This window comes from Meles meles, chromosome 15 (genome assembly GCF_922984935.1).
Source record: "Meles meles chromosome 15, mMelMel3.1 paternal haplotype, whole genome shotgun sequence".
In the NCBI taxonomy this organism is placed as follows: domain Eukaryota; kingdom Metazoa; phylum Chordata; class Mammalia; order Carnivora; family Mustelidae; genus Meles; species Meles meles.
Window position 1 is genome coordinate 4465432 of NC_060080.1, and position 141526 is coordinate 4606957.

At 51.6% G+C, this 141526-nt stretch overlaps 1 protein-coding gene across 3 annotated transcripts; it reads left to right on the plus strand.

Moving 5' to 3' along the window:
- The first annotated feature begins 5443 nt into the window (after window positions 1-5443).
- Window positions 5444-114915, plus strand: RNF144A (ring finger protein 144A). 3 transcript variants are annotated; one of them, XM_045978929.1, is made up of 9 exons: window positions 5444-5659; window positions 29651-29848; window positions 78086-78231; window positions 87839-87943; window positions 88102-88162; window positions 93733-93940; window positions 97122-97269; window positions 102647-102736; window positions 110647-114915. In XM_045978929.1, exons 3-9 carry the CDS (start codon window positions 78097-78099, stop codon window positions 110776-110778), a joined length of 879 nt encoding a protein of 292 aa, XP_045834885.1. In that variant the 5' UTR covers window positions 5444-5659; window positions 29651-29848; window positions 78086-78096; the 3' UTR covers window positions 110779-114915. The 3 variants fall into 3 exon arrangements, with proteins under 3 accessions (XP_045834885.1, XP_045834883.1, XP_045834884.1); XM_045978927.1 differs by lacking the exon at window positions 29651-29848 and having other exon boundaries at window positions 5543-5659; XM_045978928.1 differs by lacking the exons at window positions 5444-5659; window positions 29651-29848 and adding an exon at window positions 32409-32429.
- Window positions 114916-141526: the final 26611 nt, after the last annotated feature.

Here is a 141526-nt window from a genome sequence, read left to right on the forward strand (position 1 = left end):
TTTCGGGAGCTCGGCACATGGGGCTTCCTATTCTCTTGGGAACTGTCCTACAGAGAAGCAGCTTAGAGACCCAGGCTGATGCTGTGATCCAAACATCTCAGGGAGCGGCTCTAGAATCACTATGATAGGGCTGGCCAAGTCAGGTTCTGAAATTCTTCTCTGCCTCAGCCCCAAAGTGACGCCCTGCCCCACCCACAGTCTGTTGAAGAAAACGAATCTTATATCACTGCCTAACTGCAAAAGGGATTGGAAATGTGGAGAAACACGCGGATATTTAGTGAGCATTAACTGTCTGCCCGCAATTAAGTCCAACTAACGTTGAATATAATTTAATCATCCCTTCAGAACTGAAAGAGGCTCTCTAAATTCTGTTGAGCCCCAAGGGCCATATTCTATTGATTGCTATAGAAAAGCAGTATAATAAAATGTCAGAAGAATTCTGAATCTGCCAAGACCTTGAGTAATAGCAGCGCTTACGCCACGAGCTAGCAGTGATCTTAGAATTGTCAAAAGCCACTTTAAACCTCAGTTTTCTATAGGTGCAACAAAAAGATTAAACTTAGCCTTCTCTCTGGTCTGAACATCTATTGAGAATCTACGGCATTTCCGTCTGAGCCAGAGAGAAGTACTAGTTTGCAAGAATCGTGGAAGACAGGATGCATTTACTTCATTCAACAAATACTCCTTGAGTGCCCAGAACTTGTCCTTCCTGACCAGAGTGTGGTGGTGAACAGGACAGAAAATGTCTCTATCTTCTGGAAAAGATGCCAAGAAAAGTGATCTTACTTTGTTCTTGGCATCGTGACCTTCCTTTTTATGACTGTTAATCTTAAAAACAAGGCTGCTGGTTATTTTACCCGCAAAAATGAGTTTATTAGGAATAGCAGAGAACTGCGATCTAGGACAAGCAAGCTCTGGCAAAAACCACAGACAAGTCTACCAAGCAAAGGGGAGGAACGCTTTTTGGTGAAGGAAACGGGGAAGGTGGGAAGGCCTTTACCCACAGAAGGTCCATTGGCGTAAACTGAGAGCAGGAATGTGGTGACTCCTCCTTGGCTGAGCTGTGACCGTTTCTCATGGGCTGAGCTGTTGACCTCGAGGAGAGCCTTCCTTCCTCCTATGTGTGTAGTAAAGTAGCCTCCTCCTGCAAGGTCCCTCTCTTCCTGCTGGATTTGCGACTGACCGGGAGTGAGAGGGCCTGAGAGCTCCCTTCTGACGCCCCTTCATTGAGGTATCCCCTTAGTAATTGTCACAATACTGTTTATTTTACCGCCTTTGTATATTGCATTTTAATTTTTGTCATGACACTTATTCCCCACATTGTAGTCACACATGGGCATATTTTTAGCTGCATGTATCCGTCTGCTAGAGCAGCTGAAACAAAATAACCAGGGGCCCGAAGCCTTAGACCACAGAAATGGATCATCTTACAGCTCTGGAGTCGGAAAGTCTGAGATTAAGGGGTTGGCAGGCTTGGCTCCTTCTGAGGCTGGGAGGGACCCTCTTTCCCAGGCTTCTCCTGGCTTCTGGTGCTTTACTGGCAAACTTCAGGGAGACCCAGTTGGTGGAATCATCACCAAGCCTCTGGGTTCAAGCTCACAAAGCACCTTCCATAGGTGTATATCTGCCTACCCTTCTTATAAGTCACTTTGGATTAGGGCCCGCTGTGCTCCAGGATGGCCTCATCTGAATTAAGGACGTCGGTAACAACCCCGTTTCCATAGAAGGTTGGACCATGAGGTTTTTAGAACTTCACCCTAAGACTTTGGAGGCACTCAAATCAACCCATGGCAGTGCTCTTAAATGACAGCAGGGCTGAATGCTTTCTCTCCACTTGTGTTTTCTTCCTTGAAGTTTTGTTTTTCTTCCTCGCGCTATTTTTCATAATATTTCATGTGATAGTAATGTAAGCTTCCTTTTTTGCATCTTCTCTCCGGACTGCCTAGGAAAATTGCTGGAACCTTGCATTTTTTTCTAGCTCTAAGGGTGTTTGCAGAGCTTACGGCAGAGCTGCCTGAGGACAATTTTTCTTCATCCTGTCATATGTGGACGTTCTGTGCATGGATAGGATTATTTGGGATGTGTAGGCTGGGAAAGAAAGAGGAAGCCTTGAGATATATATATATATATATATATATATATATATATATACACATATATATATATATACATATATATATATATATGATTTATTTATATATATTATATATATATATATGATTTATTTATGCATGAAAAACAGAGAGAGAGAGAGAGAGAGACAGGTTAAGAGGGAGAAGCAGGCTCCCTACCTGAGCAAGGAATCCTATATGGGACTGGATCCCAGGACCCTGGGAACATGACCTGAACTGAAGGAGATACCCAACCTACTAAGCTACCCAGGCACCCCAAGGAGGCCTTTGAGAGGCAGGAAGCAGGAGTGCAGATCTGAGGAGCTTTCCCAAGAAATTCTGAGAGTGGCAGAGACTTGGCTTTGCCCTGTCCCTTTCAAGCCACCTGGGCCCCCTGGGGAACTGAGCCCTTTAATGAGAAACTGTGGCCAGCCTGCTCAAAAGGGATAGCGTGGCTTGGAGGAGACTGTCAGAGGACCTGGTCACATGCTGAAGGTGAATCCAGGTCACATCCCTCATCGCCAGAACCATGAAACCCTCCTGATTCCTGGGTATCCCAGCCAAGAGAGTCAGAACAATAACCAGCGTTTAGTGGCTGGCGGCTCTCTGGAATCTAAGTTGATTTTATTTGATTTTTGTAGAAATATTTTGTTTACCCATTTGGAGAGAAAAAGAGAGAGATGGAGAAAGAGGAGGGAGGACGAGCAGGGGGGAGAAGCAGAGGCAGAGGGAGAAGCAGACTCTCTGCTGAGCAGGACGCCTGACTGGGGCTCCATCCTGGGCAAGATGCTGAGATCATGACCTGAGGCCAACGGTTAATGGACTGAGCCCACCAGGTGCTTTAAACTGATTTTAAAAATAAAAGGAACGACAAATTTTTCTGTACTTATAGAACGTGTGATTATAAATTCATACAAACTGTCTGAAATGTTTTTATTTTAAGCCATGAGTGTGAAGCTTGAGCTTCCCCCAATTTTCTGTTGAGAGGAGACACTTGAGAATGGAATTCCATTTCTCTGGTCTGGGACCATGTATGGTGGCAGTCTGTTTAACCATCTAGCACAGAACCTTGCCTCTAGTAGGTAATCAAAATGACACTTGTTCCTTGAGGGAATGATGAGTTACAAACACTTAGGAACAATGGGTGTCTTTTAAAATGGGCTTGACATGAAAGACCTCTGGGGAAAATGGCCCCAGCTCATGACCTGTGAAGGCAATGGACTGATGAGTGGACGTGACCTTGAAAGACACAGGCAGCTTATCCCTGGAGAGAACCAGGATGGTCGCTCCAAGGCAAAGCTCAGAGCAGATGATTTCACTCTTTATTTATTGAGTGCTTAGCATGTCCAGGGCCCTATGGGAGAAACATAGAAAAATGACTTCATCACTATTCTACAGAATCTTGAGATCTAACCAGACAGTAAATATCCAAGACATAAAGTGTGACAGAGGGCATGATCAACACAGAAACAAGCTAAGTGTTTGACAAGTTCAGAGATCTGGAGATAGGGGATGAGGTCATCATAGAAAACAATTGTGTCTGCGATTAGTGTATGCAAATTAAATTATCATCGATGGTGTCCTCGTTCCCTGACAATGTCATTAATGAAGACAGAGTGGGAATGAAGTCATACGCAGGTCAACTCATGAGCACACCCTAGTCTGGTCTCAGTTACACACTTGGCTGAGAGCATGGTTCTTCTGAGCACTCTCCCTGCCAGTTCCAGTTGTTTCTTTCCCTTAGAAATCCTACGCCCCTGTTTGCGGTAGAAATGGTACCCAGTATGGACCCATCCAGCATGGAATACATGGGCTCATTTCCATTCCTGGTGGATTTGCAGACATCCATCCATCTGCCCATTCATCGCTGGGTCCTGTCTTGTGCCATGACCACGTTCCCGGGGGCGCGAGTATTGGTTCTGTGAGGCTCGCAGCCCTGAGGAACCACTCTCATGTCCTGTTGAAGGTCAGAGCAACCGAGTATTAGGATTCTTCTCACTGTGCCTTTTTCTTTCATTAAAAAAACAAAAATATTTGGGAGAGACTGAGCAAGAGAGAGAGAGACAGCTCAAGCGGGGCGTGGGGGGAGTTGCAGAGGCCATGGGAGAAGCAGACCCCCTGCTGAGCGGGGAGCCTGACTGGGGCTGGACCCCAGGACTCCAGGATAAGTAACTGAATAACCCAGGTGCCCCTCATGGTGCCCTTTTCTTCAATAATGACACTTCTGTGAAGAATTTGAGAGAACTTCGAGGTCAGGCGCCTGTTCACGTCTTTGAGGAGGGGATATTGACCAGAATAACTTCTCAGTGGAGACGAGACCGATTTATGCTTTAAAAGCAGATGAGTATGTAGGAGAGGAAGGTAACGCCTACACAGCCTCCAGGTAGTTGAGAACCTTGTATAATGGACGGAAATGGGAGGGATCATCCTCAAGGACGGCAGAGTCCGTAGAGTTTGGTGCATCCCTCCTGTCGATGCCGCTTTGCCCGCATCGGACCTACTTAATCCCTTCCCAGAGGGCAGGGCACGCGCACTCTTCTCACCCGTGTCTCCCAGCCGGAAACAGGCCGGCGCAAGGAGATGACCCCTTAAGCGGGTCTGGCAGGTGGAGGCATTCGAACTCGGAGCCCGGAGGAGCGGACGGTGTCGAGGAAGGCCGCCCTCGCGGCTGCGGCCCGTCTTTCCGCAGAGTCCGCGCGGCGAAGGAGGCGTGTTTCGTGCACACCAGCGGGTTCTGTGCAGCCGCGCCTGCCCGGGACGCACGCAGTTCAGCGCTTGGCCAACTTGTAGCTGCTGGGGAGTGGCGAGAACAAAGCCTGCAGGAATTCTGCCTTCCCGTCTCGGGCTGCCCCGAGCCGGAACCGAGGCGGGAGGTGGGTCGCTGCGCCGGCTCTCGGGTACCCGCGCGTCAGAGCCACCGGGGCCGCGACGGGAAGAGCCTTCCGGGACGCCGTGGCAGCCCCACAGCCGGGTCCTCGGACGGCCGGGCTCGGGCTGCGCCTCTGCGCCCCCGGGTCAGGCGGGGGCAGCGCGGGGACTCGAGCCCGGCCGCCCTGCCCGGCCCAGGGCTCCCCCATCGGCCGGCGGGAGCGCCGGGGCCGCCCGCTTCCTGCGCCGCCGGCTGCCGCCTCCCGCACGCCGACGGCGGGTGTCCCGGCCCGAGTCCCCGCGGCCGCCGCGAGCGACGACCCCGCCGTCCCCGCGCGCGCCGGGCAGAGGCGCCGCCCAGGGCGGGCGGAGGGCGGAGGGCGCAGGGCGGCGGCGGGGCGCGCGGCGGGCGGCAGGGGGCGCTGCGCGGCGGGCGGGGCGCGGGCCGAGCCTGGGCGCCCGCGTCTTTGTGCCGCTCGCCGCCGCCCACTGTCCCCCGCCGGCGGCGCGCCCCGCTGGAGGCCGGGCTGGGCAGACAGGGCGGCTCCGGCGGGCGCGGCGCGGGCAGGGAGGGCGCACCGCACGCGGCCCCGCACACCCGGCCTGGGCGCAGCGCTCGGAGCCCCGCCCGCGGCCGAGCGGGAGCGGCGGTCCCCGGAGCCCCGGCCGCGCGGGACCAGGTGGGTGACGCGCGTCGCTTTGTGTCGGCATCGCGGGAGCGGGGCGCGGCCGAGCGGGGACGGAGGGACGGGGCCGCGCGGGCTCCCGGCCGAGGGCGCCACCCCGGCCCGGCCCTGCCCTGCCCTGCCCCTCGGCCGCCCCAGCGCCGCGGCCGCTCGGGAAGCTCGGGTCCCGCGTCGCCCCCCGGGGCCGGGAGCCGCTCTGCGGCGCTGCGTCCCCGGCACCCGGCCGGGCGGGGGCGTCTCTCGGGCGGGGGGCGAACGCGGGCCCGCGGGCCGCAGGGTCTGGCGAGCGCGAACCGCCCGGACGCAGAGGCTGCGGGAAGGTCAGCCGGGCTGGGGGCCGCGCGTCCCCCGCTCTGCCCATCCCCGCAGCCCGGTGGCCGCGGCCGCTGCCCTCCCTCCGAGCCCTCCGCTCCGGCTGGGTCTCGGCATCTGCCCTCTGGCGGTGCCCCGGGTCCTGGCACCGTCCTGGGCGCCCGGCTCTGGTCATGGGGAGGAAGGGGCTGCTAACTGTACCCTAATGATCTCCATGGTCAGGTCTAGGATGTCACTTAAAAAGTTCCCTCCCTGCCTTTCTGTTCAGTGCATTAAAAGAAAAAAAAAGTCCAACAGATACCGTGTGCTCGTCTTGTGCCGGGAAGAAGTCTGGGTGACTGAAAAGGGTTTGAGAAAGTCTCCAGGGGATATCCGGAGTGGGTGCCGCTGCCCCGGGGAAGGGGCGTGTGGCCCCTGCCCTAGGAAGACCTCTGACGGGGACATGCTGCGACGCACCATGGCCGGGAAGCTTCTTCCCTGGGAGTGGGGCCTGGGGATAGGTAAGGAGACATTCCAGTGAAGGGGTGCGTGTGAGGGGGTGCCCCCCCCCCACTGCCCCAGATCAGCCAGCGGAGGAGCTGTGTTCTGAGGTCAAGGGCAGGGCCCAAAGTAAGTCCATGCAGACAGGGTCAGGGCTGCTTTGCGCTTTTCGAGGGAGGCTCCTGACTCAAAGCTGGAACATGAGGTGTGGTGGGAAGGGCACCCGGTGGGAGGGAACTGCTGTGGGAGGACGGGTGGGAACAGGAGGTGTGTGCTGGGGGACCTTTCCCATGGGTCTGAGCTTCCCTTCCCCAGTACTGAGATGAGGTACTTGGTCCCTTGTGGTTTTCTAGTGACTTTATAATGTTTATTTTTATTATTTTGTAAAGAGTGCAAAGGAAATGTGAGTGGAGAAGTCTGATGCGGACAAATGACGGTCTTTGAACTGCAGGCTGACTTGGGTCTTGTTCCGGTGGCCGTGGGAGCCCTTGATGATTTTGGAAGAGAAGAGGAGAATGAGGGAGCTGAACCCTGCTTTGTGTCATGAAGAGGGTGTTGTGCCGTGCGCTGAGTGCTGTCTCTAGAGTCTGACCCCCTCCCCATGTCCCACCTACTGGGACCTGTGCTTTCTGTACCACTTACCAGAGGTCAGGCATGGTTTGCAGATCTCAGGAGAAAATGGGATGCAAATAACCTAATTTTAATGGGATGGGAATTTTCCAGATCCAGCACAGTTGGAGTTTGGAAGTTTACATGTTTAAAGGGGCCCTGATTCTAATGCCAGTAACCTGGGAGAGCTAGGAACTCAGAGGCAGGGGGCAGAGCCACGAGAGGAGCGCCTGGGTGGGCACCCACAGGCTACGCGTGGAGGGGGGATGGACAACGGGCAGAGCACTTTGACACGCGTGTGCTTGAGGAGCACACAGAGTGCTCCTGGTCTGATAGCGCGTCATTCCCACGTGCAGATCCGCCCTAGAGGACGGTGCTTCTCTTGTGGTCTTGGTGTGGTTTGGGACTTGGACAGGACCCCACACACTCTTCAGTCGAAGCTGCTGACGTTTAGCGGGGGAATTTGGGGCTCGGCCAGAAGCTGGGAGCCACGTCGCTTGTTTTTCCCATTGTGGTTCATAATTTGGCCCTGCTGCCTTCTTTTGTTCAAATTTCCCCTCCTCTTGAGAGCCTTTCTCTCTGGTGGTGGAGACAGGAGGAGGCCTGTCCTTGCAGACTGAGAATCACAGAGCTAGATGGTCACCGTGGATTCCTAGCCCAGCCGCTCATTGGGACTTGGAGGGGAGAGAGGTCAGAGACCCCAGCCTGGGGACCCCCACACAGGGCTATGGCTGGCCTGGGCCTGGCATCAGCAATCTCGACTGCAAGCTGTTCTTTCTCCTTCTCTGTGCTTGGGCTAGTGAGAATGGGGACATGTTAGCTGCTCCGGGGGTCTGGGAGTCTAGAGTCACTCGTGGGGATACTGAGGCCTCAGACACTAGCAGGGTATCTGACCAAGCAGGGACCGCCCCCTGCCCCTGAATCTCTGGGTGTGGCATATCCGAGGGATCCAGGATGCTGTGAGCAGAATGGATTGCTTCCGAGGAAGATGGACCCTCTCCATATTCTCTTGGGTGGCTTCCTACCTTAGAGATCCAAGAACTAAGCTGAAGGTGCCTTTCCTTAACGGCTAGGAAAGTCATCTGAGGTGATCATTCTCAGGACTGGCTTCCTCTGTCCTCTGTTTCTACGTTGCTGACACACATGAATAGCTTTTCTTAATTGGAGGAAGAAATTGAATTTCAGCAACTGTTCACATACTTGCTGGGGATTAGTCCGGAAGGACGGAGCTTGTACAGCCTCTGACCCAGCTAGGGACCGGTGGCAAGGTCTTAGCCTTCTCGTGTGGCCCCAGATATTGCGCTGTAAAACTCAGGTGTTGGCTGAAGTGATTTCCAAGATCTAGAAATAGTGATGTGCTGTGTTAAAGGTGTTTCCCAGGAGAATCAGCATTGCAGGTTAACTCACCAAATGCAACCAATTTTAAGGATTTTTCAAGAAGAGTGTTTTTGCCTACAAATGATGTGTTGAGAGATGGGCTTTGGAGGTGTTGGTTCTTGGGGGTGAGACTGTCCATCTGCCTTCCCTCCTGGAATCTAAAACCTGAATTGGAGCATATTTCCTCAATGGCCTGGACTCTGAGATCCGGGCTTCCCCTGGAGAAGCAAGTTGACAAGGGAGAGGCAGTGTTACCAGGACAAATCAGTTCGTGGGTGGTGGGAAGCAGTGGGGCAGCCAATGTTTCCGAGTTCACTAGCACTGGCCGCAGGAGAGAGAGGACACAGCAGTTAGCAATCACGTGGCCGGTCCTGTCGCCTGATGGGGCCTTGGCTGTGGCCCCGCTTCTTTTAGGACCCTCCACGACGGACACTGCGCCTGTCCCCACCTTGCAGAGGATGGAGGTGAAACAGAGAGTGGCTGGGTTGTCCAAGGCCAGGCACATGGTAACTGTTGAAGCCCACGTGGGACTCAGGAAAGAATATATATCCTGTGACCTTATGGCGGCCACAGTTTGGGGGGGCCCACATGTTCTCAGACTGTTCTATGGGGGGGTCGTGTGTAGAGTGCAGCAGGCCATGGTGAGGGGTTTGTCTGCTGGAGCTGAGGGTGCCAGAGTCTCCGTTAGCTGGGCCACATGGGAGGGTCAAGGTCAGATTCTGGGCCTGGGAGCTGGAAGCAGCAGCTAGGGTGGGCCGGGAGCTGAGGGCCGGCCGCGCGGCCACAGGCCTGTTCTCCAGGAGGCCGGCCTTCTCTGATCGCCCTTCCGACCGGGATTCCCGAGTGTCCACAGTTGCTTCCATGGCTGGTGTCTTCTAAAAGGTCCTGCCAGTGTGGGGTTTCCTTGTTTGGTTTTGGAGCCTCTGTCTCTTCATTTCCCTCCCCCAAACCTCCCCCAAACAGGTCCGCGTGCTGAAGGAGATTGGGTTCCAAGAAGGTGAGCAGAACCACGGCGGCGGCCGTCATTTTTATTTTATTTTTTTAAGATTTTATTTATTTATTTGACAGAGAGAGATCAAAAGTAGGCAGAGAGTCAGGCAGAGAGAGAGGGGGAAGCAGGCTCTCCACGGAGCAGAGAGCCCGATGCGGGGCTCGATCCCAGGACCCTGGGATCATGACCTGAGCTGAAGGCAGAGGCTTTAACCCACTGAGCCACCCAGATGCCCCCGTCATTTTTACAATCCAGGAACTGTCCTCTTGCATTGCTGTACCCCGAGCAGGGCCGCTGTGATTCCCTAGGCCTGTCGCGGCCCATGGCCTGCTGTGGAGGGCCTCGGAGCTGGGAGTCGGGCCCAGCCGTGCAGCTGCCGCTCCTGGAGCTTCTGCCCCAACTGGCACAGCTCTGCGGGGTGGGGGTGGGGAGCCTGCGCCCAGGCCCAGGGGAACAGGGGGACTTCCTCGCTGACTCTGTCTCCAGCAGGGTTAGTGGCTAAACAAGGTTTTGTGTCTGTCCTTGGAACACCTCCTACTTATGTGATTTTTGGAGACCTTTTTTGGCTGCCAAAGGGTCAGGCTCCAAGCAGTTCTTTGGAAAGGGCATGTGTGACTTCGGGGGAGGCAGCATTTTAAGGCTCTCTGGAGGGCGGTGGACCAGTGCAGGCTGCCACGAGCACGGAGAGAACGCCTCCCAGACATCCACTGCCCTCCTGCTGGTCTGCGGACCGTGCGGGGGGCCCTTCCTCTGCGGCCTGTCTTGCTCTGGGGCATGTGTTAACTGGCTACTGATCCTCCCTGTCTGCCCCGGGTGGTGGCTGGGTTGTCTGCGGGCTGTCCTGCCCCCCATCACTTGCCTTCCCCGCCGCCCCTCCCCCATCAGGCTTGCCTGCCTCTCCCATAGGAAGGGCAGCCGGTGGGGCAGAGAGGCTGGCCCTCTCCCCTGGCTTGTGGGTGATGGGAAACGTCCCCTTCCCAGAAACATGCAGACCTCTTCTTCCTCGAGGTAAAACATCCTCTTCAACAGCTGTTCCGAAGCCAGAGTCTACACAGGTACTTTCTGACTTTCTTGGGAAGCATTTTGTCAACCCCACGGGAGTCCCTCATCATCTCTCCCTGGACCTCTTGTCACTTTGCTGCTGGGACAACCTCAGCAACCGCCATTGCTTGTTGGGTGCCGAGTGTGCCCCCTGGTTGAGCCTTCAGGGTTCCTCACTGCGTGGCCCCAGCCCGTCTCTCTGGGGTGGCTCTCCCAGCAGGCTTCCAACGGGGGTCCTGGGCGTCCTCCTGCCACCTCCGCGTGCCTCCTTCCTAGGGGTCCTTCCAGTCTTGGAACACGTACCGCCTTTCTCTCAAAGCTGTAGCATCATTAACGTGGGGCTTGAGGTGGGTCCCCTCCCTGGGTGCTGGCATCTTGCGATGGGACACTGGACGTGTCCCGGGCACGGGCCGGAACTGCAGGCCTCGGGTGCTGGCCAGCCCCTCCCCTCCCAAGCCCTGGCTGTCCCTCTCCCGTCTGCAGGCCCGAAACGTTCTCTCCTCCAGGTGCTTCCATAGCAACTTCTCCTTCACCACCTGTGACTGCACTTGAAACTCTCTCCTCTAATCTTAGTGGTTTATGTAACTGTTTGATTTCCTCTGCTAAATCATAAGCCCCACAAGGGTAGGAACTTACTCCCTGTTGCATGCCCCGAGCACGTATCAGGCACTTTCTAAGTCCATGTGTGTTAAGTGATTGAATACGAGATTGAGAAATGTGGCTCACGAGGGAAATGAAGAAATGGGATTCGAGTTTACGTTCTGTCCTCCAGCATGATCTGAGCCGCTCCAGAGGGTTCTCTCTAGGAGGTGAGTCCACTGAGCAGGGCCCTGCAGGACCCTAAGACGCTGAGCACAAAGCGGCAGGGGTGTCGGCTTGGATTGCAGGGTGAAGGCCAGAGCACGCGGCCCTGTGGGCCAAGGGTGCAGCGCAGAAGGCCTTGCCGGTCCTGGGCCCCATGGTTGCGCTGACGGCAGACCAGGTCCGTTGCAGCTTCAGACAAGGGCTTGCTGGGCTGCCCGGAGGCACTCTGGGACACTGGGGACGATGAGGCAGACGTGGGCCTTCTCTGTGGGTGTGCACAGGGACCACAGTGTGCGACTCCTAGGGTGTATCACGGGAACGCTGGAGACGGGCACGAGTGAGCGCAGACTGGGAGGGCAGGACAGCGCTGACGAGGCAGCCCCGTGCGGCAGGCCCGGAGGCATGAGGTAGGGCCAAGCGGGATCTGTTCTAGAGGATCCTGAGCTCCCAGCTGGTGGTCAGACCCTCTGAGGTGGGCTCCTTCCGCCTTACCCGTTTGGGTCTTTCCAGTGGGAGACTGAGGTGTTCTCGTGGAGAAGTGGTCAGGGTTCCTAGAAAGAGGGTCGGGGAGACACACTGTGGGCCATTGAGTCACGTGGTTCTCCCCACAGAGGAACCGAAACGATCAGCTGCAAAGATCCCAGAGCCTGTGTGCGGGGTAACTCGTATCCAGTGGATTCTGTTTCTTGAGTGCCTTATGTTCTCCTTCGGTCTCTGGTTCCAGCTCCCGTCCACACGCTCACACAGGGTGTGTGTTCCAGGAGCTTTGCTTCGCGAAGTGTGAAGGCTTATGGGGAGCTCGGGGGCCCCGTCTGTGAAACTAACAGTCCCGGCAAGTAATTTTCCCCGACGCCCCGTTCGCCACACAGTAGTCCTTGGGAGCACACACAGCAGCACTCGGTATCTGAGCACCGTGGAATAGCAGAGCTTCCAGAAAGAAGACGTTAGGAGCTGCTGCCTTGGGATGGGGATTTATTGGCTAAAACTGTGTCTCCTTCTTCCTGATGGCTTGGCAGGTGCGGCGGCCCCGGTGCTTGGTGTGGATGAGACAGACCGGGCGCTCTGCTGAGCTCATAGTCGCTTCTTTCTTCTCCGCGTCTCAATGAAGCATCCGCCGCAGGCCCTGGGAACCGGGACAGTGTGGCTGCAGGAGGCAGCGGCGTGGCGGGGAGGGCCGGACGTAGCGGAGGAGAGAAGAAAGGTGTCTGTGTTCCCTCCGCTCGTGGGACCCTAAGAAACCACCTCTGTCGGGGGGTAGTGTCTGCCTCCCAGGCGTGGGCACTGACGCCTTCCTGACTCGCCTCTGTCCTCGGGCGTGGGGCCGTGCGTGGGGCCGTGTCTGCACCCAGCGGACGCTGCCGGACCCCATCCCCAGGGTGACATGTGAGGAGAGGGGCCTTCGGGAGGTGCTTCGGTCCAGAGTGGGGAGCGCTCGTGAATGGGGCGGGTGTCCTGAGAAGCAGAGCCCGGCGGGCCCCCTGAGCACCCCTGCGGTGAGGGCACAGCGAGTGGATGGCCGGCCGACCGCGCAGGACGCCGGGCTCTCAGCAGACACCGAATCTGCCAGCGCCTGGATCTGGGGCTTCCAGCCTTCTCCACTGTGAGAAGCGGATGTCTGCCGGTTAGAAGCCACCCAGCCTCTGGGACGGTGATGGTGGCAGTTCCGGTGAACGCAGGTGGGCGGCAGCGGCCGGTCACCTGTTGTCCTGGTGTCGGGCCCACCCTGTTGTCAAAGACCCTACTGAGGTCACAGCCATAGATTCGGGGGGTTAGGAGCCCAGCATGTCTTTTGGGGACACGATTTGACTTGTGACATGTTAATTATGTGTCTTTGTTGCTCCCGTATGTTTGGCTCATGCGGAAGGCTCATGAGCAAGGACTCGGAGCAACGGGCTCATGTTTCCTCTGTGGTGGCGGGCAGGGGCGTTGCTGGTCCCGGCTCGGCGGCTCGGGGGCCATGTTCACGAGGGCCGTGTTCTGCTCCCGAGGGTCACGTTCTGCTCCCGAGGGCCACGTTCTGCTCTGTGGCTCCTCTGCCTTGGCGCGGCACCCTCTGCCCTCTTGCGGGGCGCCCCGGGGTCCCAATGGCACAACGCGCTGCAGGCTCCCTTCCCTGTTCAGGTGGCAAGAGCGTGGCGGGAGTTCGGCTGCACTTGTCCCTTCTGTCCAAGAAGATCAGGCTTTTCGGAACGCACCGCGGCGGCAGGTGAATGGGGGAGCTGGGGGAGGGAGAGGCCACGGGGGCTGGGGCGACGGTCCTGGAACGGACAGGACAGTGCGGAGCATGAAGCCCGTTGCCCGTGTGGGTTTTCCCTTGCTTGCTTGGCTCACCCACTCTGCTTTGAAAGGCGGGAACCCTTTTGGGCAAGGTCGGGGGCCCGTGTGCACGTGGCTCACGTGGTCTCAGGGTCTTGCCCGTGTCACGTGCACACATCTGAACCTTCCCTGAGTATTTGTAGTTTTGGGTGCGGCGAGGAGCAGGGAATCGCTGCCCTGTCCTGCTCATCTCTGTGCCCCTTGGCAACCGGCCCGGTGCCTAGCAGCAAGTAGGCGCTCCGTGAGTACTGGTCGACCTGCGTCGGCCTCTTTCCCCTCCGAAGACGCCCGAGTCCCGGAGCAAGCTTATCCGCTCCTCCTTCCTCCTCTTGTCCTGTCTGCCCGTTCCTCTGGCGAACTTCCAAGGTAGAGGAAGGGATATGCAGTGAGGGCAGGGACAAGGAGGGAGAGAGGGAAGGGGGCTGGAGAGGCCTTTCCAGAACGAGACGGGCTACGGGGTTCTGTAATCAGCGGGCAGGTGTGACCCTCTTAGACTTTTGGAATTTTGTAAATTCTGGTTTCGCTCCAGGAAAAACAGCCAGTTGGGACACCCAGTGTCCTTGGCAATGCCACTCATCCTCAGCTCTTTCCCATTCGTGCAATAGTTCAGACTTTAAGGTGTGGTTTTTTTCTTTTGTTTTTACTGCTGACTAGTCACGGAGTCCTCACCCAGGGACTGGGCTCCGGAATCGGCAAACATGAACATGTTTCAGAAGGAAATGTTTTCAGTTCCTTCTTCTTCAATGAACATTCCCCTTGCTGCAGAGGAGCCAAAGGGACAGTTCTTATCTGTTAATACTTTAATCTCTCCCACGACTCCTTCTCCTTTGGCCCAGTGCCCTGCTTCCGTGACGGTGACCTTGTTTTCTCTCGGTTCCTGGCCATGTGCAGGCTTGTGGGCACAGGCTTTCTCCTGGGGGACCAGCTCAGGACCGGCTTGGGCTGTGTCCTGCCAGTGCGGTACGGCAGGATGCTGTCTACAAGACCGGGTTTATCTGGGGAAGGCAGGACCTCTTCCGGGTGCGGCAGAAGGGGGAGAGCACCGGGGTGGTGGGCGGCGCTGGACTGTCCGGCCCATGACCTCCTGCTGCCTGGGCTCCTGAGCCTGTGAGCAGTCCCGAGGGAGCTTTCTGTGCATGTAGAAAGCTCACCAGGTTTCCGGGATCGCGTGCGAAACACAGAGTAGAAACGCAGAATACCTCAGTAATAACTTTTATATTGATTGCATGTTGACATGATGTTATTTATTTAAATAAAATGTTACTGATGTTAATTTCCCTTATTTTTACTTTTTAAAAAATTGTGGCAGGGGGCGACTGGGTGGCGCTGTCCTTGAAGCTTCTGACTTTTCATTTCGGCTCAGATGATTATCTGTGGGGTCCTGAGATCGAGCCCTGTGTCTGGCTCCCTGCTTACTGGGGAGTCTGCTTAGGATTCTCTCTCTCCCTCTGCTCCTCCCCCTGCTTTCTCTCTCTCTCTCTCTCTCTCTCTCAAATAAATAATCTTAAAAAAAAAAAGTGCCAGAAAATGTAAAATCACAGGAGCAGCCCACATTGTTATCTCCTCGATGTATCTATTTCCTTGCTGTGGTGCTGGTCTGGAGGGACTGGTCCCCGCATGTTTCTTTGGGGGTTCACTGGGCTTTTGAGCCTCTGCACCCCTGTGTAGAGGCCTCAGTTAGGCATGCGCGCGCCTCGACTGGGGTCACCCACTGGCGGGCCGCTCAGTAGCGCGTCTGGGGCCGGTGCGGGCCGTGTTCTCATTGTCACCCCCACTGGGTGTCCGGAGCGGAGCCCTGATGCTCGAGGTTCCCGCCCATCCCTACACCCTCTTCTCTGTGGCCAGTGTTACTCGACGTCGACTCTTCAAGGGACTGAGCTCAATTCAGTATCAGTTCAGTTGGAAATATCCTTGGACTGTGTTTCTTTCAGTGTATGAAGTGAGGAGGTTGGGTTGGACAAACAACATCTTGATCTTTGAGATTTGCCTAGACTCTCACCTTGGCATCGCATGAATAACTATAGGTCCTCCTCATCCCCCCTCCCTGGGCTGCCCCTGTCTGTCTCCCAACAGCCCCCCTCCCCCGCCGGTGATTTCCCCCATACACGGGCACTCTACCTACCAGCTGATGGGATCAAGTAAAGTGTGCCCGCCGCGTGTCCCACACGCTCAGGCCCGGTGAGGGCTGTTGGACAGAGCGCCTTCAGCCTTGAACCCCTGCTTTCATAGCTGCTCCGTGTTTTCTCCTGCATCTTGGAAGCCGTGTCTTTTGCTGGCCGGTTCCATTCTCTGGCCTGCTGTCCCTGGCTGGCTGCATTTCCAGCTGTTACCTGACATGCCCTGACATGGTCCAGGGCATCCCAGGGTCCCCGTGCCCCCACATCACCTGTTTTCTCCCACATTCCGCTGCCTTCTCTGCCAGGCACCCTGCCAGTCCCCCTCTGCCACTTCCTGGGAGCTCTGCGTGGTCCCTCAGGCCTCATGGTGTCCCTGAGCTGCTCTGGCATTTTGTGGATGACGTGGTGCGGAGACAGCATCCTTTTACTCACCAGACACAGCAGGCCCTGAGCCTCTGGCCTATGAGCTTTGCAAAATGAAATGTTTTTAAATCTTGGAAACCAGTATTAGCTCCAGAGTGTTAAAAAAAAATACCCCCGAAAACATGGAGAATCGATGTTGACACACGTGTCCTATTATGTCAACAAAATATAACTGCCATTTAGTCAAGAGAAACTCAAGGCACAATTTTATAGAAATTACATTTAACCTGAAAGGGCGGCATTGTTTACCGGGAAATAAAACCTCTCTGACTGAGGTACCGTCCTCCACGCTTCTGTCCTCTTTGCAGCTCTCCTGGGCCATAGAGCGGAGACTGAGATGTCCACGTCTGTTTGTCACACTTTCTTGGGGGACACTGTGGCGCGGGGTTCCTGGAGGAAGGACACATCTTCCTCCTGTTCCCAGCACAGGACCTGGTAGCCGCCGCTTCAGGGTGTTAAACTTTTAACTCAATGCAATCCATTAAAAAAAAAATAATAAAGGACTTTCAGATCTGCCTGAAGCGTTCTTCTTTCTGAAGCATCCCCACAGGGTGGTTTTTAAACCCAATGGCATCCAGAAGCTGATCCCAAATGGCAAATGCCCTTAAATGAGCTGCTGACAAGAATAAGCACTGGAAGCCGCAAACGTCGTTCGTATGACGTTAGTTGGAATCACGTCGGGCTCTCCTCGTTTGGGCCTCTGTATGTTGCCATCCCTTTCTGTTTCTCTCCAGTCAGTCTAGTTACAACGCTACTACCAGGACACCATAGTAAGTACCTTGGTTAGTAAGAAAGATTTTTCTCGGTAAACACAACGTTTGTTATTTGAAAGGATTTCTAAGAGGAATTAGGTAAAAGGAACATTGGCTACTATGACGGCTAATCTGATGAAGGCTCCAGCAGAACAGGAAGAGGTCAAGGGTAGATCACGTTGGCTCCACAGAAGGAAAGCGTTTGTAGGCCTGACCAGGGCCGGCTGAGGGGGAGGGATGGCTTAAAGACAGATGGATAAATGCTGGATTTTATTTGCAACCACAAATCCAGCCCACAGTTGAGCTTTGGGGAATCTAGCTCAAGGATATGATATTCAATGTGGGGAAAAAGAAGGAAATAGCATTTAAAAAGGCATCGAACAAATGCCTCTCGTGTGTGTGTGTGTGTGTGTGTGTGTGTGTGTGTGTGACTAGCAGTCCCAAATGGAAAATATCTAAGTATGGTTAAGTAAATATCCTGCTCTAATTAGATAAGATTTTTGGAGATTGTGGACATGGGAAAATGTTTATAATATATCATCAAGCAAAAACAACTGTGAGACCCAGTTGTCATGTGCCAAGCGGTTCAAACCTGGAAAATATGCTGAGGAAAAGGGATCCTAAATCCTAAGGATTGTGGTAATTAATGTTTTTGATTTTTTTTTTTTTAATAGAGAGGGACAGAGAGAGAGGAGGGGCAGAGGGAGGGAGGGACTCTTAAAGCAGGCTGTAGGCTCAGCATGGAGCCCGACATGGGGTTCAGCCCCCAGACCCCGAGACTGTAACCTGAGCTGATATCCAAAGTCAGACGTTTAACTGACTGAGCCACCCTGGTGCCCCTACTTTTGTTTTTTTGTTTTTTTTTTTTAATTGCGGCTATATTTTACAGTGAACTAAATGATTTTTGTTCTAAAATTCATTTAATTGTAAATTTTGCCCGCTGACACACACACCCATTTTATTACTTCATATACGACGAAGGTAACTTCCAGCAGATAAATGAACCGCGTCTCCAGCGGCTGATGGCTGTGGGGGCTCGAAGAGGAATGGGTAACGAACACGGAAGAAGGCTCCTGTTACTGATAAATGACACAAGCCACCTGAACTGCCATGTTTGTCCTGCAGGTCCCTCTTTCAGGGCGCTTTTATGTCCCAGCTCTGCTCATCTGACCACGGGCAGTTATCGTCAAGTGTATGATGGACCTCGGGGCCTGCAGAGCACCTTAGCGCCAAGCAGGTGCGGTCCCGGCTTGAGGGCAGGGTTGCAAGACTGCAGGGATGGGGGCTCCAAATCCTGCTCCAGGCTTCAGATCCCACTAGGTCTTCTGCAAACCTCGAGTCTCTCTGTAAATTTCTCTTTTTATTCATCTAAAGAGAGAGAACAGTACTCAGATTACTTCCTTTTCGGGACTTCTGCGAGGATTGAATAGATCATGAATAAGAAAACTTAGAGAAACCATGGAAATCCTAACCAAAAGGCAGACTCACAAGTAACCCTTGGACACTTCACGGGTGCGAGACGTGAGGGAGTGGGGAACGCTGCCTGCTGTACGCCAGTTCCCTCTGGAAAACACGTCCTGGTCGAATAAAATACTGCCCTTCTGGTCTTCGAAAACCGAAACCATCAGACCTATCAAGACTGCTACTCTTTAGCTTTTCAACTAAAACCAGGACAACCTAAATGAAATAATGCCGTATTTCCTCCTTTCGCTATCTTTCCCCTTTTAATTGTTTTGCGAGATGTTTTCGGCGATGATGCCCAAAAACGTGACATTGCCGGTAGGCACAGGACACCTGTACCCATCTTCTCCACGATTTTAGCCTGACTGGATGCTTATCAGTTTTATGGATCTTCTGAAGAACCAGCCCAGGGTTGTTTTTGTTCTTCTCTATTTTTTCATGTTTATGATTTCATTGATTTCTGCACCAGTTTTTTTATTGTCTTTTTTTTTTTTTCCTGCTTGCTTTGGGCTTAAATTGGCTTTTCTAACACTCATTTCCTAAAGAGGCAGCTTGGAGGGCTGACTTTAGATCTTTCTGCTTTTCTCATCTATGCATTTAATGTCACAAATGTCCGTATAAGTGCTGCTTTTGCTACATTGTACTCATTTGGTGACTTTTATTTTTATTTTCATTCATTTCAAATGTTGTTTTTATTTATTTATTTTTTTTTTGAGACTTCTTCCTTGCATCAAATGTTATCTAAAAGTGTGCTGTTTAATCTCTAGATATTTGGGGATGTTCCTATTTTCTGTCAGTGACTTGTAATTTAGGACCACTGTGATGTGAAAGCAGAGCTTAATGATTTTGATTTTATTTATTTTGTTTGTTTGTTTGTTTGTTAAGGTGGGTTTTATGGTCTAGCACATTCACTGTTAGCCAGAGGAAAGTATATGCTGTTATTCTTGGTTGGAATATTCTATGTGTCAGATAAATCAAGTTGTTGGTGCTGCTTTCTCAGCTGCGTCTTGACTGTCTGCCTGCTGGATCCGTCAGTTCCTGAAAGGAATGGTGTGTCCGCTAGGACTGTGGATTTGTGTATTTCTTCCTGCAGTCTGCCAGTCTGTGCTTCTGTATTTTGATACTCTGTTGTTAGTTGCATATACATTTAGTGTTACTATGTCTTGGAGAACAGACCCCTGTATCCTTACGTAATGTCCCTCTTCATCTGCAGTGATTTTCCTTGTTCAGAAGTTAGTGTTGTCTGAAATTGACATAGCTACTCTAGCTTTGCATGCAGTACCCTTCTCCAGCATTTTATTTATTTACAGTGAACTTCTTTAAACAACATAGTTGAGTCTGGCTTTTTTATTCACATTGAAAATCCCCTCTTTTAACTTTTATCCAACATTTTCAGACTGTTTACATTTAAAGTGATTCTGATATAGTTGAATTAATATCCATAGTGTTCATAATTCTTTAAGATTTTATTTATCTATTTATTTCTAAGATTTCATTTGTTTATTTGACACAGAGAGAGAGTAAAGTAGGCAGAGTGGTAGGCAGAGGGAGAGGGAGAAACAGGCTTCTTGCCAAGCGGGGAGCCTGATGTGGGGCTCGATCCCAGGACCCTGGGATCATGACCTGAGCCAAAGGCAGTTGCTTAACTGACTCAGCCACCCAGGCGCCCCTAAGATTTTATTTTTATGTGTTTATTTATCTTAAGATTTTATTTTAGGGGCGCCTGGGTGGCTCAGTGGGTTAAAGCCTCTGCCTTCAGCTCAGGTCATGATCCCAGAGTCCTGGGATCGAGCCCCACATCGGGCTCTCTGCTCTGCGGGGAGACTGCTTCCTCCTCTCTCTCTGCCTGCCTCTCTGCCTAGTTGTGATTTCTCTCTGTCAAATAAATAAAAAATATTTAAAAAAAAAAAAAGATTTTATTTTATTTTTCTTAAGACAGTTATTTATCTATTTGAGAGAGAGAGAGAAAGTATGAGTAGGGAAGTGGGGCAGAGAGAAAGGGAGAAACAGACTTACCACTGAGTGGGGACCCTGACTCTGGGTTCGATCCCAGGACTCTACACCCAAAGTGGAACTCGAACTTATAACTCTGAAATCAAGAGTCACATGTTCTACCACTGGCTGAGTCAGGTACCTCTAAATATTTTATCTTTAAGTAAAGAGTCACAAATTCTTTCCCGTGAGCCAGATAGGTACCCTGTAATTGTTTTTGGTCATTACATCTGTTTTTTCCCTTCTTTCACTGACTTCTTTGCTTCTTAATACTGTATATAACTCCTTTTCATCTCCTCTGTTAACATATCAGTTACACATTTTTCGTAGTTTCTAACATTTTTCTAACTTTCTAACATTTTTCGTGGTTGCCCCAGAGTTTGCAATATATGTTTGTTAAGTAAACTGAGCCCACTTTCAAATAATACTGTATCACTTGATATGTAATGATGTTATCCTAGACAGTATTGTGGGGTCTTCTCTCTGTTCCCTGATGACTTTGCTCATTTCTCTTATCCATGTGCTATAATTACACAATACATTGCTGTTGTTAGTGTTTAACTAACACTAATTTTCATTTAGATCAATTAAAAATAAAAGTAAAGTATTTATTTTATTTTTCTAAGTTTATTTATATATTCATTCATTTATTTATAATAATCTCTGCAATCAACTTGGGGCTTGAACCTATGACCTTGAGATTGAAAGTCCCATTCTCTTTCTACTAGGGCAGCCAAGTGCCCCCAAAATATCTTATTTTAACTTCATTTATTCCTTCTTTCTTTTCCTGTGTTTACATTGATCTGCATTTTTGACAAATCACTTTTCTTCTCTCTGAAGAACTTTTAATATTTCTTGCAGTGCAGAACAGCTGGTAACACTGCCTCAGTTTTTGCTTATCTGAGAGTGTTTTTTCTATCTCAGTTTTGAAGGATAGTTTTGCTGAAAATAGAATTTTAGGTTGGTATTTTTCTTTCAGTTTTTAACTATTTCAGTCTGCTCTCTTCTTGCTTGTATGGTTTCTGAAGGGAAATCATACCTGATTCTTTTTCTTGCTCCTGTCTTGGTACAGTGTTCTACCCCCAAGCCCCTGCTCTGGCTTTTTTAAAGAATTGCACTCTGTCTTCGATTTTTCCAACTCACCGCTGTATGAGTAGGTGTACTTTTTCTTTTCCTGTTGGTATTTATTCTGCTTTATGTTCTCTAAGCTTCCTGAATCCATAGTCTGGTGTCTGTCATTGATTTTGGGAAATTCTCAACCATGAATCTCACTTCCAAAAAAAAAAAAAAAAAGTTCCCCCCATTCTCTCTTCTTCTCGTATTCCCATTATGCATATGTTATGTATTTTGAAATTATCCTACAGTTCTTGGATGTTCTGTTCTGCTTGTCTTTTAGTTTGGGAACTTTCTGTTGAACTCTCTTCAGGCTCACTGCTTTTTCCATCAGGTGTGCTCAGTCTTCTGGTGAGCCTGACAATGGCATTCTTCTTTCTTTCTTTTTTTTTTTTTAAGATTATTTATTTATTTATTTGACAGACAGAGATCACAAGTAGGCAGAGAGAGAGGAGGAAGCAGGCTCCCCGCTGAGCAGAGAGTCCAATGTGGAGCTCGGTCCAAGGACTCTGGGATCATGACCTGAGACGAAAGCAGAGGCTTTAACCCAATGAGCCACCCAGGCTCCCTGGCATTCTTCATTCTTAATAGGGTTTTTATTCTACCATTTTCCTTGGTTTGTTCTTTAAAATTCCATCTCTCTGCTGATCGAACCCGTGTGTTCTTGCATTTTTTCTACTTTTTCCATTAGCGCCTTTAACACATTCATCATGGTTATTGTAAATTGTCTGCTAATTCCAGTGTATGTGTCCTCTCTGAGTTTTGTTGTGATTCTTATTGTCCTTTCAGATTCTGATTTTTCTTGCCTTTTGGCATGCTTTGTGGATTTTTCATCGTTGTTGGTATTTGGTGTAGGAACTAAGGTAAAGGGCATTAGGGTGCGGTTTTAGGCTAATCTTGCTATGAGCTGAATTGTGTTCATTTTGTGCTAAAGATGGAGGTGCCCGAGGCTTCAGTTCCTCTAGGGCCCTGTGGTCTTTAGCATTTTTCTCCTTGTTGAGTTGTGTCCATTTCTTGCAGATCTCTAACTGTCACTCATTTTATAGGAGCCCGTTCATGGCGGTGAGTTGAGTGGGGGTACATTCTGTATTCTCTTCATCAGAAGGATGAAACTTCTGTCTCCCAGCAGGGCTCTGTACCCAGCCCTCTCCAGGGTTTCTGAACTATTTTTTTCCTCCTTGGGTGAGCCGAGGAGGATGCAGGGCTAGAGTCAGGCCACTGCCCTTCCTCAGATTAGGAGAGGCCTGAAGGATGGGTCTGTGTCCTGTGAACCATTCTAGGCATCTTTCATTTGGTTACTCTTCCCCTGGCCCAACTGGGAATGGGGTTTTCTTGGCCCTTTTCTCTGAGAACCTCACATGGGATCCCCTGGGAGCAGGGGGCGTCAAACCCATGAAAATGTAGGGGTGCCTCCAGACTGTGGCTCCAGCAACTCCTGAAAATGACCGTGCAGGTGTTCCTCCCACGTGTGGCCCCGGCAGATTCTCCTTCTGTGAATGGGTCTCGGCTGTCACTCTCTGTCTCAACCTCTCTCCAGAATTTGGGGGTTGGCTTGCCCTGTGACCCATTCTCTGATGGTGGCTTGAAGGGCTGGGTTGTCGGTTTGTCCAGCCTTTTCTGATGAGGATGTGACCAATTAGCTTCCCCACGTTACACGTGTTGGCGCTGAATCCTGTAACTCCCACCCTGCATGTTTTTTTTTTAAGATTTTTATTTATTTATTTCACAGACAGAGATCACGAGTAGGCAGAGAGACAGGCACAAAGAGAGGGGGAGGCTCCCTGCTGAGCAGAGAGCCCGATGTGGGGCTCGATCCCAGGACTCTGGGATCATGCCCTGAGCCAAAGGCAGAGGCTTTAACCCACTGAGCCGCCCAGGGACCCCTCCCACCCTGTGTTTTATGGCCATGTGTGCTCTTCTTCCTTGCTCTTGTCCACTTATGAGCCCTGTGGAGGCCTGGCCATGGTAGTGGACATAGGCTCTCACTATAGCATGAAGCCGGCCAATTCTGTGCATGTAGGCTTTGACTTTCTAACCTGTAAGTAAAATGTAATGAGCCCTCTAGTCCCTTCCAGCTTTGGCTCCAGCATTGTCTTCTAGATGCCTTACAAATGCTTGCAAGATATTCTGTAGCCGTTGTGTGTTCAGAATTTTCAGTCGACTGATAACCTTTGCCCTAGTAAGCAGAAAATGATTATCTGGATAATATTTGCATGGATTGTTTCATTTCTCTGTCATCTATGGGCCATGATATAATTGGTTTACAGATATTAGGCCTTCAAATATTTTTGAAAAAAAAAATTACAGTGAGTGACTTGGATAGAATATTTCCAGGAAATATTTGATGTAAATGGTAGTCTTTAAAAGTGAAGTACAAAAAAAGCCACACACAAAAGGTGACTTAGTGTGTTATCCCATTTATATGAAATATCCAGAATAGGTAAAACCATAGAGACGGAATGCAGATTGCTGTTTGTCAGGAACTGGGCGGTGGGGGGTGGGGCGAGCAATCCCTGTTTAATGGGATGTGTTTTGCTTTGGGGAGATGGATGTGTTTTGGAACTAGAGGTGCTGATTGCGCATTGTGAATGTAATCCATGCCACTGAATCGTTTACTTTAAAATGGTTCATTTTATGTCATGTGAATTTCACGTCAATAAAAACTATAATTACCTTAAAATTTTAAACATCTAGCAGTACAAAAACTTTTACAGTGTGATGCAATTCCTTCTGCTGCCCCAGGCCTTTAGCCTCTGATCAGTTTCTTCCATATACTTGCCCACCTGCCCCTCTTACCTCCCTTTGTAAATGGGAAATGCTGCATATTGCTTTTTGCTACTTAATCTGGGGATTTTTCCCCCTTATCAGCACATAAAATCTACCTTCAAACTACATAATCAAAGGGATTATTTTCCAAGTTCTTTAAAGTTGGTGTATGCTTTATCTCACATTTTCAATCTCCCCCCCCCCCTTCGGTAATGCTTCTGCTCTAACAAGCTTCTTGTTTTGTGCCTAATTCAGTATCCAGTTGGGTAAATCAGTCAGCTCTTTGTGTGAGCAGGTTTAAAGCTAAGAATCAGCTTCATTTTTTTATGAGTCATTTCTCAGCATCAGGAATGATGGTGGAATTAGCCAAATGCCTTTTATCACAGCAAGAGAATTAAAAAAACAACTCATTTAATTAATTGATAGTCAATGAGCCAATGAATTTGTTCCATAGCTAATTTCACAAATGTCTTCATTACTGGAGAAAGTATTTTATTTTCCCCCAGAGAAGACAAATGTGGAACAACTAACTGCAGGACAACTCTAAAGGGAAGCCCGTGGGGCCCTCTGTCCCCCGGCGTGCACGACCATTCGTGTACAACGCCTGTAGACAGAGATTGCTTTCTTGACTCCGGACAAGACCTCTATTCATGTTAAAGTCAAACAAATCTCATATGTGAAAACCTCCACTTATCATGGCTGCTCAGGCTGAAATGCATAGAACTGTGTTGATTTGGGGAATAGAAACTTGCACGTTGGGCAGCAGCTAAAAGAAATCCTCAAAGTGGAAACTGAAAGACTGGGGGACAAGTAAGAAGGATTGCTTTTGGGTTCCTTTTGTGTCTGTGTGTGAGGCGTTGTAGGTAAGTGGGGCGGTTTTTCTTCATGAGCAAAGTTTTGTGCCAGTGACTGGTCATCATTAGACACCAAATCTAAAAGTGCATTCATCATGGAGAGGAGAGAGAGACGAGGAGAAGGAGGATGATTCTTCACTAATCAGTCCTAGTTTAGATGTGAGAACAGGCCCCACACTGAGGATTTGCTTCAGGGACCTGAGAATGCAAAGCAAGGGGGCATTTTCATGGGATTTTAATTTGGAGTTGCAATATTTTGCACTTAATGTGATCTTTTGTGAGACCAAGCAAAAATATATATATTTTTTTCCTCAGTGTGTATTATTCCGTGGGCAATATACTACATCAAAAATCTTTAGCTTCAAAAAAAAAAAAAACCTTTATCTCTAAAAACTTAGAGTTATAAATGGAGAAATTAAAAAAAAAGTTCAGTGGGTTTTCCCTTTTTCTACATTCTTCTAGAAAAATTATGTGTGAATGTATTACTTAAATTTATGTTCACAAATTGGATTGTTGTGTAAACTGTCCTGTACTATGTCTTTTTATTTGCTGTTATGTCTTAGACATCTCTTCATACTAATCCATGCAGGGCTGGCTCATTCTTGGCTTGCATGGATGACATCATATTATTTATTCACTTTGTCCCTCTTGCTGGACATTTAAGTAGCTTTTCAGTGCTTCCTCTTTCAGAGAATGCTACCAAGACTATGTTTTTAACACACATAGGAAATATTTTTGCCAGGCTAGCTGTAGAATAAATAGGGTGGCCCGTGTAGTCCAAAGGTGTGCGTGTTTTTTAAATATATATATTTAAAGATTTATGTATTTATTTGAGAGAGAGTGAGCAGGGGGATGGGCAGCGGGAGAGAATCTCAAGCAGACTTCATGCCCCGGGAAGAGCCCGATGCGGGACTCAATTCCATGACCCTGAGATTATGAGTCAGAACTGAAATGAAGAGGCAGAGCCTTAACCAGCTGAGTCACCAAGTGCCCCTGCGTGTTTTATACTTGGATCTATTTCCAAATCATTTTAAAAATGGCACCCATTATTATACTCCTAAAACAATAAATAAAATTTCCTATTACTCCACACTCAATAGTGTTGACTTTTTATCCAGCAGTGTTGAATTTTTAATCATTGCTGGTCTGATGGCATCTTTTTTCTTCTTTAGTTTTCAGGTTTGCTTTGAAAGGCCTTCCCCACTCCTGGTTGTAAATTTAGTCCTTTCTTTTTTCTTTTCTTTTTTTTTTCTTTTCTTTTTTTAGTAATCTCCACTCCCAACAGAGGGCTTGAACTCACGACCCTGACATCAAGCCCATCGAGAGTGGCATGCTTCTCTGATTGAGCCCCCCAGGCGCCCCACATTCCATCCATTTTCGCGTCACGCCCACCAGGGTCTCAGCGGCTGGTGGGAGGGCAGAGAAGGTTGAGAGCCGAGCGCTCGCCACTGGGCTTGGGCTCCAGCACCATCAGTGCATTCCTGGCGCTCTGCAGAGCTGCGCGCTGACAATAGCGGGGCTTGTGGGGAAATGTCAGGACAGGGACTGGCCGCTCACGTGCCCTTTGGCTTCAGAGGCAGGCCGGTGCTCAGAGCAGCGCCTGGTACCGGGGCCGGCGAGCCGTGGCTGCAGGCTGCCGCCGCTCATACTCCACGTGGACAGCAGAGGCCCTGCGGGAAACACCGCCACACTTTAGCTCCAGCCCGACTGTCGGGCTGGGGCAGTGCGGGAGTGGGCAGCTCCCTGGCCCCGGGCTCCGGAAAGGAGGGGTCAAGGGTCTTTGCAACCTGCCAACAGCCTGAAAGCCACCCGGCTCCAGGCACGCCCCTCTGGGTCCGGAGCTCTGCAGGTGGCTTCCCTTTATCCATCTTTTCAAAAGGCAGCTAGAAAAGTCTGCTGTGGCCCATGCCCCGGCTGAGCAGAGAGCTGCTCTTTCCTGCTCAAGATGCTAATTCTGTCACCCGGCTCTTCTTCCCTGGGGGCAGTGGCGTAAGCGGCCAGTCAGAGACTGCATTGTATTGTGTTTTGTTGGAAGGGTCTGAATTTATTGCCAAGTAAAGGCAGAGAAGAAATTTGCAAAAAATGCGGTCAGGTTTTCTGGAGTCAGTATCTTGATGTGTCAGGACCAAAGAGGGGCCGCTTTGCACAGGTGAAGAGGCTGGGCCATGGGTCAGGCGACGCGGGCAGGTGGAACTCCCCACCTTCACCGGGAGGCTTCCCAGCCAGGAGCCGGGTCTCCAGCGATGCAGGGCTCAGGCTGCGCGTGGGAGCGCTTGTCATTTTAGCCACAGAGCAGCGACAAAGGAGTGGCTGTGTGTCTAGGCACTGGGGTGGGCCTCATGTCTAGTCACATTTAAACATTTGATGCTCTCGGATGCCCCTCTTTGAAGTGACTAGAAAGACGGAATTGATTTTGTTCTCTGCTCCCTGACCAGACACACCTAAAAATAAGCCAAGTTCAGATGCTGGTGTTAGGTTCCTGAGCAGGCACTGCACTTGAGAAGAGAGTGGGGAATCCAGGGGTGATCTTGCCTTGCTCTTTTTAAGCCTTTTCCAGTTGATGTTTGTTTGTTTCTAAGTGTGTTTATTTCAGCAATCTTTACCCCCGATGTGGGAATCGAACACATGGCCCCAAGATGAACAGCCAGACGTTCTACCAACTGAGCCACCCAGGCTCCCCTGCTGTTTCTTTTTTATTAATAGTTTCACTGAGGTACAATTGACCATTTTAAAGTACAGCTGACCCTCGGACAACACGGGTTTCAAATGCGCGGTCCACTTACACACAGATTTCGTTTAATAAATACAGTACAGTTCTGTCAATGTATTTTTCTTCCTTATGATTTTCTTAACAGCATTTCCTTTTCTTTACATTACTTTACGATAAGAACACAGTATACAGTACCTCTAACATACAAACTATGTGTGAATCGAATGGTGAAAATTTTATGTGCTTATTGGACATTTCAGTATCTCTTTTAGGGAAATGTCTCTTCAGACTTTTTGCCCATTTTTGATTTTGGTTATTTGTCTCTTTACTCTTGAGTTGGTCCTTTATATGATCTGGATAGATACGGGTCCCTGTCAGTCGGATGTTTTGTATGTATTTTCTTCCCTTCTGTGGGTTGTTTTTTAACTTTATCGATGATTTTTTTTGACACCCAAAATTTTAAAATATCTTTTTTTTTTATTGTGTGTGCTTTTGACGACATACCTAAGAAACTGGTGCCTAAGGTAAGGCCACAAGGATTTAACTCCTATGTTTTCTTTGAAGAGTTTTTTGATTTTCACTCTTACATTGAGGTCCGGCCTGTTGTGGGTTAATTTTTTGTGGGAGGTATAAGGTCTGTCTTGTGACTCATTCCAGGTGCCGAAAAGACCGTCACTTACCCTTTAAAACGCCATGACACTCTTGTCAACAACCAGTTACCCGTTGATGTATGGGTTTATTTCTTGTCTGTCAGTTCTCATCCCGTGATCTGTGTGTCTGTCCCTATGCCAAGGCTACACCATCTTGTTGCCTCGGCTTTTTTTTTTTTTTACATCAGGAAGTCTGACTCCAACTTTCCTTCTCTTTCAAGCTTCTTTTGGCTATTCAAAGTCTCTTGCATTTCCATGTGAATTTTAGAATCAGCTTGTCGATTTTAAACCAACAACAGAAAAAGAGAACCTGGGATTTGAGTAGTCAGGACACTGAATCCAAAGACCAGATCAGGGAGTGTTGCTGTCCTAACAACATCGTCGTCTGACCCTCGTGCACAGGATGTCTTTCCATTTATTTAGGTCTTTGAATTCTTTTAATGATGTTTTGGTAGTTCTCAGTGTCTAAGATTTGCACATCCTTTGTGAAATTTATTTGTAAATATCATATTCTTTTTGTGCTATTCTAAAATGGGTCTCTTCTAAGAGTGTATTTTTTTTTTTGCTCCATTCTCCCAAATTCTGCCTTTTAATTGGAGTATTTAGACCATTTAATTAATTGCTGATAAGGTAGAATTTATGCCTGCCATTTTGCTCTTTGTTTCCCTTGGGTCCTTTGTCTTTTCTCTTCCCTTTTCCCTCTGTTGTATCTTCTTTTATGCTAAGTAGTTTATAGTACACCATTTTAATTCCATTGTTCATTTTTTAAAATATGTTTTTGAATTATTTTCTGAGTGGTTGCCTTAGGGATTACAATGAACATCGTCTTGTCTTGTTTTTAGCTTTTCCTTGGACCTGAATCTGTCCCTGTAGGAATCCAGTCGGGAGAACTCTGATGCTGTGACTGGAAAGAGAGAGGCCAGAAGGGGGCAATCCCAGGAATAGTTTATTATCTGAGAATTATCTGTTTGGGTGGATTTATCTGTTAACTTCTGGGTGGAATTGGGTTGTTTATACCACAAAACTCTCCAGTGAACTGTGATTCTTCCCAAATGTGTGATCCCATACAGTTTTGGGTGGGTCCATCAATAGCCTTCCCTCCTGGCTTGGAGATGTGAGAGGTCAGTGCTGGGGTGGTTGGACATCAGCCTGGGGGCCTTGCGTCCTCCTCCTACAACCTGTTCTCTGAGCTCCTGTGCTCTCCTCACATTCCCCAGGTGCCCAGCCCTCTGCTAAGTCTGATACGCTCCTGGTCCCCGGGTCTGGAGGGACCCCAGTGCCCGAGAACTTCTCCCACGGCTCCGCATGGACATCCTGTCATGAAGGGAGGAACCAGCTGAATGCGCCTAAGCACGTCAGGACCCTGGGATTTGGCCAGAAGATAGTTCCTCTCCTCCCCTCAGGGCTTCTCGGAGGTAATTTTGAAACTGGAAAATGGAGGCTTGAAAACCTTCATTTATGTCTTAGTAGAATCTCGGCCGCTGGGGAGACTGTAACCCTGCCTGGGTAGACTTTTCTGTACCTCTTCAGCTACATCATGTAAGCAATTACCTACTACACCGCTCCTGAATTAATTTTAAGGATGTTTCTCAGCATATTATGTTCAGCTGTTACAGTAATTGATGTTTTATGAAGATTTCCACACGGGTCCTCATTTACTGCTTCTAATCAGCTGTGAGGTTCATCTTGTTGGTCGTGTTTGGCAGATCGGGAAAAGGGTCTCAAAAATGTGGCCGGGGTCTCACTGATTTATTAATTTGTGGAGAACCAGAGGGCTTTGCTCCCAGACCCCGTTCTAACTCGGGACCCATAGTGAACACAGCAGACGCAAACCCCTGCTCTCATGGGGATCCTAGTTTAGTGGGGTGTGAGTGGAGGATGGTGTGGGGATGGGGACCGAGACAGAGCACAGACAGCTGGCCGGTGAAGAAGGGAATTACATGGTTCGTTACAAGGCCTGCATGTCGTGGAGAAATAAAAAAGCAGACCAAATTTAGGAGGGTGGGGCAGGTTACAGTTTTAAAGGGAGCGGTTAGAGAGGTGTTATTAAAACGTGGACATTTGAACATGGATTTAAGGAGTTGTGCTAACGAACCACTTGGCGTCTGGGACAAGAGCACTGTAGTCAGAAGAAAAGGTAGTTGCAGGGCCTCACTCGCGTCTTGGAGGACACCAAGGAGGCAGGGGGCTGGAGGGCAACCAGCAGGGGGAAGCGAGTTGGGGTGGGGGCTGTTCGGGAGGTAGCAGGAAGCTGACCATGTCTAGCATTGCAGACATTGGCGAGTTCTAGGTCTGATGATGGGAAATCAGTGCAGGGTATTAAACAGAGGAGAGACAGGCTCTGCATTCCATTTTATTTTTATTTTAAGATTTTATTTATTTCTCTGACAGAGACAGCATAAGCAGGGTGAGTGGCCAAGGGGGTGGGACAAGGGCCTCGATCCCAGGACCCTGGGATCACGAGTTGAGCAAATGTAGACGCTTAACTGACTGAGTCCCCCAGGTGTCCCTGCGCGTTCATTTTGATAGACTCATTCTGGCCTCTGTGTTGATACAGGATGTAGGGGTGGAGGAGGAGGGTAGACGAAGAGGCCATTTAGAGGTCATAGAGAAATCCGTTACAGCAATTCCGACAAGAGACAACGGCGGCTTGCCCTGCTGGCAAGAGTGGAAGGAGTGAAAAGTGGTCACATTCTGGTTAGTTTGAAGACAAAACGTCACGTTCTGGTTAGTCTGAAGACAAAACGTCACGTTCTGGTTAGTTTGAAGACAAAACGTCACGTTCTGGTTAGTTTGAAGACAAAAACGTCAAGTTCTGGTTAGTTTGAAGACAAAACGTCAAGTTCTGGTTAGTCTGAAGACAAAAACGTCACGTTCTGGTAAGTTTGAAGACAAAACGTCACGTTCTGGTTAGTCTGAAGACAAAAACGTCACGTTCTGGTAAGTTTGAAGACAAAACGTCAGGTTCTGGTTAGTTTGAAGACAAAACGTCAAGTTCTGGTTAGTTTGAAGACAAAAACGTCAGGTTCTGGTTAGTTTGAAGACAAAAACGTCATGTTCTGGTTAGTTTGAAGACAAAACGTCACGTTCTGGTTAGTCTGAAGACAAAACGTCACGTTCCGGTTAGTCTGAAGACAAAACGTCCCAGCAGAATGGGTGTGGCGTGCGAGAGGAAGGGTCACATCTAAGTACGTCAGGGAATTCGGCTGCCGTAACTAGTTGTCCCCCACTGAGCCAGAAGTCTGCGCAGAGAGAAAGCTGGGCTGCAGGAAGGCTGGAAGCTCAGTCTGAGACACTGAGAGGTTGTAAGACCGATGGTGAGTGGACAGGTCCATGCATTCCCCTAGTGAGGACGGTGACGGGAGCTGCGGCTCAGTGGGAGTCTTGGGCCTGTGGATGGTATTTAAAGGAACACGGTCAGATGAGATCCCAGGGAAAGGTGACTTGTGAGGACAGGGCCCTGGGACATTTCTAGCTCGATGAAGAGAGAGAAAGAAGGAAGAGGCAGCAAAGGAGACCAAGCAGGAGCCACCAGAGATGCTGGAAGCCACATGAGATCATCCCAGAAGCAGGGAGTCAGGAGCTACGGTCCGGTGACATGAGGGCCGAGAGTTCTTTGGGTCAGTGCCGGGCAGGTAGTTGGTGGCTTTGTTAAGAAGAGAAAAATGGCCAGTGGGTCTGGTGACTGTGGGAGGCAGAAGTGCCATCGGAGTGAGTTCAGAGGGAAGGATGGAGGGGAGGAGTTGGAGACATATTGTTGACAACCGTCTTGAAAAGCTTTGCCGCAAAGGGAGCAGAATATGGGTGGTGTCTGGGTAAGTAAGGCTGAGAGCTTTAATTTTCAGCTGGAAGCATTAACATTACACTTGCAGGCTGGTGGCAAGTTAGCAGAGAGTGGAAGATTGATAATGTAGGACGGGGGCTGTTGCGGTCATTTCTTGAGCAGGTGAGAGCTGTGTCTGTGTACCAGCAGTTCTTGCTTCAAGAGGCGTGCAGGTAAGTGGGGGGAGGGTAGGCTTGTGACAGGTATGTGGGGACCCAGGTGTGGTGCTCACTCGGCAGTTTTCTGATCACTTCTATTTTCTTTGTGAAATGGGAAACAAGGCGGCCAGCGGAGGCAGCCATGGTGGAGGAGGGGTTGTGAGTTTGGGGAGACCGGGGAAGGAAGGAAAGGTCCTCTAGAAAGAGTGGTCACGTGGTAGCATTGGGCGTGCCCCTGAAGCAAGACCCCTATCAGGGAGGTCGTGTGTTTCCTTAGCTCAGCTGGGGAGCAGAGGCCCCCAGTAGGTCAAGAATCGAATTCTTGTTTGGCCGAGCAGAGGGCGCAGAGTGAGAGGGTGGTGTGAGTCGACCTTGTATGCAGGAGGGCGATTGGCCTGCGGAGCTGCAGAGGGTGATGCAGAGGGGCGGTGAGGAAGAGCCTGGGCTGCACGGACGATGGGTGGAAGGGCACAGAGGAGGGTCACCGCTGACCAGTTCGGGCCCGTGGTGGGACTGGGTGACAGACACCAGAGCTCGGCTGCAGCTGTGCAGGGAACCAGGGATCTGGGGCCTTGGCAGGTGCCTGAACTCCAGAGTTCCTCCCTGTGAGGCCCGGCTTCCCCTGCCTGACTTCCCAGGGCCCGTCCCAGCCATCCCGCAAACCCCGATGGGCAAGGGTACGTAGCTGCCCAGCCCGGAGCCCCCGGCCAGCAGCACGGTGCTTCGTGCGGGCAGAGGAAGGTGTGGGGAGGTGGGCAGGACCTCAGCGCCGTGGAAAGAGAGAGGAAATGCGAACGTTGACATGTGCAGCTGCTACTTCCCATTCCTCACGTGCCTTAGAGGCCATGCTCTTGCTCACCTTTTGCTTTTTAACCTAACATGAACGTTTTCGGGCGGTGGCATCTTTCTGAGCAGGGCGTGTGCCTGTGCCGGCGCGAGAGGGAGACGGGTCCGCAGGTGTGAGGGAGGCAGGGAAGCTCCCCGGAGAAAACGCGTTGGGGCCGGGTGGACTGGCCTGTTGTCCTGCCCACACCCACCTCCCAGGACGTTCTGTGTGCGAGTCTGTCTCCAGCAAATTCCAGGAGCCGTGAAATGGCTTCAGAATGAAAAAAGAGCCACGTTGAAGAGGCCAAAATACCAGAACATGACATTCCAGCCCAAGCAGAGAGCTATTTTTAAATGTTTAGGATTTAGAAAGAGAAACAGTCTTCATGGAATAAGAGCCACCCCCCCAGTTCACACTTTGGGGATTGAAGTAGCTAAATCTGAAAGATAATTCTGGTTTGCTTTTCTCGTCAAGTGGAGGATGTCATTGGTGAAAAAAGATGTCTTGGGCTGAGCAGCTGCAGCCTGGCCTTGGCCGTGACCCAGCACCAGGAAAGGCCCACGCGGAGGCCTCCCGTTACCTCTGCTCTGGGCTAGTGAAGCTTTAGGGCAAAGGTCCTTTGAAACACTAACTAGCAGCAAAAACATCAGTAGTGCTCTGGGTTTCAGAGTGGCTGCGGGGGTTAAACGGGCGGTATTTTTAGAAATGAGAACAGTTAGAGATGCTGTTGTGAGTTTCCGTGGCTGAAGGCTCTGTTCAGATAAATCCTAACAAGCACATTTTCCGTGTGTAACTCAGTTGCAGTTTCTTTTTATTTATTTTTGTCTCTTTTTTTGTTTGTGGGAGGGCTTTGGGCAGCTTTGGTCTCTGGGCTGCTCTAGCTCACACCGGCCGGTGTGAGGCTGGGCTCGGCCTCCACAAGCACTGGGTTTCCACCTGTCGGGTTGGAGGGTGCGAGCGGCAGAGAGAGAGAGAGAACACGGCCCTGGGACTGCCGGCCTCTCTGGACAGGTCAGCGGCTCACCTCCGTGGGCATCAGTCATGTGCAAGGTCGTGCGTGGGGCTGCGAGGGACCAGGGAACTTAGGTGTTTCGCTTTAATGTTTCTCTGACTGATGTTAACAAGCTGACCGCGTGGAACTCCAGTTTCCAAAACGGAGGTGATGAGGAGTGGGTGCTGAGGCCGGGAAGATGCTGGGAACCAGACCCTGTGAGCGGCTGTGGGGCAGGGATGGGGACAGAGAGAGTGGACAGAGGTTTCAGCAGCCACCTGTGCAGGACCCTGCATATTGGGAGTCAGAATCAATCCGTGGCTGATGGAGAGCCACTCACATCTGTGAAGGGTAATAATAGGATTAACCAGAAAAAAGTGTTCTGGACAGATTCACTGAGGGCCATGGTGCTTCTGATACGAAGAGAAGATCGGAAGCAGCGAAGAGTTAGAAGGGAAAGTTGGATCATGTGACCTAACAAAATCAAGGGACTTCCCCCTGATTTTAAAAGTACAGTAGTTTCGGGTCACCTGGGTGGCTCAGTGGGTTAAGCCTCTGCCTTCGGCTCAGGTCATGATCCCGGGGTCCTGGGATCGAACCCCGCATCGGGCTCTCTCTGCTCAGCAGGGAGCCTGCTTTCCCCTCCCTCTGCTTGCCTCTCTGCCTAGTGATCTCTGTTTGTCAAATAAATAAATAAAATCTTTAAAAAAATATATATATATAGTAGTTCCTTTGGTTATTCCTAAAAGCCTAACAACAGAGCTTCATAGACTCCTGCATATACAGAGTTACCAAAGAAATCTCATGCCTTCTCCTGTACTTAGAGTTACATAAATAACTTATGACCTTAGCTACATTTAACATTGCTTGATGAAATATCAATGAGGAAACCATTAGTATTGGGTCATTATAATTTATTGTCAAATGGATAACATAATTCAATTACCTCAACTCATTTTCATTCTGACTTTACTGATTTTAATAATTGATTTTACGAGTGTGTTCCATAATTTATTTCTCATATTTTAAAAAGTGTCTATCTATCTATCTATCAACACATTTATTTGAATTTAATACGAAGATGATAGAAAGGGCATCTCATTGGCTGACTGGTTTGGCAGTGAAAAGGATCTTTGTCTCTTAAGTTATTAGAACAAACTAAAAATGCAAGTAATAAGCACAAACATATAACTGAAGCATTGTTATAATAGAGTCATGCACTGAGATATTTTACATGGAAAGGCACATTAAAATTTATAATTTTTCAAATTCCTTCTGGGTATGTTGGTTGAAATAAGGTACCCCAAGAGAAAAAGTAATGAGTATGATTAAAGCGTTTCTATAGCCTTAGTCCACTGTATTGATGTACTTCCCAGAAATTGGGCCTTGCATGACTGATGTCTTGGTAATTCGTTTTCTTACAGATCAGGTGGGTTCCCAAGGTTTGCTTTTGTAGGAAGATCCAGCAATTAAATTATTGGTGGATCACTAACGCTAGTTTTTATGTGATTACTATGTGATTTTGGGCATATATATGGAAGAAGTTTCATTATTTTAGACACATGATCCGTTCACATATATGTGCTTAGGAACAAAATGATCTTGAACTGGTGCTTTGTGGGAGTCCTGTTAGGAACCATGCCCAGCTAGGGGAGTGGCCCTAGGTACTGCAATCCGATGAATTATTTGCAGAGTTTAGGACTATCACTGCGGAGACCTTGGATGGGCAAGGTTGGTGTGTGGGCAAGGAGGGGTGCCAGTGGGCTTTGGGGATCTCTCCCTGGAAGTGTAGGCCATGCAGATGGCCACCCAGTACCGTGCAGTTTTGTTCTGGGTCCCCTTGTGCAGTTCCAGTGTGGCACTGTGGTGTGAGTTGGAGAGAGCACCAGAGAATGTAACCTTCTCAACCCCCCAGCAAGGAGATCAAAGACAATGTAGGGTTTTGAAAAATTGGAATGGGGAGCATTTTGTGATTTTTCCACTGTATGAGTAAGTGCATGTGAGGATCAACCAGAAACAGTGTGTTTTGTGTATAAATCATTTCAAGATGGGGAAAAATCACATGTCATAATCTTTGAAGAGGGTGCTGGCCCAGAGAAAACATTTCACAAAACTCTTTCTTTTGTAAAGGAATCAAGAACTTTTCAGTAGAACAGAGAATAAATCAAAAGTGCATGTTCCGAGCAAGATTCCTGTCCTGTTAGGGGCGCCTGGGTGGCTCAGTGGGTTAAGCCTCTGCCTTCAGCTCAGGTCATGATCCCAGGGTTCTGGGATCGAGCTCCGCATCAGGCTCTCTGCTCAGCGGGGAGCCTGCTTCCCTTCCTCTCTCTCTCTGCCTGCCTCTCTGCCTGCTTGTGATCTCTGTCTGTCAAATAAATAAATAAAATCTTAAAAAAAAATGTCTTAAAAAAAAAAAAAGTCCGTTAGAGGACAGGACATGAAGGATGTCCTCTGTACCAAGGATCATGATAAGAGCTGGTGTGGAGTTGAATCTGGACCTCTGCAGCCCAGAGCTGCATCTCTGGTGACGGAGATCGAGGTGAGAGAGGGCGAGGGCATCTGCCAAAATTTCCATTCAGAGATCTGGCCAACCGCTCGGCTAGACCATCCCCGTTCTCTTTAAATTCGGAGTTGGCGAGTCACCAGTGGGCTTTCCGAATCCATCCACGATCCGTCCTTTCTCTTAGCCTCAGACTTTGCACTCTGAAAGTTTACCAGCCAAGCTGGTTCCTTAATTTCTAAATAGGTACATACACATAGTAAAATCATGAAAGTAAAACCACAGAGAAGATATTAAATACCAATTTAAATGGTCTCTTTGATTTCCCCAGAGAAAACCAGTAGGATTTTTTTTTTTTTTTTGGTTTACTCATCTAGAAAAATGTAGTACTCATGAAAAGTTACCCTTTTGATCTTTATTTTATCTTTTAAAGATTTATTTATTAACTTTAGAGAGAGTGCACGAGCAAGCAAGTGGTGGGTGGCGAGGAGGGAGAGGGAGAGGGAAAGACAGAATCGCAGGCAGACTCCCTGCTGAGTGCAGAGCCCAAAGCCACCAGGCCGTACCTAGGACCCTGAGATCATGACCTGAGCGGAGATAGAGAGTCGGCTACTTAACCAACTGAGCCACCCAGGCGCCCCAAAAGATACCTTTTTAAATGTAAACCGGATAAGCAGTTGGAACCCTTCCAAAGAGGGCTTTTAAGGAAGTGTCAGGTACGATGTGACACACGACGTCCTCACGTGTGTGAGTTACGGACCACGTGCAGGGACCGTCCTGTGTCCTATGCAAAGATGCCGTCAATACTGCGGCATCCTATGAACGCTCCTCCCCCATCTGCCTTCCGACCCTCCCTTGGGAGCCCGGGTGGTGTGTGTCTCATTAACCCTGTAGAATTTGACTCTGAGAAACGGGCTCCGGCTGTGAGGAGACCTGTCTGCCCAGTGCTCTGTTTTTGCGGTTTCACCGCATGGCTCTCTGTGGATGAATTTATTCACCCTCCCATTCTGGGTACTAGACAGTGTCGACACCCAGCAATCCGTGTGTCTTTCTGCCAGGGGGCGTTGGGGGATTTCACTGTCTGGCCCAGAACATTCTGCCGTTGATATTCGCGCCCAGGTCTTTGCATTTTTTTTGATTGTATAGTCAGGAGGAGCTATCTTTTAAAGATTTATTTATTAACTTTAGAGACAGTGCATGAGCAAGCAAGTGGTGGGGGGTGAGGAGGGAGAGGGAGAGAGAGAGGGAGAGACAGAATCGCAGGCTCATTCATGACCAACTTCAGGAGAAAGCGCAGTGATTTGAGAAGTGATTTTACCCGTGTGCATCATCGTCAGCACTGAATAGGCTTCTTGGAAGATCCCTGCCTGCCGTACCCCATTGCTCGTGTTTGTGGGCTCCTCAAGTTCTTCCCAGCTTATAGTCGAGCGAACGGAAGGTGCCCGGAGCACAGAGCTTTCTGCACGCTTAATCACCACCTGTTTCCTCGTAAAAAGACCATTCGTCTCTTTGCTCTCATCTTCTGTTGGATTGGATGTGTTCTTCTCACTGAAAACATCCTTAATATGTTCTGAGAGCAGTGCGTGCTTCATGTGCTGAACTACTACGTCCCCGTCTGTGCCCGGTGTTTTTACAAGGTGTGTCTTTTGATGAATAGACGTTCTGGATTTTAGCGTATTTAATAAAGTGCCAACCTTGCCCCTTTATCTTTGGGACCTTTCGTTTAAGACGCTCTTCTGTATCTTGAGGTCAGAAGTTACTTCTCTATTTTCCTTTGCCAGTTTTAACATTATGTGGAGTTAATTTTGGTGTGTGATGTAGGAATCAAATATGATCTTTATCCATAGGAAAAATAAGTTACCGAGAACCATTTATTGAATAATACATTCTTCCCATTGATCTGAAATACACATTCCGTCGTGCATTCTGGTTTCCATCTGTGCATGGGTTTCTTCCCGGGTCATTCTTCCCGGTGTTCATTCCTTTGCCCAGCTCTGTATCAGTGCAGCGCACTCTTTTTTTTGTTGTAAGATTTTATTTACTTATTTATTGGTCAGAAAGAGAGCGAGAGCACACGAGCAGGCAGAGAGGCAGGCTCCCTGCCGAGCAAGGAGCCCCATGTGGGACTCGATCCCAGGACCCATTATGATCTGAGGCAAAGGCAGCGGCTTAACCCACTGAGCCCCCCAGGCGTCCCTGCAGCATGCTCTTTTAAAAATTATTTTATTGGGGCACCTGGGTGGCTCAGCGGGTTAAGCCGCTGCCTTCGGCTCAGGTCATGATCTCAGGGTCCTGGGATCGAGTCCCGCATAGGGCTCTCTGCTCAGCAGGGGGCCTGCTTCCTTCTCTCTCTCTCTGCCTGCCTCTCTGCCTACTTGTGATCTCTCTCTGTCAAATAAATAAATAAAATCTTTAAAAAAAATTAAAAATTATTTTATTTTACTTATTTACTTGAGACAGAGAGAGAGTGTGTGCATGAGTGGGGGGAGGGGCAGAGGAAGAAGCAGACTCCCCGCTGAGCTGGGAGCCTGAGGCAGGGCTTGATCCCGTGACTTTGAAATCATGACCTGAACCGAAGGCACATGCTTAACTAACAGAGTTACCCAGGTGCCCCATCATTCTCTTAATTACTGTAGCCCTCTACGAAGACTTAAGAATTGGTCCCCTCACCTTTTTCCTCTTATTGAGTGATGTTTGGCTGTACTCAGACATTTGACGTTCTGTAGAAATTTTAAAGTTAATTTATGAAACAACAGGACAGCCATTATAACAGTAAAACCTTTTGGGTATTGCTTGAATTGCATTAGTTCTGTATGTCAGTTTATAAAGAATTTAGGTTAGTTTTTTTTTATACTTATTCATGAACATTGTACCTATCACTGTCTTTACATTTGTCTTCACAAATGTTCTTTTGGTAGTTTTATGCTTCTCTGTAGCTAGGTCTTCCATCTTCTGTGTTCTCCTAGGTACATACATTTTGTATACGTTTGGTCCTAGGCCCCTTAGTCTGGGCTGCTTTTCCATCTTTACTGGAGGATAAAAATGTGTTTGACATTTGTATGTTGATCTTGCATTTATCTGTTTTACTAAGCCTTCAGTATTTCTAATATTTTGTCCGTAGATCTTCATATATAGAAAGTCATGTGTGACTAAATATTGTTTATTCCTTTTCAATTCTCTTCTTTTCTTGTTTTCCTGTCTGAGTTTCGCTCCTTAATACAATGTTGCATTGATGTAATAGAAGGTATCTTTTCCTTTTTCCTGATTTTTTTTTTAAGGAATATTCTAAGTTAATTAAGAATGATGTTATTGTTGCTTTTTTTTTTTTAATGTTTCTTATTAGGTTAAGGAAGTTCCCGTAGGCTTCTGTTTCGCAGAGCTGTGTTTTATGTTCTTAATCATAAATGCATATTGAGTTTTATCAGAGGCTGTTCTGCATCTGTTCAGATGACCTTGTAGTTGCCACTGTTTTCCTCTTACTGTGCTGTATTACAGGTGTTATTCCAATGGCAAAGTCTCTCGGACTCCTAAGGTAAATCCAGCTCGTTCAACTTTATGACTTTTCTCCCCTAAATACAATTCTGATACACATCTGGATTCTATTTGGTCTTACTTTGTTTAATTTTTTTTTCTTTACTCATGAGTGAGTCTGCCTATATTTTTACTTACTCTAACTGCTTTTGTCTGATTGTCAAAGAGTTTTTTTTTTTTTTCTTTTGTTCCTATTCCTTGAAAGATGTTGTGTATGATTTGAATTATCTGCTCTCGAAATTTTGGTCTCACTCAGCTGAAAACAAGCCCTAGCGCTTCCCTTGTTGGGGGATTTCTATCTGCTCAGTTTTTTTTCAAGGCTTATAACATTATTTGAAGTCCTTTCATTTTTTAAAAAGATTTTATTTATTTATTTTTGTGAGAGAGAGTGAAAGGGAGAGAGAGCACAAGCACCAAGCGGAGGGTTGTGGGGAGGGGAGGAGAAGCAGACTCCCTGCTGAGCAAGGAGCCTGATGCAGGGACCAAATCCCAGGACCCCAGGATCATGACCTGACCTGAAGGCAGAGGGTTATCCGACTGAGCCACCCAGGCTCCCTGAACTCCTTTCTTTTTGAGACAGTTTTCTTAAATTATATTTTTCTAGGAGTCTATTTAATATTCCCCTTTTCAAGTTAAAATCAGTACAAAATTACTCATTTAATTTTAAGTCTCTGCTATTTAGGTTTCATTACGTATATAGTTTCTTTTCTTTTTTTTTCTTGACCAACTTGCCAAAGAGTGTACATTTTATTATTATTTTCAAAGAAAAACACTTTTGGCTTTGTTGATTCTCTTTAGATTTATTTGTGTTTTATTTTCGTTCTTATCTGTAATGGGTCTTTCCTTCTACTCTGTGTTTATTCTGTATTTGCTTTCCTAACTTCTTAAGCCTCAGACAACTCAATCCCTTTTAGGCTTCTTTTCTAATAGAGGCATTAAGATAATCAGTTTGCCTCTCAGTGCCGCTTTAATGGCATCTCAACTTTGGTTAAATAATATTCTTATCATTGTTCTGTACTTTCTTCTGAACCCATGAGTTATGAAGTCTTTTACAGCTCTCACAGCTGGGGACTCTTTTCATCATTGACGTCTGTCTTGACTGCACTGAGTGCAGAATGCCTGGTCCATGTGATACCATGATTTGAAATTTGCTGGGTCATTTTTTTATGCCCTTATGTGGTCTCAGGTTTTGTAAGTTCTGTATAGTTTCAAGAAGTTTGTGAATTCTCACTTTGTTGATTATGAGGTTTACATATTTATTAAATTTACATTGATAGTGCTTTTTATATCTCCCATATTTTTACAATTTTCTTAAAAGATTTTATTTATTTATTTGACAAACAGATCACAAGTAGGGAGAGAGGCAGGCAGAGAGAGAGGAGGAAGCAGGCTCCCCGCTGAGCAGAGAGCCTGAGGTGGGGCTCAATCCCAGGACCCTGGGATCATGACCTGAGCTGAAGGCAGAGGCTTAACCCACTGAGCCACCCAGACACCCCTCTTCCTTTTTTTAAAAATGCATCTTCATTTCTTTCTAATCTTACTGTAATTTTTTCCTTTTATGACTGGACAGTTATACATTCTATTCCTTTTCTCCTAGTGGACGCTGCTGAAATTTTACCATATATTATACATAAAGTCTAAGACAAATATTGTAACTCCTTGGTTTTTAAAATATGCAAAGCTGTAGAACACTGTGATTGACTCAGATTTATAAGCTATGTGTGTTTTTCTTGGTTCAGTATTTTAACTGGGCTTTCGTTATTTTCCAGTGTGAGGGACCTTTATAGGATATAATTCATTCTGCTGAGAGGAGTAGCTGTCTCTCCTTTTTGTTTTAAGGTCGTTACATCTTTGTTGCTACTAAAGGTGTGGTCTCCTGCGTCCTAGGTCCATTTCTGTATTGGGAGTATCCCGGAGGGCGCTAACCCTTCAGTCAGGAAGGGTTATTATGTGCGAGTATTAGTGTGAAGACCTGTTCATCCGTCAGTTTGGACTGAGTGAATGATCCAGGTCCAACATGTACGCAAGTAGAGAAGTTCCTTCCTCCATGAATATCCATCCATAAACATAAAGAAAAGACAGGACAGTGTCAAAACTAGTTATTTTCAGTATGGTATTGTAGACTTTTTAGTTCTATAATTTCATTTTACTTTTATTTTCTATAGTGTATCAACATGTATATAAGGGGGCTCACACCATGACCGGGCACAAAAGAAAAGGCCAATAGCATATATAGATTTTTAAAAGCAACTTCTTTGTCCTGTGTTTTTCTCAGGGACTTGAACTTCTGGGACCCACCAGGGTTTCACCCTCCTATGTGTTTATTAGGTCTGCGGCACTGTACCAGACCCTGTCAGGGCCGATCAGATGGGCCTTTCCTCCCGCACGTTTCCCTGTATGGCAACACCCGTGTGTCTGGATGTAGCCGCGTAGAACCTTCAGCTCAAAGGAAGTCATGGAGCTCCGTGCTATAGCAGTTTCCAAAGTTATTTGGGGGAGGTGGTGGTGCGGCGGCCCTTTCTTCAAATAAGTTTCACGGTAGGCCAATGTCTTAAAGATAAATGGAAATAAGTCAGAGCCGACTCAGACTGGAGCAGATTTGGGGCACCTGACCCCGCTAGCTAAGGCTTCCTCACCCTGGCCTCTGCTCGAGCTGGGGAGTTGCAGAGTCCACCAACACTCCTGTGCCTTTAGCCCCTCCCTCTCAGCAGAAGAGAATCTGGGGGCTCCAAGCGGGTCACGGCTCGGCTGGTGGCCGGAGCAGAGCTCACGTCTACACGGCTACTCCTGGGCTCTGCTGCCCCCCCCCCCTCGTTCCCACCACCGGCTAGCGTGGCTGCTCCCCGTGGAGCCAACCAGGACAAGAGGTCACATTTCCACCGTGAATGACTTCTTCAATGCCAGTTCCTGTCTGTCCTGCCCTTTTGCTTGGGGGTACCCCAGGTTCCCAGCCAGACTTGCCGCATCTCCTCAACCCCAGCCCTGGGCCTGCCGTGGGCTTCCCGGGGAGGCCGCCAGCTCGGGGAGCAGTCTGCGGAGTGTCCTGTAGCGGGGACTCATCTCGTCCCTGTCTTCTGTCTGCTTCCGGCTCTCGCTTGTCTTCTCACTGCTGGCCGCAGAGGGACGGGCCACATGCTATTTCCGTGCTGTGACTTTCCAGGGCTCCTTCCCGGCCACCTCTCCAACCGCACGCAGGAGCAGGCAGTGTTTGCAGCTATAATGGGCGCACTGAATACTGGTTAAATTCCGAGTACGCCATCCTGCAGCTCCTTGCTCCAAAAGAAGCTGTAAAAATATCACAGGGCGGTGGGTGCTCCCAGGCCGTGGACAGTGAGGTGGTCCCTGAAGCCTTGTTAGGGTTCATGGCTGTTCCAGAACTGCCCAGAGGACACGCGAAGGGGCTCTGATTCCCAGACAACCGTGTCTGGTTCTACCGAGTCTCGGCTGCCGGCTGGCCGATAGCGAGTTTCTGTTTTCCTGAGGTAAGACACACAGGCGGAGCTGTTTATTTTCTGGTAAAGTCCCTGAGGACAACACCTTCCGTAACTGTCCCCGTGCCCCCCGTGTGCCTGCGTGTGGCGCGCGTGTGTACCTGGCACAGCGGTGGGCGGCCGAGCCGTGGTCGGAGGTGTTCAGAGCCTCCCGCCTCCCCGCTGTCGTCCGAGCGCCCCTGGTGTTCTCCCCGCCCCGTGCGCGGTGTCTCACTGTCCCCGTGATCACCCGGACAGGTGGCAGTGTGACGCTTGTGGTCGGGAGGGGACGGAGTGTCTGAGAGCTCCGGACCCCGGTGTGCCGTTGACTCTGGAGTCCAGCTCTGCTGGGTCTTACACAGACGCGCCCTCCATTTCTCCACTGTGTCCAGGGAGGTCCTGGAGCTGCTCTGTTCAGATCTCCGGGCATCTGGGGCCAGTATACGGCCCCACTCAGCGGGTCGCTTCTGGAAGGCTTGATCAGGTGTCATCCACTCCCTTGCTCATTATCGGATAGCGTCCACACGCTACAGAAGACTCGGAGGCCGTTTCCACATTCTTGCCGGTTTCTCCGCCCTCAGGCTCTGGATGATTGGTCTAAAATGACAAACATGAAGCCTGTTCGGAACTCCATCCGTGGCTCCCGGGGCCTCGGGGGCCAAGTTCAGACTCTGTGCCTGTCCTGGCTGCTGTCTCATGTTCTCAGGGCCTGGTGACCGCCGGGCTGGAGTGCAAGGGGGGCTTTTCACTGCTTCTTCCCTCCCCTCCGTCAGGCGCCTGCAGGAAGCTTGCTCTGGGACGAGTCTGGTACAGAAGCCCCTTCTCTGTCCTGGTGCTGGCTTCTGGGGCAGCCCCCCACCCCGTGCCTGGGCGCGGTGGTCACGGATCTGCTCGACGGTGTCCGCGCTGTGAGCCCAGTGAGGAATGCCTTGCGTCTGCTGGGCTTTGAGAGAGGCCCCCCGAGGTCAGACGTACACGGGAGTGTTGCCGAGTGAAGGAGCAGCCGGGATGCAAGCCCTGTTTGTGTCCCCTTGTAACTGCGAGGCCGTGACTGCTGGGGGGTGGGGTGGTGCTGGTCTGCCGCACGCGTGGTCCCAGCCCACATTCCGGATGCGCAGGGTGCCCTGGAGTCCGTGGGGGTTGGTGCCCCTGCGCTGTGGACCCCCGTGCTCCTCCAGGCAGCTTCGTGAGTAAGACTGTTGTGTCTCTAAATACTGAGACTATTTGGGGCTTCTGGTCTGGCATCTTCTGAGTCCCTGGAGCACCCCTAGGGGTATAATCAACCAGCCCTGCAAAGGCCTTAAGTAGAAGACACGTCCCTCTGTGCGGTACCCCTTCCTTGGTCTCTGAACCCGACAACCCCTTGTCGGTGCTGCGGGCATCTCAACCCCCTCCCCCCCCAACCCCCGGTTCGGCCCAGTCCCAGTGTGTCTGGGTTTTAGCAGCCTGTACTGGACTCTCAGGGTGCTGAGGCTGCCACCGAGGCCACCTGATCCAGGACGTGCCCTGTGAGGCCATAACAGACCCCAGAGGGTGGTTAGGATGGCGGGAACACGTGCACTGCCACAGGGCTCCTGTCACATTGTTCTGGGAGGTGACAGATGGAAGGTGGTCACGTGCACTCCCGTGCTGCACTGGAACCCGTCCCGCTGAGCCTCCCGCCAGCCTTCCCTTCACCTCCTCACTGCTCCAACCTCCCGCTCCCCTGGCGAGGCTGGCCAGAGGTCCTGAGAGTCGAAGGGCTGTTTCACGACAAAGCCCGCTGGTTTGCTAACTGCTGCGACCGAGACAGCCCAGACGAGTGGACAGAAGAGAGGACAAGCCCTCCTTGCTTTTTTCCCTACCCCTCTAGCTATCACCTGGTTTGGAAGGAAAGTTTTCGTAGAGCAGCGTATTAAAGAGAAAGTTCCAGGCCCAAATGTCCAGTTGTGTGTAGACTCGTCAGCATACATCTGGCGAGAGTGACCCGTATGACACCCCCTCAGAAGCCCGTGGCGAGTGGAGCAACGGGTGCTCTGGGAAGTGGCAGAAGGCAGCCATGACCCACGCCTTCAGCCGCCACGCTGCTGACCCTCTCCTGAATCACAGGGGCATGTTCGTGGCGCTTTGATGTGGATCTTCTGTGCCAGGCCACATCCCTATTCTGGGAGCGACCCTGTGACCATAATTGACTTCCCAAAGGATCCTTCCCAGTAGGGCATGGTTCTGGGAATGCGGGCAGGGGGACATGCCGGGTGGGGCCTGGCTTGGGGTCGCAGAGGCGGCTCTCCCTGTTTCTGCTGCACGTGCCAAGGACACCGAAGTCAGACATGCGCGTGCTGTGTCCTCCTTGCCTGCCTCGTGTGCATGGCAGGGGAGGTGGCGTCACCAGAGGGCGAGGCTGTGCTTGGCTGTGGGGCTACCGTCCGGGTATCTCAGACCCGCGGGGGCCTGAGCACTCGTGCAGGCCACATGCTCACAGAACACTCCTGTTTTGGCAGCAGAACGTTCTCTTTCTCTTTTGTTTCCAAACCCCCTCGGGCGTGTGCTGTGAGCTGGGGTAGAGGACCCAGAACCCTGTTCTGTGCTCCCTGAGGCCGCGTGGGGCAGTGAGCCTTCCCGGTCGAGGCTGGCACCTCCTGGCGCTGCAGGGCCTCGGTCCGCGCTGCCCCTGACCTCCAGCCACAAGACCGGGGTCACGGGCAGCATTCGTATGCGCTCTGCTTGGTCTCCATATACACTAGCTCACACGTGTTGGGGCCCTGTGGACTTGAGGCCGCGAGGGAGCCGAGCCCGGCCTGCATCTCCTCGGGGGTCGTGGCCTTCGCTTGTGTGCTCAGAAGGGTGACTTCTGTCTGCACGCACAGTGGTGAGGGACAAGCAGTCCCCCCACTGACCACTCGGCAGAGCACTCGCAGCTGGGACGCGACACTTTATATTAAATGTTAGGAAGCGCTGGTGTCTGTCCTTCGGGAAGAAGTTTCCAAGCTCTGTCCCCTTCAGCTCTGTGATGAGCTCACGACTGTCGGGGCACGGGGCAAAAGTAGAAAGAAGCAGAGGGACTGGGAGGTGGGACGGGGACAGAGAACTTCTGTGAAGGAGTTGGATGGTTAAGAACACGGAGACCCTGGGGTCCATCTGGTCGCTCGCATCCCGGGGAGATGTCAGTGGCTGGAGCAGCTGGTGTCCGGGCCCCTGGGACCACTCGTGGCTTGTCTGGCATGACGTAGGTCTCCGACCTCGGTGCATGCTCTCACGTGGGGCCTCCACGGTCCGCTCTGTGTTTTCCTTGCTCTGACCCTTTGCTTGCTAAGCACCCTACCCCAGACTTTGCACCCCAGGATGCTGAGAATCAGTTATTCTTTACGAATGCACACGTTGCCTGTAGAGTCTGGCCGATGGAAAACGACATGGGAACACGGGAGGAGGAATGTAAACTGTGCAGTATTTCGTGTTTTTTTGGTCATTGAAACCCTTTGATTTTATTTCCTTCTGTTTCTCCCTTGGGGTGCGCTGGGAGGTGCAGCGTGAACGTCTGTCGCGTTGGAAGGCACCTTCAAAGCCCAGCCGCGCCTCTCAGAAGTTTCCAGGGCAGCGCTTCGAGTCCAGCTTACGTTCTTACTTTTGAAAACGCAGCCTAGCGAAGGTTTGCTTCTGATGCATGGAAGACAGTCCAGGAAGGGAACCTCTGCTTTTGTTTTGTTAGAACAGTGGAGTTGGAGGGGGGCAGGATCCCAGATGCTACTTCCTCAGGGCGATGAGAGCGGCTGGCTTGTGTTCTAGAAGGTGAGGACCGACGCACACAGCCAAAGGAACTTGACCCAGTCTGTGAAGTAACGAGAAAGCAGTCGTGACTCCTGCTGGGTGTATGTGAGACGATGCTGGCGTGCGGACCGGCCGATGGGAGTTAGAAGAGCCATTCGCTGGTTCTCGGCATTTATTTCTTCTCCGTGGCTCCAAGTCTCCTCGTCCACAGAGGATGCGGTCATGCCTGTGATGTCTGTGCCCGCACCCGGTGTGTGCCCGGCGAGTGTCACGGGGTCCCGGCCCCGCTCCCAGAAGCACATCCATGAGTGGTTTGTGCACGTCCTTCTGCAGAAGAACTGGCCTGCGTGTTTGTTTTTTTTTTTTAAAGATTTTTATTTATTTATTTGACAGAGAGAGATCACAAGCAGATAGAGAGGCAGGCAGAGAGAGAGAGAGAGAGAGAAGCAGGCTCCCTGCTGAGCAGAGAGCCCGATGCATGACTCGATCCCAGGACCCTGAGACCACGACCCGAGCTGAAGGCAGCGGCTTAACCCACTGAGCCACCCAGGTGCCCCTGCGTGTTGTTTTGACCTTGGCAGCAAAGGGACGGTGTGAGGTCATTGGTCAGTGTAATGCCAGCCGAAGGGCTGTGTGTGTGTGCGTGTGTGTGTGTGTGTGTGTGTGTGTGTGTGTGTGGTGCTTGGGTGTTTGAAGTAAACCTAGTCCCCTTGCTGTCTTTCTTGGTTCGCGGACTTACCATTTTTCTGCTTTATGCCTTTTGTTGTATTTTCTCTTTTAAAACATCATTTGATAATGCACATAATTTGAAATGCACTAAAAATTTGGAACCATACCATGAAGATGAGCGTGGCGCCTGTGCAGGGATGGCACGCGGAGACCTGGGAGGCTTCGGCGGCCGGAAGGGAAGGAATAAAGGCCTTTCTTTTCCTACGTCCAATGTTACGTCGGTTCACGGGTTTCTTGCTGCCCCTTGTCCTGTCACGGAAAGGCTGGCTGCTCTGCAGGTATTTGACCTATATTCAGATTATACTCTCTTCCTTTCACTGTACTCAGGTGTTAAAATGATAATATGCAGCACAGATCTGACTGGGAAAGAACGAATTCTTTTCTGCGGTTTGGAGGTATTTTATTTTTGAGATTGGACTCCTGTAAATGCGTTGTCTGTCTCAGGATGCTAACTGTTCATTAAGTTCTGTGTCAAGCACTGACATTGTCCAGGGCTCTGTGAGTACAGCTTTTGGGGATCCAAAGAGAGACGTAGATCCGGCCTTGGAGGAGATCTTCATGGGCTTGGAGAGATGAGATGTGCTCAGCAAGGAGGCCATTAGCATTTATTTCCATACATGGGAACCCTGGCGAGGCTCCTCCTGCAGTGGGTGTCTCCGTCAGGCCGCGCCTTTGCTTCCACAGCGTGGCTGGGCCCGTGTCTCGTCTGTGGTTCTGCCTGACATCCTTCCGATCCCGGAGGGCCCTCTTCCGTGAAGCATTCTTGATGAGGCCCCCTGGACATGCCGCCTCCTCCTGGAGCTGATGTCCCTGGATGGCAGGGTGGACGTGGGACTGGTCGTGTCTGTTGGCATTTGGAAACTCCCCGTCACTTGCTGTAAACACGTGTCCCATTTTGTGTGAGCTCTAACCTTCTGGCTCATGTCTTCATCTGTAAAATCAGGGTACCACACGTATATCTCTCTGGGCTGTGGCAACAGCTACATCAATGGGATAGGTAAACTTAAATAGGTCATAGCAGGCAATCAGTCAAACATTATTCTTTCTATTTTATGTGGTTAATTATGCACGTGAATTATTTCATCAGCTGCGTGTAAGCTTCCTGAGGTGGGGTGTCCTTAGCCGGCACCCAGCCCAGGCCCCCACACAGAGGATGTCTTTGGTTCTTGACTGGACGACCCCATGCTCTTCCTCTGGCTTGTGCCATCATGAGGCTGGTGCCGACCTTTAGGGGGTCTTTGAATTGTGGTAGGGTTGGCCATGGAAGAGAGACCACATGAGTGTAATGATTTTATTTTATTATTTTCTTACAGAGGGAGAGAGAGAGTGGGGATGGGCAGAGGGAGAGGGAGAGAGAGAGAATCCTAAGCAGGCTCCATGCTCAACACCAAGCCTGACGTGGGGCTCGATCTCACGACCCTGACATTGTGACCTGAGCTGAGATGAAGAGTTGGAAGCTTAACCGACCATCCAGGACCCCCAACCTACTGGTGATTTTAAAAGGTGGATGAGTAAGAAGACTGTCCTGCACACGGGAGCTGAGGACTCGGGGGGATGAGTTGTATGTAGAATGGACTCGGGCTCTCAAGTCTGGGGGAAGGAGTTCGACTCCCGAGATTGGGTGTCTGGGTTTCGACATGTGAGGACGCTGCTTTCTGAACAGCTCCTTCCACAGAGACACTCTGGGGTCTGGAGGGGAGGGGGGCCAGGTGCCGTCGAGAGTTCCTGGGGGTAGGAACGTTCCCTACTTCAGACGCAGGCTTGACCTGCTGAGGCAGATGTGCGCTCTCACGGGACAGGCAAGGAGCCTTCAGGTGGACACGTGTCCGTGCATTTTAGGGGTGAGAGAACTTCCGCCCAGTTTGTTGTTGGGGCCCCGGAGCTAACACGCCGCCCGCCCGGTCGGATGGGTTCTGCGTACTCCCTCGTCCCCACTGAGGCCTTGGTGCCGCACAGCTGGGAGTCCCGGGCCCCCCCAGCGCCCCGACGCACCTCGCCATAGGCTGAGCTGCCCCTTGGCTCTTGTTCTCCTCCGTGAAGCCCCTTTGTCTCGCTTCATTCCCTGCTCAGACAAATCTGTGTACCTGAATCCGCATAGATGCCGTCCCCTGGGGGCCTCCACCCAGAAGGACCGAAGGAGAGAACATGGCCAGAGGAGGGGCTCAGACAGACCCGGGAGGGTAACTCCCTTCCCTCCCTTCATCCTTCCCTTGCTCGTCCCCGTGTCTTGCTTCCCTTCTCCCCTCCCGTCTATCCTTCCTTTCCGGCAAAGACGGAGGGCCTTCTTGCTGGTTCAGGACACATCTTCAGGTAAAACCCAGGGTTTCTGGGTTAGATGTCCTTTACGTGCCTTCGTGGGATGACCGATCGGGGTTTTTAAGATGAATTTTATATAGTTTCTGCCCCCAGACAGCTGCACACGAGAGGAAGGTGCGGGGCACGCGGTGTGCATGCGGTAGGGGTTTGCACCATCCCTCAGGGAGCTGCTCTGGAGACTGGTTGTCGAGTCTTGTGGCCTCCACGCTCACCGACTGGCCCCCACGACCAGCTCAGAGGCAGAGCTGTGGAAGGACTAGCGAAGGGGCCTGACAAGAGGAAATCGTTGCAAGAGGAGCAGAGATTTTAGTAAAGGAACAGACAACAAAACCGGCAGCCAGAGAGCAGGTAGACCTCTGGTCGAATTCTCCTAACGTGGAGTCCCCGTCCTGTGGTTTGAGATGGAAAAGGGTGCGGGGAGTGTGGGTGCAGAAGCCAGATCCCCACGTTGGAACGAGTCCTCCGAGCATTTCTGCGGGACACGTCCTTGGAGGGGTGCGTAGACGAGCGCTTCCCTCAGCTCCGCAGGCCGGGCGCTGCCGGGATGGGGTACCACAGGATGCATAAAACACTCTGCCTGGAGTAGTTTGTGATGTGGCCAGGAGGGGAGAGGGGATGCATCCTTGGTGGCTGCACGGGGGGTGCTGGTGGCCTTGGCGGGAGGCTGGGCTGCTCGGTGGTGTGTGCAGAGCTGTGCTCGTGGGGTCGGTGGGGAGGGGTCCTGGGTCAGTGGGTTGCCAGCCCCGGGCCCCCTCTTGCAGGGAACATGTTTTCTTGCAATTACCCAGTTACAGAAAGGTCTGTATGATTAGGGTTTGATGAGTTTGGGGGACCATTATGGGGGGTTGGATACCCTCTTATACCCTCAGACACGGACGTAAACATTTCACGTCGACAGCAGGGGCGTGTGGGTGTGACTTCACAGGAGGTGCAGGTGGCTGGCCCGTGGCCCCGGGTTCTGGGGAACATTACAGGGCTGTGTCATCAGGGCTCCATAGATGAAGCCTTTTCCCTGTCTTTTCCGGGTAAACAGTGAAAGAAGCACGGCATTTATTTTTAATTTTTGGTAATTAATTTTATAATAGTAAAAGGAAATGTCTGTTTTCACAGCCAGTACAGGTTCACTGGGGTTTTCTTGTATTGTTTCCCATCTTGAAACAGGATGTCCATTCTAGTCTTGAGAGAGTTAAACATTTAGTGTAATTTAATAAAGAAAAAAGTAAGAAGAAAGAAGAAAGAGAGGAAAACCCACTCCAAACACTGCAGTCACACATTCAGTCCCAGAGAAGGCATTCACACAGACAATGGCTGTGCGGCCCGTGTTTGCCTTGTTTCTGAAGTCCCGTACTGAGTAAGAAAAGAGGTGCTTTGGTCGGCCCTGTGAATGTCGCCATGACACGCTGGCCAGGCGTTTCTGGAAGATTTCAGCGTTGGGCTTCCCCCCGCGTGGGGGATGTTGTCCTTCCAGGGAAAGCAAAACAGCAGAGATGCAGATGGGGCCGTCTCTGGTCGGCAGGAGCGGCTTCCCAGAACCTGCAAGCCTGTGCTTTGAGGTTTGTTTTGGGAGAAGGACAAATTGCCACTGTTGAAATCCCCAATCCCCAAAATATCCCTAGCAGCCTGTTATAAAAAGAACATTCTAAGGTAGAGGTCCGTCGTCGCTCTGTGCCCTCTCTGGGAGGGCCTCCTCCCCCGGCATCCCACAGCACAGCAAATATTCCTGGGGAGCTGCTCTCTTGGTCTGAGGAAGCTTGTTCCTTCAGTGGAATAAGAACCGTGCGGGACGCTGTGTGCGCAGGATGCAGAGGGAGCCCACGGATGGGTGCATGCTGGGTTCTCTGGGGGCCCTGATCCCCAGCAGGCACAGGGCCACCTCCCTGCCACCAGCCTTGGGATCCCACCTCCTGGACGCTGCCCCCTGGGAGCCCTCTGTTCTTGCATGAGCATGAGTCTATACTGCACAGACGCCTTTCCCCAAATCGACCGTGGGTTCCTGCCTGGTTTCTGCTAATGGGGTCATGAGTTTATAACCATCCGCAGGGCATTTTGGGGGCCCCCCATCCCCGTGTCCTCGTGCATGCCCCCAGTCCCCACCCCTCCTGGGACTCCCCAATGGTCCGTTGTTCGCTCCGGGACCAGAGGCTCTTAGCGGTTCACACGTGGAACAGAACACATTCTAACTCATCTGTGCGCCATTGAATTGTTCCTCCTCCAGTCAGAGTCTACTGTGCCTGACAGATGACCGCAAACCAGGCTCTGTACGTGGAACATGGAATTCCTCATCCACAGGAGGGCCGGGCTCCTGGTCACCGTCCACAGGAGAGCTTCCCAGAAGCACAGGGCTCAGGCACGCCCAGCCAGGGGAAGGACGGGAGCCCCGGGGCCTGCGAGGACCCGACCCCTGCCCCACAGTGCCACCTGGCCTGGCTGGGGGTACCTGCACCTCCTCGCCTGAGGATGTGGTGTCAGGAGCCCCCTTGACCTGCCCCTGTGCAGGCTGCAGGTGTGGAAATGAGCACACCAGCCCCGCCTGGAGCAGCCCTGCCCATGGAGAGCTGCTTCTCTTGCCTCTAGGATGGGGTGATGATGAGCAGGGAGTGTCAGAGGCCCCCCACCTTCCCCAGAGGGAAGAGCTTCCATTCACCGCCCTGGCCATTGCCGGTGAACAGATCCTTACCGTTTGCCTTTCCCAGCCCACCTCAGCTCCCCGCAGCGATGGCCGTGCTCCTGGCATCTCTTCCGAAATAAACTACGTGACTCGGTCAGTGTCTCAGGGTCTGCTTCTGGGGGCAGCAAGGTGCATTTCTCCCATAGATTTCCATTTTCCTATGTGTGGGAATGGGGAAAAACCCGGGAGCTTGCTGAGAGAATCAGATCAGTTGAAGGACATGAATATACTTTTAAAATCAAAGCATGAATCTATTTACTTTTGGAATCTGTATTTTGGGGGCGCCTCTTATTAGCATTTCAAGGAACACTGATGGTTTCCAGAAATGGGTCACTGCAGGCAATGAGACGCAGACATCTGTAGGGGAAATAGTTTCCTCTTGAAAGGAGTCTGCATTCTCTGGGACTTGTTGTTCGCTGCTTTTAAATGCAGGCCCCTCCTGCTCTACCACGCTGTTGCCCGGGGCCCCGCAGCTGTGACGTGGAACAGAGGGAACTTGTGGGGAAGGCGCTGTGCCATCGGCTGGGATGGTGTGAGGCGAAGACCACAGGGCCCAGGCTGACGGCGGCGGTGGTGGCGGTGGGAGCCAGCCCGCCCAGCCTTGCCTGGGTCGCTTCGTCAAGTGTCTTCTGTGGCAGCCGCTTTGCAGATGCATTCTAGAACCTTCTGGTTTTCCTTATTTGCATTAGAAAATACAGAATGAGAATATCCTCTGGGATGACTCACGAGTTAAAATATGTTGGCAGAAGACATTTGTATTTTATTTTGGTCGAAGGAGGAGGACAGTGAATGTTTAGGGCACAGAAGGCAGGCAGGTCAGAATTAATGCCAGAACAAACTTCTGGTTGGCAATATCCAACTTAGCCAATTGCTAGTCATATCCTCGGCCAGGACAAACCAAGGGTTTATTCTGGGAACATGGCACACTGTCCAGTAATTACAGTGTGGCCTGTGGCCCCGGCAGGAATGAGGCCCCGGGCTTCCCAGCAGGACTCCTGGGCCAGAGGACCCCCTCCGCTCCTCAGGGCCAGCCTGGTCTCACAGCAGACAAACCCACCTTGACAACTTGGTCCTTTTCTCCAGCCATACAATGTAGCAGCCAGAATTACTTACCAATTTGTTGACTACGAATCAGTTGGGCCAGTTTCTCTAGGGAGAAACAAAGTAACTCTTCATCAGGACAAAGGATGCACTTTCGGACCCGGTGGGGCAGCTGCCAACACCTCGGAGAAGCAACTCTCCTCAAACACAGCAGCGGGCAGTGACTGTCATGCCGCATCCTCCGAGAGCCGTCCCGTTCCCTGGCAGGGAGAGCAGGAGGTTGGCGGAGCATGTCCGTCAGATGAGGTCTCAGGTTCAGGGACATGGTGGCCATGGCCTCAGGCATCTCGGGTCTCCTGCCTCCTGGTCCATGGCGGTGGCCGTGGTGACAGCGCGTCATCTGGGATGGAGCACGAGTCATCACAACCATAGCAACGGTCCTTCCTGGCCGAGCACTGACGTAGTTCAGGCCCCATTAGCCGTGTGTCATGTCTGTTCATGCACCTGGTCCTCGCGACGGCCCTGAGTACAGCTGTGGGCTGCGTGCCCCCAGATTCCCATGCTGAGTCCAGTCCCCAGGACCTTGGAATGTGCTGTTATGTGGAGACAAGGCCTTTCCCAAGAGAATCTAGTAGAAACGAGGACACTGGGGTGGGCTGTGCACCAGCATCACAGATGTCCTCCTAAAAAGGGGAAATTTGGAGACAGACACATCAGAAGGGAAGACAGTGGGTAGGAAGACAGGAGGAAGAGAGCCACCTGTGAGCCCCAGGAGAGAGAGGCCTGGAACAGATTGTCCTTGGAGCCTCTGAAGGAACCAGCCCTGCAATCCTTATCTCAGACTTCAGCCCCCACAACTGCCCACAGTAAATCGTGTGTGCCCCCTGGTCTGCTGTCCTTGGTTCCGGCAGCCCTCGCAAGCTACAGGAGTCACCCTCCTTTTGTAGATGTGGAAACTGAGGACTGGCTTGATTCAGTGACTTGCCCAGGTTCCCCTGGAGAGCAGGGGCTGCAGGCCTGTGTGACCCAGGTGATGTGGTGCCTCTGGGGTCAGCACTCAGTGTCCAGGCCTGGAATGTGGGTGACATAAGCCTTCTTTCTGTACAACTTTCCTGCAGTGACCTCTCAGTGGCCTGGTACTTCCTGTCCTTCCTCCCAGACCCTCATCCTCACTCGAAGTTTTGAGCTACATTTATGCCCCCAAAGCCATGGCCTGCATTAAAACTGAGGGCACAAAAATGTTTCTTAAAGAAAGCAAACCTCAAGGATGTGGATTTTTGTGCACCGAAATCACTCCTGGCTCCACCTGGTTTTCCTAAACGTGTCTTTTTCCATTGCCGCATTTTCTTACCTGTTTGATTACAAAGGAGGGTGAGCACACACCTTGTTAAATATCAAGTGTCTGGCTTTCTGCAGAAAAGCCAGAAGCACTGGTCCCCGTTTCATTTGGCTTCACTGCTATTGTCTGCTGGCTTACTGCCGCCCCGCTGTGCTGTCCTTGTTCCAGAAACTCCAGCTGGCTTGAGGCTGGCCCCAGCCCGGAAGTTACTTGGGACCTTTGGGAGGGCTGTGCAGATGGGTGTTCTCTCCGTTCCCTCGATGTCTAAGAGGCTGTGAGGCGTGGCCTTCAGTTGTCTGGTTTCTCAAGCCAGCCTGATTCCTTGGGCACCGTGAGACTTGCAGGGAGTGGGGAGGCCCGTTTGCCCTATGGGATAATCCTGATCTTGTTCAGCATAGGTACCAGAAAGATCGAGAATGTTGCAAAATAAACAACACAGCAGCTTTTGGGATGGGATGGTTATGACTGAAAAATACATGGGGTTCTTAGGTGGGGTGTGGCTGAGGACAAGGTAGTTTTGGGTGATGGTGTGTTTTCCCGGCCCCTTGCTCTGGCCGACTTCCTGCCTTCTGCCCAGTATTTCAGCCCCATGGAACAGCTCGCAAGGAGTGGGCCGCCACTCAATCTTCAGAAGAAGTGTAGGCAGCCCTGGGATCTCAGTGGGGTGGCCCGGCAACACCGATGATCTGGGCATCAGGAGTCCCGTCTCCTGGTTTGATTCTGCCGCTTGCGCCCGCGGCAGAGGAAGTCACTTGTCTCTGCGTGATGTAGAGAACGAGAACGTGGACAATAGGATTCCCCAGGCTCTCCCTCGCTCTTTTACTGTATTTTTGGCATAGATTCAACTCCCGATTGTCTAACCCGCACCTGGACCTCCAGCTTTGAAGTGAGGCCTTGAATGCTTTCCTACTGCCAATGAAGAGCGTACAGAAGAGAAGAGCTATTTCTAGCTTCCTGCGTTGCTGCTTTTGGACGGAACACAGTTTTCCTTCTGATCTCTTCTCACTGGCTTGCGAAAGGGTGGGGGGTGGCGGCCTGGTTCATGAGTGGGGTCCTGGCAGGGACGGCTCCTCCCCCACGCTATGCCCACCGCCTCGTACAAGTAAAAGCCAACCAGCTTGCCAGCTTGGAGCCAGCGGCTCCCACCCTCTTCCCTGGAAGCCCGAGCAATGGCACCCCCCCCCGAGCAGACTCTAATTTTAACTGGTCCCCCTCCTCCTCCGCCTTCCCACCTCCTTGTCCCAGGCAGGGTTTGTGGGCACAAGCTTGCTCATTTGCGTGGCGGTTCTGTGGGCGATTGAGTGACAGCCTGAAATGCTGCCGTGCCCCTTTGCTCGTTTGTCAACCTCGGGGAGAGAACTTTCCCCCAGTCTACAGCCGGGATATTATCTAACCCCTGGCGCTCACCCGCACTCGTCTTCTGAAACTGCACATCTCCGTATGCCTGCAACTTATTTTTACCTTTAGAAGAATTTTTCGAGTGGGTTGGGCTGAGCCGAAGCAGCCCCAGGTGGTTTCTTCTATGGGCTAATAGCGATTTTGTGGAGTGAAAAAGTAGGGTTAGACTCCCGTAGGCACCCCTTTCCCTTTCTAGGTGCCCCAGTTCCTGGGCCCCCTAGCTTATGAACACCGCTGCCTGAAAGACTGGTGACTTGCTACAGGTGTTTCTTGTGACGGTGGCTGACAAGGCAGCCACGGTGTCTCTGGGATGCTTCTGCACAGGCCGAGGTCAGGGATCCCATCCCTGGGCCGTGTCCCGGCTGGAACTTCCAGAGGAAACGTTTTATACACACGTGCCGCTGTAAGGCAGGTGATCAGGCAGGACAGAGTTAGTGAGAGCAGTTCTCCAGCTCACCTTAGCCAGACCGTGCTCATCTTCTACCAATAGGGGCAGAAAAATCCCAGAAGCACATGTTGAATGATCAGTGGCAGGAAGACCCTGCCACCAGCGGCGCCCACGAGGCCATGAGTTATGGTTGGAGCTGTGAGATCTGCATTACCCTGGTGACACTGGGCTCTGCTAGTTAACATGGGAGACTTTGTGGGACTTGAACATCTCAGGCTTCTTATCTATAACGTGGGATACGGGTGTGCACTTCACAGCCAGCGAGAAGGTTAAGCCAAGTGGTGTGTGTGGCGTGTCCAATACGGCGCCCCAGGAACCGTGAGCCTCGCAGGACTTGCCGTAGCAGCGTGGCTGGCATGGTAACGTGGCAGCCGAGTGGAATCCCAACCCAGTGGCTCTGATCCCAGAGACCATGCACTTTCCATGAAGGACGCTGTTTGTGGGAGGCTCGCGTGGTGTCTCGCACTCCATGCATAAAAGAGACGGAGGATCTTTCCTCAGAATTACATTCTGTTTAACCGCGGGCTGGCTGGGTCGTCCTGTGGCACGTCGAGGCCTCCGTGAGGATGTGCGCATAGGACGGCTGCCATGTTGTCATCAACCCCACAGAACCAGAGCTGCAAAGAGTCAGGAGCATGAGGCCAGGTGGCCTCGCTTCCACCCCGAGACTCTTGTCCACTGGCTGTGGAGGCTAACTGGTGGGGGAGGTGCCCCGGACACGGGACCCTAAGATTCACACGGGGTCCTCTTGCTTGTCCGTGGGGGTCTTGGGCAATGCCACCAGCAGGCGCGTGAGGGAGGGACGCAGATTCGCTCGTGGAGAAGCAGATGGGTGGGTGAGCGGTGCCAGCCAGGGCCGTGTGTGGGAAGGCCCGGAACTTCTTCAGGCAAAAAGCTCTAGGGCACGTGGCCAAGACAGAATGTTCTTTCTCGACGCCGATGGGGTCCGAGTCCTGGGAGGCCACGAGGGCAGTGTGGGGGCCGAGGATGAGGTTGGGACTTGTCTTCCCAGCAGGCGCAGGCATTTTGGAGTGGGAATGAAATTTTAAGGGGATACACGTTTGCAACGTGAGTGAACCGTGTGGAGAAGGGGAGGGGCTGGCCGGCAGGATCTTCGCCCGCCGCGTGCAGTCTGCCAGGTCACACGTGCAGGCCTGCGCCCGGCCCCTCAGGAGCTGTAGCCGTGCCTGGCTACCTCGGGGCTCCAACAGCAGAGTCCAGGCGTTGCCACGGAGGCCATGTGTCCCTCAAAACCCAACATACTTACCGTCCGACCTGTGTGGATAAAATTTGCCAACCGATGAGCTGCACCTTTCCTGGGCTTTAGGGTAGCAGGCTGTTCCGCGGCGGGAGGAAGGACGTAGGAGTCACGGTTTCTTGGGCTGTGGCTGGTGCTCCTCAGTGGATCACAGATGGCCCGGTCACCAGCTCCCTCTCCAATCCCACCCTGCAGAAGGGGAGGCGGAAGCTCACTCACACCTGTTCTCCACGGGTGGGGTTTGAATGGGTTGGAAGCACGGTTCCGCACGTGGTCGGGGTGTCACCGCCTCGTGATACCTGCGGCTTCACACAGTCTAGTTTCATTTCAGACGAGAGAGCCCTGTGGGTAGGAGAGCGGCCTGGACCGGTCTCTGGCCGGCCTCCCTGTGCCTGGGCCCCTCTGCCAGGTGCCTGACAAGGGCAGGTGGCCCAGGACTTCTTAATAAACAGTAGCTATTATTATTATTTTTAAAAAATTCTTATTTGAATTCATGTCACTTTTTTTCTTTTCTTTTTTTCCCCTTGTGGGGAAACCAAAAACTGCCCCCCGAAGCCTGGCCCTGTGGACGCCTTTCTCCTTGAGCTGACAGGGGCTCATCCGAGGTCTCGGCTCTGACAGGCAGCCCGTCGGAGCATGTTGAACCCGTTGATGATAAATTAAATGTCAGATCTTGAATTCGAAAGAGACATGCAGGAAAGCAGAGATGCGCTGACATTTTTGGAACTCTAAGCCAGCCCAGAGGAGAAAAATGCTATTAAATATCACTGGGAACTTTTCTCTCAAGTTATGTAATCGTGGTGTATGTTTCGTAACTCTAGGTAGGAAGGCAGGTGTGCCGAGTGAAAAGGCACTATCCCTTCACTGCCTGAAGACCAGGAGAGAGGCCCTTTCTTTATCCTAAACTATCATGAGTATAACATTCAAATTCAGTTTATTAGAACATCATCATCTTAATATATGTGCTGCTGAAGGAAGCACAAAACATTGTAATTTTATTTTAAGATTTTATTTATTCGGCAAAGAGAGAGTGAAAGAGAGGGAACACAAATAGGGGAGTGGGAGAGGGAGAAGCCAGCTTCCCGCTGAGTGGGGAGCCCGATGTGGGGCTCGATCCCAGGACTCTAGGATCATGAACCAAGCCGAAGACAGACACTTAATGACTGAGCCCCCCAGGGGCCCCCAAAACGTTGTGATTTTAAAATAGGGATGTCCATATTGTTTACAAGCAGATTTATTTAAACGTAAATATTGGGAAGTTCTCTTTGCCTCTGTGCTTGGCCATTCCCTCCACCGTCAAGCCTTGTCCACTGCGTTAGGAGGCTGTTTTAATGAAGACCCAGGACTCATACCCTGTTTTTTAATGCAGGTAAACATAAGTGTAAGCATACATGAAGCTCACGGTGTTCAGGGCACAGTACGTACCGCTGTATGCTTTCTCTTTTTGCTTAATGTGTCTTGCAGACCTTCCCATTCTCATGCCCAGGAAGCCGTCTGCGCTGTCTGCCGCAGCCCGGTGGCCACGGCGTGGACGCCATGGCTTATTCCACCAGTATCTGACTTGGATTGGTTTTCATCTTTTGGTGTTTCAAACAGGACGGCCGTGACTGACTTTACATACTGTTCCCATGCCCAGAAGTGGGGTTTCTGGGTCAGTGGGTCAACATAGGTGAAGTTTGCAGATTTTGACCAAAAACTCTTTTCACCTGCTGTATCAATTTGAACTTCAAGCCATGTGCTCGCCCTTTCCCGTTCTTCTGCTTCTACTGGTTTTGATAGTCTTAAAAAATTGTGTCCTTGCACTTCAAGTTTAACCGCATTCCGGGAAATACGGTAATGAGCATTTTCGTCCCCCTGATGTTTTTAATTCTGTGGATGAATTCCTAGACACGCGGCTTCCGGATCAAAGGATTTAAACACTGTTAAGAACGACAGTGAATATTGCCTGTCCAAAAGGCCTCTTGTTGCATTTGCAATAATGCACATTGATTGGTGTCCCTTTAACTCTAACCAAGTTATTGTAATTTAGGAAATGTGCAGTTGATTTTTTACAGGTGGAAAATGAACCCTATCATTTTCTACATGTGTACATCAGGGCTCCAAGCACTTGAGATCTGCCAAGGTCACGGAGCTGGCTGAGGGCAGAGCTGGGGCCGGGAGCCAGCGCCCTGGTTCCCAGGAAGAGAAGCTTGGCGGATTTTCTGCACGTTCACACCATGGTCCTTTGGGCAATTTCCACATAAATTTATTGGGCCAAAATGAGTGTTTTTTTATTTAACTGTAGAGAAAATCACCCTTAATTGCTAGTCATTACTGAGCCATCCACTCGGCAAACATTGACTTCCCGCATAGAGCACATCGTATCAGGTGTGATGTCGAACGTTGTACCAGGCAGTCGATACTCCGCGGGCATAGGGTTCTCCCCGTCACTAGGGGAGCTCCTCAGGTAATAGACGGGGCGGTCCTTTTAGCGCCCTGTCCCCGCGGCCCCCCGGCCAGGCGTTGTCCAGCGTGTGAGCGTGCCGACCTCCTCTCGTGGCGCGGGTCTGCCGCGGGAGTGCTGCTGTGGGGTCCGGACAGAGGGTTGAGCAGACCATATGGACACTGCTGCATCAGGGACAGCACATTCTGGAGCGGGGACAGAGTCTACACGGTAAGGCAAACGAGACAGTGAGGAGTGCCGGGGAGGAGAAGGGAGCCCGGAAAAACGTGAGGACATGTGTGGGGGGGCTCTTGACAAGACCCTCAGTTTCTAGGGGGAGAAACTGGCTATGGTCATGGTGGTGCCCGATGCCCAGCTGGCAGGGACCCCGAGAAAGCCCCCAGCCCATCCCTTTGTTCCTGCAGGGGCGCAGGCGTGGGGAGCAGGGTGAGCCAGCCAGGAGAGGAGGGGAGACTCGGCTTTACGCAACCCTGCAGAACTTGGACCTGCTTCCTTCTGGAACGGCAGAAATCCGTGCGCGACCGTGGATGTGTCTGAGCCCAGTGCTAACGTGCGAGTGAGGAAAACAGTGGTTGGACGAGTGGGTTCTGTTATTTTTGGTGCCGTCAGACTAGACTAATGATTCTCAAGTGACCAGAGTTTTACGTCCGTAAGAGAAGCCGGTCCCATTAGACCCATTATCGCTGCAGCAGCGCCGTCCTTCCCCGAAGCCGACGTCTGTTCTACCCGGCCGAGGGCCTCGCGCCCGGGTCCTGGGAGGAAAGACCCAGGCTGTCACGCTGCGCTGGAAGTAAATACGGTTCAGAGACTTGTGTTATTCTGGGCATTCCCAGCAGGAACGCTTCCCCTTGGAAGCCCGCTCCCAGCCTGTGGTTGGTGTTTTCCTGGGAATAATCAGAAGTTCGCTTCTCCTTCTCCCTTCAGGAAAGGTTGCATCAGTTTATTTGATTATGCTTGGCCCCCCCGGGGGTGGGCTGTGAACAAAGCCCTGGGCTCAGGAAACAGCGGGCTGCGGGTGGATCGCCGACCCTGGCGGTCCGGGGCTTTTCTTCTCTTGGAGTGAAAGGTCTGCCTGTGCCCCGCAGACACACACCACCATGTCAGAGCTAATTTTGAGTAAGTTCTGCCGCTTGTTTTTAACATCTGGTACAGCTCCCAGCGTCGTCTGGCAGCGGCTGGAGCGGGGGGGGCGGGCGAGGCATCGGGAGCAGGTGGGGCGGGAAGGGGTGACTCCGTGGCTCCTTGTCTGTCCTGCGAGCTCATCAGCGCTTCGGGTCTCCCCGCCCAGGGCCAGGCCTGGGGGAGACGGGGAGGCCCCGCCGGAATGTGAGTTCTAGAGTGGTGGCTGGGCTCTGGACATTCAAGGACTGTTGGGGCGAGTCTCTGACTTGGTGGGATGGAGCTGCGGTGGCGGATGCTCCCTGACCTCCTGGCGGTCCTGTGTGAGGACGAACCAAGGGCCTGCCTTCTTCATGGAGAGCTTGGGAGGCTCAGTAAGAGATTTCCTCCTCCAGATATTAGCATTATCGTCTTTGGCATTGACTTTGGGGAAGACAGAAGAGCCTTCCTGTGGGGATGACCCGTCTTCTCGTGAGGGAAGTGGAGTGCTTGCTGGATTCGCTCCTGCACTGCAGCCCGCGAAACAGTCGTATTGTTTGCATCATTATGCAAGATGCAAATGGAACAACCTGGAAGGTTCTCTGTGATGAAAAATATTCTTCTCAGGTGGGAAAACTTAAAGCACCAGGACCACATGCCCTCAGAGGGCAGCCTCTTCCGTTTTCTAGAAGCTAGGACAGCCGGGTGAGCCATTGCCCCGGTGTGTTGTGGAGGGGGCGGCCTGGTAGGGGAAGGAGCCCTCCCAGGCTCCAGCAGGTGGGGCGGGCGGCCTGGTAGGGGAAGGAGCCCTCCCAGGCTCCAGCAGGCGGGGCAGTGGCGGGACCGTTGGGACCTGGTGCAGCCAGGACGTGTGGTACAGGAAGGGAATGTGGGTTTCCCACGGCAGGAGAAGAATCCCGGAGCAGTCACTTGTTTCTGTGGGACTTCGGGCAAATCACGGATCTTCCCCAGCCGTACTTCTTAATGTGTTAAGTGAAGATAATTGAGCCGACTTCCTGCCCCTGCAGTGTGGGTTGATGGAGGGCAGAACAGAGGTGGGGCAGGGAAGCCAGAAATCAAGGCCGCTTCTCCTAAGAGCACAAGAGATGCTCTTCCGATCAGAAGACAGTTCTGGGGGAACCGCCTCTCTTCTGTCTGTGCAGGGAGAGCGAGCCCTACCAGCTTGTCTCCTTGGCTCTTGGGGAAGGGAATTGTCCTCTCCGCCCCAGGGAAACCCACATTGCCCCATGGAGACAGGTCTTTTCCAACCTAGTTACTAGGCAGCAAGGGAGAGAACAGAATCACGGATGGCAGTTTTTTCCTTTAAGTTGGTTTCTTTCAGTTGTCGAATACTGACCTCCTCGTGGAGCTTGCGTTCTTGAGGGGGAAGAGAGCAAAGAAATCCAGAAGTGCTCGGAGCACATGTCAGAACATGGCCATGGGGAGCCAGAGAGGGGAAGGTGACAGGGAGTGACGGGTGTGGGCGGCTTCATGTGGGGGATCCGAGGGTTGAAAGGAAGGGGGGGCTGTAAAGTGCCGGATGCCGTTGTGTTTGGGAAAACATCAAGGTTGGTGGTGTGGTTGTCCTAATCGTCATATCGCTGGGGTGACATACCGTTCCTAAGGCTTGTCTGGCTTGTTTTCTAACAAGAGAGCCCTTGAACGGCGGTTCTCAGACTCTCATGGCGCTGGAAAGATAGTTGAGGTCCGCGGACCAGAATGCCGTGGATTCGGCCCAGCTCCGTGCACAGCGGGTCACAATTTATTAGTCGTTAACGGTGAGCTCTGATGATACCCAAAGTTAGAGATCCGTGTGGAGATATCATAGGAAGGATCTGTCACGGGAACGGTGAGTTCCAGGTCAGGGAGAACCAGCCCTGTTCTTCAGGTGGGACTCGCCTGTGGGTCCCCTGCCGGGATCGGCAGATGGCACACGGTTCGGCTTCCAGATCTAGAGACGTGGAGCCTGAATGTGGCTGGACTCCCACGTGGGCTGCAGGGCTTGCGTGGGGGCCCAGGGAGAGCTCCTGGCCGTGCTCCCAAGAGCAGTGCTGAACTCTTTCCAGAACACATCCTGGGAGCCTGAGGGTCTCAGTGGGCTGGGGCTGGTGCAGGGAAGCAGAGACGTGTCCTTCACCAGCTGCACTCTCTGTCGCGAGTCCCCCTCATGTCCCGTACTGGGGAGTCAGACGTCTTAGTGTACAGGCGCGCGCTCGTGCTCACGCACCTGGCGCTTTCAGGACTCTGGCTGCTCCAGTCCTTGCTGTGGTCGTGACCTGGAACTAACTCTCCGGAAGGCTGTCAGGGTCTTTGAGAGCCTTGTTCAGCAAGCCTGGGTTGGCCCCACGTGTGCAGCTGAGATGCCCACCGATAGGGCGAGGGTCAGCAGACTTTTCTGGGGAGAGCCAGAGAGTGAGTATTTTAGGTTTTGGTGGCCTACATTTCTTTGTTGGCTTGTGATTTGGTGGTTTTCTAATCTTTAAAAGTGTAAAAAAAGTATTCTGAGTTTGAAGGCCGTCCGAGGAGAGGGCCTGGCCCTTAGTCCACAAACCCGGCTCAAAAAATGCTCTGGGGAGCCCTGCCTGGCCCAGCACCCACCTTGTCTGCCAGTCCCAGAATACCATCTGCCTCATGGGGGGGAAGGGTGGGCTCAGGAGGTCTCACTGATGTTCCCGCAGCCAGCGGGCAGGTACTGGAGAAACTCAGACCACCCAGACCAGCTCCTCCCCTGGCTTCTGTCCTGTCTGCTGGGTCGGAGCCTGGGACCCCCGACTGCCCTTGCTCACACGCACACCCGACTATCAGCCATCCCAGCAGATTTTCCTCCAGAGTGTCCAGAATGTGAGCACTTGTCATCGGCCCTGTTTGTCACATGTCCTACCCAGCGGGTCCCGACCTCTGACCTGGGTTGCTGCAGCCTCTCCCTATGAAGTGTAAGCTCCCAGAGGGCGGGAACTTCTGTCCATCTGCTCAGGGCTGACCTTCCTGGTGACTGGAGCCGTGTTGGAGCCCAGCACTCTGGGGTCCCCTTCGGTTAGTAACGGGGTGGGTGGCGGTCTCCATTCTTTGCGGCTGCCTGTGTGAGCTGAGTAACGTTTTCTCCACCCCAGCAACATCAACCTGCATTTCAGAAATTCCAGTGTGTGTGTACACGTGTTAAAAAATGAAATCCAACCCAGTAAATCTGAAGACCTCGCTGGCTTCACTGAGCAGTCCCTGAGCCGGGCAGCACCCCACCCAGCAAGTGGCAGCAGCTCTGACGGGCGTCACGGGAGAGGGTGTTTGTGGGAGGGAAGGTGGGCGAGAAGCCAGCGGCAGCAGGAGGAAAGAAGGGCTTGTTTCAGGCCAGGGCGTCTTCTTTTCAGGGAAGAAAGAAGAGCAGGGTTGTTCTGTTTTGTTTTTTAAGATTTTATTTATTTATTCGACAGAGAGAGAGCACAAGCGGGGGGAGCGGCAGGCAGACGGAGAGGGAGCAGTGGGCGGAGAGAGAGGGAGAAGCAGATTCTCTGCTGAGCAAGGAGCCCGACATGGGGCTCGATCCTAGGACCTGGGATCACGACCTGAGCCGAAGGCAGATGCTTAGCCAACAGAGCCACCCAGCTGCCCCGACAGTAGGGTTTTTCATCCTGCAGATGGCCTCATCAGAGCTGATCAGGACCTTTCAGAAGGGCTTTTAAAAGGTCACGTTCCTGGGAGAGGCTGCTGGGGACCCGGGACTCCATTTTGGGCTTCTTTCTTTTTGTGAACAGCATGTACCATGCCTAGGTGTGCAGACCCCATATGTTGCTGACCTCTGGAGTGTTCTTGGTCCTGGCCTACCCGTGCACCACCAGGACCCCAGGCTGGGCCGTTTAGGCCGCTTGCTTCTTTGAGACACACGAGTGGGTCCGGGGTCTTCCTGCCGATTTGGTGCCTGCCTCCCTGCCCCAAGCCCCTCGCCTCCTCTGGCTGCCAGGAACGCTGGTGCCTGCCTTGTCCTGTGTTTCCAGTGCCCCCGGCCCCCCGTCGCCCTCCCCACCCAGCTCCTGGACAGAAGGCAAAGACACACTCCAGACATAACCGAACTTGGAATATTGGTACAGTAAAACATCTTTGGAAGCTGCAGATTTTACTCAGTTTTCTCACTGGAGTGGATCAAATAAGTTAAAACTGCAGCATAATGAAAGGGGATTCCTCTCACTTTCCCTGAAGGTTCTTTGAACAGATTCCTTGTTGTTTTCTGCCTTTCATTTGATCCCTTTTCCTTCAGGCTGAGATCTCCCGGAGAAGGTGCTTCAGCCAGGGAGGGAAGGTTCTGGTTATCAGACCCAGCGTGGCGCGTCTGGCTCTCGCGATCCCAAGTCTAGAACAGTGCTTCAGCCTTGTGGGAACCTACGCTGGCTCACTCACTGACGCTGGCGAAAGGGTTGGGGTGTGCGGATGCGGGAATGGGACGGTGGGAGGGGGGGCTCCTGCGGTGGACTTGTTGGTAGGACAGGAGGGTGCCGAGTGTTCACAGGTTCTAATGGACAGAACAGGACTCAGGGGCGCAGGCACAGTGTGGACTCAGAGACAGACCCCTAGTAGCAGGGCTGCATCCGGGAGCTGCTGTCTCCCTTGAGACCCGATGCCCACCTCTGGGAAGATCTTTGCTGCTGGGGCGGCCACACAGGGGGGGAGGCCTCTCAGGGGAGCCCAGCTACCCCGCCAGGTGTGTCGGAGCAGCAGGGGCTCATGGGCCTCAGGAACCCTGGGGACCAGCTCTCGCGGCCCAAGTTGGGGAGAGGCCATGGGTCCATGGAGGGCTGGTGACGGGCCGTGAGGGTCGCATGGACAGTGAGCAACAGAGATGACTCTTCCCAGAGGCCTGCTTCCACCCCACTGCCTGCTCCTTACTCCATTACGCCTTTTTTTTTAAGACTTTATTTATTTATTTGACAGAGATCACAAGTAAGCAGAGAGGCAGACAGAGAGAGAGGGGGAAGCAGGCTTCCCACTGAGCAGAGAGCCTGATGCAGGGCTCGATCCCAGGACCCTGAGATCATGACCTGAGCCGAAGACAGAGGCTTAACCCACTGAGCCACCCAGGCGCCCCTCCATTATGTCAATGCATGAACTCAAGGGATTGGCAAAGCCCCAAATATAGGAATTTCCTAGGCTTGTCGTCCTAGCAATAAGGCTTCTGCCCGTGCCTCAAAGGAAGCAACACTGTCGCACCTGCCACCCCCGTGAGCCAGACGCGTGCATCCAACCAGCGCGATTCACGGGGACAGGGAGACAGCGGTGGATGACGTGGACCAGCCTCCCACTGCCCACACGCTGTCCTTTGTCTGCCCGAGGGTGGGTAGGATCGCTTAGGGTAGTGTGGTTAGGATCAGTTCAAGCTTCATCATGGACATCTGTATATTCTGCAGCTCATCTGTCTGTATCCGTATCTGGAAAAATAAGTTGGGACATAATGACGGTATCACTGGCAGGGTTTGGCAAGAATGTGTTAGGGAGTTCATCCTCCGGTAGAAGGAAGTGGGTTGGGGAGGTGGGGGTTTGTGTGCCTTCTTAGCAAATCCCTAAATGGCTCAGAGTAAGGAAATCCTCTCTGAGAGGACAGTCAGGGGTGCCCATGTGGCTCAGTTCATGAGGTGTCTGCCTTTGGCTCAATCATGATCCCGAGGTCCTGGGGTTGAGCCCCGCATCGGGCTCTCTGCTCAGCAGGGAGCTTGCTTCTCCCTCTCCCTCTGGCACTCACCTTGCTTGTGCTTTCTCACTCTTTTCCTGTTAAATCAGTAAAAAAAAAAAAAAAAAAATAGAAATTTTACAAAAGAGGACACATACTCCAGAGACCTCCTCCAGCCTAAGTAATGGTGTTCTGTGTTTGACTTTTAAAGTGTCCCTTGCTGGTAGCCACAGTGTAGCGTTTGCAAATTGGAGTTGAAACAGTAGGTCCTTCGTGTCTCCTCTGCATTTCGTTCAGGGCACAGGCTTGTCTGGGACGCCAGCTGGGCCGTAGAAGCTACCAGCTCATGTGCGGCTTGCCTGCAAAGTATTTTATCCCCCCGAGCAGAGAGAGTGAGTGCCCTGCCGCGAACGCCGACCGTGTCCCAAGCCAAGCTGCCCGCCAGAGTCCCACCTTCTGGAAACAGGTCTGCAGATCCACCCAGCCAGGGAGGAAGAGTCTCAGGGTCCCAGCCCCCGGCGTCCCTGGAAACGTCTCTGGGGGGTTTCCCGCAGGAATCTGTCATGTCTGCGTGGATTTCCCAGGGGCCTCGCTACGGGAGGGATCATTCCAGCAGCCGCTGCTCAAATCCTGGTTTGTTCCGCGTGCTGTGATCTCCGGGGCAGGAAACGTCCCCCGTGACATGGGCCCTCAGTGTCCAGCTGTGGCTGCTCCCAGCGGCGGAGCCCTCTCCTCCCTCACCAAGCCCACCCAGGCTGCACGTAGCAAGTTCACGGCTGTCTCTAGCATGGATCCCTTAAGGATGGGGGCTGTGCGCGGCGGCAGCCCTCTCTGCTCTGTGGCTTCTCCTCTGTTGATGGTGTCTGCTCTTCCCCGCTCCCCTGCAGACTCCCAGGGTGGAAGCTTCGGATAAAGAGCTAAGAGCAGCTCCCTGCCCCCCACCCCCCCCAAAACACTGGTGATCTGTGGCGGCGTCTGAGTGAGTGAGCGTGGTCCGGTCCTCTCGGACTGGAACCCTCCTTGCAGCGTCACTGTGTTGGCCAGAAAGGGGAAACCCGCACAGTTTAATGGTTAAAAATAAGAAACAAACCCTCCAACTAGACTTGGCACAGTGTTCTCAGGTTTTCAGCGTCACCCTTGATATGGCCATTTGGGAAAACACTGGCTTAACAATGTTACTCTTTCCAGTGGAATCTGCATTTCAGTAGGCTTATTTGGGTTTAAGTGGAAACGTTAAGTCGGTGTTTTTTGTTTTTTTTTTTGCTAATAAGCGTTTTATTTTCGTGCATTTCAGATTTAGATGTACAGACTTAGATCAGATTCAGTTAGCAGATTTGGTTTCCGTTTAGGAAAATGACGCAGACGGGAAGGACTGGGAGCTCACCCGCACCCGCTCCCCCGACTAGTGACGTCCGCAGGGGCCGCGGCACTTGTCACAGCTTGTGACCTGGCCCTGGAGTGTGAGCGACTGAAGTCCACACCTCGTTCTCACACCCATACTTTTCACACAGTGTCCCTCCTCCGTCCCAAAGCCTGTCCGTCCCATCCAGGACACCCAGGGCATTCCTTTCTCCCGCCTCCTCCGGCTTCCCGCGCCTCTGGCAGTTTCTCTGACTTTCCTTGCTTCGGAAGACCCTGAGGGTTATGGGGAAGGCCCGTCTGTGTTCTGCAACTGCCCCGCATGGGGGTTTGTCTGATGCTGGCTTGTGGGTTTGGGGAAGAAGACCACGGAGACACAGGTGCTGTGTCTGTCTCATACACTTAAGGGTTCACGCGGTCGCCGCGACTCACCATGGCTGAGGCTGCTGGGTTGCCTGGCTCAGGTGTGTGGCCGCTTTCTCCACCGCACGGTGACTCCCCACTCCACATCCACGCTGTCCTCTCCAGAGGAAGTCACCCTGCACAGCCACAGGCGGAGTTGGAGTTGGGCTCCTGCTCCTGGTGGGGAAGCCACCAAAACTTCTTGGGTTATTTTCTGCATGAGAGAAGTGTCTTTTCTCTCTCATTTATTTAGTCATTCATTCATTCAGCCATTTATTTATGTCAGTGTGAGCTTTGGACATTTATTTTCTATTTTGTGCTGTAATCCGTACACTTTGTGCCAGGCCTTGGGGGCCGGTGCAGTTGACTCCTGTGTTACTGTGACGTACCCCAGCTCTGTGGCCGGCTTCTCCATTCGAGGACTTCCTTTCTTCGTGGCATTGCAGGACGTTCCAGAATCAGTGGGAACATTTCCTGCGCAGGTCCTTCAATCTGCCTTTGTACCCTCATTGCTTTGGTTGGAGTGTGCCCTTAGGAGCCCAGATCTGGGCACGTGGTGTGCTTGCTGCAGGTGGGGGTGTCCTTACCTGTATGTGTGACCTGCGTCTGGGCCCCATCAGCCGGCAGAGCGCGGGGACAGCTGTGTGCCTGGGAGCCTGCGCACAGGCACGTGTCCGTAAGTGGTCCAGGTGGCAGCCGTCTGCACCTGCGTGACGTGCATTGCGAGTTCCCGCTGATGTCTCCCGCTCTGATCCAGAACCACGTGGGTCATTCGGCCACCTCCCCCCGCTCGTCCGGGACCTTCCACTCCCGACAGTGAGAAACCCGGCTCCTGCCTGCCACCTGCTTACTTGTTGATAGCAGGGTACACGCATGGTCGTCTCAGCACTGCTGACCCATGCTCCCAGGGAGACGGCTCCATCGGCTGGGGCTCGGGGCCTGTAGACGGTTCCGGCTGCCTGCGGTCTTCCAGACTCTACTCTTTCCCAGACTTACTCGCTCAGCGCTGGCCCCGCCCCTGCAGCGAGGCCGTTTTGCATGTTTGTGGTAGAGTTCGATTCTCTCTCCCCTGCCTCAGGATGCCCTGGCTTCCTAAAGTTTTTGGTTTTTTGGTTGTTTTTTTTTAAATGCGCGTGCATCCAGGCTCACTCTCTGTGCTGTGAAGTTTAGTTTGTACGGGTTTTGGTAAATGCACAGTGACATGAACATATCGTTGCAGCTTTATATGGAATAATCCCCTGCCCTAAAACACCCCCTGCTCCCACCTAGTCAGCCGTCCTCCTTCTCCTCCCTGTCCCCTGTGATTGCTAATCTGTTGGCTGATTCTGCACTTTGCCCATTCCAGTATGTCATATAATTAGAACCATACAGGATGTAGCCTTTAAAAAAAGAAGAAGAAGAAGAGCTTTTTCCTCAGAGTTTTAAGCTTATAGCAAGATTGATGGCAAAGCACAGAGTTCCCACACATGCACAACGTCCTTCACCTTCACTGTTGACATCCCGCCCCCAGAAGGGCGTCTGTTCCGAGGATGAACATGTATGGACACATGAGAATCACCCGAAGACCGTCACGTACCCTGTCAGCTCAGGTTGCCATCGAAAAACACCCCAGACTGAGGGAGGGGGCGGAGTGCTTAAACAGCAGGACTCCCTTTCCCGCAGTTCGGAGCTGGAAGTCTGGGATCAGGTGCCCACGTGGGCAGGTTCTGGAGAGAGCCCCTGTCTGGCTCACAGATGGCTGCCTTTCCCCTGCGTCCTCACAGGCCGATGAGAGACAGTGCGGGGAGGGAGAGACCCAGATGGTCCTCCCCTGTAAGCCCCGCCCTGTATGACTTCATGCAACCTTAAGGACCTCCTAAAGATGGAGAGTCACATGGAGGGTTAGGGCTACAACTTTGAAATTTGGGGAGGGGGACACAGTTCTGTCCAGAACACGGACAGTATGGCTCACGCCTGCTGTTGCATATCACGTGGGTTTTGACAAAGGAACGATGACCTGTATTCACCATTGCAGTATCGTTCTGAGTAGTTTCACTGTCCTAAAACGTCCTCTGCAGCTCGGCTCTCTATCTCCCCCCACACATGATCACGGGTCTCCCTAATTCTGCACGTTCTGAAAGTCCTGTAGTCTGAATCACACTGTACGCAGATCCTTCAGATCGGCTTCTTTCCCTCAGGAATATGCATTTACGTATCCCCTGTGTCTTTTCATGGCTTCCTGACTCATTTCTGTGTAGTTCTGAATAACGGTTTATTGTCTGGGTATCCCACCAGCTAAAGGAACTGGTGTATTTCATTCACTCACTGAAGGACGTCTTGGGCGCTTCCCAGTTTTGGCATTTGTGCATGAAACTTCTCTATACACCCATGTGCAGGTTTTCCCGGGACCTCAGCTTTCAGGTCACTTGTGTAAATTCCTGGCAGCCCAGTTGGCTGGAAATCGTGAATGCCTGCCCTCGAGCCGTGGTCTTCTCCTCCGGAGGGGGTAACATCCGCGTGTCTTCCTGAAGGATCAGGAAACCGTGTGCTTGGATAAGTCGGAGTCTCTACAGTTAACGTTCTACTCAGCTACCATTCTCGTGTTTCTGCTACCATGACAGCCCCGAATTACGAGGCCGCAGCTTTCCACCACCACTGCCAACATGAACAAGGCCCGGGAAGCTCAGAGGCAGAACTGAAATTCCTTTCTCTTGTATCTTTGCAGACCGAGGAGGCCCCATTCTCCTGTCTCCCAGAGGGAGATCAAAACAAGCTTGAGCAGGGTAGTTCAATGCCTGGGCCTTCGTGTCTCGCACTCACTGCTAGTGTGCTGGTTGGTGGCTGTGCGTTATCCCACCCCGAGTCACCCAGGTTACCCGATCTCTGTGCCTTGACTTCCTCATTGGTAAAATTGGAATGACGGCAACTTTTCAAGTCTCAAAGTCATCATACAGATAAATGAAATGATGCGTGGAAGTGATTAGCAAAATGCGTGATGCCCATGAAGCAATCCAGGTGTGTGTGTGTGTTTATATACACACACGTGTAGGCATACACACGTACTTATAATGGGAAGATCTGCCTGTGACAGGCACTGGCGAGAGGAGAGAAAACAGCACGTAGCCTTGGATAGTACATTTGCAAGTTGGTGAGATAAGCAGACACATGCAGCAGACCTGGAGAGCCACGCTCACCCAGAGAGACATAAAAGAGAATGGATGAAAGTCAGTATGCAGAGTCTAGCCCGGTGCCTGGCAGACACGGGGGTTTGAGGGACGATAACTTCCTGGAGCTTCAGCCCACGTGGGCCTGGGTGGGGGGTTTGGGAGGCGGAGTGGCACAGACCAGCGGCTCTCGGACCTCCCTGTGGATGAGAATCCCTGGGAGGCTTGTGGGGACGTAGATTGCCGGGTCTCTCCCTGCTCCCCCCGCCCCACCCCTGCCCCCACGAGTTTGTGATTTTGTAGGTCTGGGTCAGGGCCCAAGGAGTCACATGCTAGCAAGCTCCCTGGCAGTACCAGGGCTGATGTTTTGGGGAGCAGGTGTTCAGAATCAATTGACCGCAGGCAGCAGAGACTCCAGGAAAGGGGGGGACAGCTGAGACGGTTGAGAGAACCGAGGGAGACCTCATAACACCAGGGGCTGATGGTGTCATGGAGGGCTGGGAGGATGCAGACATGTGATGGGGCCGGGAAGGCGTGTGGATGGGAGGAAATGGTTGAGACTCAGACAGCTTAGGCAAGCTTGTTGGAGTCCTTAGGAGAGGGGCATGTGGGCCATGAGTGGCCAACAGATACCCTGCCTTCCTTGGTCATCTTTGCAGGGGTGAAGGTGGGGAGGATAGGGACCCACAGATGAGCACAGACCTGAGTGCAGGGGTGGGACGGTTGTGGCCCATCCCCGGGGTTGGCTTGTGTGAACGTGCAGCCTGCCTTCCCTTCCAGCCTTTGTCCTCCTCAGGCCACACATCTCACACCACGTGCCGCTCTGCGTGACCTGTAGCCAGTAACAAGTCGCTTCCCTCAGAAGCAGTTTGAATTCCTTACATTGAGTAATACTTATAATTGACCAGATGTTCTTCAAATAGTTGGCTTCATGTGACTTGACCTTCCCATTAGGAAAAACAAAGACTGTTTTTACTTTTATTGTGCATTGTGTTTTCTTAGCAAATTCCTATTTCAGCTTCGCGGCTGTTCAGTGTTTGTAAAATCACATTCGGCCCATCCTGTGTGCAGGGGGAGCCCATGACGGGCTTAAACGGTATCTTTTCTTTTTTTTTTCTTTCTTGAAAGTATGTTCCATTGTTATCTACATGTAAATCCTGATTTGGGGCACTCAGAGAGTCTCTAATCTCGAGGGGAAAAAACACTGATGCGGTGCCAGGAAGTCGGAATTTGACCTGCTTCGAGAGAAGTTCTCAGGGAGGGAAGTGAGGGGCCACGGTTGACATGTGCCCAGGGCAGTGGGCAGCCCCACGGTCTCGAGGTCAAGTGGAAATCGTGGTTCAGGAAGAAAGGAAGCGAGGAGTCAAGGCTGCGTTGTGCAAAGGGTCATGTCTTCAGAGATGCTGTAAACAGGAAACAGAGCCAAACCCGAGGCTGGGGAGAGCAAGGAGTGTCTGGGAGCAAATAGCCCGGAGAGGACAAGTGGTCTAGTGTGGAGGCAGAGGCGGTTTCTGGGGCAGGCGAGTGCTCCTGTGATGCGCAGTCTGCCCAGGATGCGCGGTCGGGGCTGTGAGGACTGTAGGAAGGCTTGTCCCTAGATGTCTGCTGTTCTGCCGCGTCCTGGGCTGTGGTCTGAATTTGGACCCCACTGACAGCGGACCATAAAGCAGGAGGCTTCAGGGGCGCCTGAGGAGCTCAGTTGGTTAGGCGACTGACTCTTGGTTTCAGCTCAGGCACTGATCGCAGGTCATGAGATTGAACACTGCCTCAGGCTCTGTGCTCGGCATGGAGTCTGCTTGAGATCTCTCTCCTTCTCCCTCTGCCCCTCAGGTGTGTGCTCTCACTTTCTCTCTATCTCTCTCTTTCTATCTCTTTTTAAAATAAATAAATCTTTAAGGGGAAAAAAAGGCAGGACGCTTTCATTTTGGTTTGCTTCTTCCAACGATTTCCACCAGCACGGGGGACTTGCTGAAAGACTGAATTTATCCTACAGTTTCTCTGCTCAGCAGCTTGTCTCTCCCATTAACCCACATGGGTTCATGTCCAGGGTCTTAAACCTGACATATGATAGTGACTTCCATCTGCCAGACAGGTAAAAAGACCCAGGAATCTTAAATATATTTCTTCTCACTCTTCACAACAAGTAAGGGAGGTTGCGGTGTTTAGTTCTAAGAAGTCAAAACACTAAAGTTCCTAGAAGTTATGAAGTTTCCCCAAAGTTAGTGACCAAGTGACAGAACAAGGGTTTGAACCCAGGTCTGCTCCCTTCCAAAGTGGGGAGCTCTTTCCCCTGAGACTGCTGCTACAGTGCCCTCCGGAATCCGAGCCTGGGCCCTAGCTCGCAGCCACCTACCCTGTGCTGTCTGGGAGGGACAAGCCAGTCAGCAGCCTTTGGCCCAGGCCTGCCATGCTTCCCGTACAGGTTTTGATCCCTTATAGGTCTAGGTAACATTCATAGACAAAACCTAATCCTCACTCTGGAGAGTGAGCTTTAAGCAACGTTACTTGAAAAGAAAAGTCCTTAGGGAGTCAAAACAAAAAAGATACAGAGGAATATAAAGGAAAAAACAAACAAACAAACAAACAAACAAGCAAAAAACCTTGACTCATGAGCCCAGGATCTAGAAAACGCTTATGGACATTAAAATAATAATAACAACAATAATAATAATATTATTATTATAACTAATAATAGTAATACTAGAATGCATAGATTCAAGGTGTGGAGGAATGTTCCAAATTAAAATGAACTCAGGGGAGTACACACCTGGATGCTGTTTCCCTCTGAACCCCCAGATAGCTGAGTGACCCCAGATTGTGAGTGCTGGCCCCATGGGCAGCTGGTCAAAGGACAACTTGCTTAAATTATGTCGAAGTTTCCACCTAATCCAAAAGTTATTTGAATTTGTGTCAAAGAGTTCTTTTCTAACAACAGGAAGTACACTTGGATTAAGGTGTTTCTGGTTGTTAGCAGTCTTGGGAGGAGTCCGGATCCTCGTGGGCACTGTCCCTTTCCTGCCCTGAATGCTGATCTCTGTCCTTACTCCCCGCATGGATTCCTGCCGGCTTTTAATAGCTGCCCTCATCTGCTTAGCTCTTGAAGGTCAGGCTCTCCCCAGCTTATCTGTTAGTTCACACCACTGATGTCCCTGTGTTCTTTGTCACTGTGTCTTATCTCCTCAGACTGTGATCAAGATGGTGCGGTAGCTTCTCCCCTATTTGGACGCCCAGCATAGAGTCCACAGGGCTGAGTCCTGCCCGAACACTGGCTTAGTGATACCTAGTGAGCTGCGACTGACAGAACCTGAGGAAGGGATATAAATACATTTTCAGAAGTTCTCATGACAGCTCCTTGTCCCTAGAGATAACTTGTACAGATGATGGAAATATCTGACATCTCCGAGTCTTTCTCGCAGATCCATAAAAGGATGGCTGAATGAGACCTCTCGGGAGGGGGAGTAGGGTCTTCCCTGGTCTTTCCTGAGCACTTCCTGCAAGTTCCAGGTCCTCACAGCATCCCCGGGGGGCGGGCTCATCAGCCCCATCACAGACAGGAGTGCACCAACTCCAGTGATGGGCACAGAGCTGCCTGTACGGGTTCTGGGCGTCCTCTTTGTCTCAGAGCAGAGAACTCCTTTTTTCCTACTGTGGGGCTGCCAGTCTCTGTCCAGGGAAAGAGGTTAGCGTATCCTGTCTTCCGTTTTGACAGATGCTGTCTTTGACCCACGTGACATGGCACCTCCCTTCTGAACTCAAACTTCATCCTCCTCATGAAGCTATTTTAACGATTCTACCCAGACTCCCTTGCATCTTGACCACGTACCTGGAGCGCTGATTTCTCACATTGACCACATCCTGCCTTATATTATCAGTTAGCTTTTTATGTGGCAGAGAGAGTTCCTGAAATGAATCTGAAGACCCGGAGGCGGGAAATTGTGTCTCCTACGTCTCTGAATCTTTCTAAGATGCTAGAATCATTTTGTGTCCCTTCCGGTCATTGGTTGGTGTTTTGATCTGGTTTTTCTTCCTGTGTTATATATTTGTTGTAACATACACCTGCCTTTGCTTTAAGTAGAAAACTGGACAAGAAAAACCCCGACACCATGGCCTTACCGACTAGCAGGGAAGGCAGGTGTCTCTTGCTGTCTATAGCTTTTGTCGCCCAGTTCAAAAGCAGGGTTGGACAGAGAAAGACACCCGTTGTCTAAGTCCATTCGGACCCTGAGAGTTGGGTCGCTGGAGCTCCCTCTCAGCATTCAGATGGCCAGGGACCGTGTCTGAGATTTTAACAAAACCTGACTCCGTTCTGAGTATGGGGAACAAGGAACATGCTTACTGATTGCAGGTGCACACCGGCCCTCACTGGCTTCAGTCAGGCTCCAGGAGATCAGGGTGAGAATGCGCATGCCTAGAGGCAAGGATGTGTCCGTTCACTCAACCAGCAGGTGTGGGGTGGCCACCGTGGATCAGGTGCTGAGCTACGAACCGGAGGTCCACACCTGCCCTGCCTTCCCCAAGCAGCAGGGGTGGAAATCCGTGTGATAATATGAACAGAAAAATCCATGCTGTCAGGAGCAGGCTGTGGGCAGGTTAGGGAGGGTTTGGGGAGGATGGGGAAGTGAGGGGACTTTTATTCGTGTGTAGGAGAGTCTGCCAGGCGCCAGGTGCTGTGAGGCGCACTTGGCCCACGTATGTGAGCAAGTCTCTAAGGCCCTTGCCTGCCCGAAGCTCACATGTTAGGAAACCGTGTGTGTGTAAGGAGACGGCCGTGTCGAGCTGACTCTCGAGGGTGATGGCTCGAGATTATCGATCTCGATGGGCGGTGTGGCTGGAAGCCGGTGAGGAAAGGTGCCTTCCGCTTGGACGGCCCTGGGCATGAGGAGGGGGCTTCGCCCACTGCTCCTCCAGGATGTTCAACACAGACCGGAGAGCAGCTTCATCGTACCAGACTGTTTCAACAGAAGCTTCCTTCCCATGCTCGCGAATGTTTTGGTCTCCTGGGCCAGGTGCTTGGTCAGTGGGAGAGGACCTACTCAATGCCCAGAGGAAGGAGAGACGGATGGAGGGATGGAGGGATGGGATGGGTCGTTTGCCATTTGGAGGGTAGACACGATCATACCGGCTGTGTGGGAAAGGGGTCCCCCGCAGACCCAAGTCAGGAACCCATGGTTACAACCCAGGGGGCCCAAATGCGTTGTCTAGATCCGTGGGCCCCTTCCCGGGGACCTCGCTGCAGCCGGAAGGGATTCCCGCCGCGGTTCTGCCCGTGAGTTCGCACAAGGGGGTCTGACGGCCCGCGCTTCTCTCATTTCAGACTGCTCTGCCATGACCGCGGCGCGGTACCGGCCCACGTGGGACCTGGCCCTCGACCCGCTGGTGTCGTGCAAGCTGTGTCTCGGGGAGTACCCGGTGGAGCAGATGACGACCATCGCCCAGTGCCGATGCATCTTCTGCACTCTGGTTGGTCTGATTAAAAACACTTCCAGGAGGAGGCTTTTGCGTTCATTTTTCGCGACCTTCGACCCCACCTTTGCCAGGGACAGAGTCTCTCTTGCAGTTCCTGGAAGAATTCGCCTCGGAATCCGTCAGGCACCCCAGTAGATTTCCATCCCAGGAGCTCGCGATGCAGAAGTTAGAGGTTAAACAGAGTGGTAGAGGCTGGAAATGCCACCGAGGAAATCTGATCATGCCACGAGCTTGCCTTTCCAGAAAGAAAAAGCTTTACCATACCTCATTTTAAATTTAATTTAATGATTACGTCCTTGAGATTGTAACTCAAGGTGCTAAGCTAGTGAGTGCGCACGGAGGATACCCGGCTACTCATGTCAGCTTGCTCCGTGCCATGCTACAGAGGACGCTGAAATCGCATTTACATTTCCGTGTGCCTTAGCCAGCATTATTTGGGGCCCGATGAGCTGCTCTTAGTGACCGCAGGGACCTCTCTTTCCCTCAGGCCTCACTCAGACCCAGCCTGTCACCCCTCAGAAAGGGAAAATGAGGATACAGGGCTTATTTTCAGTTCATCTTGAATTCTACTTGATTTCTCTTCCCATTCAAGGAATAAAAAAGAAAAAAGTCCAGAAAAGAAAAAAAAAGAATGTTTCCTTCCAACTATAAAAAACCCAAAAAGTTGCTTCTGAATTTAACCGTCTTATAAATGGACCATCTGGGTGGCCTGCCGGTGTGTTTTTCAAATGTCGAGGTTAAAATCTGTCACCAGACGGCCTTCCCTGCCCTTTTGCAGGAGCCGCGTTCTCCCTTCCTGCCCTTGTTGCATGGACCTGACTTCGTGTCTCCTGATGTCCCTGGGACGTGGGCATGTTCGATGGCATGTCTCTTTCAGAGATAGGGAGGTGGAGCTTTGCAGACCTTCTCGTCTCCATCTGCTGCCTTTCTGGGGGACAGGATTCCGTACCCCTTAAACACATGTCCAGCCAGGACTCACCATTGCTCCTCACTAAAAGTTCACTAGACCACACCACAGGGAGTCCGCCTCACTGTTGATCTGCAAGAAATGCAGCTCCTTAAAGCCTCAGGAAAGTCACTTGAGCCTGGAGGGCAGGAAATTTCTTTTGACATTTTCCTGAGGTGGGAAAGGACGGGAGGGAGAGGGGAGCGGGAGAGGCAGAGATGGGGACCTCCAGCCACTGAGCCCCGGGAATGGGACTCAGTTTCGTTCCTAGAGGAAGAGCTAGGAGGGGGGAAGTCGGGACTGAGTGATTTCCTTCATGCAGGTTGCCTCCCGCTTGCCTGAGGGAAAGTCTTCTGTGGTCCCCAGGGGTGGAGTCAGTCCCATCTGTCCTGTGCCCTTGGGCCAGCTTGCTGGGTCTCAGTCACTGGCTCTTCCCCTCCCCCACCTTTCCTCCTTTCATTGTTGTTCTTTTGGTTTTCTGTTCAGATAGAATTGTAGTAAAAACAAGTAAGCAACTCTAATTCACATCAAGTGCTTAATGTAAGGGGCCGACTTTGAAGCAGGGGAGAAAACACCGTCCCCACAAAAGGGGCGTCTGCAGTTCTGAGAGATGGCAGGACGTTGGAGATTTTTTTTTTCTCACAACCGGGTATTAAACATGAAAATGTTGAAAAAACAGTCGCACTTGTGTCTGCAGCAAGAAGAGAGGAAGCACCTGTGTGTTGACAGACTGAGAGTGGGGGAGGTGCCCGCGCCCCATTTCTTCCCTGTGTGGGGGCCTCAGGTCACCCCGGCCCACCACCACGGGCTGCGATCAGAGGAGTCGTAACTGTCCCTTTCCTGGAGGACAGATGGGGGAAGGTGGGAAAGAGAAAAGAGAAAAAAGTGTCTGGAAGGAAGGAAGCCTCTTCTAAACTAATCACTGGAGGGTTATTGTTAGGTTCTGAGGGATGTTGACCTCAAGGAGGGAGGGGCCCAAGGGGAAACCAGGATGGGGAGGTCAGGCATCTCTGCCTTGAAATGCAGGTGCTGTTTCTGACCTCGACAGGTGTGCTGGGTCCCCCAGTAGTTAACGGTGGGGGAAGCTGAGACCTGCGGTTTGTAGTCAAGTGCTCTTTCCACGATGGCCACGCTGTGGCTCCCGAGGTGGACAGTGCCATCCATTTTCGCTGGGAAATGTACCCACAGTCCAGCCCCTAAGCTTACTGCTCCCTCTGTGGCTCTGGCCTGGCAGGGAAGTTGACGACCCAAGGCTGGCTCAGGGGGCACAGTGGAAACGTTTCCTAGCAAAACCCTCCCAATCCGGCCCCTGTACCATGACGGTCCCACTTCTGCTTGTGTGTCCACGGCGGCTCTGTCCGCTCACACTCTCTCCGATAGCTAGCTCAGATGACCCTCTGTAGTTCGGGCCCTTTGGGGTGGAAATGCCACCATGTAATTGGGTCCCTGCCTTTACCCAGACTCAAAGCTCCTGTTCCCTATCCCCTCCCCTGTCCTCAGTTCCTGCACTCAACTGCTCCAAAGTACTGGAAGCTTCCAGCTCCTCTTACTGTATCTGGCTCCTTCTGCCCCATTCTGTTGTCACGACGTCTATTTACCGATGCCCCCTACTAGGAGTGGGGATTTTGTTTTGTTTCATTGTTCCTTAAACCTTAGCACACAGTGACACTCAAAAAAATGTCCGTCACTGGGATGGTCGGTGCTTGAGTTCTCAACGGCTTTTGTTGCGTGAGGAAGATGCTACTCTTACTTTTCTTACTTCCACGATTGCAACTGCTCTTGCTGTAATTCCACTTCTCCTTCTAATCTGAGCCGTGTCTAAGAAATCCTAGTGTCTTCAGGTTAAGAGGAAGCCAGCTGGGGCTCACGACATGGTAAGAGGGAATGCTGGGGGGTGGTGTTCAAAGTGTCCTTCAGCTCAGGGTCCACTCAGATGCAAGTCTCCAGGGGAGACTGTAATGGTGTCAAGTGGTTAAAGCAGGCCTCTCTGTCGGTATAGAGTTTGGGCCCCGTGGGCGGGTCATCGGTCCTGCACGTTGGCTCCTGGGGGCTCTGAGCGCCCTAGGCCTCTGTGGGGCACAGCTCACAGCTTCTGCTCTCTGGGCTGGGGCCCAGTGCTGTAGAGGGCCTCATCCTAGTCTTGGGTCTCACGATGGGGAAAGGCATATCTTGCGGTGTGGGGCTGAGAATGGACCAGGGCCTGGGGCTTCCCGCTGCCAAGATGGCGGCCACATGGACACGTAGCTCAGCAAGGCCCTTCTGTGTCCCCGTGCAGACCTGTTCCCGGAGCTGCATGGTCTTGAGCCGTCTCCCAGGCCCTCGGATTCTCTGCCTGTACTGCTCACAGGCACGCCACAGTGATTTCTGTCTCTATCTCTGGCTTCTAGCTTCCCTCAAACTCTGCCTCACGGGTAGAAAAGGGGGAATAACGTTTGTTAACTGCTGGTGACTTACCACGATCATCTCACTTGTCATAAAATCCTGTGAAGTGGGCAGAATGCTCCCGTCTCATGAAGAGACACGGCAGCTCAGAGAGATGAAATGCCCCGCTCTAGAGTGCTCTCGGGTTGTCTCCCTCACTTGCTGCTTGTGTCCTGATCCGAAGCTTGTCTATGAGCGGCCCCTAAGAAAATGCTGACTCCTGGCATCTGTTCTGCTGGGAAGCTGCACACAGGCCTGGGGGCTGCCCTGGAGTCGCTTGTGGGCCACATTCCAGGCCGGGGGCAGGGGCCGTCCTCCATACACCCCTGGGTCTTGGCACCTTCCAACCGAGGAAGGACACGCGGGGTCTTTCTCTCTCACCTGACCTTCCATCCCAAAGCCCCCATCCCTGTTCGCACCCAGGAGACCCATCCAAGTCTCTTGCAGTTAGGGCCCTGGACCCCTGCCCTGTTGTGGCAAGGTCCCCCGATGGAGATCCTTAGCGGTGTCCCCCGCCCCTTCCTGTCCACAAGGTAAAGAGCAAGCACGCCGTCGGTTTCCCCGTTTACTGGAGTAATCCTCAGCTCTGTGGACAGTCGAGACAGCCTAGGGTACTGAGGGGAAGTGAGCGGAGCCTCCTTCTGCGGAAAGAACCCTCAGGTGTCCCGATTCTGAGCCGCTATGCACGAACTCATGTTGTCCCCTGCTGGGGCCTCAGAGTCACACATCTGTGTCCCCTTCTGCCTGCACACACACAGAGACGCCACAGAGCTGCACACAGAAACGCACTGACTCGCCCATCAGCACAGGTACCCCCGCGACTTCTCTGCCTTCCGTGGTTTTGGCTCCTAGACTTGGGTGCAGAGCAAATCGGTGCTGGTTGAGTGTGTGACATGACGGCTTCTCCGTGTTTCTGCCGCTGACATCTGTGAGGCACCCTCCCGCCACAATACCTCTGCCTTGTCTTCCGCTGGGAGGTCTGTGCAGTGAAGGGGAGGTTTGCTTCAGGACTCATCTTTGCTGCTCTGTGACTTTGCTTTTTCACATCAGCTGATTGCAAGCCTTGTACACATTTGCTGCTTACAGGTGTGGTGGGTGGGGGGCTGTGCTTGCCTCCTCCCCCTGCCGCCCTGCAGAGGAGGCTGTCTCCCCCAAACCCGCAGAGGAGGCTGTGTCCCCCCAACCCCAGGGAGAAGCATGTGCCCCTGCAGAGGAGGCTGTTTCCCCCCCACCCTGGGGAGGGGCTTGTGCCCCCTTCAGAGGAGGGGTTCACACTCTCTCCGGGATCTCCTCCTACCCCTGCCCCAGGAGAAGGGGGTCGAGGATTCCCTGGTCTCTGTGTGGGAGCAGAAAACCCAGCCTCAACTCCTGGCTCTTTTCTCCATATAGAGCCGTGGTACCAAGGCCCCTGAGTGCCCAGAAAAGCCCCCAGGTTGTTAGAGCGGGACTGAGTCCTCTTTAGACTGTCCTAACCATGGCCTCCAGGTCACCCTCCACCTCACCCTGCGCCCCACTCTGGTCCCACCTCATCAGAGCCTGCCCATCATTGGCCACCACCGGGTTCTCAGAACAGTCCTCCTGCGCTCCATCAGCAGGGCTGGGGACCCCCTGCAGGACTCCACGGGGGACGCCTCGTTTTGATGGTCGGTTTTTCCAATCCCTGCTGGCTCCAGGCCAGGCGCTGGGATGTGTCCAGACCCCCAATGAGCTGACATCACTGTTACTTCCCGAAGCCAGGGCCGCACACTGCCCCGATGGGGACAGCTGGCCTGAGCCGCTTACCTGGTCTCCTTGCCCCACTCAAGCGTACCCCACCCCGCTGAGGCTGAGTTCTTGAATGCAGTCTCTGCTGGGGTAATTGCACTCCAGGCACACGGGGAGTTGTCCCCACCGCCTCCCACAGGAAGCTCCCCACTGCTGCATGCCGCCCGGACCCCCTCCTCCCTCTCCGCTCCCCATGGGCCTCCGGTACCAGCTTCGGTGTTGGGCACACCTGTGGTCAAGCCAGCCCTTCTCCTGGGGTCACTGTGCTTCGTGTGGGCCTGACGTGGGAATGGGAAGCCTGTGCTCTGCCTTCCTTGAACGAGCACGCCCCCGTCCAACCCTGTCCTCACGTAACCCGTAGCTGGCTTGTCTCCCTCTTTGCTTTGACTGTGCTGAAGGAACCCCCCCCCCCCAAGACTTGCCACCTCCAGCACGGTTCCAACACGCTCTCTCTCAAAAGCAGGTCCTCCTGCTGAACTGACCTAGAAATCCCAAACAGGTGACCAACTCACTCCTGTGGACTTCTGACTCGGTGCTCTTCAAAGAGAGTGTTCCATGCCAGGTCTGGGGCTCCCCGTCCTTACTGGGCGTCTGTAATCGCAAGCCTGCAGAGGGTTGTGCGTTCCCTGGGTCCCGACCTGTGTGCGGAGCCCTCCGTGCACTAATATTCGGGGCAGCCGTAGCCATAGGGGCTGCCGTGCTAACACCCACGGAAGGCACAGTGCCTGCCCGAGCTCGTGACTGTGGCCACCTTGGGCTGGCCTCGCGGTTGGAACAGGCTTGGTGGTGGCAGGCTTCTCTCCTCCCACAGCACGTGGAATGGGGCTCTGGGAAGTGCTGTCCCTCGTGTGCAGCTGGGAGCTAGGTAGGCTGGGAGTCGGACCCAGGTCTGTGCTTCCCGGGCCCCTGTTCTTCAGATGGTGTCCACTGGGGTCCCACTGCTGGGGTCCCACTGCAATCTCCTGTCCTGCCCGTTCATAAGAAGTGGGCCCCCGAGGATTGTAAGCTATTCCGGCGCCTTGAAGCACAGTTTCTGAGCGGTTTTCTCCCGCTCTCTGGGTCTGCAGCAGCCCGCAGACCTTCCAGTGAGAAAACAGCCTGGAGACTTGCTGTAGCTCAGGCAAGGCCGCTGGGCCTCTGTGGCCCGCTTCTCCTTGGCAGGAAACTGAAGCAAATCTTCAGTGCTGTCTCCTCTTGGAACTGGGTTTCAGAGAGTTGGAAGACAAAGCGGAAAATGAAATGCCTGGAACATTCTGTGGCTCTTGACGCTCCCCCTCCCTCCTTCTGCCCTTTGTGCAGCGGATGCCCCCTTTCCTGGGATGTCCTTGTCCCTCTGGCCAGGGTGTGTCCTCTGGGAAGCCTTCCTGACCACCGCTCTGGGGGGGCCTACTCCCCATTAGGGTGTCAGGAACATGGCACCATCCCGACCTGCAGGAGCGTCTTTCCCCACAATGGCGGTGGGGGGGCTTGGTGTCATAGCCTCCGAGCATCAGAGACGTGTACAGATGCATTGCAGGGTGACTCGGACTTCGCCACCTTAAGGTCCATACAACCGGCACCTGGCTGGCTCAGTCAGTTAATGGTCTGACTCGATTTCAGCTCAGGTCTTGATCTCAGGGTGTGAGATCAAGCTCTGCATTGGGCCTCCTGCTGGGTGTGGAACCTACTCAAAAAAAAAAAAAAAAAGTACCTACAATTCTGTGTCCTTGTTAAAAAAAATAATAAGAGGGAGCTGGAAGGAGGTACTAAATGATTGCCCATGAAAGAGTTCTTCGTTGAGGAAGAAGGCAGAAATTAAAAACAAAAAACAACCCTCCCCACCTTGGAGTCAGGCTCCAGCACTTACAGAGTGTCTTTGGGTCCATTCCTCACTTTCCCAAGTCTTTGTTTTCTCATCTGCAAGCTGGGACCCCTGAGGCCTCTAGGGATTCTTGCCCCAGGGAAGCCATCTGATCCCTGAAAGCGCCACAGCAGGAAACCCATCAGGTCAGCTTTTGCACTGTCTTTATTCTTAGAGAAGTACCTCATCCCCATTCTTTGCCCTCCTTTTAAGATCCCTTCTTGTGATTAGATTGAAAAACAGGGCTTGGGAGTCCTGACCCGCTTGACATCTGGAAGGAGACTGGACTGGTTTTCCAGGGAGGGCCTGCCAGACGCTTGGCCCCCATGTCTTCTTACAGAGTAAACACAGGGGCACTCCCAGAACGCAGTCGCTCGCTCGGTGCACCATGCAGAGGCTCCCAGCGATCCAGCCGGACGTGATGCACTCACTGTTGCGCTGCAGGCCCGTTCTGAGCAGTGATGTTCGGGGTCGTCGAGACGCCCTCGTGCAGTTTCCCATGGACGTTAGGTGGTGTGCTTCTTGGGGAGCCCAGAGGCCCCTGTGGTGCACGGCCCCGCATGGTGCTGGGAGAGTTGAGGGCTTTGGACCGTTCTCCAGAGATCCCAGATTGGCAAACTGATGAGAAAAAGTAAAATCATCATTTTGTGGCTAAGGTTCCCATAGATTTTTACGTATCTGACTCCAGGAATCCTACCACGCAGACAGACACCCTAGAGGCACCAACAGTCGCTATGGTCATGGAAGTTGTGCTGGGTGCTTTTACGTTCTTACCATCACAGAAGCCCAGCAAGATGGCCATCCCCGTTTTATGGTCAAGGGAACCGTGGCCTGAACTCATTAGGGAGCCCTTCTGTGGCCTCTGCCTACAACGGTTCCATGAGTCTGTCTAGTCCAAAGCCTGTGGTCTTCCTCCTGCCTCACGGTCACCCAGCCATCCCTGGTACATTCCAGGTCCCTCCCAACCAGAGACACAGCATAGTCACAAGGGTCACAGGCCACCAACCCTCAGCGTGGCTGTCTCCCCCAGACAGCTGTCATGGTGCTCACGGCCAGAGCGGGGGGCGGGGGGGCAGGCCTGCTGGCGGCTCCGTGGGAAAGCCCCCTCCTCTCTCTGCTACCCGGCTTCCTCCTGGTGTGGGTTTTGATGAGCTTACCTCTGAGACCTCAAACCCGGGCCTCTGGGAGCTCTCCATAACCATCGCCCTGGCGAGATGTCAGAGTCTAGGCATTGTGGAGGTTCATGGAGCCTCTGCACTCACGGGCAGCCTGGGCAGGGCTGAGGAGTGCAAGCTGACCTTGGGCTGGGCCCTGGGCACCTGTCTTGCTGTGGACGCACGAAGCCTTGCATTCTGAGGATTGCCAAAACGGCTGCCTCGTGTCTCCGATGGATGAAATACTCTGATGTGCCTGAAGGGTGAAAATTACCCATTTAGACTGAATTATTATTCATATAATCAAGCATGCACTGTTTTTTAAAAATAGATTTTATTTATTTATTTGAGAGAGAGAGCACAAGCAGGGGGAGCAGCACAGGCAGAGGGAGAAACAGGCTCCCCACTGGGCAGGGACCCCGACATGGGGCTCGATCCCAGGACCCCGAGATCATGACCCGAGCCAAAGGCAGACGCTTAAGTGAGCTGCCCAGGTGCTCTGAATCACGATGACTTTTCATCGTGTTGCGGTGACAGTCGTGTTGGCATCATGAACCCCAAATACTGGACTGGGGCCGTGACTGCAAGTCGACGTGGGGAGGCTGTTGGGATGGTTGACGCCGGTTCCTCTCCACGTAGTGGCCCCAGTGTTGATGCTCGTCGAGTTCTCCTGTGAGCCTTTCAGTCTCTCTTGCTGCTTTCGGTGGCGAGCGCACCTGGGGAGGTCACATCTTCTTCTAACGGTGCTCTTCCGGGGAGCGAGGGCTTCCCAGGCTCATAGACGGGGCGGGAGCACATGGGCACTGTGTCCGACTTCCTCCTCCTCGATAGAGCTCTGCGGTGTCTCCCCCTTTTCCTGTCTGGCTGGCCTGAGACTTTCAGCAGTCCTTCAGGTGGTGCGGTGGGAGTGGGGGACTGCTGGGGAAGTGGGGTTCAGGGTGAGGGTTGGCATCTATGTGCAGGTTATGGCGGAGGGGCGCCGGGGCATTTCTGAGTCGAGCCAGGCCGGGCTGGACGCGGGACTCTCTGCCCTTGCTGTCCCGGTGTGCTGACAGGCCCCTTCTTGTGGAGATTCCGTGTTCACACCCGAAAGGTGAAATCATCCTGCCCTTCTTGTAAGAATGATCCAAGGGTCCAGGAAACCGTGCGGTAGGAAGAACTGAGTACAGTGCCTGAGGTCTGACCTGACCTTCCTCTCTGCTTCTCTTCCTACCGTGAGACCTGCCGGTGTGGTGTTGGCCAAGGTTGTGTGTGGGGATCCCACCTGCCGCCTTTGTTCTGTGGCCTGGAACGGGGTGGGGCACCCCATAAATACTTGTCCAGTGATCAGAACCTCTAATTTGGCGGTTGCTGTGGGCGGCACGGCGAAGACAGGGAGCTGTGGTGGGACGGCGTGCCTGGTTAAGCATCAATGGGTCTTTGCCTTGGAGGAGGTCAAGATGTTGAAAGATGCTTCTCTGTTCTTTTTCTTTTCAGTGCCTGAAACAGTACGTCGAGCTCTTGATCAAAGAAGGACTAGAAACCTCAATCAGCTGCCCCGATGCTGCCTGCCCTAAACAGGGCCGCCTGCAGGAGGACGAGGCACGAGCACCTGAGCAGACGGGCTTTTGCACGTGGGCCGGGTGCCCTGCTGCACGGGGGTGGGGGGGGGGGGTGTCGTGGGCTCTGTGCAGGCCGACCGGGGCTCTGTTCCAGCCCACAGCCGCTATAGGTCTTTTTCGTGTTCTTTCTCTTCTTAGATTGAGTGCATGGTTGCCGCTGAAATTATGCAAAGATACAAAAAGCTGCAGTTTGAAAGAGGTAGGTGCCCGGCGTGGTAGGGGGTCATGGTTGCCGGGGTGGAGAGCGGGGGCATCAGGGGTGGCGCGTCCGGTGGATAGCCTTGCACATGGTTTTGGCATATTGGATGGAAAGCGTTGATGTAAGTTAGATTCCTGAAATGGCTGCGTCGTTTTCAGTTCTCTGCAGAGCTCCCAGGTGGAAAGTCTTTCTTGGGGTTCTGCATGGTAATGAGAAGGAATCCTAAAACACAACTCATTAGGGGGATTTGGTTCAAAGAGATCTGACCCTCATGGGGCATGCTTATGCCTCAGTCAGGTTAGGGCTGAGAGTACCGGGACTAAATTCTTAGATGGTGCAGAATTTAAAAGCTCCGAAGGTTCAGAAGGATGTTGGGAGGGCACCCCTAGGTGGAAATGTGGCGACCAGAGAGTGCAGTCTGTCCCTTTGCCCTGAGGCTGGTCTGGAAAGATGGGTGCTGGGCCCGAGTCCCTCGTCTCCATAAGTATTCTGATGGCCCTGCCAGCTTGCCCCCTTCTGTAAACACGGCCCCCGCAGAGGCTGACTGACCTGCCCAGACTTGCAGCTCTCATGGTCGTAGGGTGGAGTGTGGACCAGATCTGTGTCCTGCACGCCCACTCGGCAGGAGCCAGGCCTGCCATAGACCTCCGGGTTTCCCAGGAGCCCTGTGTGGCACGTGCAGAGCGGAGATGACATCACTTCCACGGTGGCCTTGCCAAGCATTGAAATATGTTGGATGTCCAGGACTGGCCTTTGGCTTGGCTCTCTGAAGTGTGCCAAGGTCATAAAATGATGTTTTAAAGAGTCTGTGCCTTCCGTTTGGCTTCATTTTCATATGTATCCTGGACCTTGGGCTCACTGGAAAAGAGCAGAATAACAGACATGTTTAGATGTTGCTTCTTGTGCACGATTTTACCGTGATCCAAACTGACCTTTTCAGCTCAGACTGCAATCGTTCAAGGGTGCTCTCCCCTCTTCCTGCTCTGGTACAGAGAGAGCCTCGTCTGCATCAGATAGATGCTCATTACTGAGAGGCAGTCCTGGGCTGCGTGTTTACAGGAAAACACTCAAGATGGGAAGAAAGCAGAATAGAGCAGAGGAAAGGATCAAGCGATTCTTAGCTTAGCCAGATGTGGAGAGGTCTTTCTTTCTTTAAGAAATGTTAAAAGTAGTTCATTTCCTCTTGGGGCTTACTTCTGGGGGAAAAAAAAAAAAGGCAGTGGGAGGCCAAGTTAAAATTTTTTTTTTAACAAACAGGATTCTGATGGCATTGAAATTGTTTTCAAGAGCTTGTTTATTTAAATGACATACATCATTTCGTTTGGGTTTATAGTTTAAATATAACACCATGCGATGTAGAAGTCAGCATGTGGAGCTATACAGTTGATTAACTTGGATTTCTGAAACTTTCAGTCTCGTCTGAAAATATTTTCCAGAGAGAATTTGGAGAGAAACTGGTAGTTCTTTGGGCTTTAAGAAAATTAACTTTCTCTGACCTTGAATTTCATGTAAAAATACAGCTGGATAAACTTTCCTACCTAATAATTTCAACTTTGTACTTTCAAATACTTTGTCATTTCAAGTGCTTTGGATAAGCCAAGGATTTTTTTTTTAACCTTGCATAAAAAGGAAGCCAAGTTGACTTATGTTAACAAAATCTCTCATTTTCTCATTTTTCTCATCGAGAACATTTTGCTAGCGTTCTGTGAAAACACACAATGAACTCAGACTTACTGTGACCAAAGACCTGTCTGAGTGAAATGTTAAAATGTTGGAGCTCACGGGAAGCAATCGCTTCTAGCTCGTACGGCGAACAAGTTTTGAGATATGACCAGAAGGAGAGTTCCCCGGCCTCGTCTGTCGTTTTGACGTGCAGTCGGGGAGGGCGCCCAGGAGGAGGACCCAGCTCCCTGGTCCTCTGACAGCTCCTCGTTCCTAATCAGTCTAAGTTGTAAGCATTGTCTCTGCTGTGTCTTAGAACGTCTCCTCTCACATCCCAGCCTTGATCTTTTATTAAAGTGGACGTACAGCTGACACAATGTTATGTTAGTTTCAGGCATAGCAAGTTTGATTTTCATCTCCTCTCCCCGACTCCTCCAGCTGGGATCTTTGCCAAGGAGACTGTGGGCTTGTTTTTCTTTCTGACTGCCCACTTGCCCATGTGGGAGATTCCAGAGGCCGATGGGGACCGCCGCTGCAGGGGACTCCCCCCCTCGCACGCCCCACTGCACTACACCCATGCTCCTGCCTAAGCCACTGAGTCAGAAGGCAGGTGTTTCTCTCCCCGTTCCTCGCTCCTGAAGTTCTTGCCATCCAGGGGCAGGTATCTGTGACCTCCTGGGTTCTTTATCCTTGAGACAGACAGCAGGTCCGATGAATGCTGAAGTCGGGTCTTGTCCTGCGTGGCGTTGGTGCTTTCCGCCAGAGTAGAGCCCAGACCGATGAACCCGCTTGCCGAGCTGATCCTTCAGTAAGCAGACTTGACGGGACCAAGGACTCCCCACCGGACGGGATGTGCTGCTGGGGGTGCGGCTGGAGCGTGAGCCTGGACAGGCGCGTAGTGAAAGCCAGAAACTTGCCTCTCCTTGCACGCTTCTCCAAGAAAACCATGTTTAAAAAGAAAAGCACCTTTTTTCAAAAAAGTCTTGGGCTTTTTTATAAGCAGAGCTACTGGGGACCTGCTTCCTTTATCTGGGGTTAATGAGTCTTTGGGAGATGGGAGCTGAGATTATTTTCTTCTGCTGTGCAAGAAAATAGGCCACTGGCCTTGCTTGAAAGCCTGTGCTGTACACAGACATGCGTGTGTAAAACATTAGACATGATGTATCAGAGATATAGTGTGCCTTATGTATATTATTAGTTATGTATGTGATCCATAGCCTTAGATGTCTGCACTGACATGCTTCCCCAAAAGAAGAGCTCTCTGGTGTTTCCCAGTGTGGATTTTCTTCCTGATCGATTCCTGTCTTGTACGCCGGCTGGCAGTACTCGGCACGGTGATGGGAGTGCTGGCGCCAGCCCACGAGGAGAGCCCCAGGGCTATATTCGCAGGGTTTGAGGGGTCCTGGCGGCACGGGAAGGGTGCTTGCCTTTGGCAGGCTGGGACAGACTCTTTGCCGTTTACCTCTCCGATAGGGAATCTCTCCCCCAGGAACGGGCAGTTCTTGTCACAGCTCCACGAGGACAAAAGTCACACAACTGAAGCCATTGCCATGGAAACCTTCACTAGGTCTCCTTGGCCTCTGCGCCGTTGTGTAATTGGGTCTCTGACGATGAGGCCGCCTAGTAGCAGCATTTGCTGTGTGCGGAGAGTGACTGGGAGGCTGGGCACGGCCACGAGGTGTGTGAGGGCCTGCAGTCCGCCCTGACGCCTCTGGGCCCCTTGAAGCCGAGGCGGGCCTGAGAGCTGTGGGAACCCGCAGGATCTGTGGGAGGGCAATGGACTCACTGATGCACCCGGACGGACCAGCACTAACCACAGAGTCCCAGTGGGAAGAGAACAGACCAGGCGCAGGCACTCTCCCCACGTGTCCTGGGGTGGTTCGTGTGGTAAGTGACCTGCATTGCCCTTCTGCAGGTGCTGTGCTCATGGGGGGACCCCAGAATTGAGCTGGGGTGGAGCTGCCCTACCCCGCCTGGAGTACTCACGAGCACCAATGAGAAGGAGCCGTGTGGGGACCTTCAAGAGGAGCTCATTGAGACTCTTCTCATGGGGGGGGGGGCTGGGGAGGGGAGGGGTCACCTGCCTCACTTTCATTCCCCCAGGTGGGGACCTCCGTGGGGGGCTACTCTCAGCTCAGGGGAGCTCCCCACACGTGTGCCTCGGAGGTGACCACTACGTTGCCCCACAGAGCCACCCCCCACCCTGATCTCATAGCCATAGACATTTCTAGAAAAGCAGCTGATGACAAGAACTAATCCTTCTCATTCACTCACCATTAGGAACCTCATGAAGAGTTTACATTACTGTAATGAAGTTCAGCTAAAAAGTAGCACATTTTCCTGGATTCCAGAGTCCCTTTATATTAGCAGGTTCCACTATATCCTCCCTAGACCTACCAACTAGACAATTTCCTGCCATTGATTAATTCTCCCTTCCAAACAACAGGTCAGGGGAGGAGTTAGGTTAGAGTGGGAGTGGGCCAGTCGTGGCCAATGGCCCAGAGTGGCCCGGCCCACAGCCTTTTGTTGTAAATAAAGTTTTATTGGAACAGCCATTTACGGATCAGCATGACTGCTTTTGGCTACAGTGGCAGAGCGGAGTCGTTGGAGACAGACCGCACGACTCTCAAAGACTAAAATACACTCACTGTCTGCTCCTTTGCAGAGAATGTTTGCTCATTCCTGGAATAGAAGTCCGTTTTCAGGGTTGTACCTGACACAGCTTATTCCTAGAGGGCTGAATCCGGCTTCTCGTTTAATTGGGGAACATGGCACACCTACGTGTGTCCTGTGGCAGCCCGTGTAGGTGACGCCTGGGCGCACCTCCAGCCCCGTCCAGCCCCGAGGCGGCTGTAGGTCCCAGCGTGTGCACGTCCTGCCACGATGCAGGGGGACTTAACCCACCCCGGCTGTCGGTCAGTCACACAGCCAGGAAGCTCCCAAGTCCTTTCATTGCCTTCCAAGTTTCCCTGGCAGAACCCAGTGGTCTCCAGTTACTTCCCCAGAGCCGTGGCTGGAAAGCTCAGAAACCAGTGGCCTACTTGAAGGCCTTTGAAAATAGCCCTCCGGCCTGTGATAGCTTTTTGGCAGAGCCTCAGCGTTCTGTGTGGTTTCCTGTCAGGTCCTTGCTGCCGCGGCCCCTCCCTGAGGACTCGACGCCACCCCGACAGGCTGTGAATGAAACAACTACGCAGGTTCGCGAGGAAGGGTAGCTTGGGCCCGATCCGGAATGGAAACAGGAGGGTCTCCTGCTTTTCAGAATAAAATCTGCCACTGACTTCCTGTAACGGGGCTTCTTACATTTTGGTCTCCAGTGGGAGAGGCAACCTGGCCATTTCACATAGTAGTTCATGGCTTAGATTTAAATTTGGGCGAGGGGACAGCCTTAGGCAAATGAGCCCTTTGATGAGAAGAATTTGGCCATGTTCCTTCCCTCCTTTCTTTCTGTGCTCTTTCCCAAACGTTGTCCAAGGACCCGCTGCAACCTTGCACTGGGCCAGGCTGTGAGGCCGCAAAACCAAAGACGCAGGCCTGACTTTGGGAAGCTGCATCCTGGGGAGGTGGACCAGGAAGTGGACCGTGGCCTGTGGGCACGTAGAGAGAACCCAGACCAACCGTTGGTGTGTGTGTGTGGGGGGTGCTTCCCAGGAGCCGCGGGCAGCAGCATTACTAAAGGCCTCCGGGTGTGTTTTGGGAGGGGCTGGAAGTGGGAAGCGTCTGGAGGGGGGAACCAAGAGCCAGACAGGCACCGGGTCATGAAGGACATCGAAAGACTGCAGGGTCTGGCCATTCCCTCCCTCCCTATCAAAAATGTGAAGCCACACACTGCTGTGATCCCTCAGTCCGAACACCCCCGAGAGCCTCCGTGTGCAGATGTTGACTTGCCCGTTTTTGTCTCCCTGTGCCAGAAGTGCTCCTGGACCCCTGTCGGACTTGGTGCCCGGCGTCCACCTGCCAGGCTGTGTGCCAGCTCCAGGACATGGGCCTGCAGAGCCCACAGCTGGTGCAGTGCAAAGCCTGTGCCATGGAATTCTGCTCTGCCTGCAAAGCCAGCTGGCACCCTGGCCAAGGCTGCCCGGAGACCATGCCGATCACCTTCCTTCCCGGAGAGACCAGGTACCCTCTGCCCAGTTCCAGTGGGAGGCAGAGGGCTGGGGAGAAGGAAGAGAAGGAAGCCATGTCTCTGTGAATGGGGCTCCAGAAGACATGACCTTCTGGATCAGTCTCTTCCTCTCGAGCCTCGTTTAAACCTGGGTGGGTGGGCAGGTGGGCTGGTGATTTCTGAGAACTGACTATGTGCCAGGTGTACGCTGGCCCTGTCTGCCCAGGAAGCTGACACATGAAGCCTGTCTGGAAGGACAAACGTATGGACAGTTTATTACTGTGAGGAGTTTGAAGTCCTATGATAGCTAAAGTTGTCCAAGACCCCACTGTGTGGAAGATGGTCTGAGAGGGGGCACAGGGACGAGGGTAGGTGGGCAGTGGTTGCAGATACCAAAGGGATCGCCACGAATAGCTTTCCAGGTGTCTGGGAGCAAGGGGCTGCACCTCCCTAGCAGAGCGGGCTGGCAGGAAGATGGGGGGTGGAAATGGACTGCATCTCCCCCCTTTTGTCCCCTGGTCAGACCGTGAGGCCGAAGCCCAGGGCGACACTGTAGCATCAGTGTACGTACCTTGAGAAGTCGGATGAGTCATAAGGAGTTGGTAATAGGCAGCAACTGATGTCTTGTAAAGTCTGTAGCACAGATGGTCCCCAAGATGGTGTTGGCCCTGTGCCTGTTGAGACTGTGTTCTTGATCGAGGGACTCCCACTGGCCACCCAAGGTGTGGTCACCAGCTGTCCCTGTTTCCCTCTCCCCGGTCTGCCGCCGGGCCCCCACTGCCCACTGCACCGAGAGCCTCTTGGCCTATCCTTCCTCTCCCAGGTCTGCACGTCTCTACCTGTGCCTGCGTGCCCCTCACCCCCTCTTTCCCTGGAGACCCCGTGCCACGGGCGAAGACGGGCTCACATCCCTCCTTCGTCAGGCTACCCCGTTCCCAGGGCAGGGCTGCCGACCCCACCTACGTGCCCCCACCAGACACTGTATTGATCGGGATGCCAGGCACATTCTGCGTGTGTAGCCGATTCCCCCAATAAGCCGAGCTCCCCACCTCACGGCCTGGGCTTGCTGAGACTTTGTCACCCCCGGTCTTGGCATCCAGCCAGCACTCGGATGCTGGCATGAACCGCTTCCTCCTTTTCCATGCAGTAGGGTTGCGTTACGTTCTTTCTTCCCTGGCCCACGTTCCCGCCCACCACCTGACCAGCTCCGATGACCGCGGGGTGTCTGCCACGGGCAGATGGCGAGGATGCGGTTGAAGACGCCCATCTACTTTCATAAATTTGAGTTTATAATAGTAACAGTTGTTATTTGAAATGTAATTCAGGTGCCTGGAGGTGTTTGGAAACCATCGTCCATACCATGTGAATTTCTAGGCATGTCGCGCCACACCAGAGCTAACATATTTCAACTGTTCCCATTTAAAAGTCTCCTTGAGACATAGTCTTCATTCTCCACTGATAACATTGTCTCCATTCATGGGATTTCCCTCCAAATGAGCTTATGAATCACATGAGGAAATTAGTTCCATTACTTTAAGGTCACAACTGGCTTTCAGACCGAAACAGTGTTATCTAACCCAATAGGCAGCCTCGGTCGCTGGGTTTGGTGCCCGTGACTGTTGGGCACATTGCAGCAATCCGGAGGGCATAGCTCGTGTTTGCGCAGAGCTGACTGTGTTCCCTGGGCCCACTGGAGGCCCTTGAGTGTGACCGCCCTGGCTCAGTTCGAGTCCCGTCCTGTGCAGCCTGGTTGCTGTGTGTTTTGCCTTCACATTGGACAAGAATCAGAGCAGGAGAGACCGTTACCTTTCAGGGGGACTAGAATAACAGCTGCCGCTTATTGAGTGCTTACTACCTGCCCGCCGGGCTCTGGGTGTCTGTACCATGTGCACAGAAACCCTTTCCGGCCTCGCTGCACCCCGAGGTGGATGCCGATAGCCTCGCTTGGAGCAGGGGACGGGCACGCTCACACTGCTGATACCCAAGCTGCACGGTCAGGACCTGTCTCTAGACCCCGTGCTCCTCACTGTGAGGACACGCTGCCACCTTCGGGGACGTCCCCACGGGTCACCACCTGCTAGTGACCAGCACAGAACCACATTCAGCCGGATCCCACGCCTCACTGAGGAGGAACCCTCCTAATTATCTGAAAGCTCATACTATAGTGAAACAATTTTAATTGCTCTGTTTACTATGATGCTTGTGGAAGGTCCTTTCTCCAGAATGGACTCCAAATGCCAGAATCTGCCCCCTGTCCACGAGCGTATGCTCCAGAATGCATTAGGTTCTAGAAGGCTGCTCACTCCAGTGGGAGATTGTTCTTCTCCTGCGGATGTTGGACTGATGCAGTGAGTTCAGATAATACAGCAAATGCGTTCCATAGTCAGTGATAACTGCTTGTAGCAGCTGACCATTTTTTCTTCCAGATGTTTCCATGCATATTTTTTTTAGCTTTCTCTTTAAATTTAATGGCACGGGATAGACAGTTTTCCTAATGGGATGGACAGTCACTCCAAAATGTCTCTGTCCTCTCTTTATTAACAACATAGAACGATTGCTCTCGTTTATGGCCAAGTTCACCCGTGCTCAGTGCGACAGTGTGCTCCTGTCACGCGTCGTCTTCCAGCGTGCCCACACTAGAGGCCCGAGGCCTGGTGCGGCTGTTACAGTCAGTCTGCGTCACGCCAGCCGGGACCACGGGCTTATAGCCCGTCACACCAACCTCTGCAGATCTCACCAGACTTCTCAGGAAAGTGACTCTGTAAAGACAGGCCCAGTAGATCTAACTCATCAATGGGCACGGATTTTTAACATTTATTATTTTTTTTCCTGATAACAGCAAAGTACATAAAAATTCTCATCGATCCTTTGGAAATTAGACAAATATGTGAATAAAGACAAAATTTGACCATCGTCCCGTGACACAGACACCTTCTTTATAAACCTCTGCCATAATTTCTTTTGTCCACACATATCTAAGCCTAAGTACATACCGATATTGCTTTTTTCCTCTTCAGTCCAGCTGGCTGGTCCACACGTTTTACGGAGTCTTAGTTTCATTTTATAGGGTTTAATAACAAGCGGCCTTGGCCCCCTGTAGTCGCACTAACGGTTGCAGCCTCGCTGATCCTGACAGCTGCCCCCGCCCCGCCCCAGCCCTGCCGAGCCTCCCACTGATGGACTCTCCCCCCGCAGCTCTGCTTTCAAACTGGAGGAGGACGACGCACCCATCAAACGCTGCCCCAAGTGCAAGGTCTACATCGAGCGGGACGAAGGGTGCGCGCAGATGATGTGCAAGAACTGCAAGCACGCCTTCTGCTGGTACTGCCTCGAGTCTCTGGACGTGAGTACAGCCTTGAGCGTGGCTTCGAGCTTCTGCCTGGGAGGGGGGAACACACCAGCCATCTCCTAAAGAGCTTCGGGAATGCGTCTGGGAGACAGAAGTAACATCGTTGGATGTTTGTCTGTGCGTATGAAAATATGGATTCATCGGTGCTGTGGTAGGAGGAGTTCTGGGAAACAGAGGGTCAGCTCGGGCTTGGGATTCAGCCCAGCTGGATGGGGTCTTCGGGCCTTAGGTTTTGTCTGTGGGGACGGTCTTGGCTCCACCTGCTGTCACAGAACACCAGAGACTGGGAGCTGAAACAAGACATTTATTGCTCATGCTCCAGAGCTGCGTAGCCCAAGATTAGGATCCGAGCAGGTTCGGTTCTTGGCATCTGACCCAGTGCCAAGAGAGACAAGAGAAGCTTTCTCTTGGTTTACAGATGGCCACTTGCTCACTAGTCCTCATGTGGCAGAGAGAGAGATGGGTGTCTCGCCCTCATTGTGTAAGGGCAGTAATCCCATCACGGGGCATTTGCCCATCTCATTACCTCATTTGAGCCTAATCACCTCCCAAAGATCCCACTTTAAACAGCATCGCATGGGACAGGGGATTTGGCTTCAACTTAGGAGTCTGGGGGGACGCAAATGTGTCATGCAGGGAGCACGGCAGGGACTGTTAGTGCACTAGGAAGGATAAACAGAGGCAGGGGACAGGGAAATGGGGTGGTGGGGGGCACAGTTATTTTGCAGACCTTCTCTCACCTTCAGGACAGAAAAACACACACTCTGAGCCATCTGGCAGAATGGAAGTTCCAGCCTCCTATGGCCACCTCCTTGCAAGTGTGCCCTGTGCTGAGTGTTTCCAAAACACTCTGTACCCCAGTATCTCTGCACTTCCTCCTGGGAGTGCCTGGCCCTCCCCTCTTGAAGCACCTGTTTTTGTTGTTGTTTTTTTCTGGAGTTTCAAGGCCAGATTCAAAGAACACTTCTTTTCAGTTCCATATTCTCCTTCCTCACCCCTATTAGGGAAACGGGCATTTTGGCAAAGTGATGACATTCTGACTTTAGTTTTACAAGAGTTTATTTGTACCTAGGTATTTGTTTTTGTTTTAAGATTTACTTATTTAGTGTAAAAAGAGAGAGTGCATGCAGTGGGGAGGGGCAGAGGGAGAGGGAGAAAGAATCTTAAGCAAACTCCATGCTCCGTGGGAACCTGGCACCAGGCTCCATCTCACAACCCTGAGATCATGACCTGAGGCAAAACCTAGAGTCAGACGCTTAACTGACTGCACCACCCAGGTGCCCCTGTACATTGGTTTTTAGAACCACAGTTAAGTAGCAGATATAGTCATCGGTTAAAATGACTGTGCTTAGTGACTGTCAAAGCACATCAAGTCATGTGTCTTATGTATTTATATATGTCTGTCCCCTACAGCAGGACAACCTGTCCAGCTCTTCCAAAAATAGTATTAAGCCATTAAGATATAACTGAAATAAAGGAGGGTTGCCACAGATCCCCGCTTTACCTTTTTAGGAGTTTGTCCATAGCCTGCCCCTGCTTCCCCCCTCTCTGTGACATCAAAGCACTTTTCAGGGGAAGCATCCCTCCTGGGGCCCACATCAGAGCAGTCAGCTTAGCTCCTGAGGGCCAAGAAGGGTCCAGCGTCTCAAGGCTGCCAAGGTGAAGGAAGAAGGGTCTCTAAGGGTGGGTCGAGTGGAGTAACCTTGAAACTTTGCCTGTTGTCTTCAGGACGGGCCTCCAGATTATCAGGAAGAAAGTAAATGCCTGTTTGAGATGGAATCTTAGAGAAGGTAACGGGGCTGTAACCTAAAGGCCACCTTTAAAGGTGTTAGCTAGATTGCTTCTTTTGGGTTTATTTGTTTTGAGAAGTCTGCTTTTCCTTTATTAACTATAAATTACTAAAAGGACAGTAGAACTGTGTGTAACTGAACAAATCTTGGGAAGATGACACCCTTTTGCTACCCTGGAGGCTTCATTATCTTATCCAAGGTCGAGTTTAAGAAACCAGTTTGGCAAGATTAATCTTCCTTATCTTGGATCCAAGCAAGTGTGTTCTGTGACCTAGAGATGTCTAGAAGCTTGTCTCAAGCACTCCAAAGTCCTTAGGGCCTGGAAGTTTTCATATCTGTGTACTACATATGTACACAGTATATATATGAGATAATAGGTGTGTGTGTGTATATGTATGGTCTTTCTCTACATTACATATATAGTTTTGTATCGTACCATGTTCCAATTTTAGGGGGAAAACTGATTTTTAAATTAGGATGTATCGTCTAGTGTCTGGTCTGCGGTTTGCCGCTCCTTATGACTTTTCTGGAAGGGGAGTGGAAGGGAAATGTCCGTTTTACTCCGTGTTACCCAGTCTCCTTGAAGAGTTTTTGGGGAGAAGTATTGGAAACAGGCTGACAGAAGCAGGAGGTGTAGTTTCGGGTGTGATCACTGCCCTGATTCGATGAAGCTACAGGAACGGGAGCGGTCTTCACGGAACACGAGGCTGTCGACCCTGCTCTGGTCCCTGGAGAAGCACCCTGTCTGTCTGTCTGTCTGTCTGTCTGAGTTCTGAAGCCCCGCCATCCCTACTCTGCCTGAACTAAGGACTCGGGCGCCACCCTGCCCTTTTCCACCAAGAAAGTCGTCCATTCTCAAGGCCAAGGACTTCCTGTTTGTAAGCAAAGAGCGGCTGAGAAAGGACCCTGTGGCCTTAGAACGCAGATCCTCAGGGACACGGCGTCTGTTGTGGAGCGGTTCACCAAGGGCCATCACCGTGATTTAAGACAAGTGCGAACGCCTGGCTGGAGGCCGGCTGGGCTTCTAACGCATGGCACTTGTCTTTCCCTTGCACGTGTCCACTCGGCGGGGTTTCTAGATCCTGTGCGGCTGCTTCCTTCCAGCACGTGCCTCATTCCCCGGTCTGTGCCTGTCCCGGGTCCTCACAGGTCTGCCCGTCGCCCTCCCCCGCATCCCCTCTGGGATGCCCTCCCAGCAAGGGACACTCGCACTTTCTGTCTTTCTTCTGTTTTTTCGGGGGAGTACATAGATCATCTTTGTTAGGGTAATTGTTCAGTGCCCATCCTGTGCGATTGGCTCTACACAGCCATCGCATTTGATACGTGCGTTCTTTCTGTGAGAGTGGGAGGTATTTCCTTTCCCAACGGGAACCCAGGAGGATTTAACAGCCTTTCCCCAAAGCACCGGAGGATGAGGAACGAACCAGCATCCACTCTTTCATCTTTAAGTCTCTGAAAAATACCACAGTTTGGGGTTAGACCAGCGCAGGCCAGAATTTGACACAAAAGGCCCAAGGGGATTTTTTTTACCTTTGAAGATCTCTGTGATGGCAGCTTTCTGCTGCATTCCATTGTTTCTGTTTCCAGCCAGGGTCTTAATGAGACCTCCCTGAACAATAGTCAAGACAAGCATACACCTGGATTCCTGGCAGGTCCTGGGGACTGTTCTGCCCAAGGCCTTTGCCAATAAACTTGAAGTCACGAGGAAATCATGTATATCTTGTAAAAAGCATCTTAGAGTGGAAGGTACCGTTTGAACGCGCTTCAGCCCTGGGGACTCGGGGCAGCAGGGCCCCCGATCAGGAGGAGCTGGGGTCGCCCGGACACTCTTTCTGGTTTGTTTCAGAAAACGAATTAGAAACTATCTGTTCTCCTACGTTGTGATAGGCAGTCTGGGAACACAAGACCCAGCGATGGAGAATGAGCTAATCTCAGCGTTCGATGATGTCAGCAGAAGGGAAAGCGGAACTGAGAATTCAAGGAGGGCGCCTGGGTGGCTCGGTTAGGCTCAGTTAAGCAACTGACTCTTGGCTTCCACTCAAGGCCATGATCTCAGGATAGAGCTCAACTGTTGGGCTCCGCGCTTAGCAGAGAGTCTGTTGGAGAGCTTCCCTCTCCCTCTGCCCCTCCCCCTGACTTACATGCTCCCTAGATAGATAAATAAATAAATAAAATCTTAATTAGAAATTCAAGGAAGCGAGGATCACAGTGGACAGATGTCAGAAATTGTTTCAGAGACAATGAAGCTTGGGCTGGAAGAGGCTTCCTCTTCATTTACTCCCGGCTCCCTCCCACCGTCGAAGGGACTCAGGGAAGGGGGGAAGGCAGGTGGTGGCAGGCTGGACCTTCCAGCCTCCCACAAAATCTTCCCGCTGCAACCCCAGAGAGACCAGCGCTCTGTGATGCGCACGGTGCAGCCTGGTACCAGGAGGAGGCCCGGGACGGTCCGCAGACTCCAGGCCGGCACCGTTCTCCGGAGGGGAGCCGGCTTCGTCGAACGCAGTCCCCCAGTCTGGTTCAAGCCAGGCTGATTTTAAGGGCCAGACCCCAGGCTGTGTGCGCGGCAGCCCAGGACTCTTGGAAGAGTGACTTCCCTGCCCTCGGGAACACTGGGCCCGTGGCTTATTTATTCCTTTCTCAGGAGGAGGCTGTCTGTTTACAGCGTTGGTTGAGTGAGTCAATAGCCGTCAGCCCCTCCTGGGTACTGTCTGTGGAGCCATGTCTTTTTCTGTTTAACAGGAGAAAAGATGGTACTTCCTGTTCGGGGGGCGGAGAGCAGAGGGTTTGGGTAGAAAACCCGTTCCCGCAGGCTCGGCTGGTGCTTGTTCAGGGCTGGGGTGCCGCGTGCACGGAGGCGGGCACATAGTTCAAGCCTGTCCTCAGCTGGGGGCCAACTCCTAGAACCTGATGGTGACTGGAGGTTGGATGGGAGGAGAGAGCCCCGGGGGTGTGGGGGGCAGCAGGGACAGGATGTCTCCGTGAGTCAGAACTCAGCTTCAGACCGTCAGAGGGCCCGTAGGCGGCACATGGTTGCAGACCCAGTTGTGGCTGAGTAATGAGTTGGCTTTTGTGGTCGGAGCTGAAAGGAAGAGGCACTTCGCAGGTGAGAAGCCCCACCGTAATGGAGGAGGACGAGCCAGAGATCAAGGGAATCCTCTAATCCAGGGGTAATCCTGTGGGCGGACGGCAGGCAGGCAGATGTGAAGGCCGACGTGCTCCCGTGGAATCAAACCCAGCCACGGCCCCCGAGCCACTCCTGGGGTAGCAGGAGCCCGTGACCTACTTGTTCATAAGCCCCGTGTCCCCAGAGATTATCTGTCTGCAAAGGCAGGAGGCGGATATCTGGGGCAGGGCTCCCTCTAGTGCCCACAGCCGCGTCCCTCTGGGGATGCTCTCTGGAACGTGAAGGATCTTTCCCACCAGGCCACCCAGCACCTTGGGTGCGTGTCCTTCCTCGCCCACCCACTCCCTCTCAGACCCCCACTTGCTCTGGAACTAAAGAAGGAAACTCGGCCCTGCCGAACTCGCTCGCTGATCTGAGAGGAACCTGCCGTCAGCCCTGCTCTCTCTTGTCTTCGCAGGATGATTTCCTGCTGATCCATTACGATAAAGGACCCTGCCGGAACAAGCTGGGCCATTCCAGGGCGTCTGTCATCTGGCATCGGACACAGGTAGGAGGTGACTCACCTGGGACTCTGATCTCCGGGAGAGAGACCCGGTGCGCCAGGGGCTTGGAGACGCGCTGTATGGAAAAGCAGAGCTGGTCGGCCTGGGTCCCACCTGACTTTCTTGGTCTAAGATCACGCGTACCATAGCCCTGAGGGTACCGAAGAGTTAGGTACGCAGGGTGCCCCCAGGGTAGCCCTGGCCCGAAGTGGCAGTAAATATGCATCGTGTTTAAGCACCAGTTCCTTAAGGTCAGACTGACTTCCCTGCACCTGACCCACGGCTTTGATGGTGAGCCGCTGGGTGGCTTAATCCTTGCGTGGCCCTTAATGCGGACCTTTCTGTAGTGGCTTTGGGGGTAAGCAAGGTAGTCCCAGGAAAGGGGGACTGAGAGAATGGAAAAAGTCCTTCCCTGGGAGTGTCTAGGCGGCCGGCAGGGTTTCCGCAGGGCCCATGCACTCATATTCATATTTGGAACACGCATTCATTTCCCGCCGCATGCCAGGCACTCTTCAGGGGCCGGAAATACTCCAGGGGATAAGACGGATGTGTCCCTGTCTTGCAGGACCCGCGTTCCGTGCAGGGTCAGGGATAACAGGTGCCAGGAGTCAGCGGGAAAGGGGATGGGTCAGGAGGGCCTGGCCGGGAGGGCCGTTGGAGGTGGTGCCCAGGCGGGGTGCTGCGTGATACTGGCCCTAAAAGGAAAACTCCCCGCGGCTCTGCTGGCAAAACCGGTGTGTTCGGGAATGCATAGGAATGCCACTTGGGACAAGCAAGCTCAGCCAAACCATAGGCAGGTCTGGAGAACAAAGGAGAGAAGTCCCTTTGATAGAAGAAAGGCCGCCTTTGGGAAGGCTGTTACAAACATCAAAAGTCCTTTGGAATCAGCTGCGAGCCAGACATCATGGCTTCTCCCTGGCTGAGTTGTGAGCCCCTCTCAGTGGCTGGGCTGCTCCTGGGGGAAGCGGGGAGGAGGAAACCGTCCTTCCTCCTGCTGAGGATGCAAAGGAGTAGCTAAAGTAGTGTCCCCACGTGGGTCCCTGTTGGGTCTGACCCTGTTGGGTCAGCTGAGCTCCCTGCTGACCCCCTGATGCCATTTTAAATGAGGTTTCCTTTGGGTAATTTTCAGTGATGAGGAGGAGCTGGCTGTGGGAGTGGGGGATGGGGCAGAGGGGGAGTCGGGCAGAGAAGGGACAGTCAGGCAGAGGGGAAACAGGGGTAGGGGGAAGTGAGGCAGAGGGGGATAGGCAGGTGGGGATAGTCAGGCAGAGGGGGACAGTCAGGCAGAGGGGAGACAGGGGTGGGGGAAGTCAGGCAGAGGGGGACAGGCAGGCGGGGGGAGACAGGAAGAGGGGGAGAGTCAGACAGAGGAGAGACAGGCAGAGGAGGGATAGTCAGGCAGAAAGGGGACAGGCAGGCAGAGAGGGGACAGGTAGGCAGAGGAGGGACAGACAGGTAGAAGGGGGGACAGTCCAGGCAGAGGGAGGACAGTCAGGCAGAGGGGACAGACAGACAGAAAGGGTACAGGCAGGCAAAGGAGGGGCAGTCAGGCAGGGGGAGACAGACAGACGGGGGAGACAGGCAGAAGAGGGACAGTCAGACAAGGGGGGACAGTCACGCAGGGGGAGAGTCAGGAGGGGAGACAGTCAGGCAGGGCGGGGAGACAGTGAGGTAGAGGGAAGACAGATGGGGGGAGACCGACAGAGGGAACAGGGAGGGCTGGGGGTAGAACCATGGGGTGATGGTCTGAGGGGACAGAGAAGGGGTGAAGCAGACTAGTCAGAGATGGGATGAGAGGCCAGCCCCCATCTGCCCTCAGGCTAACCACCCCTGTGTGTCTGGCTGGGGCAGGGGGGCGGCCCAGGAAGGGGTTGGAAGAGCCGGTCTTGGGGCAGAGGCCCCGGAAGTGCCCTGACTCACCGTCTCTATGGCCCAGCAGGGCGGTCAGGTCCTCCTCCGGCGACTGCCCCGCCGTGACTCCCCATTTCTAGGGGTGGTGGTCGGTCACCGCGTGTCATTTGTTGACGTTACAAAGTCCTTGCACCTTCGCTTTCCCGATTTTAGATGCGAAGTTAGATAAAATTGTTTTAGGAGATTTTTTTTTTGGAGAATTTCAGCATGAGTCCCCGTGATCCTTGTTGGCTGCTCCCCGTATTTTTGTGGGACTAAAAATATCACGTGCCAAATACATTCTCCCTAGAACCCTGCCGTGAGTTTTCTCACGAGCTGTCCTGCCGTGAGCAGAAGGGTCTGTCACGTAAAGGTTTCGCACAATTCCATTGTGTCCGAGTGACGTCACTTTGGTTATCTGGTGTGACAGGGTCTTGTGCGGACACGGTGCTCTTGCGAACAGCAAGCAGCGGTCGCAGGGAGGTCTGGGAGGCTCTGGCTGCAGGGTGCGGAGATGTCCTTCTTGTCTGTCCCCCCGACCCCGTGCAGAGTGCCCAATGGGAGCAGGAGATGCTCATGGTCTGCGCTTCCTCTGCCCCTCACCCGTCCCCTTAGACGCGGTCGCTGTCTCTGGTGCTGGCCCGGCATCCGGCGTTGGCGTCCAGCGTCAGGGGTTCGAGGTCCATGACCTCCGCCCTAGATCCGTCTCCTCCCTGACAACAGCCTCACCCCATGGGCGAAGGGTCTGCTCCACACTGGCTCTTCCTTCATTTCTGAGCGGGGAACCCTTGGGCCGCCCCCCCACGCAGTGAAGGGGGAGCCCCCTTTTAGCCAAAGGATGGCACTTAAGGGAGCCAGCAGATAACGGGACTCTGTACGCACACCCGGGCCTGGAGCTGCGCCCACGAGCGCCCGCGGGGCCAGGCTGAAGGGCGGGAGTGCGCCCCAGGCAGCCCATTGCAGATGGTGCAGGGAGCCGGCCCGAGGGCATCTCTCACAGAGCTCCGTGGCACAGGCACAAGGGCCATCTCTTGTCCTAACCCAGGGTGCCCCATGCCTTCGGTCTTCAGCAGATCTCGAGACGGTTGGTGTCGCTTTCTGGCCGTAGCCTTTGTGCTGGTGAAACGAGGACACTGGCGTGGACGATGATGGAGGGGTCACCGATGACCTCTTATTCTGTTTATAGGGAGGTGGGACCAGCCCTTGTGACCCCAGTGATGGGGGAGCCTCCTTGTGCACTCCCGGTCCGTCCTGTGACCACATGGCCCCCCTCGGCTCCCAGCTGCCACTAACTGTCCCCGCGTGGGCGACAGAACACGTATGAGTGGGACTTGGATTTTCCCTTGAGATCCCCTCCTCCTCCACGTGCCCCCCATTTTGGGATGTGCCTCTCCAGCCTCCATGTCACTCAGACAAGAGGCCCGGGTGATCCAGACACCCCAGTTCCCCCCAGGCTCACGCCCCTGCGGCCAGTGTGTCTCCTTTGTGTGCCCTAAACCCCACTCCCGGGCTTGCTCCCTTTCCCACTTCCCCTCGGGCAGCACCGCTGTCCAACCCTCTTGGAAGTGCATTGGTTTGCACGGCCAAGGCCAACCATCTGCCCCGTGGCCCACATGGCCCATCGTGCAGGTACCTTGCTGTCTGGGTTCCCAGAGCACTCGTGGTGCAGAGGTGGAATGTGGGTGCCCCAAGAGCCCTCGGGAGCCTGGATAGGAGTAGAGGGGGTTGAGGAAAGGCCCGTCTAGAGGGTGCGGGCAGCCCGTTGGGGGCCCCCAAGAACCACTGCATGGGGTCCAAGTCTCCTGGAGACGGGTGCCACCAGTCCCCGCGTCCGTCCCTGCGACACCCGCGTCAGCCCCCATCCCACGCCACCCCACCTGGGGGCTTCCCGGATGCTCAGCTTTTCCTGACTGCTATAGTCCTGTGCTCACTTTGGCAGCACGTATACTAAGACATATACAGAGACACAGATGGACAAACACAGACACAGACACACACACACACAGACATACACACACAGACACACACACACACAGACAGACACACACAGACACAGACACACACACAGACACAGACACACACAGACACAGACACTCCTCCCAGGGGTCCTCCTTTGTCAGGGGCTCAATTCGTCCCCCCCCCCCCCCGGAATTCACATCTTATAGCCCAAAGCCCCAAGTGCCTCCCAACGTAACTGTATCTGGAAGTGGGTCCCTCGGAAAGGTGATGAGTGACCGTGGGGCTGTTGGGTGGGCCCTGATCCATCATGACAGGTGCCCTTCTTAGGAGCTGAGGGCCCAGACCAGGGCAAAGGGCCAGCCACATGTGGATGGGTACAGCTTGCTCTCAGACCCCTCGCCCCCAAGGATGGTGAAAAGACAGATGTCTGCGGTGCTTGGTTCTGATGGCCTGAGCTGATGAGAGCTTTCGAGAAGGCCTTCTCTTCTGCACACAGATGGCGGGATGGCTTAATTCGGTTGCTTTCCGCAGTCTGTGCTCCCTCCCTGGGAGGCAGTCCCTCGCTTGAACATCTGTGTGCTGATGGTCCTGAAATCTGCGGCTCCTCCACAGAGCTCGAGACCCATGTACGCACCGACTGCCTCAGGTATCTTCACGTGGGGGCCCGCCGGTCGCTCAGGCTCAGAACATCTGAGTGGAACTCACCGTTCTCCTCTTATTACCAAGGTCGCACATCTGTCCCCTCCGGCCAGAACTGAGCACAGCATTCTTGGATCCCTTCGCATCTTGCTGACTTTGCTTTCTGCACTGTCTTCTGGTTGGAGCCTCTCCTCCCCATCATCCTCCTCCCTCCCACCCGCCTGGCCTGCTGGGAGTCCCGGAAGGGTCTCCTGGCTCCGTCTTCCTTCCTGCGGGCCATGCTCCGTAAAGCCCCTGGAACTCACCTGCTCCCTAGTCTCCCGACATGACAAACGGTCAGCTTCCGAGTGCTGACCCTGTGCTCCCTGGTTTGGCTCTGCCGGACTCCGCCCCGGTGTCCTGCCTGCACACATCTGGTTACCTGCGTTCCCTCTGCTCAGCCAGACGATCTGAGACCGAGACGTCTCTTTGGCCGCCTCAGCACATCTGCCCCTTGCTCACGCCACCTGGAGCTGCGGCCTCCCCAGGGAAGCCCCCGAGCTTCCCAGCCCCTGTTTTCTGCATCTCAAATCTGTGTCTGGGCAGTTTTCACCCCTTTGTCACGACTGGTGTCTGCCTGCCCTCCCACCAGAACCTGTTCTTTCAGAGAACAGAGAGGAGCCTCAGGAGTTCAGAGCAAAAAATATTCACCAGCAGAGGAAAGAGGAGCTGTTGCCAAAGGCGGGCAGGAGAGAGGCGGGCGCTGTCCCCTGGGGGGCTTCTGCGTAGCCTCGGCTCCCTGCCGGCTCGCCTACCTCCTGGAATCCCTCGCCTCAAGCGCACCCCAGCAGTGCCATAGTTGGTATTTAACTGCTGGCTCCCGGGCAGGGGACGCCCCAGTCTGCGGCGGTGCGTGGTGCAAACACGCCCACGGTGGCTCTTGCAGGCTGTCGTCGTGATGTCCCTGCAGGGGAACTGGGAAGAGCCATGTGAGCACCCGCAGCCCTGGGTCCCTCAGCCCTGTCCGCCAGCCTCTGCCGCAGCTAGCTCGTGCTTGGCGGACACCGATGCTGGGGCACATGCCGGGCATCAGCGAAGACGTTCCATGCATTCACCTCACGTGTCTTTGATTTTGGCGTCTCGTCCCCCAGCACCGGAGTGTGGTTTGTAGAACTCTCTGGGGGAGGTGACCCAGAGCCTTCCGGTTTCCCTGCAGCTGGTTCATCTCCTGAACATCCATGACACGTTTACCGTGGGAGACACAGGGGGCTGTGCGCGGTCGGAGAACCCCCGCCGGGCCGTGGACTCCCCGAGATTTCCGGCAGGAGCGGTGCTGCACTGCCATGACGCCCTCGGAGCCTGGACCCGCTGCCCTCGTGTCTCCTGCACTGACTGACCCAGGGCCCGACACACGTTTGTAACACACTCACTGACTGGCTGTTTTTGTTTTGCGACATTCGCTCCCTATGTCACTCTTTACCTCTGACTGCTTTCCTTCTGGCACCATCTGCTCCCTCCCGCCACCAGTCCGCAAGAGATCGGTGTCCTTGCTGACGAAACGGCAGGCAGAGTAAGAGGCAAGAGAGGGTGAAAACGAAGGCGTGTTATTGCCCAAGAATGGGAGTATTTGGTCAAGGATTTTGGTATGTTTGTGACTGCAAGGAGTCCCTGGCTTCTTTGGGGCTGACCGTGTGCTCCAAATGGTAGGGATTGCGAGAGCGCCCTCGAAATAACCCCGTTCAGGCGTTCTCATCTCTTCTGAAGTATTGGTGTGCACGTGATTTTAACAAAGCCTGACCTGATTTCACATCCCATCCCGTAACCCACCGTCAACATTACGTTCAGACAGACCGACATAGTCCGCGGGCCTCCTCGCATTGGCGGCGTGGTTGCCGAAGTGTGGTGCGTGCGGGACAGTTTCCAGGCGGAGGTCTAAGCGGAGGTGTACTGTCTTCCATACATCTGGGTGCCCTGGCCTGGTATCATGCTTCAGAGCCGATAATGGCCCTTAGAGATCTTGTACCTCGATGGTTTATTTTATCTTTGAGAACGATGAGGCACAGACACTCGAACGGGGAGTCTGAGTTAGAACGACGTGCCTGGGCTGTCGTGTAGGTATCGTTGTGAACACTAGGTGGCGGTCTGACTCCGCCCTCAGATGGCCCTCGGGGCTGCCCTCTGCCTGGGGCCTGTGCCGCCAGGGCCAGAGGCTTTCAAAGAGGAAACACCTGGCCCTTTTGACCAGCCTGACTTCCCTGACAACATGTCTACATTTACTCACCGCTAGGCGTAAGCATGCGTTACAAAACAGAGCCAAAACTTGTAACAGTTTTGAAAGCAGTCCTGGGTTTAAACTCCGGAAATGTCATGGGTCCGCTTCCTCCCTGATACGCTGTGCCTGAGTCGCTCCTGTTCTCCCGTCTGGAATGCCCGATCCTAGTCTTTCTGGTGCCCTGACTACCCCTTCATCTTCGTAATCTCAGTCCTCCATCCTCTTCGCAAATGTCTGACCCTTGGGCTCCCTTTATACCTGGAACGTGATGGCAGTGTCTTGGCAATCAGTTAACTCTCAGTGTCTTTCCAGTGAACTGGGTGCTCCTCTAGGATCCACGATCTGAAGCGTTTCTCTATTTGTAATACCAGCACAGTGTCTGGCTCGGGGGAGGCTTGTTGGCTCATTAGATACATAAATAGATAGTGGTTTGGGTGCTTAGATAGAAGGAATGGGGAAAGGAAAAGGAAGAAAAAGAAAGGGCAGGAGGACTGAGGGGAAGGCAGTGTTGGTAGATGGGCGGGTAGATGAATGGGCATATGACTGATGGATGCACGATAGGATAGGTGACGGGTGGGGGTATATGGATATGTGAGGAGGAAGGGGGAGGGATGATGTGTGGGTAGATGGGAGGATAGATGGATGCTATGGTTGGGTGGTGTGTAGATGGGTGGGTGGGAGGTTGATGGGATGGATGATATGGATGCGTAGAGGAATGGGTGGATGGGTGGGTAGATGGATGGATAGGAGGATGATGGGGGTGGGGGATGGGTGGATGTGTGGATGCGAGGATGAATGGATGATATATGATATATGGATGGACGGACGAATGAATGGATGGATGATGGGTGGAAGGATGATGAGGGATGGATGATATATGGGTGGATGGTTGGATGGCTGAGTGGGTAGATAGCTGGGTGGTTGGGTGAACGGATATGTGGGTAGATGAATAGTAAGTGAGGGATGGGTGGACGATGGGTTCATGGACAGATGGAAGGATGGATGATGGATGATGGATGATGGATGAACGGATAGAGGGGTAGACGGGTGGCCGGATGGGCCCATACATGGACAATGGGTGGGTAGAGGATGGGTGGGTGGGTGGTTGTGTGGCTTCGGCTGTGGAACCTGCAGTCTAGCCACCTTACCCTCTGCTCCTGTGTTTCCTTCTTGCAGGTCGTGGGCATTTTTGCTGGATTTGGGCTCCTGCTCTTGGTGGCCTCGCCTTTCCTGCTCTTGGCCACTCCATTTGTACTTTGCTGCAAGTGCAAGTGCAGTAAGGGCGACGACGACCCGTTCCCCACCTAGAGGAAGGCGCGACGCCGGAACGAGGGCCCGCCTCTGCGAAGCGCGGCTCCCCCACCCCACCCCACCGGCCCCTCTCACGAAACATCTTTCTTGCCTTATGTGCCCCGTTGAGCTTCACAGAGTCATGCCGGATGCCGTGATTTCAGGGACCAATGTCAGAACTCCTGCTGAGGCCCTGGGGGCAGTCACCTGGGTGTGGGGCAGGCAGGCTGGCGTGGGGAGGGCACGTCACCACAATCCGTCTCTGCCGACTTGACAAGGGAGGTGCCGCACCGAGCGCACCGGCGGTTTTCTCCCAGTGGGGATAGACTAGGAGTGTCGGGTGGTTGCTTAAGAGACGCCTTCGTGCAAAATGCTGTCCGTCTCCTCCTCGGCGTCAAGATGGCGCCGTGTTGCCGGGAGAAGAAGTCCTTTGAGGATTGCAACTCACTTCAGACAGAATCCGATAATTCTGACTTGAGAAAAGCACTCTGTTTATGACAACTGTTTTTATTACTAAAGGCATTTAGTAAAATCCTTTTTTAGAAGGCGTTCTTTTTTTTTTTTGTTTTTTGCTTGTTTGTTTTTTTGTTTTTTTGTTTTTTCTTCTTCCAACGGAGTAGTGAAAAATCAACAAGGTGCACCTACACCATCTTATGCCTTTCTGGAAATGTGCATTTTAGGAAGATATCGTTAAATGACTTTTCTGGCTCGGCCACTTTTCAGGAGATTTAGAAAGCCTTACGCGCTCTTTGTATTTTTCTTGAAACTTGTAACAACGTTCTGAACACAAGTGGTGTACTGTTGTAAACGTGGGTTCCTCTGTTGTTGTGTTTCTTAGAAAATACCAGTGTGTTCAAGAGGAGTATCTTCATCATTACATTTTCCTTTTTTGTTTTTGTTCTCTCTCTCTCTCTCTCTCTCTCTCTTTCTCTGTCTCTCGGGGCTTCTCTCTTCTCATCCAGGTATGAGCAAATACGTTTTAATGTCTTTGGAAACCAAGTGCTTTACTCGAGACTCGCTCTGCTGGGAGTCACGATGGTCTGGCTGCTCGCCTCCGCCTCCTCGTGTAGACAGTGAGAGGAGAACAGTGCTATTGGTCCTCACCAGCAGGGCTTCCTGGCAAGACTAGAGGACTCCTGGGAGCTGGGGGAGAAGCTTCCCGATTTTCAGTTTTTTTTAAATGACTAAGTTACTTTGGAGAAATCTGTGTCTGACACGGCTCCAAGTCCTGTCGCTAACCATTTTGCCCCACTGGGGAAAACCTTCCATTTCACTTAGTTATTTCGATTAGGAGATCTTACCATTCAGCCCCTCCCAGGCTGCGGCTGACTATTCCCCCAGCAGCGGAATGGCTGGGTGGGTAAGACATACGCTGCGGCGGTCGATGTTTAAAAAGTGGAAAAATCGTCTTTTCAGAGAGAGTGGGCTTGAATTAGACTTTCAAAGCCACCTGCACTTTTAAGGAACAAACTGACTGCATTGAACTTGGGACTTCAGATCTAATAGGAAGGCAAATGTAGATTTATTATAGTGGCGCTTTTTAAAACTTCCTAGACATTCCACAAAGGAGGGAAATGGAAACAAAATCAGACCAGTTTGCTCGTTGCAAGCACATTTGTAAAATGTGGTGGTTTTCTGGGCGTGTTTGACTTCTACGTTTGTGTGTTGGCCTCGGGTCCCGGTTTGCTTCCCTATATAGAAGCATCTTCCTTATTTCTTAATGTTTGATAGATGAGAAGACACAGTATCCCTTCACTCTCCACCTGTAGTGTTTATTATCTTTATGACCTGAAGCCATTAGGAAATTAGTCCGTGTCAAAATCACATTCAGAACATTCTCCTTATGACTGCGGTTGAATTTTTAATTCAGCAACGAAACAAGAAGGCACATAAGATCATCTTTTCGGTGGAGCCTGGGCGGTGAGTCTCTGCAGCTCCACCTGTTGCCATAGGGTCTGGTGGTAGATGGCTTTCTGGAGACGGTGATGCTCTAGGAGTCCTAGGATTGAGTTGGTGGCCGAGACTGGGACCCATGGATGCACTTGTGTAGCCAGACCCTTTCAAATGCCCATCAAAGACAGGAGCAGGCTTGTGGCACTGTTTCCAGTGTCCACGGGGCAGGCCTCGCCCCATCGTGGTCCACCTTTCTTTCCTGCGCCAGCTGCCTCCCACTGTGCGTTCTCCAAGTCCGCCCATTGTCGCACCCCTCTCCTTGGGGGGTGGAACCGGAGCCTTTGGAAAGGAGGCGTTCTCTGAGCTGGAGCTCAGATGTCTTAGTGGATTGGGCCTTCCGTCTAGCCTGGAGAAACCCACAAGCAAATCACACTCCATAGCCTCAGCCGTCCTCGTGCCTTCACCTCTGACACACTTCCCAAGCGCATGTTTCAACCCAGGCGAGGACCAGAGGTGGGGCTGGCCGCAGCCAAAGTCACGCCTGCTTGCTCTGAGTCTTTGCACCAACCATACTTCCGTCCGCTTGCTTTGCTTTCATAGTCACACAACTACACTCCTCCGTTCTTGGGAAGATACCAGCAGGACTGCATTGAGGTTGGATTTCCCCTACTGACTACTTCGATTTTGGTAGGGAACGCCATCCCTTCGTTCGTGGGGATGCAGGCCTGCGTCTTAGATTTTAACTTTACCATCACTCCCAGGGGAAACTTGGGGGGGTTGGGTTCTCTGCTTCATAGGGGGACTGTCCTATGGCAGAGCTTGTCTTAGTTGAAAATTGCATTCGCTTTCACGGATGGTTTCGTGCTGGTCTTCTAGAAGCACATGCATGTTTATTCCTTTGGAGGCCTTGGAATCCTGGAGGGGAGGGAAGAAGTTAGACCATGGCTAACTCGACTGGTGTCTGGTTGGGGTCGTTGGAGGGGCAGCGGACCTTCGGTCCTCTGTGTCCCTCTGAGCCCATCATGCCGTTTCAGTGGACGTGCCTGGTCTCTCGGTCTGGCTGTGTCATGCACCGTGCAGCCCCGCCCTCGAGCTTTGCATTGGTCCCCGGAGGCCAGTGCCCTCAGAGGAGGATGCCCCGCAGGCGGTCATGCAGCAGAGACTGGCTCCGGGTCTGACCATAATCAAATCTTTCGACTGCACGAGCCGCTGTCCAGATCCATCTTCCTCACCCTCCAGAAGTTGCCAGATACTGGGGGAATCACCTTGTTACACCCTTTTAAAGGGGGACAAATTCTTTTTACAACACACTATTTCATAAAACCAGTTTAGGAACCAGGCCGATTCCTGATTAGAACACAGGGCCCACGGGAAAAGGAGTCCCAGCTACGCAAATCTTACTCCAAGATGAGTCTATCTTTTTCGTCTATATCGCAGAGTTAAAAGTTATTTAACCAATTCGAAGAGGACATTTTCCCTTGATAGTCTTTAAAACTTAGTGGGTTGGAAAGAACCAGGGAGGGCTTTTTGTATATTTCTCAGATTTTCATTTATTAATAAATACCCCTGTATATAAATATAAATATATATATATATATGTAAATCACAGTGAAATCATCAAGGGAAAACATTTTGCATGTATAAAGCTTCATGAAGGTCTCTTTAAAAAAAAAATACCAAAGCTTGTTTGTTCCTTCTAATTACTCTACGCCCTTATGAAAATACATGACATGAAGAGATTCTGGCTGGTGTTGCCAAACATGCCAAATGGAAGGAAGGGCCTGCACTCAGATATAGTTGCTAAAGCATCAGTCCCAGGAGAGGTCCGTCCTTCCTCTGGTTTGTGTACTCCTGTCTTCCACACTTCTGGGAGCCCTTGGTGAGGGGAAGGCACCTGCCACACGCCCAGCCTTTCCTTCATTCTTTGCTCAATTTACCATGGGTGTATTTTAATCTTGTATAAACCTATGCATGAACGGATCACGCACATGTTATACAGTACGTATTTGACAAGCGGTGGTAAAACACAAAAGCTCGGTTTGTGTTTTGAAACGTCTGTCCCCTATGTGCCACTAACACTGTGATGTATAAAAGAGCTGTTTGAATGCCTTTTAATGTTGTGTTTTGTACTTTGGAGGAAAAGTTTGATTTGTAATTTCAATACATATTTTAAATGTATTGTGTCTTATGTAGTTTGTCCCCCTTTAGAAGGGATTTCTTTTTAAAAGAGATTTTGGCTGGAATACAGGTTACTTTTGTAAATCCTGTCTGGCTCCATCTTTTATATGTTCTTTGTTGACGCCTGCCCTGGGGGATTGAAAATATGATGATTGGAGGGGAGGGAGTGGAAGGGGACGTGGGAGAGGGACCTCCCATCACTGGGAGAAACATGTTTCTGTTCTGAGGTTTTCTCTGCTGGGAGTGTTCTCAACTCTTGGTGCCAAATGGATCTGAGTGGCTGGGGAAGGGTCATGCATCCTCCTCTCCTCCTTGTGGTGCCAGTCTGGTAACATGGCATCAGAAAGCATCTCTACCCTGGCTGCCTCCCAATCCAAGACAAGTACTTACAACCCTATCAGAGTTGATGGGCGTGTCATGACAACCAGTGGGCATCCTTTTACTACTGAGGGAAGAAAGAACAGATACAGATGCTGTTTGCTTTCATAGTAATTCTGATAACTCACCTCCATTTTCAGTCCCTTACTTAGACTTCATGGGAGAATATATACCTTAGTCATTAGCAGGAAGCTATAGGCTAGGAACAGGCACCTGGTCCTGGTCCTATGGTTGCATGTTCAAAACCATCCTTAGAATCATAAGGTGCAGATCAGAGGAGGTGTGTATTGTTAGCCTGTGATTCATGGCTGACCACAAAGACACTCTTCCTAGTCACTAGGAGCTCCTGGTCTGGAGGGGACACAGATCTGCCAAACAGTGATGAGAATAAGGTGTGGCAGGTGCTCTGGTGGGCACTCGCACAGCACTCAGCCAAGGGGGCAGGTCAGAGGAGCCTGCTGGGAGCACCCCGTGTGTGCCCTGGGTCCTGCCGACGAGTAGGTATCAGCTAAGCAAAGGCAGGGCAGGAGTGTTCGAAGGAACGGTCAGTCCATCAAGCAGAAGTTCGGTCCAACCGGTATACCTGGGGGCCGGTTACCCAAGTGTCCAAGCTCAAGGGCAGAGTGTGCAGAGCTCAGGGACTTGGCCTTCATTCCAAAGCTATGGGGAGTGTGGTAGAAGGCTGTGAAGACTGGGGGCCTTAAGCAACAGAAATTTATTCTCTCGTGGTTTCAGAGGCTGGAAGTCCAAAGTGCCAGCCGTGTTGCGGGTGAGGATCGCGAGGAACAATCTGTTCCTGGCCACTGCTCGGCTTCTCCTGGTTGGCTGGCAATCTTTCCCTTCCGTCGCCTTGTAGATGCGTCTTTCCAATCTCACTCATCCTCACCTGGTGTCTTCTCTGTGTGCATGTCTATATGCAAATTTCCTCTTTATGAGGACTCCAGTCATTGTATCTGGGCCCACCCTAGTCCACGATGACCTCATTTTAACGTGATCATCTTCAAAGACCTCATTTCACGTTCACAGCTCTTGAGGGCCGGGACTCCAACACCTTTTCTGAGGACACAACTTAGTCCATCATAGGGAGCATGGCCCACGTGTAGACGGTCCGGCCCTGACGAGACCAATCAGAGAAGGCAGACAAGAACAAAAGGTGAAAGATTACCCACGTCGGGTCCAGAAGCTTATATGGTTGAAGCCCCCTCTCCCCGAAACTGTCCCTCCCCACTCCAGGGTGGGGCCTCTAGTGGTCAGAAACAAGTCCCAGATGTGCTGTGATCTGGGCACATGACCACTTGGGGCGTCCGTTTCCTCATTTTAAAACGTAGGTAACAATACCTCACGTATCTTTCTAGGGATAAATGGGGAGCGTCAAGTCGATCGCACAAGAGAGTGGTAAGATGTGAAGCCATTAACGAGTCCTAGCAGTGATAGGGATGATGGTCTTATCAGGAACGCCCACTCACCTCTGACTCCCGAACACCAAAGCACCACCCACCCGAATGTTCTCTTTCCTGAATTCATGACTCAGATGGGGTCTGACCACTTTCCTGCCTGCATCATGGTTCATGCTACCTGGGACACTGATGCATGGCTATGCAGGGCTCTGGCTAACACGAAGGAAAATGGGACAAAATTTCCCATATGGGAAACTCAAAAGTCATTCACTTGTTCCCCTGGGCAATTATCTGGGTCTTTTTTAATACATATTTTGGGTTGTTCTATTAACTTATTTTTGTCCCTGACTTAGAAAATCCATGTAGAATGTAAATTATTGTGTTCCCCACCACACTCGAAGGACCCTGTGGGCATTGTCTGTTTCCACTCCTTGGGATCTCCACTTATCACAACTTTTATGAAAGGCTCAAAATGTAAAGGAGAATAAATTTTGAGAGGTTCTGACAATTGGACTCCATTTTATCAAGGAATTTTGGAAATGAACATTATTAATATGAGATGGTCATGTTTGTATCACCAACTCCTACTATGGTGGGACATACAGTAGGGCTCTATTAAATGCTTGTTCTATGAAGGGGTTCAGCTGTTGCCGTGTGTGTGTGTGTTTGGGGAAGGAGGGTCTATCACTTGGGGTCACTTGGTTAAATAAATCAACCTTCAAATTTGAACTAGAGGTATATAGACAGTCTAGAAGTAGATGTCTCATTAAAGGTATAAAAATCGCTATTATGAATTGAGACCCTCTTATGAGCCAGGAACTTTGCTATGCCCTATATTGGTTAATTTGAATGCTTACAGACCTGCCAAGACAATTGTCTCCATATTACAGTGAAGAAAGGGGTCTTGGGGAGCCATGACCACAAGTGACACCAATAGGAAGTAGCCACACAGGGAGGGACCCAGGGCTGCCTGCTGGGCCAGCATGCCCCCACTACACTGTTTTCCAGTCCTCCCTTTTCTGATCCACCCTTGTCAATGTGCAGAGACATGGCTCCAAGGTGTGTGGTGGCTGTTTTTGTCTTGTCCCTGGGAGAGGTGGAACTCTGGGTCTGAAGATAGTATTGCATTTGAAGGCAGAAGATCCTGGTCCTACAAATATTCATCCTGCTCAGTGAGGGAGAAGAATGGCTCCAGGGAATCTCAAGGGGGAAATAGTTCCTATAGAGGCACATAGGCCATCTCAGATGCTTTCAGATACTCTGAGCAAAACATGTCTCACCATCACCCCCCATTTATCACACCACGACTTCTCAGGGTGTCTGGAACTGTTCCTGTTCCTCCCAGATCAACATTGTGGACAGATGAAACTGGTTCTCATAAGAACCTTAGAAAATAAAATATTGTCAAAATTCTTCACTTTATAGGTGAGGGAAACGGAGGCTCTTGTTAGTAATGGGCCCAGTAACAATGACTGTGGAGCAGAGACCCACTGCCCACCTTGTAGAAAGAACACTCAGGACCTGAGCAAGACCCCAAGAGCCACGTCAAGGGCAAAGGCCCATGGTGAGCAGGGGAACTTCTCCTCAGAAAATGTTTCAGAGATGGAGGAATAGGGCCACCTTGCTGGGCTTGAGAGGAATTCACAACAGCATGAAGACTTCCCAAACGGGGCCTCCAGGATGGCAAAGTACTTCCTAGGACAGGAGCACCTTGGAAATGGACATTCCGTATGAAATGGAATCAAAAGAAGAGTGAGGATGAAATTGAAAACCACATATGTAATTGTTGGCAAAGGCCACTCAGGACCTTCTGGAAGAGATTTGCTGTAGCCGAAGGCCAAGTATGAACTTGCAGGTCATGGACGAAACACAGCAGACATGGCTGTTGTTGCTCCTACCCTGGACACCTGCTTTACAGAAGTCACCGATAACGAGAACACCACGAGATGCAGAGCTTCCTAGGCCCTGTCCTCATGGGACTCAAGGTCTAGTGGGATCTATGGTAAACCAGCCACCATCCTACCTGAGAGCACAGGGACACTGGCAGGATCTGAATTACTTTTCTTTATTAACATATAATGTATTATTTGCCCCAGGGATACAGGTCTGTGAATCATCAGGCTTACACATTTCACAACACTCACCATAGCACATACCTTCCCCAATGTCCATCACCCATCCACCCTATCCCTACCTCTCCACCCCTCAGAAACCTTCAGTTTCTTTCATGAGATTAACAGTCTGTTATGGTTTTTCTGCCTCCTGATCCCATCTTGTTTCATTTTTCCCTCCCTTCCCCCCCAAACCGCCTTGCCCTGTCTTTCAAATTCCTTATATTAGAGAGATCATATGATAATTGTCTTTCTGTGATTGACTTATTTTGCTTAGTGCAATACCCTCCAGTTCCATCCATGTCATTGCAAATGGCAAGATTTCATTTTTTATTGCCTCATAGTATTCCATTGTATATATACACTACATCATCCTTATCCATTCATCTATTGATGGGTATCTAGGTTCTTTCCATAGTTTGGCTATTGTGGACATTGTTGCTACAAGCATTCAGGTTCACGTACCCCTTCAGATCACTATGTTTGTGTCTTTAGGGTAAATACCCAGTAGTGCGATTGCTGGGTCATAGAGTAGCTCTATTTTCAACTTTTTGAGGAACCTCCACACTGTTTTCCAGGGTGGCTTCCCCAGCTTGCATTCCCACCAACAATGTAAGAGGTTCCCCTTTCTCCACATCCTTGCGAACATCTGTCATTTCCTGACTTGTTAATTTCATCCATTCTGACTGGTGTGAGGTGGTAACTCATTGTAGTTTTGATTTGTATTTCTCTGATGCTGAGTGATATGGAACACATTTTCATGTGTCCATTGGCCACTTGGATATCTTCTTTGCAGAAATGTCTGTTCATGTCTTCTTCCCACTTCTTGATTGGATTATTTGTTCTTTGGATGTTGACTTTGATAAATTCTTTATAGATTTTGGATACTAGCCCTTTATCTGATATGTCATTAGCAAATATTTTCTCTCATTCTGTCAGTTGTCTTTTGGTTTTGTTGATGTTTCCTTTGCTGTGCAAAAGCTTTTGATCTTGATGAAATCCCAATAGTTCATTTTTGCCCTTACTTCCATTGCTTTTGGCACTATTTCTAGGAAGAAGTTGTGCAGCTGAAGTTGAAGAGGTTGCTACCTCTGTTCTCAGGGATTTTGAGGGATTCCTGCCTCACAGTGAGGTCTTTCATCCATTTTGAGTGTATTTTTGTGTGTGGAATAAGGAAATGGTCCAGTTTCATCCTTTTGCATGGGGCTTGTCCAATTTTCCCAACACCATTTGTTGAAGAGACTGTCTTTTTGCCACTGAACATTCTTTCCTGCTTTGTTGAAGATTAGTTGACCATAGAGTTGAGGGTCCATTTCTGAGCTCACTATTTTGTTCCACTGATCTATGTGTCTGTTTTTGTGCCAGTACCATGCTGTCTTGATGATTACAACTTTGTAATAGAGCTTGAAGTCTGGAATTATGATACCACCACCTTTGGTTTTCTTTTTCAACATTCCCCTGGCTATTCAGGTTCTTTCCTGGTTCCATATAAGTTGTAGGATTATTTGTCCCATTTCTTTGAAAAAAAAAAAAAAGATGGTATTTTGATAGGGTTTGCATTAAATGTGTAGATTGCTTTAGGTAGCACAGACATTTTCACAATATTTTTCCTTCCAGTCCATGAGCATGGAATGCTTTTCTATTTATTTGTGTCTTCCTCAATTTCTTTAATGAGTACTTCACAGTTTTCTGAGTACAGATTCTTTGCCTCTCTGGTTAGGTTTATTCCTAGGTATCTTATGGTTTTTGGTGCAATTATAAATGGGATCAACTCCTTAATTTCTCTTTCTTCTGTCTTGCTGTTGGTGTATAGAAATGCAACTGATTTCTGTGCATTGATTTTATATCCTGACACTTTACTGAACTCCTGTATGAATTCTAGCAGTTTTGGAGTGGACTTTTTTGGGTTTTTCACATAAAGTATCATATCATCTGCAAAGAGTGAGAATTTGGCTGCTTCTTTGCTGATTCAGATGCCTTTTATTTCTTTTTGTTGTCTGACTGCTGAGGCTAGGACTTCTAGTACGATGTTGAGTAGCAGTGCTGATAATGGACATCCTTGCCATGTTCCTGACCTTATTGGAAAAGCTCTCACTTTTTCCCCATTGAGAATGATATTCGCTGTGTATTTTTCATGGATGGCTTTGATGATATTGAGGTAGGTACCCTCTATCCCTACACTATTAAGAGTTTTGATCAAGAAAGGATGCTGTACTTTCTTTCAGCATCTATTGAGAATATCCTATGGTTCTTGTTCTTTCTTTTATTATTGTATTGTATCACATTGATTGATTTGTGGATGTTGAAATAAATCCCACTTGGTTGTGGTGAATAATCCTTTTAATGTATTGTTTGATCCTATTGACTAGTATTTTGGTGAGAATTTTTGATCCATGTTCATCAAAGATATTGGTTTGTAATTCTCCTTTTTGATGAGGTCTTTGTCTGGTTTTGGGATAAAGGTGATGCTGGCCTCATAAAATGAGTTTGGAAGTTTTCCTTCCATTTCTATTTTTGGAACAGTTTCAGGAGAATAGATATTAATTATTTATTTAATTGGTAGAATTCCCCTGGGAAGCTGTCTGGCCCTGGACTCTTTTTTGGGAGATTTTTGATGACTACATCAATTTTATTACTGGTTATGGGTCTGTTCAGGTTTTCTGTTTCTTCATGGTTCAGTTTTGGTAGTTTATATGTTTCTAGGAATGCATTCACCATTTCTTCCAGATTGTCAAATTTGCTGGCATATAATTGCTCTTAATATGTTCTTATAATTGTTTGTATTTCTTTGGTTTTGGTTGTGACCTCTCCTCTTTCATTCATGATTTTATTAAATTTGGGTTCTTTCTCTTTTCTTTCTGATAAGTCTGACCAGAGGTTTATCAATCTTATTAATTCTTTCAAAGAACCAGCTCCTAGTTTCATTGATTTGTTCTGCTGTTCTTTTGGTTTCTATTTCATTGTTATCTGCTCTGATCTTTATTATTTCTCTTCTCCTGCTGGGTTTAGGCTTTCTTTGCCATTCTTTTTCCAGTTCCTTTAGGTGTAGGGTTAGGTTGTGTATTTGAGACCGCTTTTTTTTTTTTTTCTCCTCAAGAAAGTCTTGTATTTCTATAAACTTTCCTCTCAGGACTGCCTTTGCTGTGTTCCAAAGAGTTGGAACAGTTGTGTTTTCATTTTCACTTGTTTCCATTAATTTTTAAAAATTCTTCTTTAATTTACTGGTTGACATATTCATTCTTTAGTAGGATTTTCTTTAGCCCCCAGGTATTTGAGTTCTTTTCAACTTTACTCTTGTGGTTGAGTTCTAGTTTCAAAGCATTGTGGTCTGAAAATATGCAGGGAATGGTCCCAATCTTTTGTACCGGTTGAGACCCAGGATATGATCTATTCTGGAGAATTTTCCATGTGCACTAGAGAAAAATGTGTTCATCTGTTTAGAATGGAATGTTCTTAATATATCTGTGATGTCCATCTGCTCCGATGTGTCATTTAAAACCTTTATTTAATTGTTGATCTTTTGTTTAGATGATCTGTCCATTTCAGTTAGGGGGTGGTAAAGTTCCCTACTATTATTGTATTATTGTCAATGTGTTTCTTTGATTTTGTTATTAATTGGTTTATATAATTGGCTGCTCCCATGTTCGGAGCATAGATATTTAAAATTGTTAGATCTTCTTGTTGAACAGACCCTTTAAGTATGATATAGTGTCCTTCCTCATCTCTTATTGTAGTCTTTGGCTTAATTTTAATTTATCTGATATAAGGATTGCCACCTCAGCTTTCTTTTGATTACATTAACATGGTAAATTGTTTCCCACCCCTTCACTTTAAATCTGGAGGTGTCTTTAAGTCTAAAATGAGTTTCTTGCCAACAGCTTATTGATGGGTCTTGTTTTTTTATCCATTATAATACCCTGTGTCTTTTGATTGGGACATTGAGCCCATTTACATTCAGGGTAACTATTGAAATATATGAATGTAGTGCCATTCTATTGCCTGTAAGGCGACTGTTATTGTATATTGTCTCTGTTCCTTTCTGGTCTGTTACTTTTAGGCTCTCTCTTTGCTTAGAGGACCCATTTCAATATTTCCTGTAGGGCTGGATTGGTTTGTGACTTCTTTTAGTTTTTGTTTGTCCTGGAAGCTTTTTATCTCTCCTTCTATTTTCAATGACAGCCTAGCTGGATATAGTATTCTTAGCTGCATGTTTTTCTCCTTTAGTGTTCTTAATATATCATGCCACTCCTTTCTGGTCTGCCAGGTCTCTGTAGATAGGTATGCTGCCATTCTAATAGTTCTGTCATTGTATGTTACAGACCTCTTGTCCTGAGCTGCTTTCAGGATTTTCTCTTTGTCACAGATACTTGTAAATTTTACTATTAGATGATGGGGTGTAGACTTATTTTTATTGGTTCTCTGTGCTTCCTTGATTTTGATGCTTGTTCTCTTCTCCAAATTAGGGAAATTCTCTGCCATAATTTGCTCCAAAATGAGCTCTGCCACCACCTTCTTCTTCTGGGATCCCAATTATTCTAATATTGTTTCATCTTATAGTATCACTTATCTCTTGAATTCTCCCCTTGTTGTCCAGTAGTTGTTTGTCTCTCTTTTCCTCAGCTTCTTTATTCTCCATAATTTGGTCTTCCATATCACTAATTCTGTCTTCTGCCTCATTTATCCTAGTAGTAAGAGCCTCCATTTTTTATTGCTCCTCATTAATAGCTTTTTTTTTTATTTCAACTTGGTTAGATTTTACTTCTATTATTTCTCCAAAATGGGATTTTATTTCTCCAGAAAGGGATTCTTTAATATTTTCCACGCTTTTTTTTGAGCCGAGCTATCCCCTTGATAATCATCATTCTGACATATTATTATATGTTCTGACATATTATTAATGTCTCTATTGATTAGGTCCCTAGCCATTGGTCCATTGGTACTGCCTCTTGTTTTTTTGTTGTTTTTTTTTTTTTGAGTTTTTCCACTTTCCCATTTTATCTAGATAAGAATAGATTAATGAGAGAATGAAATACTAAAAGGGTAGGAACAACCCTAGAAAAATATGCATTAACCAAATCAGAAGAGACCTGAAACTGGCGGAAGAAGAAAGGGGGGGGGGAAGAAGATATATATGTATATATTAGACTGGCGTATAGTACAGAGTCACACACTTGATTTTTGGTGTATTTTGGTCTGTTAGAAGAAACTATATCCCAAAATTTTAAAGAAAGAAAAACTTACATATATACAAAAGTAAGGGTAAACACAATGAAGGGATGGAATATGACTTAACAATGAAAATTTTAAGATTCTAAAAAATGAATTGAGAAGATAAGAAGTTGGCTGAAAAAAGAAAAGAAACAAAAAAGAAAGAAAGAAAGAATGAATGTGAGCTGACTGGAGACTAGAACAAAGCCATGAACTAGATTTAGGGTATATTTTGATCTATTAGAAGAAATTGTATCCTACTTTTTAAAAAAAGATTTTATTTATTTGACAGAGAGAGACACAGTGAGAGAGGAAACACAAGCAGTGGGAGTGGGAGAGGGAGAAGCAGTCCTTCCACTGAGCCTAGAGCCCAGCACGGGGCTCAATCCCAGGACTCTGTGGTCATGACCTGAGCTGAAGGCAAATGCCTAACAACTGAGCCACCCAGGCACCCCATGTATCCCAAAATTTTAAAGAAAAAAAAAACATATGTATACAAAAAATAAGGTTAAATACAAAGAGGGGATAAAATATGACTATAACAATGAAATTTTAAAAAGATTTTTAAAATACTTAAAAATGTTAAAATAGGAAAGAGGGAAAATTCAAAAAATAGAATAAGAAAAAAATAAAATAAAAAAAATTAACTTTGAAAAACCAAAGGATCATGGGGGGGAAAGCCATGAATTCTATGTGTTGCTTTCCCTTAGCTCTGGAGTTCCACTGTTCTCATTGATTGGAGAACTTTGTATTGGCTGGATGTTCTTGCTGATCTTCTGGGGAAGGGGACTGTGGCAGTGATTGTCAAATATCTTTGCCCGAGTCTGAGTCACACTGCCCTTGTCAGGGACCAGGCTAATCAATCTGCTCTGGTTCGCTTTTGGAGCTTTTGTTCCCTGAGTGCTTTCAGTACCACTTTGGAGGACGGGAATGAAGATGGTGGCCTCCCAATCCCTGGCCTGGAGGAGCTGAGAGCTCAGGGCCCCACTCCTCAGTGCACCGTCAGAGAAGAGCAGTCAAACTCTCCCATCTCTCTGGTCTCCAGCCAAACTCATGCTCACCCAGCCTGTGACCAATCATTTCTGTCTCTGGCACTCAGCCCCGTTTGGAGTCTCTAAACCCAGCAGGTTCCTGCAGGGTACTTTTGCACCGCTTCTCCTGAGGAAGGAAATAAGTCTCCCTGGATCTGCTGCTTGTGGGGTCCCTGCTCGACGAACTGTGGCCCAAATGTGCCTCAGATCACAGTTTAAGGGAAGTCTGACCTCACAGCCCCCACCTTGGCCTTGTCTTTGTAGCTGGCATCCCCGCTCTGATACCTGGGAGTCCTGCCACACTGAGGCACCCCTTGTCCTTCTGTGACCCTGTGGGTCCTGAGACCACCCTCCCTCAAGAGGGCTCCACCCTGCTTAGTCTCTGGAGCGCCATCCCTCAGTGGAGCAAGTTTCTGAAAGTTCTGATTTTATGCTCCGCTGTTCCACCACTTGCCAGGAGCTGCCCTCCTCCCATCCCCCACTCCCCCATCTATCTTCCTGTTGCTTCGGATTCACTTTTCCACATGTCCTACCTTCCAGAAAGTGGTTGCTTTTCTGTTGCTAGAATTGATGCTCTTCTCTTCTGTCTCCTGCTGAGTTTGTAGGTGTTTGGAATGGTTTGATAACCATCTAGCTGAACTTCTGGGACCTGATGATATTTAGGTCCTCTACTCCGCTACCATCTTGCCCCTCCCCTCAAGATCTGAATTCTTAATGGCAAAAGCAATAGATGAGACGTGACTAATGAGGTTACATAATGTCTCTCAAGGAAGGGAGAATCTCTGGAGATTTTGTGTTCTGCTTGCACATAACAGTGAAGATCCTGAAAAACAATCCTTGTGATACAGAAAGGGAAAAGGACAAAAACGCAACCATACTCAGCTACTGGAGAAATTTTCTGGAACAGGAGGATAAGAGTGCAGTTAAAGCATAACCTGTTTCTCTATCCTGCACCATGGATTCAAAGACCACGCACAGTGAGTGCTAAATGATATTTTAATTTTTTAACATTAGTGACAAAGAGTAATCCGCATGTTAATGAAACTCACAGATGACACTAGATGGTGATTTATTACGAACACCAGTTAGGAGAAGCAGACAACACAGAGGGACAGAAAAAACGGAAAGTTACAACCAAGCAAACTTCTGGTTTGCAAAGCATAAGTGAAATCACCTGCAAAAAATTAAATAAAATAAAAATAATAGCCACTGTGGGGAGGTGCAGAGGGCGAGGCAGATACAGGTCTGGAAGGGAGAGGAAGGGAGAGGACCTTTAGGGTGCAGTTTCACCCCCTGCCTGTTGCCCAACTCAGCTCACTCTGCCGCTCCACCTCAGGGTCATTTGCCTCGGAAATCTTGTCTGGTCCTTGTAGCTGTGGATTCTGCAGCAACTCCCAGTTCCACTTTCTGCTTTCAGGACTCTGAGCAGCATTCCCAGTGGCACTCCACAAGTTTTCCCTCCTGTTAGGGAGTTCCCTTTGTATATTTTGTGGAGAGTTCTTGAAGCCAGTACTCAATTCGCATCCCATGGTTTCCCCCGCCCCGGTGGTGGTCCCCTCCTTGCCTCCACGTTTACTTCAGAGGAGTCAGAGTGATGATATCTGTGTGCCTTGCATTCGGGACCACTGACCCTGAGCAGCAGAAGCTGCCCCACAGTCCATGTGCCTGGCGCAGCGTGTGGGCAAGCTCCCTTTGGAGCTCTTAATTCTGTGGAGCCTCCATCTGCCAAGATCCCTAACATTCCCTGCCCGGGGCAGCACAACCCGGCCCCTGAGGGCTCCCGCCGGTGGTCTGGTGTTCAGCAAAGAAATAGGCCAGCTGCAGGTGAGCAGGGAGTCTTTGGGAAGAACGTTATAGCCAGAGTGGTGGCAAAGCCAGAGGGTTAAACCTACTAAGCTTTGTCTTTGTGTCACACAGAGCTCTCTATGTCCCTAATGGAGATGGGGACACCGAGCATTGTATTATAACCAAACTCTCTGATGGCTGACTCATTCTCCCTCACCCTGTCTGGCCCCCTTTCAAGCACAGCCCTGATGTCCACTAAAGGCTTGCATTTGCAACGAGCACTCTGTGGTGCATTCCAGAAGCAAGATTTAGGGACAGCTTAGTGAGGAAAGACTTTCTGGTCTGGAGGCACGGAAATTGGGTGGAACCTCGAGCAAGACTGTTCCAGAGGGTACCAGGCTGTTGAGGTCAGGAGACCTGGGATCTCATCCTAACTTTATCATTAGCTGAATGACCTCGGATGAGCATTTTCTCTGAGTCTCAGGTTTACTTACCAAATCGTGACCGTAGTCCCCATTCTGACCACTCCATCAGAGGACATAAGCATAATGTATGGGAAGTTACTGTTTGCTTTGTAGTGTGGTTTCATTCTTCCTATGGGGATTGGAGTTAAGATCGTACAATTCCTAACAGTCTTAGAACGATCAGATCCCAGTTGCCCTCCATCCGTCTGAGTATATTTTAGGTAGTGCAGCTAGCGCCGTGCTCATCCCTGGGGGCAGGCGGGTAGGAACTGGATAAAACCAGAGTGCCTGTTCTCATGGGAATCTTGCCCAAAGAGCAAACGTTAAGCATGTATTTGTTAATGGACAGAGGTGTTCTAAAAGCAGAGGGACCCATAGGTCAGTAGGGGTTGGAGGAGCTTCCTAGAAGAAGAGCAAGTGGGAGAGAGGGGTGGGGGTGTGGGTTCAAATGGTGGAGGAGGAAACAGAGGTGTTGCCAGGTGTTGAACTCCTAACGTGCTAGGTGCTTTACACACGTGACTTAATCCTCCCAACACTACAGAGGAAAAACTTTTTAGTATAAGTACCAACAGCGTGCCAGACTCCGTGCTGGGTGTTTAAGGTACGAATCTGAATCAACCTGGCACCTGGGGTGCGACCACGGGACAATCTAAGAGCCAAGACTAGTAGGGATTAGGTCAGGAATGGGGGCAAGGGAAGGAACGCAAGAATCAAGACAAGGGTGCTCCGGGCAGAGAGGATAATGCGGGCGTACAAGCTAGGGCCCGTTGTGCAACGAGAGGGTGTGTATAGGGAAAGTGCAGAGCCAAAGCTGTCATCCGACTGTTTTTTAGCTTTGTATTTGAGGAAAATATCAAGCGTCTACAAAAGGCATAGTATAGGGAACCCATATGAACTCAACGTCTGTCTTCACCCATCATCAGATCATGGCCACCAACTCTTGTTTTCTCCGTATCCCATTCATTTTCTCCAGCGTTATACTTTGAAGCCAATATCAGATATCTTACGACCAATCTGTAAGTATTTCCCTGGGTGTTTCTAAAGGGTAAGGACTCTATCAACTGTAACCCTAATACTGTTATCCTACCTAAAAAATCAAGAATTATTGCTTGATATCACAAATCTTTAGTTGGCATTTAAATTTTCCCTACTATTCTGCAGATTTTAAATTAGTTGAGTTTTTTTAAAAAGTTCTGTTTGTTCATGTGAGAGAGAGAGAGAGTGAGAGAGAGCATATGAGCAGGGGGGAGGGGTAGAGAGAGAAGCAGGCTCCCCACTGAGCAGGGAGCCCAACGCGGGACTGGATGCCTGGACCCTGGCATCATGACCTGAGCCGAAGGCAGATGCTTAGCCAGCTGAGCCACTCAGGCGCCTGTATTGGTTGGTTCTAATCAGAATCTAAGAAAGGTGCCAACACTGCAGTTGGGCTTATCTATGCCTCTCTGACTCTGTGGCTTTCTCTTCCCGCAGATGTTTTTCCTTGCAGTACTTTTTAAGGAAGACAGGGAGCTATGCTTCCTACAGAGTGTCCCACATTCTGTATTTTGGGGACTGCATCCCTGTGGTGCCGTATGCCTGATCCCTGGGTGTGGCAGTCACATCTCGAGGTGCATTCATAAAGCATCTAAAGTAGGTAGACGAGACCTGAGGGGGCCCATCCAGGGTTGGTGTGGACGAAGCAGGACCATGTTGCATTAATAACCTAAGGTTTTAGTTCGCAGTGTTCCTGCCTCTCCCGTGCCCCATGCCCCGCCCCCCAGCCTGGTGCTGTCAGAGTCAGACAGCAGTGGGGGCGTCTACACTCGGGGGTCTGGGTAGAGTTATGGTGCCAAACGTACAACCTGCCGAGAAAAGCAGGACCTTTGATGGAGGCAGATGCCTCGGTCAGTGCCGATGCCGGAGTGTCTAGGTGCCAGTAACCGGAGGTCAGGCATTTAACAGCAGTCTCCATCCATTCTCGTGGGAAGGCATGCTGATTGCTGAGAACCCCAAACTTTCCCATCTGTTTTGTGGCTGTGGATCTTAGCCTGAAGCAAAGCCAGCAGGGGTGAGGGCGAACCTCAGCCAGGTGCCGGGGGTGGGGGAGGAAGCATCCTGAATGGCTTACCTCAGAAGAATTGTTTAAAAGTGGGTTTCCTGCGGTGAAAGGGGGCCGAAGAAGGTCGCGATGCTTTGGGGAATCAGAATCTGGATAGGCTGGTGCGGCTGCTGTTCTGGGGACCGTCACCCGCGGAAACGCTTATTTGGGGCACCTCTGTACCTTGATGTGTTACCCATCTTCTCACAGGGACAGCCCGTTGGGCTAATGTTTAAAACAGGGGCTTTCCAGACAAACCCGCTGTGGGACGGAGGCCCCCTGGCCACGGTTCCTGCTCTCGCGCACACCGGCCTCGAGCTTCGCGCCCGCTTCTCTCTTCCATCTTCTGCCCTTCTCAGTACTTTCTTCCAAACGTGCGCAAGTCTGCGCTCTGAGTCTCGTGTTTTTCTAAGTCTGAGGTTTCTGGTCAGATTGTGCCGGCATTCTGCTTTCCCAGAAAGAGGTCGGTAGCGAAGGGGAGGTTGACAAAGACAAGGGGCAGCAGTCCCTGCCCCCGAGGGTCCGTCAGCCTCCGCAAGCTATAGGGCCGGATGCTTCTTTTGCTCCCGTCAAATTCCAAAGGCCTCATCCCTCTGTTGTCTTCCCCACCTGCCCAAACTGCCCCGGAATAAACCGACAATGAAATGGAGGGAAAGGCCCCTCTGCTTTTCTGGGGCTCCAGGTGACCGTTCCATATTTAGCTCCGATTTCTCCCGCTTCCTAACCACAACCACGCTGCCCATCGCTGCCCCAGACCACAGCAGAGATGCCCCCCAGAATTTCCCACCTCTGTTCTCACCTGGAAGTTCTCTAAGCCCCCAAGAGACCCACTCAAGTCGCCTCCAGGTAAAGCCTTCTCTGTGGATCCAGCCAGCCCCTGCCCCCCCCACCAGGACCCCATTCTGCAGCCCCTCCTTCCTCCCACACCCCAGTGCTATTTTGTCCGGCCACCAGGTTGGCTTTGGAGATTAACTGCGATGACCAATTTAGGAGTCTGCAGCCTTTGTGGAATGTACTTTCCTTGAAACATAGAGCCTGTGTCTAAAATTTATTTTTCCTAGTGTCTAGGAGAGGAGCACCAGATGATTTCCAAAAGGGTGGATGGAAACTCTAGAATCAAAGGCAAATAAAACAATATTTTGATGACCTGGGGCCCTGCTAACGTGGTGATCTGAGGACTCCTTCTCTGACTGCCCCCGACACTGGGGAGCTGATCACAGAAGCAAAGCCGGCTGTTAGCACTCAGACCGGAGCTTCGTTATCAGGTCCAAATTAATTCCCAAGGCCTAGGCAGAAGCAAAACATGGCATTCTGACAACTCATACCAAGCTTGCATAGGTCAATATTTTTCTGCACAGTTTTATGGGTCTGAACCGGGGTCTGACTTCCAACGTCCGCACAGAGCCCTGATGGGAGTATAACGTTCCCACCAGGCTTCGGCTGAATATTTATGACTGTTCTGTAGTCGCTGCCTTCTATTGTTCCTGGAAGACTTGTAGGATTTAGAAAGTAATTAATCATATTCTGAGGGAAAGTGCTGGAGCCAAGCCCCATGGTGAGGTTTCTAAAGGCTTTTTCTCCCCAGATGAGTTGAATAATAACACCAACCAAGACCTTCCCCAAGAATTGCTTATCTCCTGTGTCAACCTGCACACATTTCCACGGGCCAGCATGGGAGCCCATCACCAAGCAGCCTGTTCAGGAAAAGCACGGGTCAGGAATGAGTGTCCTGCCGTTAGACTTTGCTGATGGTTGCACACCCGTTCTCTGGAATTCACGACTTAAGCCACATGCCCGGGCCTCGAATTCCAGCTCACACTGATTTCTGTCTGGGAAGGATGTCACCGCTCTTCGAATGACCCAGCTCAAGAATGAGCAATCCTCCTAGAGTCTCCGAAGTTAACCTGTGGGAAGGCCTGCTCTGTGCTCTGGACGTGCGATTTGAGGGGCGCCACCTGTCGGATACTAGATGCCGTGTAAGTCGTCTGTACTCTACGGAGGGCATCGTCCCCCGTTTTATTCCCTTACAGATAACAGAGGTAGGAGTGCACCTGCTCGCTGTTGATATTTCACAGATCATCCCCAAATGCAGTGGCTTAAAACAATGAGAACTCACCACCGCCCATGGGTCTAGCGTCACGTGGGCACTTCTCCCAGCCTCCGCAGAGCTCGCTCGGGCCCCCGTCCTTAGCTCTGCGTCAGCTGGGCCCGTGGCTCTGCAGATCAAGCCTGGGGCCTGTCCTGTGTTTCGTGCCTCAGCAGGGAGATTTGGGCTGACGTGGCTGTGTTTCATGTGGTCTCTCATTTCTGGCCAATTGGGCAGCATTGTCCTCAGGCTGGCTGGGCAAAGGTGAGAGAAGGCAGGGTCTCCGGAGGTCTGACTTGAAATGACTTCATTTTAACTCTGTTATGTTTTCTGGTGTTTTGGTGTTGTTTCATTTTTGTTTTTTGCCAAAGCAAATCTCAAGAGCACTTTAGGGTTGAGAAGAAATAGGGAACTACATTCTGCCTTTATGAGGCTATAAAATCACATTGCTGAGGGGGCAGATAGAGGAAGGACCTCCATGTGTCCGTCAGAGATGTGTTCTTAGTAACGATGGGGAGGACTCGAAGAAGGCTTCCCATCCTAACATCCTAACAGGCTTTGCACCCATGGTAGGAAGGACATCCTCGCCCCAGTTAGAGTGAAGTGATTATAGACATCTCTGGAGGAGAGAGAGATAAAGGAGGTTCACTCCCCATTGATTCCAGGGCACATGATGCTGAACAAGATGGCCCAGAGGAGCACGCTGGTGATCCTGGAGAAGAGACCATAAAGAGAACAGAGTCGGGGACGGCAATCTGGAGTCAATACAAACATCTCTTGTGTTTCCCATGCTTCTTCCATGTCTGTGATTTTGCTTGGTTGCAGCAACAGAAACGGTGAAGGTTAACATTTCCTGAGTGTTTAATAGGCCCCCAGTATGGTACCTGGTGTTCTAGAAGGCACCTCTTCTTCTTTAAAACCCTCACAAACACCATGACTTTGGTATTCTCATTGCTATCTTGTCACTGAGCACAGGACATTTAGAAACGTGAGGCACTTGGCCCAAAGGTCATGTACCTGTTGTGGGGGGACAAAACTGGCTTCCAGAGGCAGCCCACAACTCAGTGTGCAGTGCTCCCTGTCTGTGGCTACCATGTCTGTATCACTTCAGGGTTGTTGGGCTACAGGTACCACATCGAGCTGTATTAAGCACACAGACAAGGAAGGTGGGTTCAGGACGAAGATACAGGCAGGTGTGCAGGGGGTCTCCTACTGGGACGGAAGAGGGCCGTGGCCTTTATCGTGAGCTCAGAATATTCTCCATCTTCTTGCATAGACGTCTCTCCCTTCCCAAGGACTGACTTTGTTGGGTTCCCACACATCAGGGTCCTGGCGACCACTACCACGTCTACTCTTCCCCAGGATTTAAGTCGGTGTGGGAAACCCTTAGTTCCTAATGCCTATTCCTGGAGAAGAGCTCTGACTGGAAGAAATGGATCAGTGGCCTTCATCAGGCCGAATCTACTAAAGCCAGGGGTCTGGACCGATCATAAGAACGACTGCTCTCATTCGACCACTGAGAACTGCGGCAGCTAGAGGGGCTGACCTCGAGGACGCTATGGTAGTTGAAGTCAGCCAGTCACAGAAAAATGGACACTGCATGATTCTACTTAATAGGACATATGTGGAGTAGTCAAATTCCCAGCATTAAAGAGTGGATTAGTCGTTGCTGGGGGTCAAGGGGCAGGAGGCATGGGGGTTACTAATGATCAGGCATACAATTTCAGTGAGTCAGGAGACACAAGCTCCAGAGACCTACTGGCAGAACTTGCACTAACAGCCGAGAAACATGTTAACACACATGTAGAAATTTGTTGCGTGCATAGATCTGCGGTTAAGTGTTCTTACCATAATTTTTAAAGAAAGATGAGGAAACTAAAGCAGGAAAGTTAAGTAATTTGGGTGACGCCGAAGAGAAGCTTAGCAGTGAAAATGATGGTGGGGTTTAATGCCTGAAGAATCAAGAAAGGGTTGCGGTTTGGATCCTTCTACCCTGGAGGATGGTGTCAGCATCGGAAACGACAAACAGGAGGATAGGAAATAAGGGAGATAACGATAATCTTTATTAGGTCTGTTATTAAACAAAACAAGACTGAGACAAAGTAAAAGTTATTTAAAGCTTATTTTATACCAAGTATTAGAAGTCAGACTGATTGGCCAGGGGAATGAGACTGAAACAAAGTTAAAGTTATGCAAAGCTCTATTCTATGCCAAGCATTAGAAGTCAGACTGACCGGCCAGGGCCGTCTCCGAAGAGAGCGTCCACCCCAGCTTACAGGCTCAAGAATTGACTGACTGATTGGTCAGGGCCACCTCCGAAGAGAGCGACCCCTCCCAATCTTGCAGGCTACCTTTTATTGGATAAAACTGCAACCCATATCTTGGTATCTCAACCCATCGGGTTTGTGTGTCTCTTGCTGATTGGCTAGTTTCATCAGGTCTGATGACATGTTCTTCAAGATTACTCCATACTTGGAACCGTTAGAAACAGTACCTTCTGGGAAGGCTTAGTCAGTTGACATATTCAGTGTGAATAATAAGATCATCGTCCTTCCCAAGATGGAGTCCTTTAGGTTTGGGCAAGACCTTCTCACTGTTACAAACAGTTCGTCGTACTGACTAGATGTCTCCATCTGGCCTGGCTCGTCCTTGTATTCTGGGCTCTGCTATCAGGAACTAGCCGACTACATTTTACTGCTTTCCTGGACTTGCTTCTAAGTCAGTTTCTCTGGGAGGGAGAGTCAATTTAAGTTTACTGCACAAACAACAAAATGGCTGTTTACCCAAGATGGAGTTGCTCTGGCTAAGTAGCGCCTTACAATCTCAAGTGTTGATACGTTCATCGTCGAGGTTGAGGCCCTCACGGGGAGGGTGAGGGCATTCCAGAATGGCGGCCAGGACTGGAGGAAGTGACAGTGAGGGGGGTTTTGCGGCCAGCGCTGGGGACCTCCATCTTGGAGTGGTGGCCTCATGGCCGACTCCATGATGCCACTTTGGGCACGATGGGCTTGCGAAGACCTGAGTATCACCAATGAGGAAACCGAGGTCACCACGGACGGACAGATGGAGGTTAACCGGTGTTTCCCAGGCTCCGGGCACCAGCCGGGTGCTCTGCGCATGGTAAGGCCTCATCTCGGCAGTGACACTGAGAAGTTGTTGTCTCTCCATGTCACTGTTGAGGAAGCTGGGTATTGAGGAGTGAGCTTGTCTGTCCCAGTCAACCGCAGCGCACAAGGAGAGCAGGTCAGCAGCCCGTGATCCACGTGGGGCTGGCCCAGCTGGGGCTGGCGGGCAAGGGGCTGCGGAGAGCAGTGTGGGGTGGGGCCAGGCCCACCTGAATGGGACGACCAGAGGCCCTGCCTGCTGCTGGTGCCCGCACTGCACAGGCCCGCAGGGCTGTTGGCCTCGGCCCATGGGGCCCCTGAGGGGGACTGGCCGGCCAGAGCAGGTGGCTGGGTCCTGTCACACTTACATCAGTAATTTAGTCCTAGTTTGAAAACATGCACGTGCCGGAGTGCTATGTGGTAGGAATTTTTTCTACCGGGCTCCTCGCCCCCTCCCCCCACAACCCCACCGAGGCCACATTGTTCCGAAGTTTCCTGTATACCCTCCTGAGTACCTTCTTTCCTTTCCTTTCTTTCAGACACTGTCTCCCTTCCACCGTTTCTGCGTGTTTCTGACTTTCCTTCTCTCCCTCACTTGCCGCCTTCCTCTCCTCCTGTATGCCAGGGTCTCCGCCTCTGCCCCCCTCTGACTCTGTCTCTGTCTCCGTCTCCGTCTCTGTCTCACTCTTTGGCTTTCATTCTGGTGGCTTGTCACTGTCGAGATCTCCAGCCGTTGTGAATGATCACAGCCGAGTCACCGGGCCACCTCTCCTCTTCCCAGATCCTGTGGGATGAGCACCAGGGACTTCTTTACGGGCGGCTGAGGGCTCTCACGTCAGCTTGGACCCAGGAAGCTTCTGGTGAAGGCTCTCGGTCCACATCGCCGTGAAGACAGGTCTAACCGGTCTGATGGAAGGTTGACTCCGTGAGAGATTTCAGAGTCTGTGCCTGAAGCAGCTTAGCTCTCGCTATGTCGTCAGTGGTTCTTGGGCCCGTTCTCACAACTGTCAACTGTCCTTTTCCCGTGCGTGGACGTGCTAAGATAACGTTATGTGCAGCGTCTGTCCTGGAATGTGGGGCATGGATGAGAAAGTCCGCAGTGATTTCCAAGCGATGGGGCTGTTTCAGTATTAATGGGACTGGATGTGGGGATGCTAGGAAGCTTCTAGAAAAGAGATTTCTAAGCACCACTGCACAGACACTAACAGGCAGCTTTTTCCTCTCTTGATTGAGGTGTAATTGACATACAACATGGTATTAGCTTCATGTTGTGCAGTGTGATGATTCAGTAGTTGTTAATATCGCAAAAAGGTCACCGCGGTTAAGTCTCCAAAGGGAGCTTTTTGAGTGAAGGACCCTGTGAGGGGGAGAATGGTGCCAGCTCTCCAGAGTGTCTGAGCCCGTGTGGATCGAATTATGTCCCCAAAAATGCTATGTGAAAGTCCTCACCCACGCTCCCTGTGAATGTGACCTTCTTTAGAAGCAAGGTCGTTGCAGATGTAATCAGATTAGGACTGGGCTCATTCTGGATGACCACCGTCTTTATAAAGGGAGGAAACTTCAGACACACGCACACACAGAACGCTACATGAAGACGGAGGCAGAGACTGGAGCCCTGCTGTCACAAGCCGGGGCACTGTTGGTTGCCAACAACCCCAGAGGCTGGCAGAGGCCAGGAAGGGTTCTATGCAGAGTCTCAGAGGCAGGTGTCCTGCTGCACACCTTGACCTGCAACGGCTGCACGGGACCCGCGGAGGTCCCCAAGGAACCCTGAGCTCCCACCACACAGCCCCTCACCTGGCTGTTCCTTTTGCCAAGTGATGACGTCCCCATCTTCCTCCCCCGGGAGGTCTGCTCAGCCTTCAAGACTGGCGCCCAGCAGCTCCTCTGGGAAGCCTTTCTCAGCCTCCCACTCTGCCAAGTCTGCCGAACACGCTCACTGTGGAGAAATCACGCCGTGTTCACACCAGATTGCAAACGCGTCTGCCGCTACTTGGGAATCAATGATGAGCATTGGAGGGCAGGAACGACCTCATGTTCCTGTTGGGGTAAAGACCGACAGGAGGTCAGAACACCGCCCCAAATGACGGATTCAGAGTCACACCTAATCATCACGCATTGGTCTGTATGTGACAAGGCCCCGGCAGAGGCAGGAAGCGTGTCCTAAGCAGCGGGTGACTTTGTCAATGAGCGTGAAGACGCCATCAGGGACGACGGTGTGCCTGTGTGAGGTCTGGCATGTCTCCCCTGTGCCAGGCAGAGTCGCCCACTGCCTGGCACAGAGACCGTGTTGCATGACTGTTGTTGCGTCTGTGGATGGAAAGGGTAGGCTAAGCTGTATTTTCGAAGCATGGACTCCATGCCAGGCCCGGCTCTAAATACATCTGAGGCAGGAACTCATTTAACCCTTGCCACACCTCATGAGGAGGACACTCGTTCCCCAGGTGAGCACTCGGAGGCCAGAGTGGGCCCTCACAGGGTCCCGCCACAGCGGATCTGGAAGATTCCTCCAGGTCTTCAGACCCAGGCTGTGCTGGGTGTGAGGCCGTGAGGGAAGGCCCCTTCCAGAGTCAGCTCATCGGAGCCCGCTCTCTGCCCTCAGCCCCTGGCGCCTCAGGGAGAGCTTCTGTGCAGTCCTGACTGGCCGCAGAGCTGACTGGCCTGTGCACTCGGGACGGGCGTGCTGGCTCCCGGGAGCAGCTCCTCACACCCTCCCCAGAGCCCACGGCGGCCCCTTGCACAGAGCCACTCCCCTCCCTGTGGCTGGTTTCCCGGAGCCTGCACCGACAGACACTGAAGCCGGCGGACTCCGGGTCCTGCACAGAAGCTCCGGGCCCCTCCGCAGCCCTGCGTGGACGGTGGTCGTGCAGAGCCCACCTGCACCTGTCCTGACCCTGCCCCGTCCCCCCACAGAGGGACTCGAGGCAGCCACGACCTGTGTCCGATGTCACCGTAATGTGCGGTCACAGGAGCAGAGTTCCAGATGACAAGCAGACATCGTTACTTTTGGAGACATTGAGAGAAATAGAAAACTTCACCGCTTTAACCAAATGTTTTATTTTTACTTTTTAAAGATTTTATTTATCTGTCAGAGAGGGAGAGCACAAGCAGAGGGAGCAGCAGGCAGAGTGAGAAGCAGGCTTCCTGCTGAGCAGGGAGCCTGATGCGGGACTTGACCCCAGGACCCTGGGATCATGACCCGAGCCAAAGGCGGACGCTTCACTGACTGAGCCACCCAGATGCCCCTAAACAAAGGTTTGTAGCCAGTGACACGTTGGTGGTGGTTGCAGTAAATATTCTTCTAGGCTCTTAAAAAGGTCTGTGCTTTTGAGCTTAAGAATTAAACTTGTCGGGCTGTGGGTGGCTCGGTGGGTTAGGTGTCTGTCACGATCTCGGAGTCCTGGGATCGAGCCCTCCGTCGGGCTCTGCGCTCAGCGGGGAGTTTGCTTCTCCCTCTGCCCCTCCCCCCATGCTCTCTCTCTCTCTCTCAAATCAAGTCTTTTTTTTTTTTTTTTTGAAGATTTTATTTGACAGACAGAGAGCACAAGTACAGAGAGGCAGGCAGAGAGAGAGAGGAAGGGAAGCAGGCTCCTCGCTGAGCAGAGAGTCTGATGTGGGGCTCGATCCCAGGACCCTGGGATCATGACCTGAGCCGAAGGCAGAGGCCTTAACCCACTGAGCCACCCAGGCGCCCCTCAAATCAAGTCTTTTAAAAAAGGAAGTAAACATGTTGAAACTCATTCAGTGTCTCTGCTGTTCCCTGGGTCCTTAGTTCTGGGGGCCGGAGACAGCTGCATGTGTTTGACTTCTGACACCTCAGAACAGAGCAGGTGCCGGGAAGAAAAGGCTCGTTCTGTCTGGAGGGAAGGCAGGCGTTCCATGTCTCTAGAATTTCTTGGAATGACCTGTGATGGAGTGACCAGAGAATGACAGGGAGGTAGAGGTTCATTCTTGTTAGGTTTTTCTTATAATGCAGCTTGATTTTTTAATTAAAGGTTAAGTGTCGTTTGGTAGAAGTTCCGTGTCTGTCACCGATACACGGACACGTGTGCTGCTGGTCAGTCACAAGGGTCGCTGATAAACCCGAGGGAACTGAGGTGCTGTGCTCAGGGTTGCTGTGGCGGTGATTTGGGCAGGACCCATGGGACCGCTCATCTCTGCTCTGTGACGTCCGTGGCCCCCGCTGGGGAGAGTCAAAGTGGGAGTCTTGGCCCCGGCGGCCGCAGTCTCCAGGAGGCATCATCACTCCCGTCTCCTGACAGACGCCGGCCGGGGGCCCTGGTGAGCTCCCGGCTGTAGCCCCTCGGTGGTCTCTCACCTTGGGCCACCTTGGGCGTCTCCCAGCACGGCTGCAGAGCTCCAAGCCAACAAAGCTGACGTGACGCCGTTTGGGCCACCTGGCCTCAGAAGTCACACGGTGGTGCTTCCGCTGTGGGCTATTGGTCGAGCCCATCACGACGGTCGTCCAGGTTCTAATCATGAGCAAACCTCAATCGACCCCATGTCCGTCTGTTCCGACGGACGTGTACTTCCAAGTTTTCCGGCTTCTGTAAATGATGCTGCGAGGAGCGTCCGTGCCAGTGTCCCTGCGTGCGCCCCCGTGGGGCTTTGTTGCCTGTGGGCTCAGAAATCCCAGCCTGGCCCTGGGTTTGCGGGGTACATGGCCCCCACGGCTGGGGGTTAGTCGAGAGCCTGAAGGACGTGTCGCTGCGTAAGGAACGCTCTGTTCATGCAAGTGCTTATCACTTTGTGTTCCAAGTGGCGTTGAGACTGGTTTCTCACCTACTAGAAATTCTTTGTGAACAGAGCTCCCCCACACTGTTGCGTTAGAGCTAACTAGCCGTTGCGGGCTACTTATTTCCTCAAGAGCCCCCTGGAAGGAGACGGAATGGTCCCGGGGACACTAAAAGTATTCTAAATGCCCCGGTGGTATTGTCGACCTGTAGGTGCTGGTCTGACCTATAGGTACTGGTCTGACCTATGGGTGCTGGTCTGACCTATAGGTGCTGGTCTGACCTATGGGTGATGGTCTGACCTGTGGGTGCTGGTCTGATGAGCCAGGGGTGGGGGGGATGACTGTAAACTCCTTGAAGCCCCATTAACAGGGGGTATTCTGTACTCCTGCACATAATTAGGGAGGGGAAGCACCCTAGCATAAGCAGTCATCACTAGGATAATGACCCATTGGCCAAACCCGGCCTCAGACCCAGATGCCCCGTGGGGTGCAGCCAAGCCCCTCCACGAGCCGCCAGGGTGCTACTCCCCAGGAGCCTCGAACCCCACCTGTGCCAAGGCTCACCTGTAGGGAGGCCTTGGAGATAAGCAGGACTTCTTTGACCACGGGCTCCGAGGAGGCCCACTCTGCAGGGGTCCTTGGAGACAGAGGTCGTCTACAGAGGGGACTGGTGGTCACATAGCACCGCACGCTTTGAGGAAGCATCTTCCCCCCAGCAGTAGCTGGAATTCTTGCAGAAATGAGGGCTTCGGCTTATGATACATTCGCTGAGCCTTTAGTGTGTGCCAAGGATAGATAGGTTGACTTTGGGCGGTGTTTTCTCAGTGAGGAAGCTGGTCTACAAGATAGAGACGGGTTTCTATCTTGATAGAGACCCACCTTTGTCATCGGTGGGTACTGACAGAGGTCGGGCCCGTGCAGACGGATGCAGCAGGTTCCCCTGTCCCGCCCTCCTGCAGAAAGTATAGTGGCCTTGACCTGGGGTGGGGGAGGGGTGGTCCCAGAGGAGCTCGTGTTGAAATCGGGTCCTTTTTATTAATATATAATGTATTATTTCTTTCAGGGGGTACTTGAATTGGGTCTTAAAAAATGTTTATCAGACAAAAAACAGAGGGGGTATAATTGAAGGAGGGTCGGTTAATTTTCAGAGGTCCTGTGAACGTTGGGACTTGAATGGGGAAATGATGTAGTACTTCTGGGGTGTCCCACCCAGCTCCTTAGGGAAAGGGAGCAGTGAGCGGGTTGGATGGGGGGCCCGGGGCTGACCAGCATGTGCGTCCGCCAGCGCTGCAGAGGGACTGTCTGCCAAACTGTGGACAATTCCTGTTCCTGAGGATGGAGCCTGTTTCTCAGCAGAGCATGGACTTCTTTTTCTGAATTTCTGCCCCAGAGAGTGATTTTGTCAGCGACCTCTTGCTAGGGCCAGCCCAGAGGCTGTGGGCATGCCAGGAGGGGGGGACGGGCATCCAGGACGTGCCCAGGGACCCTGCCACTACCACGGTCTGCTGTCCCCCTGCTGGGACATGGCTCGTGCCCCACGGTGCTAACGAGCCTGCCCGCAGCCCACAGAAACATAGATCCTCGTGTCCACCTAAAGAGAGGCAAAGAAAACAACATTCTTTGGCCTGGGAATGCTTGGACATTCCCCTTGGCTTTGTCCATTTGTGTGATTCGGACCATATGTAGCTGAAGGCAAGATTTAGGAGTTTTATCCAGAACTCATCTCATCATTATCAAAGTCCCTCTAACAGAGCATCCCTCTGGAACTGTCTTTCAATATTATTAAGATTTAATTTTTTAGAGTCAATTTAGTCTCCTAGCAAAATGGAGAGGAAGGTACAGATTTCCAGTATCTGCCCTGCCCCCACGCCACACAGCCTCTCCCGCTGGCCACGTCCCCCACCGGAGCGGGACATTTGTCACAACTGAGGAATCTGCATTAACATGCCGCCATCACCCCAAAGTCCGTAATTTCCGTTCGGGTTCAGTGTTGGTGTGGGTTTGGGAACGTGACACACATCCACCATTAGAAAATCACACAGCGTATTTTCACTGCCCGAAAAATCCCGTGTCCTGCCTGTCCGTCCCTCCGTCCCCCAAGCCCCGGAGACAACTTATCGTTGCACCGTCTCCACAGACTTGCCTGTTCCAGAATGTCACGTACTTGGAATCATACATACGACGTCTTCTCAGATTGGCTCCTCTCACGCAGTGATGCACACTCGGCTTTCCCTCACGTCTTCTCAGGACGCGACAGCAGGTTCCTTTCTGAGCCGTAGTCCCCGGTCTGGATGTGCCCCAGTGCATCCATTCACCTGC

Coding starts and splice junctions, on each gene's coding strand:
- RNF144A (XM_045978929.1), top strand. CDS start 78,097: ATGACCGCGGCGCGGTACCGGCCCACGTGGGACCTGGCCCTCGACCCG. Junction 88,163..93,732: donor AAAGCTGCAGTTTGAAAGAG/GTAGGTGCCCGG, acceptor TCCCTGTGCCAG/AAGTGCTCCTGGACCCCTGT. Junction 102,737..110,646: donor TCATCTGGCATCGGACACAG/GTAGGAGGTGAC, acceptor TCCTTCTTGCAG/GTCGTGGGCATTTTTGCTGG.